General features: G+C 40.8%; 1 protein-coding gene, 1 non-coding gene and 1 gene segment (V, D, J or C); 1 reads left to right on the top strand and 2 right to left on the bottom strand.

The window, feature by feature from the left end:
* Positions 1–17648: 17648 nt before the first annotated feature.
* LOC109557888 (T cell receptor gamma constant 1-like) lies at positions 17649–33875 on the top strand. The segment is given in 6 exon segments: positions 17649–17778; positions 22652–22981; positions 28806–28865; positions 29373–29420; positions 29705–29746; positions 33279–33875. Coding segments are annotated over 6 exon segments (660 nt in total).
* Positions 33876–39124: 5249 nt separating this feature from the next.
* Positions 39125–102530, bottom strand: STARD3NL (STARD3 N-terminal like). The gene is made up of 9 exons (XM_019958710.2): positions 102342–102530; positions 65072–65354; positions 57025–57102; positions 54348–54425; positions 52381–52434; positions 52159–52276; positions 49479–49574; positions 42894–42969; positions 39125–41723 (listed from the first exon to the last, which is right to left on the bottom strand). Exons 2-8 carry the CDS (start codon positions 65294–65296, stop codon positions 42911–42913), a joined length of 708 nt encoding a protein of 235 aa, XP_019814269.1. The 5' UTR covers positions 65297–65354; positions 102342–102530; the 3' UTR covers positions 39125–41723; positions 42894–42910.
* On the bottom strand, positions 89696–89768 carry TRNAS-GGA (transfer RNA serine (anticodon GGA)). Its single transcript has one exon. It is a non-coding gene; the product is annotated as a tRNA-Ser (tRNA).
* Positions 102531–104641: the final 2111 nt, after the last annotated feature.

Genomic DNA, 104641 nt, shown 5'->3' with positions numbered 1-104641 from the left:
ACCCCTGGAAGAAGCAACAGTTAGAGTTCACAGTTTATAGGTTGGAGAGGTTAATTTGTCTGTTCACGGTCACTATTTTGTAAATAAGAGTCATTCAGGTTTTTCTGAACCTGGAGCTCACATTTTGTAATCTAGCATCACATGGCTTTCCCTTGGTTCACTTTCTGCTGAGAACAAACAAACTACGACAGGACAAAACAAACACTGCTTCTTTACTAAAGGCTTCCTCCAAGGATTCGGAGAGAATTTTCTTAAGAATTTGTGATTGTATCTGTCTTTTTCTTACGTATATACTCTGGTTTCCACATATCTACTCCCGTGGTTGTCAACATGGTGGAAATCCTGCCTTATTCTATGTGTGTGGTTTTACAACTTCTTTTTCTTTTCTGCTGAAATATTTGTTCATGTCTTTCAACCATTTTTCCTATTGAGTAATAATACGAATAAACAGGACACTCATTATATGTGTTTCTGTGTATTTCTGTAAGTACAGACATAGAACAAAAAGTTAAATTCATGGTAGAAGGAAGGAAAAATAAGGGATGTTCTATTTCCTCTAATGAATTCTTTTAAAGGAAATTTTTTATGTATTAGAATTGAAACACTGTCTTATTTAAAATTGGAAAAGCTTATTGTTTGTTTCTTTGTGTATAATCGGCTTCAGTGTGTATGAAACAAGTTCTTAGGCAATTAAACAAAGGTTCCCATTTGAAAACAAAAAGAGACCAACCAGATAAACAATGGTGGTTTAGTTGCTGAGTTTTGTCCAACTCTTGAGACCCCATGGACCATAGCCTGCCAGGCTCCTCTGTCCATGGGATTCTCCAGGCAGGAATCCTGGAGTGGGTTGCTATTTCCTTCTCCATGGAATCTTCCCACCCCAGGAATCAAACATGGGTCTCCTGCATCGCAGGCAGATTCTTTACCGACTGAGCTATGAGGTAAGCCCTTAGATTGATCCCTTGGTTCATGTTAACTTGACCAGTCCTCTTTAGGTAAAATACATTGCCCTCATCTTAGAGATTTGGAAATATTTATTCAATGGGAAGAAATAATGTAGTAAGTACAGAAGCCAAGAGGGGAAACTTACCTTGGCTATTGCACAAACTGCTGTGATGAACTTTAGGGTGCAAGTATCTTTTCAAATTATGGTTTCTCCAGATATACACCCATGAGTGGGATTGCTGGATCATATGGTCATTTTATTGCAACATGGATGGATCTGGAGATTATCATACCAAGTGAGATAAATCAGAGAAAGACAAATATCGTATGACAACACTTATATATGGAATGTAAAAAAAAATTATACAAATAAACTTATATTAAAAAAAAGAATAGATTCACAGACTTAGAAAACAGGTTTACGGTTACCAAAGGGGAAAAGTTGGAACAGGGATATATTAGGAGTTTAGGATTAACATATACAAACTCCTAAATATAAAACAGATGATCAACAAGGACCTACTGCATAGCACAAAGAACTCTACTCAATATTCTGTGATAACTTATATGAGAAAAGAATCTGAAGAAGAATGCATACATGCATATGTATGACTGAATCACTTTGCTGTTCACCTGAAACTAACACAGCATTATAAATCAACTATACACTACTGTAAAATAAAGATTACATTTTAAAAAGGAAGCAATAAAAATTTAGAAAAGGGCAAATTTGCAAATCTCTGAGAAGTTTTGTGCAGCTGATTTTCCGGCCAGGACCATACTGGACAGCGTCTCCTGTGCTGTCCAACTTCCTGCCCCTCTCGCCCTGGGCTGCCCTGGCCTGGGAGGGGTAGAGAGGGGAGGGCAGTGTGGGTGGGGTGACAGCCTGAGTGGCAGCAGGAGGGCGCTGGTGTGGCTGATGGGGTTTCATCCTCTCAGGCTTCAGTTTTGTTCACATGCTCAAAACCACATTTTGGTTGATTTGTGGAAACTGTTTAAAGTCAAACAGGCCCTACTGGTTGAGACTGTACAAGGCTAGCAGAGGTGTCAAAAAAGTATAAGCACAGTTAAACCACAACCAACTTTGCTCACTTTCAAAAGGTCACAACTAATGGAAGAAAAGATCTCTCTACACAGGCATGTAATTGTTATCAAACAGACTAGGCTGTGGGTCATGGTTCCCCATTATGGAAATATATGCAAGTGCATACTCAGTTGCTTCAGTGGTGTCTGACTCTTTGCGACCCTATGGACTGCAGCCTGCCAGGGTCCTCTGTCCATGGGGATTCTCCAGGCAAGAACACTGGAGTGGGTTGCCATGCCCTCCTCCAGGAGATCTTCTTGACCCAGGGATCGAACCCAAGTCTCCTTTGCCTCCTGCATTGCAGGCAGATTCTTTACTGCTGAGCCACCAGGGAAGCCCATTTAAATATACAGTTCTTCCAATTAGCTCCTAAGTGAGTTGGGAAACTTACACCCAGAATGTTCAGATGCTGCACCTTGGACCACGCCCTTGACCCTGAAGGAAAGAGCAGACAGGACTCCTTGCAGCGCTAAGATCATCCTTGACATTCCTCCAGCCACCTGTGTTCTTCCTTAGTCTGTGACTTACTGAGACTGGAACATCTTGGTCTCATTTTCTCAGTGTAGATGGGAGGACACAAGACCCAATCCCTGAATCAAGCTGCATGGACTGATGTGAGATGCTTTTTTTCTCATGAGAAAATAGACACAGAAGACCAGGGTTGACCTATGCAATTGAGTGTCATATACTGAGTCACCCAAGACCCCGTAAAGGGACTAAATGACTTTAGAGTCAACCTGAGCAAGGCTTACTAGGGGACAGTAAATCAGATGACAGTGTGACAGGTGAATAGCAGAGGGTTGTTTGCAATGTGAGCATGAAGAGCAGGTGTCCCCCCGCCCCACACACACACCCAGCAGGTCCAGAGTGGGGTCCAGACCCTGCACTCCATCCATCCAGTCCCAGAGGGAAGCAGGGCTTCATGGCTGAGGTCAAGGCTTCAGTTCTCACAGTCCAACCACAGAGCACATTCAAGTCACCTCCGCATTCTTCTTGTCTCTGCTCTGAAAGCCAACATCTAGGGGGACATGCCCTCCTAGGGAGACTAGCCGAGTCATACTGGTCCAGCCCAAGATGGGAGGAGAGCTCTTTCTCAGGTTAAAATCACACACTGATATCTGGCTCAGGCCCCAGTTATGATCGTGGTGTAGACACGGGTTCACTCCTCGGACAGAATGCTCCCATCATAATGACACCACTGAAGTCTTGAGGTTTTAGTCCAAGGCCAGACCCTGGAGCTCCCCCCTCCCCTCTCTCCATGTAAGAAGCTCCCCCTGATGAGGCCCCAGCTCCCCAGGGAGCCTCCAGCTGCATTTGTGTCCTGTGGCCCATTCTTAGACTGAGCATGGGTGGAGTCAATTAGATCCACACAAATGACTGCTTCCACCCAAACCACTGCGATTTTACCTATACACAACTAAGCGTTGCTTGAATAACAATGAATATAAAAAAGAAAATCCAAAAACGAGTACACATGCTGCCTTCCTATGAAGCATTATGTTGAACATTCTTTTCTGAAAAAGAATAGCTCACTATATAATTGAGTTTATTTTAATTCAAACTAACTAAATACAAGGGGAAATGATGGCAATGATTTCATGGTGCAGTTTCAAAGAAGAGTATCCAGACTAATTTAGATCATTCTCTTAAGAGAAAGATACTGTTTCTGGAGACCTTTGGTATGTATTCATAATCCCTCGTGTCCCCCTTATTCCAACATGTTAGGCCAAATGTATGATGAAAAACAGGAAAAATAAAACTAATTATTTTGATATGTAGGAACTTGTTACTTTTTAAAATTGTACAAAAAGGCATGTACATGAGTGTTTTTTTTTTTTTAAACCAAGACAAATGTAGGGTCTTAAGAAATATTGGAGTAGGAAATGGCAACCTCTCCAGTATTCTTGCATGGAAAATTACATGGACGGAGGAATCCAGTGGGCTACAGTCCATGGGGTCCCAAAGAATTAGAAACAACTGAGCACATACACTAGAAGAAATATAAAAGAAATCTCATACATGAAACAAGAAATTCCATTCTGCAAGTTAAAATAAAAAGATATTTTGCTTACGATGAAATACTACTGGCAACTTTTCATTACGAGATCAGATTCAGTCTCCTCTAAATACAGAGTGGACCATGACATTGTCTTACCATCCTCAGGCAGGTGACTAAATATATATGGATACGGCACTGTGTCATGAGATACTGCAATCAATAAATTCTTTATTAGCTGTTCAATAACATCAGCAGTGAATGGCACCTTTTCAGCCTTCAAAAGGACGATCTCATCTCTGGTGTTGTTCTCTTTTTTGGTGACTATCAGTGAGGGTTTTTTCATGGTTAGAAAGAGAGGAAATAAGCGTATTTGAGATATGGTGTAAAAAGGCAAAATGCTACATTTGCCCTGTGTTTTCATTAAGAAGTTTATGTACTGAACACGGACTGTGTTTTAGACACTTAAAGAACCATATGGAAGGCTATCGAAGGATTTATTTTTAGAATAAATTTTAGAAAGGGATCTACTATTTCCACAGCCACATTTTTGTTTTATGTCTGAACACTACTGAAGAAAGACAGGTTGAGGTATGTTGAGTACCACCGACGCAGTACAAGGCTTCCAACTGCCACGCTTGTCTTTCTTACACTGTTGTTTGTCTATGTAGATGTCACCTCAATTGTCGCTTTATTTTCTACCTAACATTTTACCACAGCTGGGCTATACATCTCAGGATGGTGTAAGTGATAGTCCTGGAATACTCTTTCAGCAAGTATTCCATTAGCTTTTTATTTGGCTCACACCTCACCAAAGCCTTCATTTCAGGACACTGAGTCTTGCACCTGGGTTGCAGCTGAGCTCGTCTGACTTTGTGCTGCAGAAGAGAAGCTCAGGAACTAGGCCTGGTGTGCGTGCTGAGGGACTCACAGCTTCCCTGCCCAAGTCCCCTTTCCTCACCATACCCTCACCACCCTTCTCCTGGGCTTCAAGGCAAAATTAACCTGAAAATTAGCATAGCTATACACATGACTGAGTGATTAAAAAAAAGTACATACTAAGGAGGCCCTGGGTACAATTAATATAACTGGAAAGAAACCTGTATTTCAGTTGGAAGTGATTGCTATCTTTATTCTCAAAGCTTCATTTCGGGTGGATCCTTCAGCTGATCGCTCCCAGTGCCCTATCTTTAAAATTTCTGAGGATATGATGCAGAGATAGGGGGACCTGGCCCTGTCCCCTGGTCCTCACTGACCCCTGGTTCAATTTATGAGTTCTCCTTTGAATACACACACACACACACACACACACACACACACACACACACACACACACACCTGATTCTCCAAAACTGCAATCTTCCCTATAATTTCCATATTAAGTGGACCCCAGACATCATTTACTAGAAACTGTCCAGGTTCAGTCTTCTCTAGTGGCTCAGAAGGTGAAGAATCTACCTGCAATGCAGACATCATTTACTAGAAACTGTCCAGGTTCAGTCTTCCCTAGTGGCTCAGAAGGTGAATAATCTACCTGCAATGCAGGAGACAGAGGAGATTTGGGTTCGACCCCTGGGTCAGAAAGATCCCCTGGAGGAGGGCATGGCAACTCACTCCAGTATTCTTGCCTAGAGAATCCCATGGGTAGAGGAGCCTGGTGGGCTACAGTCCCTGGGGTCACAGATAGTTGGACACAACAGAATGACTGAGCATGCACACACATCTGGGTTCAAGGTAAACAATAAGCCCTACCATTTCTGGAGCTCTTCCTCTGCCTCTGGGACTGGACTACACACTGTGTTCACATGATCCTGTTTACTCTCCATACAACCCCATGACTTCCCTTTTCACAGACGGAAAAAAGGAAGTGAAGCTCCTTGCCAAAACTACACAGCTATCATATTATTCAGAAAATTTAGTCCCCCTCTGATGAGACCCTTGGAGGATACAACCCAATGCTGGCTCAGATAGTAGCAGGACCTTTCAGCAAGGATGGTTGTTCTGGGTTTGTCTTCTCCTCCCAAATTAGCAGGGCATTCACTGCTCTGTGAGTAGAAAGTGGCCAAAGAGAGCATGAGATTTGTCTCCAGCCAGACCTGGCTTCAAATCCCAATCTAATTCTTCTTGGGCATGCAGTGACTTAAAAACCATCTCCTTTGGGGAAGGGATAAATTAGGAATTTGAGATTAATATATACACACTCAGTTCAGTTCAGTTCAGTACAGTCGCTCAGTCGTGTCCGACTCTTCGGGACCCCATGAATCGCAGCACGCCAGGCCTCCCTGTCCAAAACCAACTCTCGGAGTTCACTCAGACTCACGTCCATCGAGTCAGTGATGCCATCCAGCCATCTCATCCTCTGTCGTCCCCTTCTCCTCCTGCCCCCAATCCCTCCCAGCATCTATATATAAAATGGGCTTCCCTGGTGGCTCAGTTGGTAAAAAAAATAGGCCTGCAATGCAAGAGACCAGGTTCGATCCTGGGTTGGGAAGATCCCCTGGAGTAGGGCATGGCAACCCACTCCAGTATTCTTGCCAGGAGAATCCCCATGGACAGAGGAGCCTTGTAGGCTACAGTCCATGGGGTCGCAAAGCAAAGGACACAGCTTGGAGACTAAACCACCACCATATATAAAATAAACAACAAGGACCTACTGTATACCACAGCGAAATCTACTCCATATTCTGTAATAAACTATATGGGAAAAGGATCTGAAAATGGATTCAGATTCATACATGTATGAAAATATTCATACATATATTCATATATATATATATATGTCACTTTGCTGTACAGCTGAAACTAACACAACATTGTAAATCCACTATACTATACTCTAAAATAAAAGTTAAAACAAAATGAAATAAAATAGCCCCAGCTTTCCCCGTTTCTAAACCGAAGATATTATTTATCCCACAAGGTTTCAGGATTTAATAAAACAATGAACATAAATCAGTTAGCACACTGCCAAAGTATATTTGATGCCCAATCACCGATCTCTGTATTCCTATTTCATTATTCCACCAATATTCGTTAGTGTTTCTCAAACTTTCTCCTTTACCATTCCTCCCCTCACCCTGTGGTCAGACTCTTGTCTCCTCCCTCTGGCTCCTCCCTCTTCCACTCCTCCCTTATTTCTCTCACCAGTTGCCCCGGGTAGCCTGGGAGAAGCACCCACTGAGACCCTGACCTGACCTCCATCACACACCCAGGTGTGAAGCCTCCGGGCAACTTGAGCCCCACCACCATGGGCTCTTCTCTCGGGGCAGGGGGCAGAGCCGTTCTGGGCCGCCTGGCCCTCCTCTGGACCCTCGTGGTTCCAGGTGAGTCCCTGCGGCTTCCCCGGTGGGCTGGGCGGGATGCACCCAGATCTGCGGACTCAACCTGCCCTCATCTCATCCCTTGCAGGCATCCCGCAGGAGATCAGGGTGTTCCAGCGGTCCGTGATGGTGGGGCACGCGGGTGGAGCTCTCACTATGCCCTGTCAGATCAGTAAGTCTGTGGATTACGTCCACTGGTTCCGCCAACTGGAGGGCCAGGCCCCTGAGAGGCTTCTCTATCTAGCCTTGTCCAAGCGGGATGTGCAGTGGGATTCGGTCCTAAGAGGTGATAAAGTCAACGCAGCCCGCGGCACGGATGGCAAGAGCTGCACCATGTCCTTGAGGAAGCTGGCGAAGAGCGACGAAGGACTGTACTACTGTGCTACCTGGGGATCGGCACAGCAGTGCGCGCAGCCCCGGGATCTGCACAAAAAGCGCTGAGACCCACTGCTCTCCCAGACCTGGCAACTGCCACCGCCTCCAGGTCCCTTAGGTTGCCTTGGGGTGATCTCTCAGTATCCTGACGACTCCCCCGACTCTAGGGCTTCTACAGATAAAATCTGATGGGAGCTGAAGCTGACCCAGGGAAAATGCTGTGCAGGTGGCAGGGACTTTTCCAAAGATTGTCCAGTTCAGCTTGTCTGGAGCATTTGGAGGAGAATCTGGGCTGCTCAATCCACCAGCTACTAAACACATCCAGCTATTGAGCCTTTGAAATGTATTTAGTTCAAGAGTCCAAGCTGAGATGGGCTGTATGTCTACAACACAAGCTATACATTGAAGATAGTTGCAGAAAAAAAAAGTGGAATATCTCTTTAATTATTTTTATATTGACTTACTGTTGAAATATTTTGGACATCTTGGACTAAGTAAAAATAGTCCTAACATTCATTTTTTTTTAATGCAGAAGCCAAAACATTTTCATCTATGGCTTGAATTGGTGACTCACATTTATTTCTAATGGACAGCTCTGGTATTGACTGAAAAGATAAAAATCTGACCATTTTCCTTGAAGGATGCACAGACAAAATGTCACATAAATGATTTCAAGGGTGAAGGACAGATCTGCCACAAAATGTTTGAAAGCTGAGCCTGGAAGTGTATGCCTGATCCCAGTGTCTAAGTTGTTTACCCATTGTCACCATTTTGCAGGGGAAGAGACAGTAGTTAGAAGCCCAGGAAACAATTTTGGCAATGTCTCAGTGTCCTCATCTATTGGCATGCCTGGCACTCATGAGTTTGAGTTGATAAAAATCCTCATGGTGATGCAGTTAACCCTGGATGAGACATCAGGTTCTCTGCTTTACACTTCTCTCTGATGTTGTTTTTTTTAATTTAATTTATTTTCATTGAAGTATAGTTCATAATAGCCCAAACATGCAAACAACCTAAACTTCCATCAACAAATGAATGAATAGAGAAGATGTGGTCATATACACAATGGAATACTACTCAGTCATAAAAAAGAATAAAATAATGCCATTTGCAGCAACATGAATACAACCAGAGATTATCATTCTAAGTGAAGTAAGTTAAAAATAGAAAGACAGATATCCTTTTATATCACATATATGTGGAATCTGAAATATGGCACAAATTAACCCATCTATGAAACAGAAACAGACTCAGGGGCACAGAGAACAGACGTGCGATTGCCAACGGGAAGGAGGGTCGGGAGGGAAGGACTGGAGCTTGGGATTAGCAGATGCAAACTATTGTATATAGAATGGATTGGCAAAAAGGTCCTACTGTATAGCACAGGGAGCTATTCAATATTCAATATCCTGTTATACACATCTCCTTGAATGTCACCACATACGGACTTTTGAGTGAATCTCTGGCTACTCTGCTCTCTTCTATAAAATGAGGAGGTTGAACAGCTAAAAATATATGCCTCTAATCTCTGCATTTATACGAAAATCACACAAATCACTTATCACTATATTCACTACCTTCTTATGAAAAGAAGAAGAAAAAAACAAAGAAAGCCTGTGTCACTGATTCTTCAAGCCCAAAACAGGAAAGCCCCTGATGCTGTATGAGGGAGAGAAAGAAAATCCTTTTGAAGTTTAAGCTGAATTTAGACCCTTTTCAAGTGGAAAGTCAAAGTTTATGTACAGCTTAATAGCAATGGTAAAACAATTAATAAAAGATTCCTAAACTCATTGTCTACCTCCCTGAGCTCTCATTTTGCAGTGAGAAATGTATAATTCATATATGCTTTCCTTCTGAAAGAGCCCAACCCTTCACTGAAGGCCTAATTCAAAGATAAGATCCCCCAGTATGTGTTAGAAGAGATGGAGCTAAAGGGGACAGAAACTTACTCTAGCTCTGTTTCACGTTCGTTTACTTCATCTTCCCCATCATCCTAATACAACTCTTTCCTGTTCTTGCAGTCACACCAATGCCAGACTCCACAGAGAGTGAATTTTTTGAACTGGTGACAATGTGGCCAACAAGAAGAACCAGCTCGTCACCCATGTCCTTACAGAGCTATTGATACGTGGTCCACAGTCCCTGGGAAGGGACAGCCCAGTGCCTCTGCTGTGAACCTCAGCTATGGCGTGAACCCTATTCTCACCCCTCACTGACTGTGGCTTTTCCCTTATGAGCTCTGTGACCTTGAGCAAGATCTTCACACTTTTAGGCATCAGTTTTCTCAGGTCTAAAGCAGAATATAACCATTCCAAAATGTCTCTGTCTTGGAATTATACCACTTAATGTCAGTTGCAACCTCCATGGTGGTAGATTAGCTCTTTTCTTCATGAAAATCCTACTGAGACATATTTAGAAACCTAGAGTATATCTTTATTGGGTGATCTCTTTTTCAGGGTAATCACTGCCAGGATGAAAGAAATGGTCCCAAGACGTCACTTACTTTGGGAAGCACTTTAGCTAATCTGTCTCTCTCCAAGTGAGGGATGTAGGCTGGCAAAGGCGTGGCTGTGCATTGTGCTGATGCCCCAGGTCATGTTCATTGAGGGCAGTGTGATAGAGTAGAAGAGTAAGAGATTTTTTACTAAGTTTTTAAAAACTTTATTGGTATATAGTTATTAATTTTTGAATCAAACTTTTCTGACAATTTTCCATACCTCTTTGGCACAGGAAATATAGGACATTTACAGTCAGCTCCTTCCTTGCTCATGTTAGGTGTGAGATGGGTGGGGAGCTCCCTGAAGGACAAAGATGGGTGTGGCTGCCCCACAGCCTTGACTATGAAGCTCCCTCACAGAGTGCATACTGGGAGGCAAGGCTGAGATCTCTAGCCCCCCTGACAGAGAGTTCTTCTGTCAGGAGATACCAATCATATCATTCAAGTCAAGGAACTAAGGGGATGCAAAGGGTGTACCCCAGTCCACATTAGGTCCCCTCAGTGGTATCTCTGTGACCTGCCTCCTTCCAAAAAGAGAAGGAGCAGAGAGGAAGGAGATACAGGTCACGGATCCACTGAACTCCCGTGTTATATCTGGATTGTGCTATGCATCTTCCTATAATGATGTGAGACATAGATGTTCTTACTACATTTTCAGAGTTAGAACACTGAGTGTTAGATAGCAAATAAATCAAGCAGGTAATAGGCAAAATTAGAATTAAAATCACTTTGCTGTACACTAGAAACTGACAGAACATTGTTAATCAACTATATTCCAAAAGGAACTAAAAATTGTTTTTAAAATAATGAAAAGCAGTATTGAATGATTTCATGTTCCCTTCTGTAGCACACTGGGCACTTGGTATTACATAAATGTTTGCATTCCAGCTCTATCATTTTCTACCTGATCATCCATCCTTATGTCACTTCCTGATCTCTGTGGAGACTTGTTTCTTGGCTCAAAATACCATCATTTACATAAAAGGAGCTAATGAGTGTAACTGTTTTTGAAAATATAGTGTAAACACTATATTCAAGAATTACAGCTTTATTTTAACATTTTTCTTTTGTACCAATAATATCGATCATATAGATTTATCTCCATAGGGAAGGCACTATGCTTGATGCAGTAAGGGATTTAAAATGACAGGGTGGGTCTGGAGCAGACGGGGGAAATCAGGGTCAGTCCTGTCTCTGTCCTGGCAAATGGACAGCTTATCTGTGCTCAGAGGAGCATTCAGTTGCTTCTGGCAATTTCTTTTTCTCTTTATCCAATTGAGTGGCTTAAGATTACAGAACAGTCTGGAAGACATTTCTTCTTTCATCGTAAGAGAACTGGCCTTAGCTCTCAAATTTTAGTTTAAATAAGGAATCTATATTCAAGGAAAATAGTATTCTACAAATTTCTTCTTTTATCCTATGAAAGATAAGTCATCACAGAACTTGTATTCTCATTTCTAATTATTGTGGTAAAGAATCAGGTTGCCTGTCACTAATTATTACAGAAATGCAAATCAAAACAATGAAGATTCACCTCACACTGGTCAGAATGTATCATTAAAAAGTCTACAAATAACAAATGCTAGAGAGATGGTGAAGAAAAGGAACCTTCTTACACTGTTGATGGGAATGTAAATTGCTGCAGACACTGTGGAGAACATTATGGAGGTTCTTTAAAAAACTAAAAATAGAATTACCATATGATCCAGCAATCTCACTCCTAGGCATATATCTGGACAAAACTATTATTCAAAAAGATGTATGCACTCAAATTTCATAGCACCAATATTTACAATAGCCAAGACATGGAACCTACCTAATGTCCATTGACAGATGAATGGATAAAGAAGAGGCTGTATATATACACAATGGAATACTGCTGCTAAGTCACTTCAGTCGTGTCCAACTCTGTGTGACCCCATAGATGGCAGCCCACCAGGCTCCTCTGTCCCTGGGATTCTCCAGGCAAGAACACTGGAGTTGGTTGATATTTCCTTTTCCAATGCATGAAAGTGAAAAGTGAAATTGAAGTCGCTCAGTCCTGTCTGACTCTTAGCGACCCCATGGACTGCAGCCTACCAGGCTCCTCTGTCCATGGGATTTTCCAGGCAAGAGTACTGGAGTGGGGTGCCATTGCCTTCTCCAAATGGAATACTACTCAGCCCTAAAAAAGAATTAAATAACACCATTCGCAGTGACATGGATGGGCCTAGAGATGCTGTGCTGAATGAAGTCAGACAGAGTAACACAAACACTGTGTGGTATCACTTACATGTGGAATCTAAAATATGACACAGATGACTTATTTACAAAACAGAAACAGACTCACAGACATAGAAAACAAGCTTATAGCTACCAAAAGGAAAAGGGGCAGGAAAGGGATAGATTAGGAGTTTGGGATTAGCAGATACAAATTATTATATATAAAATATATAAACAACAAGGTCCTACTGTATAGCAGAGGGAACTATATTTAATATCCTGTATTAAACATATTGGAAAAGAATACGTATGTATATACATCAGTCAGTTCAGTTCAGTTGCTCAGTCGTGGCCTACTCTTTGCGACCCCATGAATCGCAGCACGCCAGGCCTCCCTGTCCTTCACCAACTCCCGGAGTTCACCCAAACTCACGTCCATCGAGTCGGTGATGCCATCCAACCATCTCATCCTCTGTCGTCCCCTTCTCCTCCTGCCCCCAATCCCTCCCAGCATCAGGGTCTTTACCAATGAGTCAACTCTTAGCATGAAGTGGCCAAAGTATTGGAGTTTCAGCTTTAGCATCAGTCCTTCCAAAGAACACCCAGGACTGATCTCCTTTAGAATGGACTGGTTGGATCTCCTTGCAGTATATATTGAATCACTTTGTTGTAAATGGTCTATTAAGTGACAAACACTTTTCTGAATTTTCTTTTCTCTATTGTTTAAGATAAAAAAAATTGTTCTCCTTTCTCCAATAATTTGCAAAATATGTATTATTGGTTTTCATTTTAGAAACTAACAACGTTGGAAGTCAACAATACTCTCCCTTCCCCCAAAACAGAAATATGTTACTCGATGAATGGAGAACTTTGTCCACATTGCTCAAGTACACTTGAATTGGTAAATTTGCATTTTCAGTTACTGAAGAGTTTCCTCCTTTCAGAAATATATTCCCAAATCACTAACTGAGCAGCCCTGGTGTTTGTGAGAACGGAAGAGCTTTTCCTTTGATGTGAACTCCAAGCAGTTTCAACACAGATGAACACCTGGAAATTTAAAAAAAATTCTTAATTCTTTGAATACTCTTCCTGGAAATATGGGAAAGCAGAACAGGTGGTTAACCTACTACTGTCAAACTCTTCTTTTCCTGCTTTTATCCTTTTCATTTTTAATCAGTATTGTCAATGATTAGTCCACCATGGAAAACAGATATTTGGGCCCACTAATCTGAAGAAAACTTATAAAATATCAGATGCCATAAAACCCATCATCAAGGACTTCCAAAAGAACGCAGAAGGTCAAATTGCCGGCCCAAAGTTGTTAAACTGCTAGTCACTCCATGAAGGTAGGAGAAGGCTGAAATCATTGTAGGAGCCTGAACCAGTATGACAGCTCAGGTTGGAAGAAGATGTTTGGACAAGGGACTAAGTAGCTCCCTGTGGTAAGTAACTTTTTTTCTATTTTTACCTTAGTCATGAAAGACTGACAGATGCTTTTCAGAAAAAAAAGAACTTACAGTCCCCCTTATCTGACTGCCACACTTGGCCTCAGCATGTGAACAGCAATTTTGCAGCTAGTGGTCACTGTATATGGATGTACATGGAAACAAAACTACTTCCTGTTTGTAAGCCACTGAAATTCATCTTTTAGAACACACACACACACACACACACACACATGCACAATAGACTCAGGCTAGATATTAAACTATTTTAAGGACCATATCTGTTTCGTTGTTTCATTTATGTTTCAATATACTTACACCATTAGCATAATATGTCATTATGTCAGTAAAGTTGTTGGCAAAGTTTATGTCAGTAAAGTTTTTTGTAAAGGAATTTACAAAAAAAAAATCCTTTTCTTATAAATGGCTCATTAAGTGAGAAACATTTTTTAAATTTTATATTCTCTATAGTTTTCCCCCAATAACCTGCAAAACCTGTTACTGATTTTCACCTAAGACCTAACAGCAGTGCAAACAAAATTTCTTATAATAAATAACTATATAACATTTGCAAATCCCACTTCTTATTATTCTAGTTTCATAGACGAAAGCTGAGAGCAGTCAGAATTTATGTCATGATCATTCTTGCTGCATTGCTTGGAAATGGACCAGTGTAATGGAATTTGTGAGCTCAGCCATCTCAGCTCTGAAGTCCATGAAAGGAGTCTGCATGGTTGGACATCCTTACTTACTCATTCTCTCAGCAAACATTTTTTGAGGACAGTTTCTGTGTGGATTCTGGAGACAGAAGTGTGAACAAGACACAGACAGAACAAATCCCAGCACTCAAACAGCTAATAGTCTAGTGGAAAAGCATTCTAGATGCTGGCTTGATTGGGCCCATATTCTGTGGCCTGTGGCTACCAGAGAAACAACAGATCTTGCATTGATGAACTTGTTTCTTTCTCAAATGATGTAATAGTTATTGCTTATAAAATTCATATATTTTATCTGTCCTAAAAATTTGATAAAATGACCCCAAATCATCCCACTAAAGAGAATAATAATAATATCAGCTACTATTTACTGAGAGCTATACTGTCACCCTGCTTATTTAACTTATATGCAGAGTTCATCATGAGAAATGCTGGACTGGAAGAAGCACAAGCTGGAATCAAGATTGCTGGGAGAAATATCAATAACCTCAGATATGCAGATGACATCACCCTTATGGCAGAAAGTGAAGAGGAACTAAAAAGCCTCTTGATGAAAGTGAAAGAGGAGAGTGAAAAAGTTGGCTTAAAGCTCAACATTCAGAAAACGAAGATCATGGCATCTGGTCCCATCACTTCATGGGAAATAGATGAGGAAACAGTGTCAGACTTTCTTTTTTGGGGGGGGCTCCAAAATCACTGCAGATGGTGACTGCAGCCATGAAATTAAAAGACACTTACTCCTTGGAAGGAAAGTTATGACCAACCTAGATAGCATATTCAAAAGCAGAGACATTACTTTGCTAACAAAGGTCCATCTAGTCAAGGCTATGGTTTTTCCAGTGGTCATGTATGGATGTGAGAGTTGGACTGTGAAGAAAGCTGAGCACCAAAGAATTGATGCTTTTGAACTGTGGTGTTGGAGAAGACTCTTGAGAGTCCCTTGGACTTCAAGGAGATCCAACCAGTCCATTCTAAAGGAGATCAGTCCTGGGTGTTCTTTGGAAGGAATGATGCTAAAGCTGAAACTCCAGTACTTTGGCCACCTGATGCGAAGAGTTGACTCATTGGAAAAGACCCTGATGTTGGGAGGGATTAGGGGCAGGAGGAAAAGGGGACGGACAGAGGATGAGATGGCTGGATGGCATCACTGACTTGATGGACGTGGCTTCCAGGAGTTGGTGAAGGACAGGGAGGCCTGGCGTGCTGCGATTCATGGGGTTGCAAAGAGTCGGACATGACTGAGCAACTGAACTGAACTGAGACATCATGATTTCATGCATTGGAGAAGGAAATGGCAACCCACTCCAGTGTTCTTGCCTGGAGAATCCCAGGGACAGGGGAGCCTGGTGGGCTGCCATCTATGGGGTCGCACAGAATCGGACACGACTGAAGCGACTTAACAGACATCATGATAAGTAGTTTCCATGCCTTATCTTTTCCTCAAAAGGAATCTTCGTCTTCCCATTCCACAGATAAGAAAACTGAGGTTTAGAGAAGTTCAGGTACTTGCCTAAAGTCACATAACAAATTGCTGTGGCAAATACTGGGATTCAGTAGAGACTTGTTTATTCCAAAGGACAGAGTCTGGGCCATTACACAAGGTGAGAAAAATGAAGTCTAAGTTTTTATATTCTGAATATTTACTCCTCTGTAGCTTGATCTTTTAAATGGATTATTTAATTGACTTCTTAATTTGTAATAGGTTATAATTTGTATTATTACTCGTGTGTGAAAACAGTGTTTCTGTGTATTTAAATTGTGTGTTTCCAAAATTTATTTGTGAAGACCTAAGATAGAAAATGCCATGTACAGGAACGGCATGAAATAAGATCAAAGGCACTCAGGGAAGCAGGAGGAAAAAGGACTTCTAGCAGAAAGCACAGGTTCAGATTTTAATGCTGAAGGGTAGGAGAGTTATGTGTCTACTCTAGCTCAATTAAAAAAAGTGAATATGAAAAAGAAAAAATGAAAAGTTTGTGGAATACTTACTTTTTATTAGCTGATAAAATAAGCACACCAAAATTTTTAATATGATATGTTTTTACAACATAAAATTAGAAAAGGACTTTAATACATGAAGTTAAGAGAAAAGTGAAATAAAGATGGAATATAGTCTTCAACATCCATTTTATAAAATGGGAGAAATGGTCTTTAATCAAACCCATTTATACTACCAGTTCATCAATGCTACGGATACCATAACACTTAATGTCATTCACAGACGGTGACCCTCAGCAGATAGGGTCAGGCAGGTAAGGTTTTCACAACCCAACATGATAATAATAGAACTTGAGAACCAGGCACCCTACCATTCCTCTTATCATCCTGCCTTGAAGACCAAGAGTTGCAAGCTCAATTCTACACATGAGCTGGAGAGAAGTCAGTCTGAGGCTGAAATTTCTAGTAAAAGCTTGGAAGAATATTAATTGTGCTGTTGATTGGGCAGGAGGCGGAAGCCATTTGTTTTGGACAACACAAGTGAAGTAATCCATATACTGACTATACATATTGGGCTTTAGCCAATGTTCCCTTTGAGTGGCTTAACCCTGGAAATACAGCGGGTAACACTAGACAAACAACTAACTGCCTTTAAGTTGTGTGTATGAAAAGCACGTGCCCTATGACCATGGCTTTGAGAATTCCTGACACGTGGAGCATAGTAGAAGGCAAACAAAGGAACAAATCTTCACAGTTAATTGCCACAGACTCAGTTGCAACCCCAAAATACTGAATTCCCATCAGTAAGGGCAAGCCCTGGTCACATGATACTAAAATATTATGTTGGAGTACACAATCACCTAGTAATAAGAAATCACTAATAATAATGATAATAATTATTATTATGGTCTTTCTTTTCCATGGCATTTTTAATAAAATCACTTTTTCAGACCTTGTTTCCTGTTGGTCCCACTTCAGCATTAAAAGGGATGTCGAACTGATTCAGGCTAACACTATGTTTTCAAATAAACAAACACCGAAAGCTTTAATTTACCTGATTAGCTCAGCCATGGAGCCTGTTATGAGCAAAGTGAATCAGGACCAGAAACTTGGCCTCTTGTATCCCAGGCTGTCATGATTCCACTAGGACTTAAAGAACTCAGAGAAGCTAAATTAGTCTAAAGTTTTTGCCACAGGTTGAATCACTGTGGAATTTAAACAACATGATCTTTGGTGAAGGAACAAAAGTTTTTGTCCTAGGTAAGTACCTGAAGAAGGGCATTTTTTGTCAAGGTAGTGGAGGAAAGGCAAGAAACAAATTGGAAGAATAGTTTAAAATGTTTGGGAAAATGGGAACGCGAATGGGGATTAGATTTAGGAGTTTAGGAAAGATATTAAAACAAATCCTTAGAGCATACCATAGACAACTGTGTACAAATATAGTAGGATTTGGCTTTCTGAACATGTGGACTTATATAAAGGGTTCCTGTATAATATATGTGATCATCATGAAAGTGTTCGGTTCAAGGCCAAAGTTGGCTATTATAGGTAAGTTTTGTGAGCTGACACACTTCCTTTCCTGATGGCAAAGGGGTGTTTTCAAAGAACCTGGCCTTGGAGTCAGTCTGATCAGGATGTCTGGGTCTACCATTTACTGTTTATGAGCACGTGGTCAGTTATTCTTCGGCCTCAGTTTCTGAATCCACAAAATGGAATAGCCATATGTATCCAGCTGGTATCGTGTGAGAATTCAATGAAAGCCTGTCAGTAGTGTCCCTGACACACTGTGTAACACGTTGTCGGTGCTGGATAGGCGTATCCACACTCTATTCAAATGCAAAGGGAAAACTGCACTCAGGAAGGACAGTTGTTTGCATCCAAAAATATTGACAGAAGAGAAATTCTTCAGAGGATGCAGTTGTACTGCTAACTCCTTAAACAAAAAGTTATCTTACTGTCCACTCACACACACAAAATTGAATTGGGAGGTATTTGTCTCTCTTTAACAGACTGCTTTCTATTTGTCAAGAAAAATGAAGTTAAAGTGTATTTGTTTTTATATTTGTTGTTCTATATGTTTTACATCTGAATCCTTTCACTTAATTGATATCATCTCTAACACAAACATTAAGAGAAGGCAATGGCACCCCACTCCAGTACTCTTACCTGGAAAATCCCATGGACGGAGGAGCCTGGTGGGCTGCAGTCCATGGGGTCTCGAAGAGTTGGACACGACTGAGAGACTTCACTTTCACTTTTCACTTTCATGCATTGGAGAAGGAAATGGCAACTCACTCCAGTACTCTTGCCTGGAGAATCCCAGGGACGGGGGAGCCTGGTGGGCTGCCGTCTATGGGGTCGCACAGAGTTGGACACGACTGAATTGACTTAGCAGCAGCAGCAGCAACACAATTGGCCCTTAGAAAATAAACTTGGGCTTCATGATCATATTTATCAGAAAAATTTTAATTCATAAATTAAATGATCATGTTGTGAAGTCAATTAAATACAGATGCAAAGGTCAAAATGTAATTTGTTTATTTAAATGTGAAATAGTTCTAACTATTTAATTTATAAAATATAAGGAAACATAGAGTACTCTTAAGCAATAAAAACAAAGTGTGTGATGGGAGAAATATACAGTATCTTACTATTATAATCCATAAAATACTATTTACACCATAAGTAAGGTGTATAAAATTAAACACATTAGGACCTAATTGTATTTACAATGTAAGTTTTTAAATGACCTCTGTTTGCTTACTTCTTTAGTAGAAAACTCAGGAATTTTGCTACAGAGGAAAAATTTCTCAAAAATTTTTTTCTTTTTCTTTTCAAATGATAAGTTTAATTTTTCTGTTCTTAAGAAACTGCCCTCAGAATGATTAAAACAACTCTAAACTAGCTCAAAGAGAATATGAGTAAAGTATTTATGTTTCATTTGGAAATAAACTGGAAAGAGTTTTAACATTTATAATTTCAACCATTACTTTAACCATAAATATATAATCAAGAAACATGCCAGCATTTAAGTGGGATCATTTATAAACTATGTTTTGTTATATATGTTGACATCATGTCCATAAGAAATTCAGGAAGCATACATTTAATTTTTAATTATATGTATATTTATTTAGCAGATGAAAACATAGTAAACCATGGAGCTCTAAAGAAGTTCAGCAAACTTATAGGGTAGATTTAACACTGGGGGAGATACAGAATCAAAATACTGTGCATTCTTAATCATGCTTAAACTTGAAATGAAATTTCAAAAGAAAATGTGCCTTGGTAAACATTCTCTAAAGTGAAGCAAAATTCTGATAAAATGCATTACTTGATAAGGTTTATATAAAGCATGTCAGAAAATTATACATTTTTAATAGAAGTTATGGAAATATTGCTATTTTGTTTCCAAATTCAAGGCACTGTAAACAATCAACTCCTCCACTCAAAAATCTGAAAGTTTTCAGATCTGAAGTTCAGATGTTACATAAAATTAGAAACTCACCAGAAGAATCCCATCACTTCAGAAACAGGCAGGTGATCCACATTTGAAGCTTTAAGTTCAACATCACAAATTGTCAAGTACACAGGGACTCTAATTCCCATTATAAAAAAATGACTGTATATTGTTTAAAAATACAATAAATTTCCTACTGACATTTATTTATATGATAAGTAAGATCAGTTCAGTTCAGCTCAGTTGCTCAGTCGTGTCTGACTCTTTGCGAACCCATGAACCACAGCACACCAGGCCTCCCTGTCCCCGTCCATCACCAACTCCCGGAGTTTACCCAAACTCATGTCCATTGAGTTGGTGATGCCATCCAACCATCTCATCCTCTGTCATTCCCTTCTCCCCCTGCCTTCAATCTTTCCCAACATCAGGGTCTTTTCAAATGAGTCAGCTCTTCGCATCAGGTAGGCAAAATATTGGAGTTTCAGCTTCAACATCAGTCCTTCCAATGAACACCCAGGACTGATCTCCTTGAGGATGGACTGGTTGGATTTCCTTGCAGTCCAAGGGACTCTCAAGAGTCTTCTCCAACACCACAGTTCAAAAGCATCAATTCCTCAATGCTAAGCTTTCTTTATAGTCCAACTCTCACATCCATACATGACTACTGGAAAAACCATAGCCTTGACTAGATGGACCTTTGTTGACAAAGATAAGTATGGTTCATTCCAGAGTAGTTAAATGGAGTTCCACAGATTTGCAAAACATGAGGATGAGTTATGTGACCAAAGAGAGCACAAGTTACAAAACAGGATAGGAAGGGAAAGCAGTGGAGAGAAGGGAACTTTCCTACACTGTTGGTGGGAATGCAAACTGGTGCGGTGACTATGCACAACAGTAGGGATGTTCCTTAAGAGACTAAAAATAGAGCTACCATATGATCCTGCAATCCCAGTCCTGGGCATATTCCCAGAGAAAAACATGGTCTGAAAATATACAAGCACCTCTATGCTCATAGCCGCACTATTCACAATATCTAAGACCTGAAAGTAACCTAAGTGTCCAATGACAGAAGAATGGATAAAGAAGACATGGGGTGTGTGTGTGTATATATATATACTGGAATATTACTTAGCCATTAGAAAGGATGAAACAATGCCATTTGCAGCAACATGGATGGACCTAGAGATTGTCCTACCGAATGAAGTAATTCAGACAGAGAAAGAGATCAATATCATATGATATCTCTTATATGTAGAGCCTAAAAAGAAATGATATAATTGAAAATATTTATAAAACAGAAACCAACTCACAGACTTAAAGAACAGACTTGTGGTTACAGTGGGGAAGGGTGGAGGGAGGGACAGTTAGGGACTTTGAGACTGACATATACACACTGCTATATTTAAAATCGGAGAAGGCAATGGCACCCCACTCCAGTACTCTTGCCTGGAAAATCCCAAGGATGGAGGACCCTGGTAGGCTGCAGTCCATGGGGTCACTAAGAGTTGGACACGACTGAGCGACTTCACTTTCACTTTTTACTTTCATGCATTGGAGAAGGAAATGGCAACCCACTCCAGTGTTCTTGTCTGGAGAATCCCAGGGACGGGGAGCCTGGTGGGCTGCCATCTATGGGGTCGCACAGAGTCGGACATGACTGAAGCAACTTAGCAGCATATTTAAAATGGATAACCATCAAGGACCTACTGTATATAGTACAGGGAAGGGAATTTTGCTCAATATTCTGTAACAATCTAATTGGGAAAAGAATTTGAAAAAGAAGAGATACATGTATACGTATAACTGAATCACTTTGTTGTACATTTGAAACTAACACAACATTGTTAATCAGCTATACTCAAATATAAAATTAAAAGTTTGAAAAAAGTCAAAGATTCTCACCTCTAGAGAAACTATCAGAGTTAACTGGACTTCTCCCCCATTCTCATTCTCACCACACACCCAAATGCTTCATTTTTTTAATATAATTTTATTTTAAAAATTTTTGTCCTTGCTGCATCTTCTTTGCTGCAACATGGGCTTTTCTCTAGTTTCAGAGAGTGGGGCTACTCTTCATTGCAGTGCGGGCTTATTGCAGTGGCTTCTCTTGTTTGAAGCTTGGGCTTTAGGGCACGGGGCTTCATAGTTGCAGCACAAGGGCTCAGTAGTCATGTTTTCAGGGCTCTAGAGCACAGGCTCAATAGTTGTGCAGGGGCTTAGTTGCTCGAGGCATGTGGAATCTTCCGGATCAGGGATCGAATGTGTGTCTCCTACATTGGCAGGAGGATTCTTTACCACTGAGCCATTAGGGAAGCCCATCCATCCACTTTAAAACAGGCTCCACTATGATAAACAATAGAGATGTTAAAAAATAAATGTGTTCGTGAATTTTGGAAGGAGATAAAACTCATACCCCATCTTACCATATGGAAAAAGAACAAAGGCCAACGTGTGATCCAGGTTCTACTCTGCTAGCTGTGACTTTGGGCAAGTTACATAATCTCGTGAACGTCTCTTTCTATTGAAAATAAGAAGGATAGTAAGTGAATGTAATCCATGGTGAGCACTAGTTCAGTGACAAGTTTTCTTCCTTTTATTGCATGCTAGTTTATTCCATGGTTCTCCATGTTTCTCTAATAACTATTTTAAATTCTTTTCTATCCCCCTCTGCAGATAAAAAACTTCCTGCAGATACCTCCCCAAAACCCACAATTTTTCTTCCTTCAATTAACGAAGTCAACCATCAACAGGCTGCAACATATCTTTGTCTTCTGGAAAAATTTTTCCCTGATGTTATTAAGGTTTCTTGGAAAGAAAAGAATGACAACAGAGTTCTGCCATCCCAGCAGGGAAATACCATGAAGACCAATGACACATACATGACGTTCAGCTGGCTGACCGTGACAGAAAACTCCATGAAGGAAGAGCACATGTGTATCGTCAAACATGAGAAAAATACAAGAGGAAAAGATCAAGAGATTCTTTTTCCTGCAGTGAATGAAGGTATGTGAATATAAACATATAAATATAACCTCCCTTGGGCTTCCCTAGTGGCTCAGTGGTAAAGAATCCACCTGCCAATGTAGGTGACATGGGTTTGAGCCCTAGGTTGTCAAGATCCCCTGGATTTGGAAACACAAACCCACTCTAGTATTTTTGCCTCAGAAATTCCAGACAGAGAAGCCTGGGTCACAAAAGAAGAGTCAGACACAACTTAGCAACTAAACAACAATAACCTCCCAGAACACAGTTTTTCAAAGACAATACCCCAACTTTTCTGTCAAGTCAAATAAACACGTCTTTCTAAGATGTTGTTATGTTTAATGGTAGCATAAATGTTTTGAAATTCCCACTAGAATTAAAATAGTACAGTCATGGGAACATTAAAACAAAAAAGAAAAAAGATTTTTAAGCTTTCTCAGCCTCAGTTTCATCTTCCAAAATGTTACAGTCACAATGATGATTTTAGGGTCTTTGTATGGATTAAATGAAAGAAAATATATGAAAGCCTCTAGCAACTTAGTGCCGGAGAAGGCGATGGCACCCCACTCCAGTACTCTTGCCTGGAAAATCCCATGGATGGAGGACCCTGGTAGGCTGCAGTCCATGGGGTCACTAGGAGTCGGACACGACTGAGCGACTTCACTTTCACTTTTCACTTTCATGCATTGGAGAAGGAAATGGCAACCCACTCCAGTGTTCTTGCCTGGAGAATCCCAGGGACAGGGGAGCCTGGTGGGCTGCCATCTATGGGGTTGCACAGAGTCAGACACGACTGAAGCGACTTAGCAGCAGCAGCAGCAGCAGCAGCAACTTAGTGCACAACAAATTTGCAAAAAGAAATTCCACTTTTGATTGCTTGGTTGATCAGGAAATAAGAACATTTATATTTCTTTCAGGAATGCTCTACTCACCAAGCAAAGTCATTCTCACTTTAATCCTGGTTTTACTCAAAGTATAAGTCAGAAACAGTGGGTTATTAAATGACAAAATGATGTTCTTATGAGGAAACCAGACTGCAGTTCAACAAAAAGTATTGAGTTGGCTAAAAAGTTTATTTGGGTTTTCATAAGATGTTATGGAAAAAACTTGAAAGAACTTTTTGACCAACTGAAGAGAATAATTTACTGCTGCAGTTTTATTATAGTCTTAGTTAAAATTTGTACTTTATTTACTACCTTGAAGTTAAAATTTGTAATTAAAGATCAGGTGAGACTAAAGTGTGCAAACTTATTCCCACTGTACATAATGAATGTATTTCTTGCTGTTAGAAAAGGTCTTTCAAGATACTTTTATTGCAGCCCTAGCACATGCCAGGTCTGGAGGGATGTGTGGATGGACACACTCGGGTGAATTATTGTCCTAGGAGGATGCACTACAGTCAAGAGAATATACACTTTTCTGGATGACTCAGGGTCACTTGCGATCCAGGCATGACATCCCAAAGCAGCCCCTGTGAGCAGATCCTGGATGTGTCCACACGGTGGGGGCAAAGTGCTGGGTGTATCTTCACCTTGACAGTGGTCCTCTAACTCACTGGACTCGGGACTTAACGTTCTGAGTAATTCACCTAGCAGACCAAAGGCCACAGAGTGCCCATCAGAGGAATCATTTTGTGCTTTTCTCTGTGGTTAGAAAGCCTTTTCAAGCAGTGGGAACCAAGCACATAAAATGTGCACAGACGTTTGCTGTGCACCAGTCTGAATTTCTGAAGTAAGTCTTTATCTTCTCTGATTCTTAGTTTGCCAATGATCAAATCAAGCTTGAACATTTGCCTTGGCTTTGTCCTAGGACTGCAATGAAGAGCAAATGAAATAAAGTCAGCAAAAAAATTGCATTCTAAAACATAAATGGGTGTACTTGTTCATGCATCTACTGTAATATTTATATTCTTTCCTTAAACTAATCAAAACTAAGATTACAGAAACTGCCCTAAATTTCTATTTCCACTCATTCTACTCTAAGAAATACATAATAAACAAATTTGTTAAGTGCAGTTTAATATAATCATGGCTCTAACTGTCCTATTAGGTTTTCATTTTTCTGTGATGAAGGAAAAATAAAAAGGGTAGTAAGTTTCATGGTGATAATTACCATAAAGGAGACAAGTTCCCTTTTATCATGTGTGATACTTGGCACTTAATTTCTAAAATAAATGTTTCCCATGGATTTCATGGCCATATAGCTAAAGAGGGCATTTCTGTGAATGTCACTCTTTAGTAAATTTCCCATTCCAGTGTTCTTGTCTGGAGAATCCCAGGGACGGGGGAGCCTGGTGGGCTGCAGTCTATGGGGTCACACAGGGTTGGACACGACTGAAGCGACTTAGCAGCAGCAGTAAATTTCTAATGCCATTTTTGGGAAGTTTCTTCTTTTTGATAAAAGTTAAGAATATTATATGGGCTTCCTTGGTGGTTCAGATGGTAAAGAATCTCCCTGCAATGCAGGAGAATTGGATTCTATTCCTGAGTTGGGAAGATACTTTGGAGAAGAGAATGACTACCCACTCCAATATTCTTGCCTGGAGAATCCCATGGACAGAGGAGCCTGGTGGGCTACGGTCAAAGGGGATGCAAAAAGTTGGACTCAACTGAGAGACTAACACTTTCACTTTCAAGAATAGTGTGTTGTTGTTCAGTTTCTCAGTTGTGTCTGACTCTTTGCGACCCCGTGGACTACAGCGTGCTAGGCTTCCCTGTTGTCACCATCTCCCAGAGCTTGCTCAAACTCATGTTTATTGAGTTGGTGATGCCATCCAACCAGCTCATCCTCTTGTCCCCTTTTTGTCCTGCCTTCTATCTTTCCCAGCATCAGGGTCTTTTCCAATGACATGGCTCTTCCCATCAGGTGGCCAAAGTACTGGAGCTTCAGCTTTAGCATCAGTCCTTCCAATGAATATTCAGGGTTGATTTCCTTTAGGATTGACTGGTTTGATCTCCTTGCAATCCAAGGGACTCTCATGAGTCTTCTCCACCACCACAGTTTGAAAGCATCAATTCTTTGGTGCCCAGCTTTCTTTATAGTCCAACTCTCACATGCATACATGACTACAGGAAAAACCTAGGTTTGACTATATGGACCTTCGTGGGCAAAGTAATATCTCTGCTTTTTAATACACTATCTAGTTTTGTCATAGCTTTTCTTCCAAGGAGAAAGCATCTTTTAATTTCATGGCTGAAGTCACCATCCACCGTGATTTTGGAGCCCAAGAAAATGAAGTCTTTCACTGTTTCCATTGTTTCCCCATCTATATACCATGAAGTTATGGGACCAGATACAGTGATCTTCTATTTTTTTATTTTTTTTTAGTTTTAAGCCAGCTTTTTCACTCTCCTAACTTCATCAAGAGGTTCTTTAGTCCCTCTTCACTTTCTGCCATTAGGGTGGTGTCATTTCTGCATATCTGAGGTTACTGATATTTCTCCCAACAGTCTTGATTCCAGCTTGTGCTTCATCTAATCTGGCATTTCACATGATATACTCTGCCTCTAAGTTAAATAAGCAGGGTGACAATATACAGCCTTGATGTACTTTTTTCCCAATTTGGAACCAATCTGTTCTTTCATATTCAGTTCTAACTGTTGCTTCTTGATCTGCATACAGGTTTCTCAGGAAGCATGTAAGGTGGTCTGCTATTCCCATCTCTTTAAGAAATTTCCACAGTTTGTTGTGATCCACACAAAGGCTTTAGCATAGAAGTAAATATTTTTCTGAAATTCTCTAGCTTTTTCTATGATCCAACGTATGTTGGCAATTTGATCTCTAGTTCCTAAGCCCTTTCTAAATCCAGTTTGAACATCCGGAATTTCTTGGTTCATGTGCTGTTGAAGCCTAGCTTGGAGGATTTGAGCATGACCCTGCCAGCATGTGAAATTATTGCAATTGTGCGGTAGTTTGAACATTCTTTGGCATTGCCCTTCTTTGGGACCGGAGTGAAAACTGACCTTTTCCAGTCCTGTGTCCACTGCTGAGTTTTCCAAATTTTCTGACATATTGAATGCAGCAGTTTAACAGCATCATCTTTTAGGATTTGAAATAGCTCAGCTGGAATTCTATCATGTCCACTTGGAAGCACAAATCATGAAGTGATTTTTTAAGAGAGAGAAAATTCATCAGGTCCAAGTTTTTGACCAATCTTGACTGAGAAAGAGATCTTAGTATACACTGCAGTTTATGCTGAAATGTTTTTATTTTTTCACCTCAATCAACTCATAGTAATAAGAGGTTTGTTCATCTTTAATGAATGTAGTCACTGCAAGCAAAAGAAATAAAGTTAAAAGAATCGTTTTTTGGTTGTCCTGGGTCTTCGTCACTATGTGCAGGCTTTCTCTGGTTGTGGTCAGTGGGGACCACTCTTCTTTGAGGTGCTTGGATTTCTCATTGCAATGGCTTCTCGTGCTGCGGAGCATGGGCTAAGTAGTTGTGGGGCACAGGCTTAGCTGCCTTGTGGCATGTGGAATCTTTCAGACCAGAGATTGAAACCATGTCCCCTGGATGGGCAGATGGATTCCCACCCACTGTACCATCAAGGAAGTCCCAGAGAGTTTTAAGACACATTAAGGTCAGTTCTTGAGGATGATTATATTAATATTTCACTCTTGGCATTTACTGCAAAGACTTAACACCTCAAATTCATTTTTTATAGTGAAAACTGATCTCAATGAAGGCATAAAATGGCATACCAGAACCAAATCCATATGGATAAGAACATATCCACAAGAAAAGCAATAAACCAAACAACCACTATGACTCTGTTTTCCTGCATCCATTTTCTATATGGAAAACTATAATGCAATTTGGCTGATTTTTTTTGTATTTGGAATTTTCTATCCCTGGAATTGCACTGAAATGTTGACCTCCTATAAATGCAATTTGGCTGATTTTTTTTTGTATTTGGAATTTCCTATCCCTGGAATTGCACTGAAATGTTGACCTCCTATATAAACGAGGTCACTGATAAGAATAATTAAGATATCTGGAAAAGAAGATGCTTTTAGTGTCTACAGTAGTAGAATTCTGTTGTTCATTAGTTACTTTCTCTTTCTCTGGCTTATTTTACAAAGTACTTTACACAGGCTCCGTCTCATTTAATCTCTCACAATAATCCTTTGAATGCTGGCTCTGTCATCACTGGTACCACTGGTCCAACTCTCTGCCAGTCACTTTCCCTCTGATCCTTATTTCTTCTTTTGTAACATGGAATCCCCCAAAATACACCTCACTCCAGTGTCACTGGAAGATTAAAGAAGGTAACACATGTGAAGTAGTTAGGGCAGTTATAGTTGCTCACTAGCTATTAGCCTTATTGTTTTCATTATGCCCACAAACACCACAAATGCAGAAATCATGTGCATGAGTCAGGGATACTGGGAACGTGTGTGATTTGGAAAGTTGTGACTGCTTTCCTTTGCTTAGAAGGGAAATTTACCTGAGCCAGACTTCCTTGAACGTGGGATTCTGTTGCAGATTCTAGGATTGGATGTGTTCATCTTGGGAACATCCTTTCATGTCAGCAGTGGACGCTCAAGATGTAGAGCAGCCACTTTTTCTGTTAGCCTTTCTGCAAATATTTCTTGAAATTGTATTTTGGACAGACATTGTCACATGTAGAAAACAATATATGAATTAGATCTACTGAATTACATATTATCAGATGAACTATTTCTGGATTTGTAGAGCTCATATTTTAATCTGTCAGCAGATTATATATATATAATATATATGCTACATGCATACATACATATATATGTTACACATACACATATAAACACGCATGCACAAATAATGAACATGAATAATTGACAATACTTTCTCTAATTTATTGTAGTTTTCACCCCAGTTGTCACTACTACTGAGCCTCCAAATGATTGTTTGAAAGATGGAAGTGGTAAGTTTTTGTGTATGTTTGCTTTTATGTTGGGCTTCCCTGGTGGCTCAGTGGTAAAAATCTGCCTGCAATGCAGGAGCCACGGGAGACATGGGTTTGACCCCTGGGTCAGGAAGATCCCCTGGAGAAGGGCATGGCAATCCACTCCAGTATTTTTTCCTGGAGAATCCCATGGATAGAAAAGCCTGGAGGGGTACAGTTCATAGGGTCTCAAAGAGTCGGACATGACTGAAGCGTCTTAGCAGGCTTGCATGCACCTTTATGTTAAGCTTTAGTATTTTTTTCCCTTCTGATTAATTAACTTCTTTTGAACTTCTCTGGCTTAAAGTAGAAAAGAACAAATATCTGGAATAGTGATGCTAAAAATTTTCATAGTTTCAAGAACCGACTGACTTGTCTAGCAGCAGATTTTATATATATATATACACACACACATATATACATACACACACACACTGTCATAATGGGCATGGACAATTGATTAATATTTGCTCTCATTTCTTCTAGAAGTCACTGATACTGATTTTACAAAAGCTTGTGCGAGAGATGAAAGTGGTAAGTTTTTGTATATATTTGCCTTCATGTCATCCTATAGCATTTTCTTTTCCTCCTGATGAAATTACCTTTTGAACTTTCCTGGTTTATGGTAGGAAAGACCAATTATTTCTGAAACTTTAAGATTCATACATTTGATCAGTATCTCTCCTGTCTCTATTGGCAGATTTTATATATATGTGTGTGTATTGTGTACATATATACACACACACAAACATACATATACATATACATCATGTATCAAATAGTAAGTACGAACAATTGACTACTATTTTCTCTTCTAGAATTCGCTAATTCTACAAAAGCATGTCTGAAAGATGAAAACAGTAAGTTTTGTCTGTATTTGCCTTTATGTCATGTTATAGCACTTTTTTCCTCTAGATAAATTAAACTTTTGAACTTGGTTTAAGGTAGAAAATCAGAAAGTCTGGATATTGCAAAATAGACTGTTATACAGTCTATAAGGAAATCTTAAGTAAGTCTATTATTTAGATTGTTACACTGTCTATATATTTTAGGTTACACATATTTTAAGTAAATCCAACATTCTGTAAGAGTCATCTTAATGCAATAAATACTGGTTTTGATGTGAGATGACTCTCAATTAGAGGATGCAGTGATAGGCTCTGAATTATTCAATAATGGGTTTCACTCAATTGTGTAGCTTTTGACTATAGTGACTATGCAAAAATGATACCAAGTTGCTTTTATGTAAGTGCACTATGTTATTGCTAGTACCTAATAACATAAACTGATGCTTATAGAGAGTTTCATATTCCTACAGATGGCCTTATACTATGTCTTTTGTGTATTTTAAGTATGATTTTCATAAAGCTCCTAAGTGGGTATATATTCAGTTCAGTTCAGTTCAGCCGCTCAGTCGTGTCTGACTCTTTGTGACCCCATGAACCACAGCATGGCAGGCCTCCCTGTCCATCACCAACTCCCAGAGTCCACTCAAACCCATGTCCATCAAGTCAGTGATGCCATCCAACCATCTCATCCTCTGTCATCCCCTTCTCCTCCTGCCTTCAATCTTTCCCAGCATCAGGGTCTTTTCCAATGAGTCAGCTCTTCGAATCAGGTGGCCAAAGTATTGGCGTTTCAGCTTCAACATCAGTCCTTCCAATGAACACTGAGGACTGATCTCCTTTAGGATGGACTGGTTGGATCTCCTTGCAGTCCAAGGGACTCTCAAGAGTCTTCTCCAACACCACAGTTCAAAAGCATCAATTCTTCAGCGCTCAGCTTTCTTTATAGTCCAACTATCACATCCATACCTGACCACTGGAAAAAACATATTAATTTCCCCCCATTTTACAGATGAGGGCAATGAGCTAAAATTAATCAAGTCCCTTGTACCAAGTCTCACCACCCCACTCCAGTACTCTTGCCTGAAAAATCCCACAGACGGAGGAGCCTGGTAGGCTGCAGTCCATGGGGTCGCTAAGAGTCGGAGACGACTGAGCGACTTCACTTTCACTTTTCACTTTCATGCATTGGAGAAGGAAATGGCAACCCACTCCAGTGTTCTTGCCTGGAGAATCCCGGGGACGGGGGAGCCTGGTGGGCTGCCGTCTATGGAGTCACATAGAGTCGGACACGACTGAAGCGAATTAGCAGCAGCAGCAGCAGTACCAAGTCTCACAGCTAGATCTGGAATTTCAACCTAGGACATTTGAATCCCTCCTCTAAGACATTGATATAGAGTAAGAAATCCAAAAACCAAGGCCTTGACACAATGGACATCTGGCCGGGGGTGTAAGTGCCTGGGCTTCCAACTATCACAGACTAGAGTTCTTTGGTTATTAGTTGCATTAATGTGGATGCATTACTTACACTGCTAAACAGCAGAATCCTCACCTGCCAATAGGAAACAATTACACCTAACTCAGTAATTGAAGGGGAGTGCTTCCCTGGTGGCTCAGACAGTAAAGAATCTGCCTGTAATGTGGGAGACCCAGGTTTGATCTCTGGGTTGGGAAGATCCACTAGAGAAGGGCATGGCAACCCACTCCAGTATTCTTGCCTGGGAAATTCCATGGACAGAGGAGGCTGGTGGGCTACAGTCCATGGGGTCGCAGAGTCAGACATGACTGAGCAACTAACACTTTCACTTTCAGTTATTACAGAGATAAGGTCACCTATGTGGGATGTCTCCATAGGGTATCCATTTAGCTGGCACAGGATCAGTACTAGTTAGTGGCCCCTTCTCCCTACATGAGGGTTTTTAGTGAATTTAGAAGCACTGGCTCCAGTCCTGCTCATCCCTTCTTCATTCTCACTGTGTCAGGAGGCCTGAAACTCAGCTAACACCTGACCTGACACTGGGCAGTAAGTTATGAGCCTGTCACCTTCTGAGATCCTTTCCACACCATATACTAGTGATTCTGGAGTTCTGACTCTAAAGAGAGAGACATTTCCTCAGGAACAGACTTCAGCCTTGTGGTTTACTTAGCCAAGTCAGATCCATCATCACTGTTGTTAATTATTCCTTGACATCATATATTTCTTGTAAAACTTCAAAGGAGAGTAAGCGCAATTAGCCTATAACATCACAGCCACGATGAGAGACATTCAGGACAGACAGATGACTGAGGTATGAGCGCCTAAACTTTCTGAGAATTGGGCTAACCACTGTCTTGCATTTTGCACAGTGTTCACTTTACTACACCCTGCCCCACCCACCGTAGACGCCACCAAATTTCAGATCGTAACCTCATCGTAATCTCACTGATACACAAGGTATAATCCATCAGATCCTTCCAAACCAGTGATTCAACTTGATATTTATGCCAAATATCAAATGTCTGGGGTATGCACTGAATGTGGAGATGCAGAACTACATGACAGCTAAGAATGTGCTCATTAAAATCATGTTGCTGGGATTGAAATGTGGTTCCTGGTACTTTCTAAATGTGTGACGTCAGGCAAATTACTCCTCTCTGTCCTCAGTCTATTTGTAAAATGGGGGTCGACCCCATAGACGGCAGCCCACCAGGCTCCCCCGTCCCTGGTATTCTCCAGGTAAGAACACTGGAGTGGGTTGCCATTTCCTTCTCCAATGCATGAAAGTGAAAAGTGAAAGTGAAGTCGCTCAGTCGTGTCTGACTCTTAGCAACCCCATGGACTGCAGCCTACTAGGCTCCTCCATCCATGGGATTTTCCAGACAAGAGTACTGGAGTGGGGTGCCATTGCCTTCTCCAAATGATCTTATAGGTTATCATAAAAATTAAACAAGATTAAAAATTTGCATGCAAAGCTCTCAGAAAAGTGTTTAGCATTTGGCTAGTGGTTAATTAATATTACTCGTTATTTTTTAGACATATGGCAAGGGTGAAGAAAATGCTGAAAGCAATTTATCACAAATGATTTTCCCTACTGGACTCCATTAAAAATATAACCTCACTAGGTTCTAGTGAATTTAGCTGAGGTTGTTGACTTGAACTGTGAACTGAATTCTGAGCCATCCTGGTGGTGGTGGTTGTGATGATAAATGTTTACCTTGGGGTTTGGTGTTACAGGGGTGTCATGCCAATGTAGATGATCAGAAGTAAATAATTGTGACCATACCTCTTATTGGGCTTCCCTGGTGACTCAGATGGTGAAGAATCTGCCTGCAATGCGGGAGACCCGGGTTTGATCTCTGGGTTGGGAAGATCCCCTGGAGGAGGGCACGGCAACCCACTCCAGTATTCTTGCCTGCAGAATCCCCATGGACAGAGGAGCCTGGCGGGCTACAGTCCATGGCGTTGCAAAGAGTCAGACACGACTGAGTGACTGAGCACGCACACAATGTTAGGAGGTGTGTCCTATCCTTCTGAAAGAATGGGTAATAATCATATGACTTCTCCTAGATACCGTGCAGCTGCAGTTCACGTATAACTCTGCTTACTACACCTACCTCCTCCTCCTCCTCAAGAGTGCCATCTACTTTGTCACCACCTCCTGCTGTGTGTTTAGGAGAACAGGTGTCTGCTGTGACGGGAAGAACTTGTGACGCAGGGGACAGCAAAGGGGCCAATTTCCCTTCTTCATCTATTGTGTCAGAAACTCTCTACTGAAGACCTCGCCAGGCTTGCTTTCTGGGTTTGGGTTATTTCAGGTGTTGTGTCTAATTTTCTATCATTGTGTAAGGGTTTTTCAAAGCACTGGGCAGAGTTTTCCTCTCTAACAAGAATTCTGCCATTACTCAAAGGCACAGCCCAGGGCTAGTCCAGGGGAGCCTTTCCCACCACTGTCCCCACAACCTCATCAGCTCCTCCCGACCCCCAAGTCCTCATGCCCCCTGGACCACACACAGTGGGCATTTCCCTGTTTCCTCCTTGAGCATCTCCACCGAGACCACAGCCCTGATCTTCCGTCACATACCCTGGAGATGCTGGCTTTGCTACTTGAATCCTGTACTTTGATTTTCACAATAAGCACAATAAATTTTAAAAAAGAAATCAAAAGTCCCTTTTTATCTGTGTACTTTAATTTCATGAAACTAATCAAGGTGAGAAACAGCATGACAACAGTGATATCAAATTTAGTTCTGCTTACAATAATGGGCAACACCACATTTCTAGGTCTTTCCCTGAGACGGTAGTCATGGTGCTCTCTTTGGGGCACTGGCTCCAAGGGGACCCACAGCCAAAAGAAGGTGCCAGGGTTCCTTCTCTTTCAAAGTCACCAGATTCAGACTCATTGGTTTGAGATGTTCCTATGGCAACAGTGTGACTGACACCCAGCATGACTTGGACTTGTGTGTGTTCAGATCTGTAGTAGTGCCTCACAAGCACTGCCTCCTGCTCCTCACATTAACCCCATGAGAACTGCACCAACACCAGAGGGGCACTGGGTGGAGGGCGCAGCATGAAGACTCTGAGCCCCGAGGGCCTGGATTTGAACCCTGGGTCTGTATTGTATCTGCGTGACCTCAGGTAGCGATTTGAACTCTCAGTGTCATCATTTCCACATCTGTGTAACAGAGTTACAGTTATGTCTCCTGGAACATGAGGAGTAGATACGTTGGTGATGCTTGGACCATGCAAGCCCTCAGCAACATTAGCATCTACTGTCTGTAGCTCTACTGTAAAGTCGGTAGATTCTACACATATACCGAACTACCAAGAATCATCTGTAATCTCATATCCCTCTGGACAAGCTGGACTCATCTTGACTCAACTGGACTCAGTTTTAACAATTCACCAGGAATCCCATTTATTGTCTAAGAGCCCTTGGAGGAAGGTACAGTTAAAGTCGATAGTTTACAGATTAGAGAGATTGAGTATTCTGCTCATGATCACTCTTTTGTAAGTAACAGTCATTTAGAGCCAGGTCTCTAAGATCTCAGAGCCCATATTTTGTTTCCTAGGATCCTGTGGCTTTCCCTTGACTCATTTGCTACTGGGAAAAACAAAACAAACCCCAACAAAACAGAACATGCCTTGCTTCTTTGCTAACGGCCTCCTCCAAAGAGTCTGTGAGAATTTTCTTAAGGACTTGCAGGTGCGTCTGCCTTCTCCTCACGTATATTCTCTGGAATCACCATAGCTGCTCCCTCTGTTATCAACACTATGGAAACTCTGCCTGACTCTGTGAGTGTGAGTCTTAGTAACTGCTCTTTCAGGAGTATAATGAACTGGACTGAGAGTCTCAGACCGAGCAAGACAGTGGATGGTAGTCTGAACATCCTGTCACCCCAGCTCCTGCCCTAGACTCAGCAGACGCCAGATCCTCAGAATCCATGTGGAAGCCTCTTAGGTGCCCAGGTGCATTTCTGAGGTGGCAGGAAGGCATACATCAGTTTGGTCCAGTCCTTTTCCACTATAGCACAGCTACCATGTGGTATAGGGGAACACTGGACCAGAGGTCCACCATGCTCCTCAAGAGTTAGAACCTTCACTTCCTGGTCTGTTCTAACCAACTGTGTCGTGTCTCCTTGACCACATCATGTTCCTAGGTTTACCCATATTTAGAATCAGGTGTTCAAATTAAGTCATTTCAGATTTCTATGGCAATTTACAAATTCAGTGATTAGTAACCCAATGAAGTAATAACAGCAAAGGCTTTCTGCTTTTTGTCTTAGCATCTGTTAACTTATTGAACTCTCAGAAGACATATGCAATGATCTCTGTTTTAGAAATGAGGAAACTGAGGCAGAGAGGAGCTAAGGAGGGTTCCCAGAGTTAGACCCTCCTTGTCTCCTCTCTGCCTCAGCTTTCTCATCTATAGAACAGAGTCTAGAGAATCCCCTGGACAGAGGAGCCTGATGGGCTACAGTCTTTGCAACGGGAGTTGCAAAGAGTCAGACACGACTAAAGTGACTTAGCACACATGCACGCACGTGCACACACACACACACACACACACACACACACACACCAGAGTTAAACAGCTAATAAGAAAGAGACTTAGGATTTGAACCCAAGCAGCCTGGTTACTGGAACTCTGCTCCTAACTTTTACATTAGTTGCTGCTAGAATAGATGTTTACTTTTACTTTCAATTGGAGGTTCATATTTGCAGGACAGAAATAGAGACACAGAAGTAGAGAACAAACATATGGATACCAAGGGGGAAAGGAAGGTGGGATGGATTAGGAGATCGCAATTGCCAGACACGTACTATTGATACTATGTATAAGATAGATGACTAATGGGAACTTATTGTATGGCTCTGGGGACTCTACTCAGTGCTCTGTGGTGACCTAAATGGGAACGAAATTCAAAAAGAAGGGATATATGAAAATGTAAAGCTTACTCACTTTGCTATACAACAGAAACTAACACAACATTGTAAAGCAACTATATTCCAATAAAAACTAGAAAGATAATAAATCCACTTATCAAAAAAAAAAAAAAAAAAAACGGAAAATTTCCTTCCTCATTAGGCTAAGAGCAGGTGAAGAGAATTGCCTTTTATCTGTTTCTTCTCCTTGTGCCTAGGCTGGGTGTGCAATTAGAGGGTCATAGGTCAACCCATCCCCAAATTTTTCATGCTGGAAAGGCTTTTATACACTGAATTTCCATCTGGTAATAGGACCTCTGTGGCTAAAGTCCATGACACTTGGTTGGATAAAGTAAATATCTCAAGAGCAGTCTGCATCTGCAGGTGTGCAATGGAAAAGTGAGGCAAGGATGAGTACAGTTCCACATGAAAACCCTCATATCTCAATAGTCTTTACAGAATTGGAGCACTTTATACACTTCTCAAGAGTAAAAGAGGAAACTCCAAGGCAATAATTCTCAAAGTCTTTCCCACTATGAATTCTCTCTACTATTTTGGAATGCTTTCCCTCATAGACTTCAGTTTTTGAAAGCTTGTTGTCAATCAAGCGGGTCACAATTAAGTAATACAGGATTTCCCACTTTATTCAAAGCCTTATATAATAGTCAATTAGAAATTGAGTAAAAAGAGATAACTAGAGATACTACCGGAGAAGGCAATGGCACCCCACTCCAGTACTCTTGCCTGGAAAATCTCATGGACGGAGGAGCCTGGTAGGCTGCAGTCCATGGGGTCGCTAGAGTTGGACACGACTGAGTGACTTCACTTTCACTTTTCACTTTCATGCACTGGAGAAGGAAATGGCAACCCAATCCAGTGTTCTTGCCTGGAGAATCCCAAGGATGGGGAAGCCTGGTGGGCTGCCATCTATGGGGTTGCACAGAGTCAGACACGACTGAAGCGACTTAGCAGCAGCAGCAGCAGAGATACTACACCAAGCTGGTAAAACTCAGCTGACAAGCTAGAAATTCAGTTATTTCTATTAGTCGTGAGAACGAATCTGGGTAAATGCATGGTCCCTGTAATGTGCTCTTGGTTCCTGTAATGTGCTCTTAGGCTACTTCCTGTATGTTTGCTTTCTTTAGTTTTCTTTGAATTACAGGAAGTACCTACCACTTAGTGAGCATCAGTTCTGCTGGGCAGTTTGCTTGCTTCATGTCTGATGTTTTCACTAAAATACAGATCAGGTATGACTCATTTCGCTGATGAGAACACCAGGTCCCAGAGAAACAAGAAATGTACTCCAAGTTAACATGGAGCAGTGCCAGAGTCCACATGGGCCATGTCTGCCTGACCTAAGTCCTGCTGCTTTATCCATTATAATAGCTGGTATCTTTGGGGGAACCTATGGTATGTGAATTATAACTCAAAATAAATGGAAGGAAGGAAAGACAGAGAAAAGGAAGGAAGAGAAGGAAGAACCACTGAGATCCAGACTTCATCACAGGCCAGGCATCAGACTTTAAAAAATTTTCTTTCAGTAATTTGAATGTGCAGCTGGCTGAGGCAGTAAGTGGTTGAAACAGTTCCAACGTTGCCAGCTCAGATCTCAGGCAGCAAGGAACCATCATAGGGCTCATTATAGTGTAGAACTTGCTTCTCTGGAAAGTGTTCTGACCACTGACACATCAATTTCCTAAGGAAATAAAATATATGTACTAAGATCTAGGTGCCAAGATGTTGGTTCACTATAGCACCATTTACAGAAATCCAAATTAATCCAAATGCCCAGTTAGAAACTAAAAAATAAAGGATATCATATGACAGACTACTATGCATCTTCCCCGAAAATGTAAGTTATTTAAAGACAAGGAAAATTAAGAAGTGTACTTGAAAACTATTATGCCTAGGAAACCCCAGTTAAATCATTAGATTATAGCATCTCATGAATCAAAATCAACAAACACTAAAAACTGCATTAAGATATCTTGCTTCAACCACTGTTATGTACCTCTCTACCTCTTATAGGTTACACTTCCACTTCCTCTCCATCATTCTAGCTTTTATTTATTTAGCAAATTCAAATGAACATACAAATAGTAAATAAATAAAACACAAATGTATATGCATGAATACATACTCTAATTTCCTGCTTCATACACAAAGGTAGTAAACAATATACATTATTCTGCACTTCTTTGCGTTTACACAGCATAGGGTTCTTTTATGTCAGTCTCTAGGGATACATAGAAAGCTGTGTGATATTTCACTGGTGAATATACAATACTTTACAAAATGCCCCCGTGATATATTATTGGCTTTTTTCCACTCTTTCGCTATTACAAAAAATGTTGAAATTATAACAGTGTTTTGTGTTATTTTGACTATGTATATTGGGTCATTTTGACAGCAGTGGCCAACTTTCCCAAGATGGTTGCTGTTATTCAGTTGCTCATTTGTGTCCAACTCTTTGCAACCCCATGAACTGCAGCACCCCAAGCCCATCACTATATCCCTGAGCTTGTCAAACTCATGTCTATTGAGTCAGTGATGCCATCTCATCCTCTGTCGCCCGCTTCACCTCTTGCCCTTAATCTTTCCTGGCATCAGGGTTTTTTCCACTGGGTCAGTTCTTTGCATCAGGTGGCCAAAGTATTGGAGTTTCAGCTTCAACATCAGTCCTTCCAATGAATATTCAGGGTTGATTTCCTTTAGGATTGCCTGTGATGGACACAGCACCAACCCGTACCTATACCATAAGGTAGGTTAATGCCAGGAGTGTGATGTCATAGGACAGGATTTTGCTGATTTGTCAGGTGAAAAATAATATTTCATTTATCTCACTGTGGTTTTAATTTGCTTTTCTCTTCCTGTGAGTGAGGATAAGCATCTCTTCATATATTTAAAGTCAATTCAGATTTCCTTTCCTCTGCAGTATTTATTCATGTCCTTTGATCACTTTTTCTATTGAGTAATAATAGTAACACATATTATAACCATCCTCATTTATTCAAGTGTCTATTTCTATAGATACAGACAAAACAAAAAGTTCACTGCATGGCACGTGGGTGAAAAAAATACGTGATTCGAAAATCCTTTTTGTGTATTAGAAAAAACATTGTCTCCTTTAAAATTGGGAAGGTGTTTTTTGTTTGTTTGCTTACAATCTGCTTTAGCTTCCGTGAAACCAGTTCTTTTGAAAACCAAATAGAAGTTCAGATCTCAAAACAAAAGAAGAGCAACCAGATACAAGAAAGAAGAAATCTAATTTAGTCTTCTTGGTTCTGAAGAATGTGATCAGGCATCCTTAGCCCAAATACCTGGCCATCCTCTTAGCAATCTGAAACTATTTCTGCATTGGGAGAGCATAGAAGGCAAGATGGAAAAACTGCAAATCACCCAAAGTTTTGTGTAGCTGATTTCCCTGCCGGGGCCCCAAGGACAGTGCTGGGTAGTTTCCAACTTCTCAGCAACTTCCTGCCTCTCTCGCCCTGGGCAGCCCTGGCCTGGGAGGTGCAGAAAAGGGAGGGCAGTGGGGGTGGGGAGACAACCTGAGTGGCAGCAGGAGGGTGCTGGTACGGTTGGTGGGGTTTCACCCACTCAGGTTTCAATTTTGTTCACGTGCTCTGTCAAGTGTGGTTGATTCGTGGAAAACGCTCAAAGTCAAACTGGCCTTGACTGGTTGGATCTTTGCAAAGTGTAGCTGGGGTGTCACAAAAAAATAACAGTTAAACCACAACCAACTTTGCTCACTTTCAAAGGGTCACAGCTAATGGAATAAAAGGTCCTTCTGCACAGTCTTGCGATTGTTATCACACATACTCTGGGCTGGGGGTTCAGGTTCCCCACTTTTATAGACAGAATTCATCCAATGAGCTCCTCTCAGGATGTCCAAATGCTGCACCTCAAGACCCTGAAGGAAAGGGCAGACAGGACTCCTTGGAACACAGGACTCCTTCCACCAACCACCTGTGCTCTTCCATGATCTGTGAGGCTGATATGTCTTGGTTTTATTTTCTCAGTGTAGACCCGGTGACAATGAGACCCAATCCCCGAACCCAGTGACATAGAAAGACTGCAGATGTGCTTTCTCCCTCACGAGAAACGAGATACAGAAGGCCCTGGGGTCACCTAGCTCTGCAACTGAGTATCATATATACTAGTCACCCAAGCCCTCTACAGGGACAAAATAACTTGAGAGTCAATCTGAGCAAGGCTTTCCAGATGGTAAATCAGATGACAGTGTGAAAGGTGAATAGCAGAGGGCTGCTCAGCAACATGAGCATGAAGAGCAGGTGGCCCCCCTCCCCACCCAGCAGGTCCAAGCAGGGGTCCAGGCCCTGCACTCCATCCGTCCGGCTCCAGAGGGAAGCAGGGCTCTACGGCTGAGGTCACGGCTTCAGCTGTCACAGTCTGAACTTGCAGCACAGTCAAGTCACATCCTTCCTTCCTCTTGTCTTTTCTCTGAGAGCCAACATCTGGGGTCCCTGCCCTCCCAGGAGGACTGGCCACATCCTACTAGTCCACCCTGAGTGTAGGGGGAGAGCTCCTTCCTAGGTTAAAGTCACACACTGATGTCCGGCTCAGGCCCCGTTGTGATCGTGGTGTAGACGCGGGTCCACTCCTGGGACAGGACGTTCTCACTGTGATGACACCATTGAAGGCTGGAGGTTTTAGTCCACAGCCTGACCCTGGAGCTCCCCCTTTCTCCACATAAGGTGCTCCTTCTGGTGAGGCCCCAGGCTCCCAGGGAGCTCCAGCTGCACTTCTGTTCTTAAATGACATAATGAATAACGACAGGAAACTGATAGACATGCTGCTTCCCATGAAGCACTGTGTTGAATATTTCTTTTTAACAAAAACAGCTCACAATAGAATTGAGTTCATTTTGATTCAAGCTAACTAAACACAAGGGGAAATAATTTCATAGAAAGGGTTTAAAGAAGGGTATTCGGACTATTTTAGATCATTCTTCTAAGAGAAAGATTCTATCTCTGGTGAACTTCTACATGTATTCACAATCCCTCAGGTTCCCCTTTTGTAAGTCTAATACTTTAGGCCAAATACATAATGCAAACAGGAAAAATAAAACTAATCATTTTGATATGCTGGAGTTTATTACCTTTTAAAATTGTACAAACAGCGAATGTGCATGAGTTAAAAAACATAAGGGAAATGTAGGGAGTTAAAAAAGAAATACAAAAGAAATTCAAAACATGAGACAAAAAAATTCCATTCTGCAAATCAAAATAAAAAGATATTTTACATACTAAAAAAGTGTTATTCCAATATATTAAGAAGTCTTTTTGATTAGGAACATAGCACAAGACTTTCTGCAACTATTCATTGACAGGTCAGATCCCGTCTCACTGAACATAGGGTGGACCACGACATTTCTTACCAGCCACAGGCAGGTAACATAAATGGACGCGGGTATGGTACCATGTCTGTGAGGTATTACAATAAATAAATGCTTTACTAGCCGTTCAATAATGTCAGCAGTGGATGTCACCATTTCAACCTTCAATAGGGAGACCCCATCTCCAGTTCCTTTTTCTTTCTGGTGACTTTCAATGAAGGTTTTTCACACTTAGAAGAAGAGAGAACACAACAATATTTGAGATGCAGCGTAAAAAGGCAAAATGCTACACTTGAAAAACCACGGATGGGGCGACACAAGATCTTAAAGCCTTTTAGAAAAGGATCTACTATTCACATGCCCACGATTTTGTCGTATGTCTGAACACTGTTGTAGGAAAAGGGCCCGAAGCACAGTGGATACCACTGATGCAGGCCCTTCAATACCAGGACTCTGGCTGCCTCTGCCGGCATATCTGACTCTATGCCAACCGCCCACCTTCTATGAATCAGTGCACTACTTTTTCCTGCTTTAAAATTTTATTTCATTATTTTTTATTGAGATATAATTGATAAATAACATTTTAAGTTATATCACATAATGACTCTATATTTGTATATATTTTGAAATGGTCACCACAATAAGTCTACAGAAGTTAACATCCTTCACTATACATAGTTAACAGATTATTTTTTTATCAGATGAAGTTTTAAGGTCTATTCTTTTCCTTCTGTGGTTAAATAATTAAGCAGAAATACAGCTTTTACAACTGACTGTTTATTCGCTCATATTTGTGAGGTTGAAATGTTTCCTTTGATGATTTGAAGGGACTGAACAATGTGCCCTGACCTGGAGGCACGTGGAGCCCGACTGCTGTGACTGGACCACACCTGTCATCGCAGAAGCTCCAACACCCTCCAGAGACGACCGTCCTGTGCGGACCAGGGTGGATGCTGGTACAGACGGGGCGCCTGAGTCCTGGCCCTGCCCCTGCCAGCTGTGGGACCCTGGACCAGTCACTCACCCTCAGTCTTCCCTGCCAGTGGAGACAAGGGCAGTACTACCTCCCGGGACTGCTGCCCTTGCCGCCCTCAGAAGTTAGGGTTTGTCATTAAATCATGCCTGACATGGAGACACTCTGGCTACAATAAACAAAAATGAACCAAGTCACCCTTATTCAGAAATATGGGACTCTTACGTAGTTTTCATCCTCTGCCAATTTATACCTAGAAAATGTTCAGAGATTTTACATAATAAAATGTGCCTGACAAATTCACGTAATTAGGAGAAATATAACTATAATCACTCTCACATTTTCTGAATTTAACTTTGAATCTACTTGAAGGAAGGCTCCATATTTAACTACTTCGCTATTAACAGTTTCATTTTCAAAGACTTACTTTAACAAAAGTCTTACTCATAGTTCTAAAAGTGGTTTTTCACTGTCCTGCTTTTCTTCAGCTTCATTTTCAGATCCTAGATGGTAGAGAAGGGGAAGGAGAAAAAGTACCACATTCAATTACAGTAACAAATGATTTCTTTAACATTTAATATATGTGCATAGAATTTTAAATGAGGGCTACTGTGTTTAATCCACAAGAGATCTGAGTTAATGAAACTGTAAAATAGTTTTATGTTATATCTTATAGAAGGAAAACCTTTCAATATCATTCACACTAATCTGTCCAATGGATTTCATGTATGTTCTCCTAAAAATATTCACATAGACCAAGAACTATTATCCACTGCTCCTCCTTTTCTGCTTCTTTGCTGAAACGCTTACCTGGTTTTCAAGTGAAAATCTCTTTGGTATAAATAACTTCATATACGTATTTGAAAAATGGCTGTATTCAGTGAGTGAGAGAGGGAGTCTAAAGTATGGGGCAAGCTGAAAGTCACCACTGTGTGCTGTTTCAGCAACCATAGTTACAACCATTCTGAGTCAGTGTTGCATGCTGCTGCTGCTGCTGCTAAGTCACTTCAGTTGTGTCCGACTTTGTGTGACCCCAGAGACGGCAGCCCACCAGGCTCCCCCGTCCCTGGGATTCTCCAGGCAAGAACACTGGAGTGGGCTGCCATTTCCTTCTCCAATGCATGAAAGTGAAAAGTGAAAGTGAAGTTGCTCAGTCGTGTCTGACCCTCAGCGATTCCATGGACTGCAGCCTTCCAGGCTCCTCCGTCCATGGGATTTTCCAGGCAAGAGTACTGGAGTGGGGTGCCATTGCCTTCTCTTCTATTATTGTTTTTTTTAAGAACATACTTTATTTTTCAATTCTTATTTTTATTCATTTTTTGGCCACAACATGCAGGATGTGGGATCTTAGTTCCCCGACCAGGGACCGAATCCATGCCCTCTACATTGGAAGCATGGAGTCTTAACCACTGGATCAACAGGGAAGCCTCTACCTTCTAGTATTCTTGAATTTGACCCAGTCATTATTCTGGGATGATATCCTTAGGATATATCCTTGAGGAAATAACACTTTTTTCCATTATGAGACTTTCCCCCTAAAAATGAGAAGAAAAATCTAATGTCTGAGTGTAGAAAAATATTATATTATTATATTTCATGGAAATATAATTCTATAGTACATAACAACATGGGAAATGTATATGCAATAAAAGTAAAAGCAAATATATAACAAGAAATACAGTATAAGATCGTATTTGATAAAAACTTATAACTTTATATACTAGCATGAATCAGTAAGACTAGGAAAAAAAAAGACCAGGTGACTTATGTACATTTCTGGATATTCCAAAATTTCTACAGTAAACTTAAAGTGACTTTATAACTTTTTAAAAAGGATATAAATAATATAGACAGTATAGCCAACACACATTATGTAAATTACAAACACAAAGTAGAAAGAAACAAACTGTCAATACTAATGTTGCTGAATAGTCTGAAGGACAGTTATCTTCTACTTTTGTTCTTTTCACATTTTTATAGCAATTACACATTCCTCTCATACTTAGGGAAGGGAACTAAAGACGGTGGTGAGGAGACGAAGGGAGCAGGCTAGGATGTTACCTACTAACCTACAAGAGCAGCCTGCCTCACTGTCACTTTACTCTTACCACATAATACAGTTCAAAAAGGACACTTTCACCAGGAGGGAAATTGGGGGGCAGGATAAATCGGGAAAGTGGGACTGACACAGACACAATACTATACACAAAATAGATAACTTATAAGGACCTACTATATAGCACCCAGAACTCTACTCAATACTCTATAATGACCTATAAGGGAAAAGAATCTTTAAAAGAGTGGATATTACATATGTGTATAATTGATGCACTTTGCTATGCAACTGAAACTAACACCACATTGTAAATCAACTATATTCCAATGATTTTATTTTTTTTTAAAAAAGGGCACTTTTTGGAGAATGTCTGCCTGGATTATAGCCAAGAACGAATCTGGCACAGAAGAATGAACCCCCAAAGAAGCTTAAGAAAAGTCTGTGTCCCACACCTAAACCTCACAAATGTCATATCGTTCAGATTAGGTTTGTGGTAAAACAAATACATAAAGATACAGTGGCAGGAAGGCTTCACTTCCCAGCTTATTACACTGCCGGAAATCTTAGAGACTCCAGGGTGGTTTAACTGCCATCTCGCTTGCAAGGAGTCTAAGGAAGCTGATCACATGGAGTCTTCCTGTTTCCGGGCTCATTTTCCACCTGTGAGGGTAACGGCATTCAAGCCACAATAAACTGACATGCTTTAGAACTATTGGGAAGTCCTGCTGCTGCTGCTGCTGCTGCTGCTAAGTCGCCTCAGTCATGTTCGACTCTGTGCGACCCCATAAACAGCAGCCCATCAGGCTCCACCGTCCCTGGGATTCTCCAGGCAAGAACACTGGAGTGGGTTGCCATTTCCTTTTCCAATGTATGAAAGTGAAAAGTGAAAGTGAAGTCGCTCAGTCTTGTCCGACTCTTAGTGACCCCACGGACTGCAGCCTACCAGGCTCCTCTGTCCATGGGATTTTCCAGGCAAGAGTACTGGAGTGGGGTACCATTGCCTTCTCCGTTGGGAAGTCCTAAATAAAGTCAAATTTTTAAAACACAATAATACATATGCTTTCCCTAATCTCAAAGTGAAAGCTACTAAGGTGTTCTGGCTATTGTCAAAGAACGAGTTCAACCAGTCTTCTCCGAAAAGGAATTATAAAAACTAATGAACCAAACAGCAAATTCAGTGCTAGGGAGGCAACCTAAGGCTTGAAACTTTGTGAGAAGTGCTTGAAAAACTGCAGAACTGAGATAACAATATTGTTCCTCCACCTCCCATCACTCAGCTTCATGGTATGAAGGTTCTTCCACATATGGCAGGCTGTAAGGACTGGCAGCAGATTTACACATTTGAAGGAGCTCCTTTCATTTGAGGTGAGGAGTAATGCAGTGGTGCAACAGTTGTGTGTGAGCATAAGGCCCAGAGTCTTTGCTGGTTTGAGGTGATGGTCAAGGCTGCAGCGAGCATATGCTTGCCTGAAGCTGGGTACAAACTCAACGGAAACCCAAGAGAACCCGTGCTAGACCAGGCGACTTTGAGGCTGTAAAATGTGCAGAGGAGATGCAAAAATATTCAGCAAAAAGCACAAGCAGAAGAAGACTCGAAAAGACCTGAAATTCAAATGTGCTATCCAATACACACAAATGGCCATCTGCCCGAGGATGCAAGTCTTAACCAAGGTGACTGATCACAAAACCTGTCCAATCACTGGTTAGCACTATACTGTGTGGACACAAGGGCAACTCCTAAGAACTCGGGCTTAAAAATGAAAGAATTTATAACAACTGAGAAGACACATCTGCAGCCACACCACAGGCGACATAATTTCACAGGCAGCCCACCGGCTGCTGCTGCTGCTGCTAAGTTGCTTCAGTCGTGTCCGACTCTGTGTGACCCCATAGACAGCAGCCCACCAGGCTTCCTCGTCCCTGGGATTCTCCAGGCAAGAATACTGGAGTGGGTTGCCATTTCCTTCTCTACCACACCAGCATGGATGGTGCTAAACAAGTCTAGATGGAGGCACTGAAAATTTAATTTTGGCATCAAATTAAATTTTCAGTGCCTCCATCTAGACTTGTTTAGCACAGATGACAGGATGCAACTGAGTTATTCTTAAAGTCAACCATTCAATGATTCAGGATGTGACAAATTACCTTTTATCCAACATCACAACTGGTTCATTTAAATTATCTGAGCACATAAGAACTTCAACCTGACCATCTGAGAGAGAACTGGGCTTCCTCCTTCTTTCAACTTAATACATAGGCAAACAGGATACGGCTAAAGCAGCAAGGAAATCTGCAAAAAAACCACCTTATATCCTTTAAAATACATCCACTAAAATGTGCTAATTTTCCAAGGCTCTGTGACTCTAAAATTCAAGCCATTCCTTTACAAGGAAAAATGCTAACATTTAAATTTCTGGTGCCTCCAATTTCTTTCTTCCTCTCTTTATTTATTCCTTCAAAAGTTCTAAGTTTACTATGTACCAGGCACTCAACTTGGTACTAGAGAAAGACAGACAACAGGCAAGGCAGGCCCCAGCTGTACTCTTAATGACTAGGGGCCAATCAGCAGGGTACTAGGATAAAAAGCTTATAACTTCTGCTGCTGAAAACCATTTAATATTTGTCCACTGACCTAACAAGAAAGTTTTAGAGTAAAATCTTTTCTGGGCACATTAATTCCAAGAATAGTTTTTAATCTTAATTCTTTCCTAAATGGAACACAGACAATGAAAATACACAGTAAAGTAAGTAACCTTGAACACTCCTCTGCCCACTACTAATCTGGTCTTTGTCTTAAACAATGCAGCCACCCAGTGGAATGCTTACAGTGTTGTTTTTGTTTAGCTTTATAATTCTATGATGTGGTAATGCTTTCAAATGCCACTAGGGGGTGGTAAAAGTCAAAGGAGGAAGCCCATGGCTTGCTTGATGAAAAATGCCTGAGGAGGTATTCCTCACATTATTATCCTGCTGTTCTGAACTTCTGATTTAAAAAAAAAAGTACACATAGGTGCTGAGAAATTCTATTAGTCTCAGGAAAAAGGTACACAAAAAGATGAACTATAATGTAAACTTCAAAAAAAAAAAAAAAAGATTGAGTCCTCTGACATACAAAAATCTCAAGGAAATCATCCTTATAATGAGGTAATGAAAAGTTTAATACTCATCCTAGTGTCTGTTGACTGAGAAATAGCTTTTCTGCCCAATCATATCTTTATTTCATCTGACTCTATGATTTTGTTGTTGTTGTTTTTTAAGATTTACTTATTTTTTAGCTGGGCTGGGTCTTTGTTGCTACCGGCAGGCTTTACAGTTTGTTGCGGTACACGGGCTTCTCATCGCAGTGTCTGCTCTTGTTTCAGAGTGCAGGCTCTAGGTGCAAGGGCTTCAGTAGCTGCAATGCATGGGCTCAGCAGTTGCAGCTCCCGGGCTTTAGAGCTTAGTAGTTGTGGCACATGGGCTTAGTTGCTCTGTGGCATGTTGGATCTTCCTGGACCAGGGACCAAACCAGTGTCCCTTGCATTGAAAGGCAGATTCTTAATCACTGCACCACAAGGGAAGCCCTATGATTTTCTTTTATATTGCTTTTAAATTCAACACCAATAGTCCAGAGTATCAAGTTACTTCAAGTTCCCCTGACTCCCTATGTCACAATAAGATGTCTTTGATCTTCACATGGCTCTTTCTGCCTGGAGTTTGTTTTACTCTATTGTGTGTGTGTGTGTGTGTGTGTGTGTGCGTGTGTTTAAAATATTTACTATGTGTAGTGTGAGAATAAAATAATGTAGTCTCTAACTCAAGTTTACATCCTAATAACAGAAACAGGCCAAGTCACTGCCAAAGTCAGCACAGTCAACCCAGGATGACAGTGCTGTGGAAGGGATCTTACGAACATGAGGCAAAAGATGCCCTACCTACGACTGATGGGGTCAGGGGGCATGGTGGGGGTGGGGTTAGGAAGAAGGCTTCTCAACATCTGAGTGGACACTGGGACCACAGAGGTATGTCAAGGATAGAACAAGCAAGATGCACAATGGCTTGGGGGCTCTGATGTATTTTCAGAAATCTAAGACTGGCACACAGGAGCCTAATGAGAGGAGAGTGTGGACCATGGTGGGTAGACATACAGGTGCTTTCTGCCAGGCTTAGGATCCAATCACTTTCTTAATCTTTTATGTCACTGAAGGCTTTTAGGCAAGGGAATAATAACATGGTCAACTTAGCTAATATTGAAAAAAATATAAAATTTGCATATATTAGCTGTGATCATAGATGCTAGTCCTGGAGCTGGGGTTCAAGTCCAAGCTCCACTCTCTTACTCCTTGTGTAATATTGGACGAACTATCTCACCTCTCTGTGCCTCAACTTGCTGATCTCTAAAACAGGGATAATGAGACTTTAACCTTAGAGAGGTTATGAGGAACCCTTAGAACAATGCAGTCATTCTATCTAACATGGTATTATGGTGGCTGCTTAGGAGAAGGCAACTGAGGAGGAGGCTGTTGCAGAAACAGAAGTGATGACAATTTAAATGAAATCAAGGAGGTAGCAACAAAGAGGTTCAAAATGGCATGGTGAACGATGGGCTGGGAGCCATAGGAAAAGGCCGGAGTCCCCAGTGAGGCTCTGGTTTCTCACATGGGCAAAGGGGTGGGTGGTGCTCTCAGACATGGGGGATTCTGGAGGAAGGTCAATCAGGGGGTGACAGATAACACAGAGCATCAAGACTCTCCCCGTCCACATATCGGTGTGTAAGACCCTCTATCATATTTATTTTTGCATCTCTGCATCTCATTATGGGTTGCACATCAAGACCACGTCTCATTTATATTCACACCCTAAATGTCTGGTATGTTAAATGTTTGCTAAGCGTATTGAGAAGTACAGGGGGTTAGGTGAGGGGGAAAAGCTTTTGAATGATAGACAAAAACATAAATGATAAATCAAATTTTCTACCTGCTTCAGATTCAGGAGGAGAATAAAACTGACCATCAGAAAGACCCCCAGGAATCAGCGCCGCCCTCTCCGAGGCATCCTGAACTATCAAGAGTCCTGGAAGAGAAGAAATTCAGATGCTGGGAATGATGCCACTGTTCTGGTAGCTTTGTGGCCAGGTTAACCAAAATAAAAGTGTTATTATTACATTTTTAAAACTCTTAGTAGGAAAGAGTACTTTGAAAAATCTTTCAACCAAAAACTAAGTGTTAATAGAATCTTCCCATCTGGAAATACCTACTTTCCTATAGAAATCAACAACATCAAAACCAAAGCACAAAGCCAAACAAAAAAAAAGAACTCATGAGGTTGTACAAATGGCCTCTCTACATCTGGTTAGAGAAATGCCAGCATAAAAGCAAAAAAACACTAGCAGAGAGGCTGTCGACAATGCATTCTTTTGGCTGAAGCTGAGTTACACCGAGATAAAGCTGGAGGAAACACCAGACCAAACAGTAGGTGCCAGGTGTGCATGTAATATTGGTGACAGTGAAAATAAATGGTATTTTCAATGTTTTCACTAATTATGTGCTTTGCTTTATTAGCAACTTTAGTTTAATCACATAGGCATGCAAGCCTCAGTCACACGAACAGCTGAAGTACTTTCATTAAAGTTCAGTTTGATGTTTATATACAACTTAAACAATTTTTATTTTTTTACTTTTGGTCAGGCCTGGCAGCACAAGGGATCTTAGTTCCCTAACCAGGGTCTGAACCCACACTCCCTGTAGTGGAAGCCCAGAGTCCCAACCACTGAACTACCATGGAATTCTTTTTAACAAGTGGCTTCATTTAGCTTTACTTGTCCCTTTTCCACAATACAGTCTCATACAAGAAGAGAAAGCACAGGATAAAGATGGATCTTAGTCTGATTAATGTGTTTTAAAATCTATTCCTGAATGATAATTCTTTTCTCATCGATTTCATCTTTGTATTTGAACTTTTGAAAAATAAAATCACTTACAAGGTTATTTTTCCTTCTACTATATCTTGAGGTTATAATCATGTTTAACTTTCTGTAAGACACAATAAATTTTTTTTTTTTGCCTATTAGGTGGGGCAAATCCAGCCAGATGACTGAGAGAACATAAAAATAGCAAGTTTTACAACTGTCTGAGTCTCTGCTTTGAACTTTGATTATATGTGTCTGAGGGGACAGGTGGAATGTGTGTGCTTCCACTAAGGCCATCACGCAGAGAAGAATTCCCGTCTAAAGTTCAATCATTTGGATTTCCAGTGAACATGCTGTGATGCTCAAAGCCACACAAGGAATGATAACAACTTTAACAGGATTCATGACCACACATTGCCAGCTCTCACCCTCTACTCAGAGGAGGATGGAAAGCCTGAGACGGGTGAACATTTCTCTGGCTGGCTAACTTCCTCCTCTCCTTTCCATCTCCATCAGCAACCCATCAACAGTCCCCCTTCAGGCACTCAGTTATTCACATGGCAGCCCAAAGGCACCATCTGTGGGATGGACAGTGATAGGAGACTCTGGAGAATCAAGAACTTCTATGTAGAACTGCTACCTTGGCATGAAATGCTCCGCGACCTCTAGCTATTATCAATAGGGAGAAAAGGTCAACCTGTCTAAGGAGAAGGAGGCGTTGGCTACTGCTATTGCTGCTGGAATGTCTTTTTCACCAGTATTCACACTTCCTTCCAGGGAAGTCTGCCCTAACAGCTGGAGCAAGGGGCCACATCCTGTCCCTGTCCCTTCATCCAACTCTTCCCGCAGTGTCTCCTGCAGCCTGCAGGGTGGAGACCCCAGATCTGCCTGACTCCACCCACAGCTCCACGCAAAGCCAGATCTCAGAACCCTCCTACACTTTTGGTGGGAATGTAAATTGTCCCAGCCACGATGGAGAACAGTATGGAGTATAAAAACTAAAAATAAAGCTACCATGTGGTCCAGCAATCCCACTCCTGGGCATATATCTGGAGAACACCATAGTTCAAAAAGATACATGCACCCCAGTGTTCACTGCAGCACTATTTACAATAGCCAGGACATAGAAGCAACTAAATGTCCACTGACAGATGAATGAATAAAGAAGAATGGTACATATATACAATGAAATATTACTCAGCCTTAAAAGAAGTATGAAATAATGCCATTTGCTGCAACATGGCTGGACCCAGGGATCATCATACTAAGTGAAACAAGTTAGACCAAGATAAATATGATAATTACTTATACATGGAATCTAAAAATCGATACAAATGAACTCATTAACAAAACAGAAATGGACTCATAGGCTTAGAAAACAAATTTATGGTTACCAAAAGGGAAAGGTGGGAGAGGAAGGGATGAATTAGGAGGTAATCCCAATTACATATATACACTAATATATATAAGAGAAATCATCAACAAGGACCTACTGTAGAGCATAGGGAACTCTATTCAATACTCTGTAATATCCTGTATGGGAAAAGAATCTGGAAAGAAATAAATATATGTATATGAACAACTAAATCACTTTGTTATACATGTGAAACTAACAAACACTGTAAATCAACTATACTCCAGTGTAAAATAAAAATTAAAAAACAACAAAAAAAAAGCCAGAACTCTGCAGCCCCTCCCCCCTACCTGGGGGGAGGTAAACTCAGGAGGTAAACTCGGAGAGAAACTTACTGTTTTCTTCTTCTGCCTCTTGTGGTAACACTTTGAAGTCCAGGAACCATGTCTCGATCCAGGCAAGGATGAAGGAAATGATGGGCAGCACATAGCCAAAAGCCCCTTGTGAGAAAAGCTGGAAGAACAGATGTGACCAGGAGAGACAAACAGTTACTATGAGCTCATTCTAGAGAACAAGACATCAGTACAGTCACGGCACAAAAAAGCGGAAAGCCATACCTTTGAGAGGATCACTTTTGCTAATAAAAAGGCACTGGTCACTGCTGTTGTCAACTGAAAGACACATAATCCAGCAACATTCAAATTAGATATGTGACACTGTAAAGGCATTGCTGTCATGCAGGAGAACCATCTGAGCCAGAAACAGGTAATGCTTGAAAAGGCCCTGGCACGCCTGGCTTCCTCCCATGTCACTTTTCCTCTGTCCCCTAAACCAGATGGGGGCAAAGAGGGCTTCCACATGGCACGGATGCCCTACATGGCAGCTTGAGGTTTCCCTTCACCCACAGGCTGGTATGTTGGGAAACTCAATTTTGTCCACTGGAGGGTACAACATGTAAAGATGCTATCTGCATAGAAGGGACCAGTGAAAGCGAGGCAGGGCTCCCCCAGGGCTCAGGAAGGCCAGAGATTATTCCCACAGGACCTGGACCTTGTGTCTTCATCCTCTAACTAATATATGCAGCAATAAGAAACCTAACCAACGTGAATGCCAACAGGAGTCTTGACTGACAAAATGGAGATCAAGAAATACCAGGTGTCATGCTTGGTTACTATTAACAAAGTTGCAGAGTCAGTTTTGTTAGCAAAACACAACATACACACACACACACACGCATGCACATATACACATTAATACATACACACACAGATACGCCAGCATTGGAAGAGGAGGCATCTTACATTATGATACTAATTAATTTTATGGGCTGACACTAAGTACTTTTCAGGAACCAGCTGACTCCTTCCAGCTGCCTGGTCCCCTCTCTGTAAACATTTTTAGAAACAAGAATCAACAACAATAAAATGGATGTGCTGGAAGTGACTCTTTGATAATTTCAAGCTAGAGATTAAAGAAGGTTTCTTAAAACTCAGTGCATAGTCAACTACTTTCTGAAACAAACACTGAGACAGATTTTCTGAAAGATACCAGTGCACATCATGGAAACTGAACAGAATGTCCCAAATTGGGATGGCTGGAGAAAATGGACAAGCAACAACCATCACAGCTGTTTGGGATCAGCAACAGCATACATTCAGGAAAGGGAGCTGAGTCTGACTGAAACTGATGGCCTCCATCCATGCAATGTGAGCTTGGGGTTCGATGGATGGTTTGACAGCAGCCCAGGGTTCTGTGGATGCTCAGAAGAGATGGTCCAGGCAGACAAGGCACATGGTGGATGCCCTCTTAGGACAGCACACAACTCTATGCCCAGCTGGACAAGCCCGTGCCAGGTCCACACAGACCAAGGTCCCACGCAGTTTAGTCCTGCCCAAGTCTTCCAGTCTGAGGAGCTTCCCCCATATACCTGCTTTGTTTAGAGCTCTCAACAAGGTGACTGTTCAGAGGTCCATGGAAATGGCGAAAATAATTCAGGCAGAATTGCTTATAATTCTTCTTTCAACCAATGAATATTTATTGAGAAGAGCTTGTGCCAAAGCTCTGGGCTGGATGCCAGGAAATGGAGGTGAGTAAAAGATGCCACTGCCTTCAAGAAATCTGAAGGCAGCAATAAAAGGGAACTTTTACCTTTAAGACTGGAGGGAGGCGGGTAACACAGGGAGGAAGGCAAGGATCAAAATCAGCAAAGACTAAATGGTGAAAAATCACCAAGAAGTTTCAACCCAAGAGGAAATGGTCCAAACTGCTTTGAGACAGAGGGACTGAACTCATTTCTCATTTGCAAAATGAGGTAGAGGGTGGGCTGGTGCTTGGACCACAATCACTGCTAGGCCCCTGAAATCCTCACTTGTCTCAGTTTCTATAGCAATAAAGATAGTTACTCATCACCTCTGGAGAGAAGCCCTGGAGAACGAAACCTACTGAGGTGTGAAGGACAGGGATTCAGGAGAAGCCAGGGGGATTCAACTCAGATGGAAGCCACACGTGCCCCCAGCTCAGCCCTCTTGTGAGCAGGCCTTGGCCACCAGCGCTGGAGGGGGGACCACTCACCAGGCATACTCACCGCTATGGCCCACCAATGGCGCAGTCTGCACACTGCATATGCAAGTATTAACACTTTAAATCGAAAAACTGCCAAAAGCTATATTAAAAAAAAAAAAGACAAGCTTTCAGGAATATAGACAAAGGTATACATTAAGTTTTATGAAGAACCCACCAAAGTGTTTTCATTATTCTGATTTAGTTGAAAACTGTCACAAACGGGTACTGGTCTATAGACCAGTTTGGGATCTCTGCTCTAGAATTTGTGGAATATCGCGTAGCAGGGACTCGAATTAACTTCCCATTATCAACAAAAGTATAGTGAGGGGTTTCTTTTATCTTTCTATTTGAGTCCAATAGATTCTGATATCATTTTAAGGTTGGAGATAATGTTTTGAAAGTCGACTCCAAGCACCCTTCCACTCACTTTTGATACTGGATTGTTAGTGAAGTCCTCTGGAAAGCTCTGAGTTACTGGGGTGTTGCTAGAGTTCTGCAATCCCAGGAGCTGCCCTCTGATTGTTCATCATGGTTAGGGACTTTTGTGAAACGCTTTATGTGTATCACTGTCCCACATAATCCCCAACCCCAGCAATTCCATGAGTCAGCAACTATTATGATGGATACAGAAACTGTCCAAGGCCACACAGTCTTAGGAGGAAGCCAGGATTGAACCCAGGTAGCCTGATTTCAAAGACCAGGCTCCTAGCCACTATTCCAATTGTCTTAGTAATTCTCATTTACTAAGGAATAAACATAGAATAAAATTGTACCTATTTTACTTGAAAAATATGCTTATTCTGAGTAGTAAGAAGTCAGGTAGGTGGCTCTTGAGTAATGCCTCAGGGTAGGGGTCTGCCAACTGTTCCTTACTAATCAAAACTGCTGAAGGGCTGGAAGCTGACAACTTCATTGCTATCAATGACTGTGTGACCTCACTCAAGACCCTTTCATGTAAATGAAGTTTGCAGCTATATTTGTTTTAATTTGCAGCTTTCATTAAAAATGGGTTTACCAGTAATATGCTCATCATTTAGTTTATTTATCCTACTCCTATCTCTGCATTCTGGACTTGGCAAAAGCATAAATCTTTATTCCTTTATCTCAGTCTCCCAGATCCCAGGGTTTCCTGGAGGCTGTGTCCATTTCCAAGGCCAGGCGTGACAGTCTTTCCAAGCTGAGCTAATAGGTCCCACCTAATTGTCCAATATCATTAACTCTCTAAGTAGAGTTCAGACAACCCTTGGAGATCTGGCCAGAGGATTAACTTGGTTTCCTAAGAATTCCTGGCTCAGACTACTTAAGACAAATTCATCAGAGGAAATAAAAGGAAAGAGAGAAGTCAATTTTGTTATTAAATGTCAATAGCTTTACAGAAAAAAATTATCAAGAGATTTAGGATCTAACATGCTCTGCCACAAGTTCAGTGATGTGGGGTAGGTCAAGACACTGACCCATGAGACTCAATGTCTTCCTCTGGAAAATCAGATTAAATTATATCAGTGGTTTTCCAAATACTCTGTGGCAGCCAAACACTTTTTCAAAATAATCTTACTGGAACACTAACATACTGTACAGATGAAAAGGGAATCTACTCAGATTGCAAGGGGGTGATGACAAGGAACCTGGATCTCTATTTACTGAGAATCCCATCTCTTTCCTGCTACACACTTCAGCAGGGTAACTCAGAAAAACAAAACAAAGCTAGACTTTTTAGAGCAGTTCAAAAGCCACTAGAAAATATAACCATTAATATTCTCAACCAAAACTAATGATGATGATAACAATGATTGGAGGTAAATCTCTGAGCTTCTGAGACACCTTTCACTGGGCTAAGTGTTTTCTGGGTATTATTTTATTTATGTTTCAGAACTGTGATGATTTCATTTCACATAGGAGCAAACTAAAGTTTAGACTTAATATATACAAAGATATACAATTAGTGACTGTGAATAAAACCCAGGTTTTGCTGACTGTAAGGGTCTTAATCATTGTGCACACAGCTTCTCAGGATAGTGAATAAAGTAGTTAAAGTGAATTTGGGGGAATTTTTAATGAATCTTAGTTGCCTATACTGTGTAACACAATGCTGAGACCTGACTTATTCACACTATCACCTATAAAAAGATACCATGGAGATCTATTAAACCCATTCAAAGTCACAGTGTATCCTAGAAAGATACTGCAAATATTCCTTTGAATAAAATGAACACCTCATCTACAGATAACTGCATCTATACAATTTTACAACTGACTAATGTTGCCCAAGATTGTCAATATATCAGTTTTCTCAAAAACTCCTATTATGGAAAAATGAAACAGAATTATTATTAAAAAATACTCTCAGAAATCTACCACAAGACAGAAAAGGAATGGAATTTTCACTGTGCTATTATATAAACAGGTAAATTTTCCTTTTTAGCACCTGCTGATGGCTTCTATCTCAGCTACTTTTGAAAGAATAAAGGAAAATCTGAAAAGCTTCTTCTTCTGTGCTCCCTTATTTTTCATTAATCTTTTCTTTCCTTGAAATGACCAGAGAGAGCACTGAATGGTCCAGGCATAAAGGTAAAGGAAAGATAATGTTTAAAAGAGGAAAAAAGAATTGCATAGAAAGGTCTACTGAGAGGAAATTTGCCTTTTGGTTAGTTTCATCATGTCCGAAATATACAACAGAGAATATACAACAGAATACTTACAAATATATCAAAATAAGAAGAGTAGTAGTCATACTGCACCACCTCTTTCTCTAACGTGTTCTCAATACCTCCATTCACCTGGGACGGACAGGAAGAGATGAAAATGAGAGTGTTATGTGCGAATATAAAACAGGAGAACATACAAGTAAGGTTTTACAAACACTTTTCTATCTTCTTCAGAAGACAGAGAACAACAACCAGAAATTTTAAAACATGTAAGAACCCTCATATTTCAAACAGAAAAATGGTGAAGGGCATTTCCCACTTCAATTCTGAATTCAACAAATAGATAATGGTGAACAATGCTTTGTTATAGCTTATATTTTGGCACAATAAAATGTTAAACATGATTTTTTTCTCTTATAAGGGAATGTCTTCAATCATACAAACGTATTTTTATGGAAGACAATTAACATTTATCCAGGGTTCCCCTCACTTTCTGATCACTCTTCACTATTTTAAGTCTTGGAAGGCCAAGCTGTCCCTTAATCACTTAGCAAACATCCATGACAACAGTTATCATGACACAGAACAGAAATGTAAAAAATATCCCTGGTTGCTCCTATTTGCTCCTAGCATCTTAAAATTCTGCACTCTTGAATAGATAACAGAATGAAGGCTAAGCTAGACCTACAATCATATGACAGTTATAGCAGATGATGTAAAGTAAACATATTATGATAAATTTTCTGTCCTCTCCCAATTCTATCAAGATGAATTTTAAATAATCAAGTTTAAAATTCTGCATATCAAACTACAAAGAATACTACTTTTTTTAAAGTAGTATTCTTTAAAAAAAAAAAAAAAACCACAAAGGAACATATGTCTGATAGCTAGGAAAGGGCCTAAGCAGACCCTCTATAACTGTGAGGACCCATGAATTAGCTGATAATAGGGAACATGATGTACAATAGCAAATTCAAGTTTCCAATCTGTAGTACAGACACTGTTGGTCTTGACAAACCAGTGCAGTTGTCTGAGGACAAATTAGAGGACAATTAACCAGAGATCTGGGTAAAAGAAAAAAGGGGAAAAAGTCAGTAAGGAATACCTTTGTACGATTTACTAGTGTGTGTGTGTGTGTGTGTGTGTGTGTGAAAGTTGCTCAGTTGTGTCCGACTCTGCAACCCCATAGACTGTAGCCCACCAGGCTCCTCTGTCCATAGGGATTCTCCAGGCAAGAATACTGGAGTGGGTTGCCAAGCTCTCCTCCAAGGAATCTTCCCAACCCAAGGATCGAACCCAGGTCTCCTGCATTGCAGGTAGATTCTTTACCATCTGAGCCAACAGTGAAGCCCAAGAATACTGGAGTGGGTAGCCTATCCCTTCTCCAGCAGATCTTCTCAACCCAGGAATTGAACAGGGGTCTCCTGCACTGCAGGTGATTTCTTTACCAGCTGAGCTACCAGGGATTTACTACGATTTACTAATCGGTCGTATTAGACTAAAAGTTGACACAAGCAAAGAATCCTCTTGGCTTAGATACCTTTTCAAGTACAGTTGACCCTTGAGCAACAGGGATTTGAACTGTATGGGTCCACTTACAGGTGGCTATTTTTCAACTTTAAATATTATAGCCCTACATAGTCCACAGTTGATTGAATCCACGGGTGTGGGGGAATCCTGGATATGGAGGGCTGGCTATAGATTATAAAATATATCCCCTCCCCTGCACTGTCCAAGGTCAACTGTACCTGTTATAAAAATGGAAGGTACAACGAACACTATTTTGTACCTTAAATCCTTAAGGAGGCTTAGATTTCTGTGTAATTTGTGCAGAAGAACTACAGACCTGACTATAAGCCTTTACCAATGAATAGAATTAAAAACCTGGGAGCAAGGAGAAATAATTGAAAGCCAACCAACCATCTAGTTTCACTGCTCTGTCTCTCCAGACCAGGGAAACTTAATATCCAAAATACTCTAAAAAATGATTATTCCAAGTAGACTATGGCAAAGAGGCATTCTCTACCACACAGAAACCAACCTGTCTGACTGTGAGAACAGGAATTAAAGCTGCTGATACAGTTCTGCAATAACAAGCCAGTAGAAAGAGGTTCTCCTCAGTATCCATAAACTTTAAAATAAACTGTCATTTCATGTTGCCTTTCAATAGAGAAAGGGCTTCCCCAGTGGCTCAGTGGTAAAGAATCCAACTGCCAATGCAGGAGACACAAGAGACGTGGGTCGGGAAGATCCCTTGGAGTAGGAAATGGCAACCCACTCCAGTATTCTTGCCTGGAATATTCTATGGACCGAGCCTGGTGGGCTACAGTCCATGGGGTCACAAAGAGTCAGACACAACTGAGCATGCGCAAAAAAGAAGAACTTAAATAGAGTAAAATCTGTACCTCTAACCCCAACTTATACTCAAAATTACTTCAAAATCTTGGCCTCTAGTACAAGATGTCCCAAACAGATTCATCTTTAATTTCACATAGACCACCCCCCCACCCCTTCCCAATCATGGTTCTGTCAGAACTGGTACTGTTATTTTAGATTCTGTCCTTAGAAATCCTAAGAGTCATCTTTGGATAGTGCGGTGATAAAATCAGCTTATCAACAAATCATCATATTTCTTCCTTTAGTATGTCTCTCAAGTTAGCTGTTTCTTTTCTACTTCCACAACCTTCCAAGGAGTTCCTCCAAAACTTCTGAGTTAACGTTCTTACTATCAATCTGCCTGGAATTTAAACTAATCTGCAAACCACTGCTATGAACTTGATCCATTCATTAAGTATTTGCTGAGCACCTAGTGAGTGCCAAGGACTATTCTACACACAGGAAATACTTCAGCCAACAAATGAATATCTATGTCTTTGTGGAACTAATATGCTAGCAAGTGCAGACAGACAACACATAAGAAAATCAGAAAAAAGGCAAAAAAGAAAATCAGTGCTACAAAGGACAGAAGCAGGACAGTGTGGCAGAATAACCGTTGACTCCTTTGTGGTGGGTGGTCATGGAAATCTTCCCTTGGTGACTGACTTAAATGAATTAAATCAGTTGAAATGACTGATACTAGCATAGTAAGACAAAATCTACATCAAGATGAAGGAAATGAACCAATTCATATAGAAGAATGGGTCTAAGACAGAAGAGAGCTTGTTCCATTCTGTGAATAGAAGTCTGGCTGACCTGGGTAGGCCAGGAACAAAGGGTGGGAAAGGAAATTGGGGTTGGCTTCTTGAGGGCTTTGGATTTTAAGTGCTCTGATAGGTCAGTGAAAAGTTTTAAACAGAAAATGTTATCTGATTTATATTTCTACTTATTCTACTTTTAAAAGTTACTCTGGCTTCTATCAAGAGAATGGATTTGGGGAGGGCAAGAGTGGAATCCAGGACTTCCCTGGTGGCTCAAATGGTAAAGAATTTGCTTGCAAAGCAGGAGACCCAGGTTCGATCCCTGGGTTGGGAAGATCCCCTGGATAAGGGACTAGCTATCCACTCCAGTATTCTTGACTGGAGAATCCTATGGACAGAGGAGCTTGGTGAGCTACAGTCCATGGGGTCACAAAGAGTTGGACATGACTGAGCCACTAACACACACACACACACACACACACAAGCATGGAAGCAGGTAAACCGGTCAGGCCCAGACAGGGTGCAGTAGTTTGGATGAGTGGCTTGGTCAAGGGTGGTATTGGTAGAAATGGAAAGAGGTCATGTTATGAGTGTGTTTTATAGGCGGATTTGACAGGCCTTACTTTTAAGGATAGGAGGCATGAGAAAGACAAAATAAACCAAGCAAATCAATCAAGGATGAGTCTTAACCTTTGGCCTGAGCATCTGGGTATCATTTCTTGATACAGAACAAAGCAAAGGAAAGCAGGGATGTGTGTGTCACTGGGGAGCACATCACGTTAAGCATCCAAGCAGAAACAGCAGGTAGGTCATGATGTGATGTGGAGTATGAGTCATTAACTTCCGGAAGATCTCAAAACAGTGTTTTCCAGTCTGCTCTAGAATCTATCTCAGCTCACAACTGCAGTTAAGTCCAACACTTCTCTGTAGCTGTTTTAAGATTTTCAATAGTCTGGAACCAACTTAACTAGGCAATTTTGTTTCCTATGGGAACCTTATTTCTAGCCAGGCTAGTATTTTCTCTGTCTGCCCCTGTTCCCCCTGCAAAACATACACACACACACACACACACACACAAGCACACTCTTGCCTCAGTGCTTCTGTTCACCTCCTTAACCAAACTGTCTCCCCACTGGTCCCACCATCTGATCCTACATCATTCTTCTATCCCCAGTTCCTTCTACCCACACACAATTCCTTCCATACACAATTCAGTTCATCTCCTCTACTCACTCCTCAGATAATTCCAATCCACTGAACTCTCCCAGTGAATTTCTGTTATCATTGGTGATCACAGTTTAACCACAGAACATAGTGACAGTGAAATAATAAAATCAGAATCAGTAGGATAATAAACACCTGAAACATAAGTGTAACAGTAATGAGAGAATAATAAGCAATTTGTTTATTTCTGTTTCTGGGTACAACTTACCTTTACTGTGTGTGGGCTCAGTCGTGTCCTGACTCTGCAACCCTATGGACCCTATGGCCTGACAGCCTCCTCTGTTCATGGAATTTTCCAGGCAAGAGTACTGGAGTGGATTGTCATTTACTACTGCAGAGGCTCTTCCTGACCTGAGGATCAAACCCATGTCTCTTGCATCTCCTGCACTGGCAGGCAGATTCTTTACCACTGTACAACCCAGGAAGCCCTAAAATTTACTTTAGCTAACAATAAATTACATAATCTATAGTTAGATAGAGCTTCATAACTGCCAAGGGGCTGTGGTATATATCTTATTATTTGATCCTCACAAGAAGTCACAAGGAAGGCAAGACAGGTATCAGCTCAGTTACCTGACTGAGAAACCAAGGTTCAGAGAATTTAAATGGCTTGCCTGAGGCCACAGAGCTGGTCATGATGGCTCCAAGGCAAAGCAGAAGCATCCTGGCTCTTTCAAATACATCAGTTGGAAACTACAGTAAGACAGGCAATAAGCATTGATAATGGCCTTTCTTGATCTATAATTTTAACCCAGGTATCAAAATCTGAGAAAGAAAAATGATTTCTCTTCTGCTGCCATTTTGATCCCTGTCCCTGTCAGTCTAAGAGTCTAGGGGAAAAGAGAAATAGAATCTTCAGGCAAACCAAGCCAATGGTGAATTCTAGATCTAATTTGAGAAATCAGTCTACTCAGGTATGTGCCAAAAGGTCTGACACAGAACCAGAACCATCCCTTCAACTGCACCCAAAGAAATCAGCCACCCCAAGGTCTCTGAGCAGGAAAATTAACCACGGTGCTCTTAGGCCGCTCCAGCTCGCCCAGGCTGTGTGCTCTAGGCTGGGTTGGCTCCAGTCAGCTCCCTGGAGCCAGGAGGAAAGTGGCCAACTTGGAAATTGTATGTGAAGGCAAAGTATTTGGTTATTGCTATGATTGCTTAGAATATCTGGGCCCCCATGTTCCTTTGAAGGCCTAAGTTCCCTTTATGCTGTTTCTTTCCTCTTTTAAAGATTAACACCAGGAGGCAATATAAGATATCTGTTATATCTCCTCAGCTAAACTTTAAATCTGTAGCTTTCTGTGAAGCCTGCAACACCTCAATCAGAATCTTGTGTCTTGGCACTCAGTAAATGTATAAGCATGTAAAAATAACAATGGACCTGAGTGATTAGAGGTTTATAGAAACAGACAACAAAAGAAAAGGGATGGTACAGTGTGTAATGAAAAACCCAGGTCAGGACTGACAATTTTAAACAAACAGAACTAGAAAATTAAATGTGCCTTTAGAGAAAAAAAATGGCCTCGCTAAGCAAGTCAAGAAATACTATTTTAGAGATCATATACTCTTTTGTGATCTTTTTACAAATCAGGAAACTGACAGTCAGAGGAAAAGTGAGGATTAAAAACACATTTCTCAATTGCTAGGCCTGGTGATTTTTCATTTATAACAAGCTGCATGCAGATGGAAACAGGTCTCTCATGATGAATGAAACAGGGCGCATCCCACTTACCTCACTTCCATTCTAATTTCCTCAAAGCAAGATGGAAGGAAGGAAGTGAGAAGTGTAACCCCATGACCCACCACAGCCCCAAACCACAGCTTCTCTTACTTAAAACGCACTCTGTGTGGTCATATCAGTGGCAAACCAACAAACGCCTTGATTTTGTGCTATCACTATGATAATGTTAAGTGTGCTTCCTTAAAACTGTTAAGCTTTCCTATTAAAAGATGTATTTCTTTTTCATCTCTCATTCCACAGCTGATTGTTTTGAAAATATATTATTCTTTTAATTATATCAATTGAAATATATTCTTTGATGCAACACATAGTAAAGAGACACTTGAAATCACTGTTGTCATATCACTGGCTTCTCTGGCTTTAAATAATAATAGGGCACACCCACAGAGTTAGATTAAAAGAAGGAAAATCTGTGAACAGAAACCTAACAGTAGATTCATATTGGATATGACCTTGATTCTAGAACCAATCTTCTCTTCTTTAAAAAAAAAAAAGCTTTTTATTTTCTAATATAAGTATATTATCTGCTTTCAAAAAGAGCTTTATTCCTCTATTAGAATTTATGATGAAATTAAATTACTCCAATGATGCTAACTATTAAGAGTCTAAAATCTAAAACAGAAATTTTTGGTATGAATCAGAATGCTAATCAGTTTAGATTAAGACACTCACTCTATTTATGAGGCAAAATTAAAAATAATTTTCCAACAGGAATCTCAGCATCCTTTCATATTTTCTATATTTTAATAAATTTCTTATAAAGCACCTAGCACCATGCCTGCAAAGAGTAATCTCTTAATAATAAACAATAGTTAATAACTATTGCTACCCAGGCTTTAGCAAATATTTCTTTGAAATAAATGAATTGTTGAAAGTAAAGGAAACGGACAACTTTTGTCTGAGAGGAAAGCATTCTGAAAGAGTTCACCCATGTGCTTATAAGAAATATAAATGGTCAAAGGCATGGTTTTCAAGAAAATAGATATATTGGGTAAATAAAATATATTACTAAAGTGACTATCACCTGTTTATTTTTACTTTTATGAAACGTAGCAACTAGAGAACTTAAAATTACATATAAGGCTTGCATTGTATTTCGCCAGGACAATTGAAAAGACCCTGATGCTGGTTAGATTGAGGGCAAGAGGAGAAGGGGGCAGCGACAGAGGATGAGATGGTTGGATGGCATCACTGACAGTGCACATGAGTCTAAGCAAACTCCAGGAGATAGTGAAAGACAGGGAGCCTGGTGTGCTGCAGTTCACGGGGTCACAAAGAGTCAGACACGACTGAGCGCCTGAACGAGGACAGTACTGGTCTAGACAATTATTTGGCAATATAACCACAGAAAGCTGACAAATCAGACAAACCTCCACATGTCTCTAAGATTTCTTTTGGATAAAGTATGAGTAAATAGTCTCCGAAAAAAGATAAAAAATAAGTGCATGCAAAAATCTTCAATGTAGGAACTACAAAGTAGATGTAACATTAAAACATATTCCAGAAGCATGCTTCATTTTTTGAAGCAAGGACCAGCACTTGTTTTTTTCTTTAAAAGGCCAGGGGATAAAGAATTTTCCCTTTGTGGCCAAATGGACTTTGTCAAAACTAGTCAACTCAACCACTCAGTACAAAAGTCAGCCACAGAAAATATGTAAACAGATGGGCAGGGCTATGTTGTAATAAAACTTTATTTATAAAACCAGGCCACCTGAATTCGGTTCTCAGACTGCAGTTTGCTAACTCCTGTTATAAAATAAAACCCCATGAATTCAACTTCATAACAACAAAATACATTTTAAACTAACCAGGTTTGTTTTAAACAATAACAGTAAAAAACAAGGAAAGTTCAAATCAACTGGAGAAGATCAAGAATGCCTCATTTGAAAGAAAGGTGGAATTCAGGAAAGTGAGACAGAAATGATGAGAAAAATAATAAACAACTTTGTCTCTGGAAACAATTCATATAATGTCACAGAAAACAAGAACAAAACTCACTTACATTTAACTCTATTATCCACAGTAATGTTACAAATAAGAGGTCAAAGGTGACAAACAAACAGAAAGTCCTCCTGACATCAGATATGCCCTTCTTCTCCCTTCCTTCATAGGACTCGATCCTGGCCATGAGCTGCGTGGGGTTGATGGAGTGGACGTCGCGCACAGAAGCGTGTGAGCTCTGACTCCCCGTGAGAGTATTCTCCATGTCTTCTGGCAGGGGGTTCATCCTGCAGGAGGGTTAAAGGAGCCTCTCTCCAACTTCACCATCCCTCGAGGGAAGAGATCTTTGGGGAACAGAAGAGAGACACCACATTAAATCAGAGCCCACCTGATACTGCAATGTGACCCCCATCCCCGTGCAACAGTCCATCTGTCTGAGCATCAGGGTGTCTGAACTGAAGACATTTCTGTCCTGATGAAGATAGAGTGAGAAAGTGAAATGAGAAGCAATTCTTGATGTTATCCATCAATACTACTCCAAAAAAAACTGTTATGGAAAAAAACTGTCAATAAAGAATACAATACAGTAAATGGTAAAGACAGGTTGTTAATCACAACAAAAATGTGTGCCTGGAACCTGGAGCATGCCTCTGGGTGAACAAGCCAAGGCAGCTCCCTTGCTGCGCCAGGCAGAAAACTACAATTCTGTCAGTGTCATTCCCTGTGGACCAGGAAACGTTTACCGAACAGCTTCACTGAGAGCATGTAACTAAAACACGTAAATCAGCTACTTCCTATAGAGGAACTGCTTTCCACCACGGTATCTTTGCATTTCCATTACCTGTTAATAAGTCCGTTTCTGCACCTCTCCTTAGAAAAGAACTATGTCCACCCTAAGAAGTTTACCATATGCAAACACCTCACTGATAACTGCAACAATCACTGTCCCAAATGGAGACACTGGATCCCTCCCCTCAAGGCCAGCACATGCTTCTAAAATAAATAAAAGATTGGGAATCTGAATGATCTGATCTCCCCAAGGATGGGGCAAAGTCAGCAAACAGAGAGTATTATGATGGATGGCATTTTTCTTTGCTAACTATTCTGGTTTCCTTTCCTACATTAGCTCTCCCTGAAGGGAGGATTATACGCCCCTGGTTCTGCTGAACCTGGTGCCTTTTGTTGGCCAGTGTAATGCGTGTCATTTACGTCCAGAGCTTAACCAGCGCAAGGCTTCCGTGCTCTCCTTTCTGCCACAATGGGGTGACTGGCAAAGTCCAGAGAAAGAACATTTTTCAGGTGGGCAAAATACCACTTCAAAACATTGCTGGAACTTCCCTCAAGTCTATCTTTACCCTTGGCTTTTCATTTCTCTCCTTCCCCACACTCAGGAACAGAAGTGCTTCCCACATTTTCATAAAGTGTAGTGATTTAATGACAAAACATTTTTGAAAGCAATTTGGTTATATGAACTATGATACTTAAAAATATTTGTATTTCTTGATCCTGTAACCCTACTTCTGGTAATCTAAAGGAACTTAACTGTAGACCTTCAAGGCAAAAGTTGATCTGTGTCATTAGAGTCTGGGTCAGTGATTACTCCCAAGCAAAAGGAAGGAAAAAGTTACTAGAGGGCACAAGCGTGGTCTTGGTCTTAGTAGGGCTAATAGGGCTCTACTTGTTTTTTTAATAATTTATTGTCATATCATTGGCTCAAATCCACTAAACTGTACAGAAAATCTAAAGAAGTCACAATTCAAATAGAGGACTGTTTTTAGGAAGAAAACCATTTGCAAGGTAATTAGATCATTTTCTTAGTCTTACTCATTTTCCTTTCCCCTCATCAATGAAAAAGGACAGCAAACACCAATGGCCGAGAAACCTGAGGCTATTTCCAACTAAAAACTGACATCATTCAACGCTGTACACACCTGACTTGGGAAATGAGAATCATTACCTTATGTTTCATACATGTGTTTATATAATTGCTAATTAGCTAGAATGCTTAGGTGCTATTTGCAATGGCTTTAATAGTAAAGTTACCCATGGCACAGAATGCTCTGAGAAGCTTGACTCTTATCAGATGGACCTCTGTCTGGGACAGATTGAAATTTTAAAAGGGAGCGAAAGCTTCCTTTTAATGAGTAAAGTGGAAGATACTTCTAAAGCCTTTTTTCCGCTCTACAACTGCAGGACTTCACCTTAACCATGTCCTTCAGAAAGATTCAGTTCAAGTGTCAATTCCTTCAGGAAGACTTCCCTGAAATACTCCCCACATTCCTATCCCCAGGCAAGGCCAAGTACATCTCCTCCCTTAAGCTTGTGGATATGCCACTTACAATAATGCTTACCACACTGCCTTAATTACCACTTGTCCATCTCTCCTACTAGCTGGAGTGTTCCTTGAAGCCCTTCAATTTGATTTGCACACCCTTGTGTCCTTAGGGACCACCTCAGCACATGTGCAGCAGAATCAAAACATATATTGACTGGATAAATCCTGCCTAGCATCTAGCCCACACAATAATGCAGAGTGGGCTCTTGGAAACCTCTACTTCTCATTTTTGAGGAAGAACTTGGATATTTTCCCAGATACAATGCAGAAAGTATTAAACACCCAGTTCTTGTACTGAGTCCTCTCTGGAGTTGGCTTGAGGAAAGCTGCTGCCGCTGCTGCTAAGTCACTTCAGTCGTGTCCGACTCTGTGCGACCCCATAGACGGCAGCCCACCAGGCTCCCCCATCTCTGGGATTCTCCAGGCAAGAACACTGGAGTGGGTTGCCATTTCCTTCTCCAATGCATGAAAGTGAAAAGTGAAAGTGAAGTCGCTCAGTCGCGTCCAACTCCTAGTGACCCCATGGTCTACAACCTACCAGGCTCCTTCGTCCATGGGATTTTCCAGGCAAGAATACTGGAGTGGGTTGCCTCTCTAAAGAAGTGTTAAGTACTGATCAGCTGTACACATGGGGGCCTGAATCTACAAAGCAGGGTTTATTCCAACGATGGAAGGAGCACGGGAAAGGGGGCAGGAGAGGAAGAGCTGAGTGGAGGGTTATAAAATAAAGAAAAACATCACTTTATTTTTCTCTGGAATTTGTGTGAGGAGATGAGAATCCTCTTTTGTTGTTTTGGTTTTTGAAAAAGAGATTCATATCTTAATTGTTTTATCTGGATAGGTAAGGCTCCTCCTCTGTGTTGGCTATTTTGACAGTCAAGCTGTGTTCACAAACCACTCCCAAATTCTGAGGCTTAAAACAATCTACATTTATTCCCAGGTTCATGGGTCTAGTTCAGTTCACCTGGTCTAGTCTGAGCCCAGCTGGCAACTCTGCTTCAGGTGATGCATAGAAGAGTTTGGCTTCAAACTGTGTGTTGGGTCTAAGTCTGTCTTAGACTGTCCTGTCTGTCTTTCTCCTTGGTCCAAGATGACCTGGGGAATGTTCTCTTCATGGCAAATGGCAAGAGCACAGGAGACAAGCTCAACCATGTAAGCACAGTGGAATCTCTGTACACATCATGTTTGCTCATATTCTATTGGTTAAAGCCCAAAGGGCATGGAGCTGAGATGTATACACTCCATCCAAACAGGAGAAGAAGGTAAGTGAGTATTTGTTGACAAATATTCCAATCTATCACAAATGTCAATGTTCTAAACTAGGAGTCAACAAACTGCAGCCTGTAGGTCAAATGTGGCAGGCTATTTGTTTCTGAATGCAGAAGTTTTATTAGAATACCACCACACCCATTCCTGTGGTTGGTATCGATTGCTATGGATACTTTCCATGAAGAAAGGGGAAGGGAATAGCCACAACCGAGATTATATGGTTCACAAAGCCTAAAATACTTCCTTTATTATTTGTAATTTTCTAAAAAGGGGGACTGTTGCTTCCATCACCTTCTCAAAGGGGAGATAGCTGAAATTCAGAGTTACTGTGTTATAACAGCAAAAAGTAGGCTAATTGATGAATATTAATTTTTCCAATGTATGCTCTGATTCTTCAATGAGGAAAAACTTATAATTTCTTCTCCTCTTTATTTTTCCATAGGTGGCCCTTGTGACATAGCATAGCTCAAGCACAGGTGGTCTTGTCTCATGCTGGCTTACCTTAGGGCCACTTCAGCAGTACTTTTAGCCCAATACACGGCTCTCTGCCTTATTCTATTCCCTTAATCCCACATTACTAGAGCTGGAGAAAAACGCTGTCCCATCTATACTGGTAGCTTCCTAAACGATAATACCCTTCACACTTGGAGAAAAACAAAAATCTGAGATCCTTTTGCTTCTAGAAAGAAGAGCTTACATCTTCGAGCAGCTGTATCTTTCAAATGTCCCCAGGATGGCTGTAAAACTGGTTGGCCAAAACTTCAGCTCCATCTGCTTCGACACAGAATTGATATATTACCCAGATGGTAAACAGCAGCTGCTCTGGGGCAGTAGCCACCACAGCAAGCATTTTGCACAAGTCCCACAGTCTCCTGGGAGAAAAGGAAAGGGCCTCTGGGCACCTAGTGGTGGCAGTCAAATCAAGTCTCTCAACCCAGGGTCCCAGCCTTCTTCTCTGTATTACTTCCGGCCACAGCAAGACAATGTATGTTCTACTCTGAGAGAGAATGTGAGGATAACAGACACTAAAAACACTTAACTCAGCAAGACCTTAGTCATCAACTTATCCAGAGGCCTGGGGAGCAGATTTGGCTTATAGACATGTTTTGCTTGGTCTTGTACAGGATTTCTAAAGATTTTGAACTAATTGCTAACATTTTAAATAATGATCTTTCAAGTAAAATTCCAGATGTCTAGCTTCTCTGGAAAAGTTAAAAGACACAGAATGGCCAGGCCTGCATTCCCTTACCATGAGAACAAAGCCAAGAAACTGCTGAGCTCTTCAGATGGAGCCCACACTCTCCACTTGGCCTCAGCCTCGACCTTGCCTGGGGGCATCCGAGTCCACCACGCTGATCTACTCCCCCTCCCTTGCTTGACAGGCAGAGAGTCCTACAACTGAAGGTTGTGTCTCAAGGTGCTATTTCACAGCTTTCCTCATGCTTGTTATTGAAATTATTCTTGCCTAGAAAGGTTTGCTTACAGATGGAGAAAACAAAAAAGTAGCAGCTGAGGCCTACGTGGATTATGAGGGTTCACCCATCCGAAAGATATTTCAAGACATATTTGAGGATTAAGACCTCCACTTCCTTCCTCTCTGTCAGATTCCTGGAAGGAAACAGGAGGGACATAAGGTGTTCAAACGGCCCTTGGGATACAGTGACTGGGCTTGTCCCTAAAGACCAGAGCTGCCTCAGGGGTGCCCACTCTGTCCCAGGACTGGGTTTCTCAGGGGGCAGGAAGCACCCAGAGTTGGCTCTCCTCTTGCAAGGCCCACCACGTGTTATGAGACCCGGTAGATGATGGTTTTTTAAAAGTCCTGTTTAGAGCCGAAAGTTTCCAAAATGAAACAGGTAGCAGTGGAGAATGGGAATAACATGGGAGTAACCTGACATTTACAAGCATAATGTGCCAGTATGAGCAAAAGGCATGATAGCTAAAAAAACACAGATGCTTTCAGAGTAAGCATGCACAGAGAAGACAGTGCTGTGGAAAGGAAGCTAATCCAGAGTATCAGAAAAACATAATAGACAACGTTCCTATTCTAAAGGTATCACTGTGAGATGAGGAAAGTTCTACATGCCTAAGAAGACCTGGGGATTCTACATGTCAGAATTCAACTAACTATTCAAACTTTCAAAAAATAAAAACTTCTATTTAGTGTCTGTTTAGATGAGCTGCTTATATTTTTAGAATATCCTGAAGATGCTTTGCAGTAAAGACATTCTAAGCAACAACAACAACAACACATGATTCATTGTCCTGCGCTTCCTGATTCTAATACTCTAGTATGTCCATTCTACCTTGGAAGGTAAAGAAAGACCTGGTAGAACTCTGATGACAGTGGCTTTAGTAGAAAGTCTGGCAGCAGCCCAGGTTAGGAAGCTAATGAATTTGTGTTACATTCCAGCTTCTGGGCTAGAGGATTATCACGATGAAGAACTACAGGAAGTTTAACAAAATCAAGATCAAACAAACCTGTCTTTGGCAAATATCCACTACCATTATGCTCACATTTCAAAACAGCCCTGGCTTACTTTATGCCTTACATACTCCAAGTTAAATACAATGTCTAGAAATGCAGTACTAAAATCTAGACAATTGGATTGAAATTTAAAACACCTTCACATCACTTTCGAATTAGCAGCTGTAGCAATAGGAAATTACTGTATAGAGAAGTCTGGAAAATAAAGTTATTTTAAGTTAATAAGTAAAAAAAAATTTAAGCATCTAAATAAAATCACTCACCAACTGTTTGATACAAATTTTAAAATCTTTCCAGAATCAAGGAGTCAAATTTTTCCAGCAGATCCCTATTAATTTTCCAACTGAAAATGAGTGAAATACTTAGAAGAAGAAGAAAAAAATCTATGTGCATGTATGAAACTCTACTGGGCGTTTTATAGATTTGCCTATATCACCAGGACTATAACGGGAAATTAAGATAATACTGTCCTCTGAAATTTAAACCATAAAATCAACACATAGTGAATCAGAGTAGATGTGCTCTGTCCTTAAAGACATAAAATGGCTCACGGGCCAACAAACAAGAACAAGGTGACTGGACATATGTTCAAAGGTGGGAACATGCCCACCAGAAAGGGGGGTGGTCAGTCCGCAAAACAGGAGAAACAGGGTCATGAACAAATGGCAGCTGTGCCCAGCCTGGCACCCTTCAAATAGGGGCACCTTGTCTGTTGGATTTTAAGTCTTCAACACACTGACTAGATGATTCCTACGATTACTATGATGGCATCAGGGCATCATCAGTGTCTTTTGTTACTGAACAGTTTAATAATTCCCAACATACCTCCTACAACCTGTCATAATGCTGTGCTCCTTATTAAGGTGTGACAGGGCAACAGCACACCAGTTAGCCTGAGATTAAACAGCCTACATGGCAGTTATGTTGTTAACTGTAGATTCTGAGGTGTGAGTTTACCTGTGTGAGGAAGTGCCCCTTCTCATAGGGCTCCGGACACAGAGGCTGACAAAATCAAGTTTCGCAGTCAACAAGAAAGACGGCTGGACTCAAAGCTAACAAAGTCACGAATGTGATACCACTGAAAAGCTTTTTTGGGGAGGTAAATGTCAAGATGTCTCCTGATGACCCTCAGTGGTATTATCATGCAAAACTGCTCTTAAGTGGCTCCTAGAGATATCACCCAGAGACCATATTAGTGATGGTTAGCCACCATAAAAACCAGCATATCCTATATATAGTATACAAGTGGGAATATTGCAAAAGAGAATTATAGAAAGGTTGTATCATCACTCCAGTATTTTGCCAATATCTCTTCATAAGCTTACATGTAATAGTCATTTTTATTAATAATCATTTAATAAGTAGACTTATTAAATGAATGACAGTTACCAAGCTCAACCCAAAGCTGTAATAACTGAACTTGACTATGTGATGGTGATACCATATTTGCTTACTCTCAATCTGACTTGCATTTAGGTGTGATCACAAATTCATACTCAATAAAAAGCCAAGGAGGGTATATAGTTCAGTTAGAGATTTTTAATAAGTACACAAAAACTTAAAAAGCTCAAGATGCATAAAGTTCTGAAGATACTCTGAAGTTACATACTCTTAACCTAAGCACCTAGGAGAAGGCAATGGCAACCCACTCCAGTACTACTGCCTGGAAAATCCCATGGATGGAGGAGCCTGGTAGGCTGCAGTCCATGAGGTCTCTAAGAGTGAGACACTACTGGGCAACTTCACTTTCACTTTTCACTTTCATGCATTGGAGAAGGAAATGGCAACCCGCTCCAGTGTTCTTGCCTGGAGAATCCCAGGGATGGGGGAGCCTGGTGGGCTGCTGTCTATGGGATCGCACAGAGTTGGACATGACTGAAGCGACTTAGCAGCAGCAGCAACCTAAGCAATTATAGCTACAATCTGATAGTAGTCTTAATATATTTGAAGGGCTTCCCAGATGGCGCCAGTGGTAAAGTATCTGCCTGCCAATGCAGGAGACATGGGTTTGATCCTAGGGTCAGGAAGATGCCCTGGAGGAGAGCATGGCAACCTACTCAAGTATTCTTGCCTGGAGAATTCCATGGACAGAGGAGCCTGATGGGCTACGGTCCTTAGAGTTCCAAAGAGCCAGACATGACTGAAGCAACTTAGCACACATGCTCACACACACAATATAATTGAAATCAGGTTTAAGATTTACCAATCAGTATCCATGTACTTCTTATGAGAAAGAACAGAAATACAAAATGCATCTTTAAAAACTAAGAAAATGCGAAAGCTTACTTAGTGATACATTATAATCAAAATGGGAAGTTTTAGTTTACTTTTTTTATCTATTTAGTATGTTAAAGACACAAATGGATATAGATTATTCAAACACTGTAAGTTTTAACACTGTAAGTTTATTAAACACTGTATTTTTTCAACCCTACAACCCTACATACATATATGCTATTTTAAGGATATAATATGCCATGTTCTAAATATTGATCATAAAGCTAGACTATTAAAAATATATAATTTGGCAAGCCTTACAATTAGATGCAAAATACAGAATAAATAATAAATAAATAAGTTTTCTAAAATAACTACTGAGATAAAAATAGTTAAAAATTAAAACAGACTATTTAGAAAATACTGTGGAATGCTGTCAAAGTTAGGCTTATTATCAAATTCACTTCTTTAAAGTGCTCATGAAATTAAAAGACGCTTACTCCTTGGAAGGAAAGTTATGACCAACCTAGAGAGCACATTCAAAAGCAGAGACATTACTTTGCCAACAAAGGTCCGACTAGTCAAGGCTATGGTTTTTCCAGTGGTCAGGTATGGATGTGAGAGTTGGATTGTGAAGAAAGCTGAGCACTGAAGAATTGATGCTTTTGAATTGTGGTGTTGGAGAAGACTCTTGAGAGTCCCTTGTACTGCAAGGAAATCCAACCAGTCCATCCTAAAGGAGATCAGTCCTGGGTGTTCATTGGAAGGACTAATGCTGAAGCTGAAACTCCAATACTTTGGCCACCTCATGCAAAGAACTGACTCCTTGGAAAAGACCCTGATGCTGGGAGGTATTGGGGACAGGAGGAGAAGGGGACAACAGAGGATGAGATGGCTGGATGGCATCACTGACTCGATGGACATGAGTCTGAGTGAACTCCGGGAGTTGGTGATGGACAGGGAGGCCTGGTGTGCTGCGATTCATGGGGTCGCAAAGTCGGACATGACTGAGTGACTGAACTGAACTGAACTGAAAGTGCTCTAATTATTTTTTCAATATAGTATAAGATTAAAGAATTAGGCATTTAAATAATAAAGTTTTGCCAAATATCAAAATGAATCTGCCACAGGTATACATGTGTTCCCCATCCTGAACCCTCCTCCCTCCTCCCTCCCCATTTGATATTTGGCAAAACTAATACAATTATGTAAAGTTTAAAAATAAAATAAAATTAGAAAAAAAAATAAATAAAATAAAATGCAAAAAAATAAAAATAAAAAAAAAAATAAGAAGGAAGTATTTGTCATTCCATTCACTCATACATGCAATGAGACAGAGATTTACTGAGCAATTTCAGACACCAAGTATTGTTCTCCTTCTAGAGACTGATCTGTTTTTTTTAAAAAAAAAAGAGAGACCCAAATATCTATTCTTTGGAAGTTCATATTAAGAGACAGAAAATAAACAAGAAAATTTGGTAAAATATATAAGATTACATCAACACCAAGAAAAATAAATCAGAGGAAAAAAATTTAAATAGTGAGTATTTACCTCTAATGTAGGATAGATTGAGAAGGTCTCCATAAAAATTTCAATCAACGTTTAAAGGAAATGTGAGTGTAAGACACAAGATAACTAAAGAAAATTAATGAAAACAACTTTATTCATTTCAGAGCAAATGTGAGAAATATGGTAAACTACCTAGACTACATCCTGTCCTCCCTGAAAAAATAAATAAATAAATAAATAATAAAGTTATAAAAGCTCTAAGTATCCCATGGGGAAAAAATTTAAAAATGAAAAACAATGGTACAATTAATAAATAAATTCAAATGAAGAATGATAATTGTTCCAATCTGAGTGATGGCTACAATGTAATTCATTATATTAAACCCCCTACTTTCGTACATGAATGAATATTTCCACAAATTTAAATAACATACATAACCACCCACCTCCCAAATCAAAATCTAGTTTGGGGAGAGGAGATTAAGAAAGGAATACACAGGTCATAATATAAATAGGAGAGGCTATTTTTCAAAGTATAAGTGATACTTTATATGCATCACATTTAAAAATCATAAATAAGTCAATACAAAAGAAATATATATGATGCATCAAGAAGACATAGATGGCTTGGATAGAATGAATCATCATAAAAAAGAACAGTGAAAAAAAAGTTGACACAGAATCACCTAGAGTCAGAGTATGTATGATAAAAGTTTCAAAATTTGAAATAAAAGATAAACAAACATTAAAATTAAAGAAAAACTGTCCCATCATTAAACAAAGTTAGCACAATCCCAACATAATCTGACCAACAACACACAAGAACAAAAGAACACAAGTATAAACCTATCTCACCTATTAACTATCATTATATTATGTAAGAGTGGATGCCTTATATTAACATAATAAAATCCTTCCCTGAGACTGAGTCAGGCACAATTCTGAGTACTTAACACACATTATGCCATTTAAGTTTCACAATAGCTCCCACAAGTAGGTCCCACGTATTAGAATGTACTCCTGAAACATCACAAAAGTCAGTCAAAATTCCTATGAAAGAAAAAAACAAAACCTAACTGGAAGGCACATATTTCTGTTTACACATTAAACTGTTTCACTGCATTTTGAAACCATGCATGCATACAACATATATTTATGTGGGCTGAAGAACTTTGAAATTATGTATGTTTTGACTGGTTTCAAATCTTGGAGGGGGGGAACCCTTACTTTCCACAAAGATATCCACCATCTTCCACTTTTTTTAAACTATGGCTCTCTCAAGTCTCTTATTCTCCAGGTTTTGAAACATATGTGATAATGAGAAAAGCTGAAGGAAAATCACTTTAAGCTGAAGGAAAATCAGTGTAAGCAACTGACAATCAGTGTCAGGAGACAAGGAAAAACTTATAAATGAGAGACATGTGTGCCCAGTCTTACAGGGTCAAACGTGTGGAAATAGAGGTCACAAGATTATTCATCAGTAGAAGCCAGAAACATGGACTCTAAGAGCAATTTCTCAAATATTAAGCATTAGTTCAATTAAATCAATAATAAGTATACTGATGGTCAAGGAAAACTCATTACAGACAAGCCACTGTGTGGCCTGTACTTCCCTAAGCTTTTCTGTAGGGAAAAACTGGAGTAAACCAAAAAATACCTACAGATGATAAAGATACCATCAAAATGTAGTTGCAAAAGAAAGCTATTAATCAGTTGTTCAAGTACATGGAGAAAGAAATCTATGCATCAAAATATATTAAAGACTTTACTAAAAAGTTAACAAAACAAAATCATTACTATGCTAAATCATGCTAAATAAACCATGATTTCGGGATGAGGAATTCCTTCTTAGAAAATCTACAATGGGAAACAGAAATGAATACATAAAAATCAAGTTTTTATTCAAAAACATTAGAAGCTAAACAAGAATATTGCAAGACAGGTCGTGAAATCTTAAAATTCAGCTTGAAAAATGGGCAAAGCACATCAAGGCACAAAAGAAAACTACATTTGTTAATAAACTAATGTAAATCTCACCCAATACCTATTCATTTTTTAGGGAAGCAAATTAAATTCACAAGATTATTTATTAAATACCTTCCTGGGACCTTCAGACAGAGGTCAAATTTCTTAATCTTGCCTAACCTAACACATGGCTTACTTCCTCCAACCTTTCCAGAACCACTTCAGCACACCACAAATCACAAGCTTGCCTTCCCTAGAAGAATTACCTGGGTCACACAGCCTGTGGCATAAGCCTTCTTGGAGGAGGTCACCATTAACCCCACCACAGAGCCACCTAGCAGACCACCCACAAACTGAAGAACAATTATACTAAAGAAATTCTCGCACTGTTAAGAAAGTTCTAGGACCCACAACACATTTCCCAACCTTGGGATCTGGCAAAGGGACTGAGAACCCCCAGGGAATTTGTCTTTGGAGGCCAGGGGGATGTGGTTACAGAATTTACACAGGACAGGGGAAACACTCTTGGAGGGCACAAACAAAACCTTGTGCACACCAGGACTCAGGAGGAGGGAGCAGTGACCCCACAAGAGACTGACCCAGACTTGCCTGTGAGTGTCCAGGAGTCTCCAGCAGAGGCCGGGGTTGGCAGTGGCCTGCGGCAGGGTCTGGGGCACTGAGTGCAGCAGTGCATGCAGGAGACCTTTTGAAGGAGGTCACTGTTATCTTCATTACCTCCACCAAGGTTTGGTCTCAGATCAGACAACAGGGAGGGGACACAGTCCCGCCCATCAACAGAATTGGGTTAAAGATTTACTGAGCATGGCCTCACCCATCAGAACAAGACCCCGTTTGCCCCACAGGCAGTCTCTCCCATCAGGAAGTTTCCATAAGCCTCTTATCCTTATCCTTCAGAGGACAGACAGACTGAAAACCAGAACCACAGAAAACTAATCAAACTAATCACATGGACCGCAGCCTTGTCTAATTCAATGGAACTATGAGACTTGCTGTGAAGGGCCACCCAAAACAGGTCATGTTGGAAAGTTCTGACAAAACGTGGTCCACTAGAGAAGGGAATGGCAAACCAGATCAGTATTCTTGCCTTGAGAACCCCATGAACAGTAAGAAAAGGCAAAAAGATATGACACTGAAAGGTGAACTCCCCAGGTCGGTAGGTACCCAATATGTTACTGGAGAAGAGTGGAGAAATAACTCCAGAAAGAATGAAGAAACAGAGCCAAAGCGAAAACAACGCCCAGTTGTGGATGTGACTGGTGTTAGAAGTTAAGTCCAATGCTGTAAACAACAATATTACATCAGTTCAGTTCGGTTCAGTTCAGTCACTCAGTCATGTCCAACTCTTTGCTACCCCATGAATCACAGCAGCCAGGCCTCCCTGTCCATCACCAACTCCCGGAGTTAACCCAGACTCACGTCCATCGAGTCAGTGATGCCATCCAGCCATCTCATCCTCTGTCCTCCCCTTCTCCTCCTGCCCCCAATCTCTTCCAGCATCAGAGGTTTTTCCAATGAGTCAACTCTTTGCATGAGGTGGCCAAAGTACTGGAGTTTTAGCTTTAGCATCATTCCTTCCAAAGAACACCCAGGACCGATCTCCTTCAGAATAGACTGGTTGGATTTCCTTGCAGTCCAAGGCACTCTCAAGAGTCTTCTCCAACATCACAGTTCAAAAGCATCAATTCTTCGGCACTCAGCCTTCTTCACAGTCCAACTCTCACATCCAAACATGACCACTGGAAAAACCATAGCCTTGACTAGATGGACCTTTGTTGGCAAAGTAATGTCTCTGCTTTTGAATATGCTATCTAGGTTGGTCATAACTTTCCTTCCAAGGAGTAAGCGTCTTTTAATTTCATGGCTGCCACCATTTGCAGTGATTTTGGAGCCCCAAAAAATAAAGTCTGACACTGTTTCCACTGTTTCCCCATCTGTTTGCCATGAAATGATGGGACCAGATGCCATGATCTTCATTTTCTGAATGTTGAGCTTTAAGCCAACTTGTTCACTCTCCTCTTTCACTTTCATCAAGAGGCTTTTGAGTTCCTCTTCACTTTCTGCCATAAGGGTGGTGTCATCTGCATATCTGAGGTTATTGATATTTCTCCCACCAATCTTGATTCCAGCTTGTGCTTCTTCCAGCACAGCATTTCTCATGATGTACTCTGCATATAAGTTAAATAAGCAGGGTAACAATATACAGCCTTGACGTACTCCTTTTCCTATTTGGAACCAGTCTGTTGTTCCATGTCCAGTTCTAACTGTTGCTTCCTGACCTGCATACAAATTTCTCAAGAGGCAGATCAGGTGGTCTGGTATTCCCATCTCTTTCAGAATTTTCCACAGTTTATTGTGATCCACACAGTCAAAGGCTTTGGCAGAGTCAATAAAGCAGAAATAGATGCTTTTCTGGAACTCTCTTGCTTTTTCCATGATCCAGCAGATGTTGGAAATTTGATCTCTGGTTCCTCTGCCTTTTCTAAAACCAGCTTGAACATCAGGAAGTTCATGGTTCACATATTGTTGAAGCCTGGCTTGGAGAATTTTGGGCATTACTTTACTAGCGTGTGAGATGAGTGCAATCGTGCAGTAATTTGAGCATTCTTTGGCATTGCCTTTCTTTGGGATTGGAATGAAAACTGACCTTTTCCAGTCCTGTGGCCACTGTTGAGTTTTCCAAATGTGCTCACATATTGAGCGCAGCACTTTCACAGCATCATCTTTCAGGATTTGAAATAGGTCAACTGGAATTCCATCATCTCCACTAGCTTTGTTCGTAGTGATGCCTTCTAAGGCCCACTTGACTTCACATTCCAGGATGTCTGGCTCTAGGTCAGTGATCACACCATCATGATTATCTGGGTCATGAAGATCTTTTTTGTACAGTTTTTCTGTGTATTCTTGCCATCTCTTCTTATTATCTTCTGCTTCTGTTAGGTCCGTACCATTTCTGTCCTTTATCGAGCCCATCTTTGCATGAAATGTTCCCTTGGTATCTCTAATTTTCTTGAAGAGATCTCTAGTCTTTCCCATTCTGTTGTTTTCCTCTATTTCTTTGCATTGATCACTGAAGAAGGCTTTCTTATCTCTTCTTGCTATTCTTTGGAACTCTGCATTCAGATGCTTATATCTTTCCTTTTCTCCTTTGCTTTTCGCTTCTCTTCTTTTCACAGCTATTTGTAAGGCCTCCCCAAACAGCTATCTTGCTTTTTTGCATTCTTTTCCATGGGGATGGTCTTGATCCCTGTCTCCTGTACAATGTCACGAACCTCATTCCATAGTTCATCAAGCACTCTTATCTATCAGATCTAGGCCCTTAAATCTTATTTCTCACTTCCACTGTACAATCATAAGGGATTTGATTTAGGTCATACCTGAATGGTCTAGTGGTTTTCCCTACTTGCATAGGAACCTGGAATGTTAGGTCCATGAATCAAGGTAAATTGGAACCGGTCAAACAGGAGATGACAAGAGTGAACACTGACATTTTGAGAATCAGTGAACTAAAATGGACTGGAATGGGCGAATTAAATTCAGATGACCATTATATCTACGACTCTGGGCAAGAACCTCTTAGAAGAAATGGAGTAGACCTCATAGTAAACAAAAGAGTCTGAAATGCAGTACTTGGGTACAATCTCAAAAACAACAGAATGATCTCTGCTCGTTACCAAGGCAAATCGTTCAATATCACAGTAATCCAAGTCTATGACCCAACCAGTAATGCTGAAGAAGCTGAAGTTGAATGGTTCTATGAAGATCTATAAGGCCTTCTAGAACTAACACCCCCAAAAGATGTCCTTTTCATTATAGGGGACTGGAATGCAAAAGTAGGAAGTCAAGAAATACCTGGAATAACAGGCAAATTTGGCCTTGGAGTACAAAATAAAGCAGGGCAAAGGCTACCATAGTTTGCCAAGAGATGCACTGGTCATAGCAAACACCCTCTTTGAACAACACAAGAGAAGACACTACACGTGGACATCACCAGATGGTTAATATCAAAATCAGACTGATTATATTCTTTGTAGCCAAAGATGGAGAAACTCTACACAGTCAGCAAAAACAAAACCAGGGGCTGACTGTGGCTCAGATCATGAACTTCTTATTGCAAAATTCAGACTTAAATTGAAGAAAGTAGGGAAAACCATTAGACCATTCAGGTATGACCTAAATCAAATCCATTATGATTATATAGTGGAAGTGAGAAATAGATTCAAGGGATTAGATCTGGTAGACACAGTGCATAAATAACTATGGATGGCGGTACATGACATTGTACAGGAGGCAGTGATCAACCATCCCCAAGAAAAGAAATGCAAAAAGCCAAAATGGTTATCTGAGGAGGCCTTACAAATAGCTGAGAAAAGAAGAGAAGCTAAAGGCAAAGGAGAAAGGAAAGATTTACCCAACTGAATGCAGAGTTCCAAAGAATAGTAAGGAGAGATAAAAAAGCCTTTCTCAGTGATCAATGCAAAGAAATAGAGGAAAACAACAGAATGGGAAAGCCTACAGATCTCCTCAAGAAAATTAGAGATACCAAGGGAACAAAGATGGGCTCAATAAAGGAAAGAAATGGTATGGACTTAACAGAAGCAAAAGATATTAAGAAGAGGTGGCAAGAATACACAGAAGAACTATGCAAAAAAGATCTTCATGATTCAGATAACCACGATGGTGTGATCACTCACCTAGAGCCAGATATCCTGGAATGCAAAGTCAAGAGGGCCTTAGGAAGCATCACGAAGAATAAAGCTAGTGGAGGTGATAGAATTCCAGCAGAACTATTTCAAATCCTAAAGATAATGCTGTGAAAGTGCTACAGTCCATATGCCAGCAAATTTGGAAAACTTAGGAGTGCCCACAGGACTGGAAAAGGTTAGTTTTCATTTCAATCCCAAAGAAAGGCAATGCCAAAGAATGTTCAAAGCACTGCACAATTGCACTCATTTCACACTCTAGTAAAGTAATGCTCAAAATTCTCCAAGTCAGGCTTCAACAGTATGGGAACTATGAACTTCTGGATGTTCCAGCTGGATTAACAAAAGGCAGAGGAACCAGAGATCATCAAAAAAGCAAGAGAATTCCAGAAAAACATCTACTTCTGATTTATTGACTATGCCAAAGCCTTTGTGTGTGTGGATCACAACAAACTATAAAAAACTCTTAAAGACATGGGTATACCAGACCATCTTACCTGCCTCCTGAGAAATCTGTGTGCAGGTCAAGAAGCAACAGTTAGAACTGGACATGGAACAACAGACCGGTTTCAAATAGGGTAAGGAGTACGTCAAGGTGGTGTACTGTAACCATGCTTCTTTAACTTATACGCAGAGTACATCATGAGAAATGCTGGCCTGGATGAAGCACAAGCTGGAATCAAGATTGCCAGGAGAAATATCAATAACCTCAGATACACAGATGGCACAACCCTTATGGCAGAAAGTGAAGAGGAACTAAAAAGCCTCTTGATGAAAGTGAAAGAGGAGAGTGAAAAAGCTGGCTTAAAACTCAACATTCAGAAAACTAAGATCATGGTATCTAGTCCCATCACTTCATGACAAACAGATGGGGAAACAGTGGAAATAGTGAGAGACTTTACTTTTGGGGGCTTCAAAATCCCTGCAGATGGTGACTGCAGCCATGAAATTAAAAGATGCTTGCTCCTTGGAAGAAAAGCTATGACTAACCTAGACAGAATATTAAAAAGCAGAGATATTACTTTGCCAACAAAGGTCCATCTAGCCAAAGCTACGGTTTTTCCAGTAGTCATGTAGTCCAGTAGTCATCTGAACTGAATAGGAATCACATTCTCACCAACCTGAGCTTGTACTTTCCACCCTACCCTGAGAGCAACTTTCCTTTATCTCTAAGACTCTTCAGTTCAGTTCAGTTGCCCAGTTGTGTCTGCCTCTTTGTGACCCCATGAACTGTAGCATACCAGGCCTCCCTGTCCATCACCAACTCCTGGAGTTATCCAAACTTATGTCCATTGAGTCGGTGATGCCATCCAACCATCTCATCCTCTGTCACCCCCTTCTCCTCCTCCTGCCTTCAATCTTTCCCAGTATCAGGGTCTTATCAAATGAGTCAGCTCTTCCCATCAGGTGGCCAAAATATTGGAGTTTCAGCTTCAACATCAGTCCTTTCAATGAATATTCAGGACTGATTTCCTTTAGGATGGACTGGTTGGATCTCCTTGCAGTCCAAGGGACTCTCAAGAGTCTTCTCCAACACCACAGTTCAAAAACATCAACTCTTTGGCACTCAGCTTTCTTTATAGTCCAACTTTCCCATCCATACATGACTACTGGAAAAACCACAGCCTTGACTAGATGGCCTTTGTTGGCAGAGTAATGTCTCTGCTTTTTAATATGCTATCTAGATTGGTCATAACTTTTCTTCTAAGGAGTAAGTGTCTTTTAATTTCAAGGCTGCAATCACCATCTGCAATGATTTTGGATCTCCAAAAAATAAAATCTGTCACTGTTTCCACTGTTTCCCCATCTTTTTGCCATAAAGCGATGGGACCAAATGCCATGATCTTAATTTTCTGAATGTTGAGCTTTAAGCTAACTTTTTCACTCTTCTCCTTCACTTTCATCCAGGGGCTCTTTAGTTCTTCTTTGATTTCTGCAATAAGGGTGGTGTCATCCGCATATCTGCAGTTATTGACATTTCTCCCAGCAATCTTGATTCCAGCTTGTGCTTCATCCAGGCCAGCATTTCTCATGATGTACTCTGCATATGAGTTAAATAAGCAGGGTGACAATATACAGCCTTGATGTATTCCTTTCCCAATTGGGAACCAGTCTGTTGTTCCATGTCCAGTTCTAACTGTTGCTTCTTAACCTGCACACAGATTTCTCAGGAGGCAGGTAAGGCGGTCTGGTACCCCCATCTCTTTAAGAGTTTTTCACAATTTGTTGTGATCCACACACTCAAAGGCTTTGACATAGTCAATAAAGTAGAAGTAGATGTTGTTCTGGAACTCTCTTGCTTTTTTGATGAGCCAATGGATGTTGGCAATTTGATCTCTGGTTCCTCTGCTTTTTCTAAAACCAGCTTGAACATCTGGAAGTTGTTCCGGTACTGTTGAAGCCTGGCTTGGAGAATTTTGAGCATTACTTTACTAGAGTGTGAAATGAGTGCAATTGTGCAGTGCTTTGAACATTCTTTGGCATTGCCTTTCTTTGGGATTGGAATGAAAACTGACCTTTTCCAGTCCTGTGGGCACTCCTGAGTTTTCCAAATTTGCTGGCATATGGACTATAGCACTTTCACAGTATCATTTTTTAGGATTTGAAATAGTTTCGCTGGAATTCCACCATCTCCATTAGCTTTGTTCATTGTGATGCTTTCTAAGGCCCTCTTGACTTCACATTCCAGGATGTCTGGCTCTAGGTGAGTGATCATACCATCGTAATTATCCAAGGAGCGGTGGCTGTACGGGTGCAGGAGGGCCTAGAGGAGCTATTCCACATTCAAGGTTAGGAGCAGTGGCAGTGAGGAGATACCCCTCGTCCAAGGTAAGGAGCAACGGCTGCGCTTTGCTGGAGCAGCCGTGAAGAGATACCCCACGTCCAAGGTAAGAGAAACCCAAGTAAGACAGTAGGTGTTGCAAGAGGGCATCAGAGGGCAGACACACTGAAACCACACTCACCGAAAACTAGTCAATCTAATCACACTAGGACCACAGCCTTGTCTAACTCAACGAAACTAAGCCATGCCCTGTGGGGCCAACCAAGACGGGCGGGTCATGGTGGACAGGTCTGACAGAATGTGGTCCACTGGAGAAGGGAATGGCAAACCACTTCAGTATTCTTACCTTGAGATCCCCATGAACAGTAGGAAAAGGCAAAATGATAGAATACTGAAAGAGGAACTCCCCAGGTCAGTAGGTGCCCAATATGCTACTGGAGATCAGTGGAGAAATAACTCCAGAAAGAATGAAAGGATGGAGCCAAAGCAAAAACAATACCCAGCTGTGGATGTGACTGGTGATAGAAGCAAAGTCCGATGCTGTAAAGAGCAATACTGCATAGGAACCTGGAATGTTAGGTCCGTAAATCAAGGCAAACTGGAAGTGGTCAAACAGGAGATGGCAAGAGTGAACGTCAACATTCTAGGAATCAGTGAACTAAAATGGACTGGAATGGGTGAATTTAACTCAGATGACCATTATATCTACTACTGCGGGCAGGAATCCCTTAGAAGAAATGCAGTAGCCATCAAGGTCAACAAAAGAGTCCAAAATGCAGTACTTGGATGCAATCTCAAAAACGACAGAATGATCTCTGTTTGTTTCCAAGGCAAACCATTCAATATCACAGTAATCCAAGTGTATGCCCCAACCAGTAATGCTGAAGAAGCTGAAGTTGAACGGTTCTATGAAGACCTACAAGACCTTTTAGAACTAACACCCAAAAGATGTCCTTTTCATTATAGGGGACTGGAATGCAAAAGTAGGAAGTCAAGAAACACCTAAAGTAACAGGCAAATTTGGCCTTGGAATACAGAATGAAGCAGGGCAAAGGCTAATAGAGCTTTGCCAAGAAAATGCACTGGTCATAGCAAACACCCTCTTCCAACAACACAAGAGAAGACTCTACACATGGACATCACCAGATGGTCAACACCGAAATCAGATTGATTCTATTCTTTGCAGCCAAAGATGGAGAAGCTCTATACAGTCAACAAAAACAAGACCAGGAACTGACTGTGGCTCAGATCATGAACTCCTTGTTGCCAAATTCAGACATAAGCTGAAGAAAGTAGGGAAAATCACTAGACCATTCAGGTATGACCTAAATCAAATCCCTTATGATTATACAGTGGAAGTGAGAAACAGATTTAAGGAACTAGATCTGATAGATAGAGTGCCTGATGAACTATGGACGGAGGTCTGTGACACTGTACAGGAGACTTTAGACAAAACAAACTAATAAAAAAGATTAGCTTATCAGGTTGTTGTGATTCACCTGTTTACCAGCCCTCCATTCTGGGCAGCTAGGAGTAGGAATAAATGAGGAGGGGCTACAGTGCAGTTAAAATAGCATCAAAAACATAAAACACTAAGAAACAAACTTAAAATATATGCAAGGTCCCAACACTGAAAACTATAAAACACTGTTGAAAAAAATCAAAGATGAAAATAGACAGGCAGCTGATCAGGTTTACGGATTGGCAGGAATCATGGTTAATATTTCTATTCTTCCCAAATTGATTTGGAGATTCAACTCAATCTCAACCATAATCTCATCAAGCTTTTTTGGTAGAAACTGACAAGCTAAATTTAAAATGTATATAGAAATGCAAAGAAATGAGAATGTCCAAGGCAATCTTGAAAAAGAACAAAACTGGAAAACACTCTACTTAAAGACCTTCTGCAACACTTCAGTAATGAAGACAGTGTGGTACTAGCATAATGATCAACAGACAGACCAGTTGAACATAAGGGAGAGTCTAGAAAGAGATCTGCATTTATATGATCATTTTACTTTTGACAAAGATGTCAAAGCAATCCAACTGGAAAAACAATGTATGATGCTGAGACAGCCAGATATCAAAACTGAAAAAAAAAAAAAAAAAACAATGAACCTCAAACCCTAACAAACACCATGCAAAAAATAATTCAAGATGGATCATAGATCTAAACATAAAACCTAAAAAGATAAAGCTGTTATAAAAATTTGCAGGAGAATATTTTTAAAACCTCTTTGTAGGCAAGTTTTCTTAAAAGACACAAAAAGCCAAAATCATTTTTTTTTAATGTGTAGGCTGTCATAAGGTGTTTCCATTGGCCAGATGCAGGGAGTTGAATATAAAAATGAATAATGACTGTAAAGTTGGAATTTATGTTGGAAAAATTAAGAAGTTTCATGAGTCTACAGTAATACTGCAAAAGAGGGAGAGGGTAGTTCTCTTTTACAAGAAACAAATGTTAGATTAAAACGTAGAACAAATGATAAAATAAGAAATATCAACAGTTTGTAATCCCCAGCTGGAGTAACTAATTCAGACAAGGATCTTTACTGGATGCCTAAAATTATTAAAACATTGTTGAAGAATAGATATTCAAAGTCTCAAAGTGTCTTAGATTATATAATAATTTCATTAGGAATAATATACCTTTATAGTAGAGAGATCTGGCAGTCTCCACCTGTACCAACTAATCAAACAGCATTACCAATACTAGAGCAAGTTGACACTATGTGCCTTTTAAAGTGATACAATCAGAAGTCTGTAACATCAATTATAATGTTTCTGTGCAAAAAAAGTTTAACCTAAATTCCATAAGGATACAATCAAACACAGTATGTGGGATATTCTACAAGACAGTTATCCTGAATCTTGAGCAAAGTCAACATGATGAAAAACAAAACAAAAACAAAAGGTAAGAAAGCAGTGTGGACACTCTTCAAACTTAAAACGTAAAAAGAGCCACAACCATCAAAAGTAATGCACAAGCCTAGACTGAATCCTGAATAAAACAAAAACTAAAAACCCAAAAGATAAAGCTACAAAAAACAACTGAAAAACTGATTATAGTTTAGTATTCTGGTTATGAAATTCTTAACCTCTGAATAATTCAGAAAAACAAGGATAGAAGGATGTTTTGGGATGGGGCTGCTCTATCAATCCACCTAGTACATACAAACACAATGGCACCCCACTCCAGTGTTCTTGCCTGGAGAATCCCAGGGACGGGGGAGCCTGGTGGGCTGCCACATATGGGGTTGCACAGAGTCAGACACGACTGAAGCGACTTAGCACATATATATGTGTGTGTTTATATGTGAATAAAAGTAAATTCTCACTGTGAAAAATCATTAAGTTACCTTTAAGTATGAGCTACCTCTGAAAGCAGAATAAGGAACTGGAATGATCCTAGAAAACTTCTTAAATTGTTTTATAAAAGAGAACAAACACATAGAGATTTTGTAAACACATCTTTGTACCACAGGGTGGCTAAGAGTTGGACAGAACTGAAGCTACTGAGCACGCACACATACGACAACTTAGACACATTAACAGACTCAAAGGAAAACCTACGTAAGATTTCTGGGCATCCAAATCATTCTGCCCCTAATAAAAATACTGAATTTCCAAGACACAAACCGAGATGGCTAAAGACTTCTAAAATGCGTGTGACTGAAGATAGGAGTCATCCTATCTGGATTTTTGAGCCAATACCGAATACCTAATAATTGTCTTTTTTTTTTTAATCATTGTCATCAACAAGGCTTTATTAAATGAAACAATAAAGTGCACATCACACAGTGGTTTGTGGTCTAAAGTTTGATCTGATCTTTAGTGAAAATGTACACAAGCCATTACTCTATCGTAAGCTTTTAAAAAGTCAAATTTACCCTTCATTTGTTCCATCCGTTAGTACTCACACTCTTCCCAGACACTGGGGAGAGACAGGTCTACCACGGCATCATGTACCACATGTTTTACTCCTGCAGCTGACTTATTCCACTGGGACCTACATTTCAACTGCACTTCCTTCTTTTTCTTACTTTTCTTCAAGAATTAGAAGTCCAACTCCATAGTAATATCCCTATATACTCACTCCATGGTTGTATTCTGAATACTGTACTTATGTTCCAGATGTCCTATTTTCTAGAGTTGTTAACACTGAGAAGTAAGAAAAGCTTTTATTCCATCCTGATAAGTCTGCTCACCATTTGCTGCTATGTGTTCTGCTCTCTTCCTGCTTCCACACATTCAAGGCTCTCCATTCAAATTCTGTGTCATTTCGTGCAGTTTCATCTCATTTAATAATTTCTCTTAATATCAACACATTAAAGTAACTGTGTATGTATAACGAGAATTTAACTTTTTGACAATCTGTTTCAAGACTCAAATTTATTTAGAATTTAGCATCAATGACTTGGAAAAAGTAAAGCAGAAAACAAGTATATTTTGAAGTTTTTAAGTCACTCCTCTCACTGATACTAACTGATCTCCCAAGAACAAACCTGTTCTTATGGCAATCACTTCCATACCAAAATTAAAAATATCAGTGAACTTTTATTTGACATATAACACAGAAAGAAATATTAAGATTTAAAGATAGCTGGGCAAATATATATTGTTTTCATAATTTATAGGCAAATCTAAAGCATTTATTAAGAAACTGAATCTGGATATATACTATAAGATTTAAGAGTTGTACCTGTTAAGTTTTGAAAATTCAGCATCTGCCAAGAATATACCTCATCTACTTCATTTACTCCACAAGTACACTTTTAATACCAAAAATATGTCAAGTCCTCCTCTGAGCACTGGGGATGTGGCAATGAATAAAATTGAAAGAATGCTCTCCTCTAACAGAGTTTACTGTCTAGAGGGCAGGGACAGAGGATAAAGAAGCAGTAACCTGAACCCAACTGTAAACAGCTTGCTTGGTCAGGATGACGTCACTGAAGTCATTACAGGTGAAAAAAGGTGGAGCAGAGACTAGCAGGAGATAAGGAAGAGATGCCACATAGGTATCAGGAAAAAGAGCAGGGCTACTGGAGGGAAGAGGATGGGTGAGGCCGTGAGGAGGGGCAGAGCTGGCCAGGCAGGAGTTCAGCCAGGTCATCAGCTTCCAGCTTTGCAAGAACCGACAGGAGAGGAGCACGAGGTGCTGAGAAGTTAACAACCTGGGGGAGCCTTGGAGGACCTCACAGGCCACAGTAAAGACAGTGAATGAGGTGGGAAAACACCAGAAGCTTTTCAGAAGAAGAGAGTGAAGTGAAGTGAAGTGAAGTGGCTCAGTCGTGTCCGACTCTTTGTAATCCCATGGACTGTAGCCTACCAGGCTCCTCCCTCCATGGGATTCTCCAGGCAAGAGTACTAGAGTGGGTTGCCATTTCCTTCTCCAGGGGATCTTCCTGACCCAGGGATCGAACCCGGGTCTCCTGCATTCCAGGCAGATGCTTTAACCTCTGAGCCACCAGGGAAGCCCAAAAGCCTGATGCAACTTAAGCTTTAGGAGGCTCTCTGGCTGAGAGAGGCAAAGAAGCAGGGAGTCTATTTAGCGGACTGTGGTGGCTGTAATTCAGGAGACAGAAGATGTAGTGCCTTAGTAGACAAGGGTGGTGATGGTGGTTGGTTCCAAATACAGAGCCAAATTAGTAAAGGGATAGATTGGGCACGAGATACATGACAAGGAGAGGACTAGAAGTCAGCTGCCAGACTTACAGCCTGAGAAGATGGAGGGAGGGACTCGCTATTTACTGCAAGGGAGAAGCTGGAGGAAGGGCGACTCTGAGGGAGAACATCAGTGCAGTTTGGACACAACAAGTATAAGATACTTATTCATATCTAAGTGAAAATAAAAGCAAGCAGTAAGGTATGAGTCAGGAGTTCAGGGGAGAGGTCTGAGTTAGAAATAGAAATCTGGGAGTCAACAGCATGTAGATGGAGGTTATTAACAGCCATGAGATGTAACAGAAATTAGAATAGTCTCCCTTCTCTCCATAAAAGAAGAGGGGGAGGGATAAAAAAACAAAGAAAGTGCATGTATTTGTAGAACAGAAAATAATTATGAGGTGCTGCTAAGTCACTTCAGTCGTGTCTGACTCTGTGCAACCCCATAGATGGCAGCCCACCAGGCTCCCCCGTCCCTGGGATTCTCCAGGCAAGAACACTGGAGTGGGTTGCCATTTCCTTCTCCAATGCATGAAAGTGAAGTCGCTCAGTCATGTCCGACCCTCAGTGACCCAATGGGCTGCAGCCTTCCAGGCTCCTCCGTCCATGGGATTTTCCAGTCAAGAGTACTGGAGTGGGGTGCCATTGCCTTCTCCAAATTATGAGGTGGGCCCTATGTAAATCCTGTAGTTCAGTTTGGTCGCTCAGTTGTGTCTGACTCTTTGAGATCCCATGAATTGCAGCACACCAGGCTTCCCTGTCCATCACCAACTCCCAGAGCTTGCTCAAACTCATGTCCATCATGTCAGTGAAGCCATCCAACCATCTCATCCTCTTTTTAAATCCTCATTTCAATTGTAATTTAAATCCTTTAAGAGTTCTCATTTTCTTAAATTATAATCATCGAACACCTACAAAATGTAAAACTCCCAAAAGGTAATGCAATTTTTCTCTGTTCTCAGAAAAAGTTCCAAATAGTCACAGAGTGCAAGTGTGCGTGCTGTCACTTCAGTCGTGTCTGACTCTTTGCTACCCTATGGACTAAAGCCCACCAGGGTCTTTTATCCGTGGGATTCTCCAGGCAAGAATATTGGAGTGGCTTGCCATGTCCTCCTCCAGGGGATCTTCCTGAGTCAGGGATTGAACCTGCATCTCTTATGTCTCCTGCGTTGCAGGCGGATTCTTTACCCACTGAGCCACCTGGGAAGCCCCAGTCAAGGAGGCAGATATATAAATATTACAAGGGGGTGATCGAAGACAAGGGAAAGAAATCAAGTATATACTCTTGATAATAAACATGCCGCTAGGATGTTGCTTGGTCCATGGGAGGATGAGTCAGCTGGACAGAGGAAGGTCTTTGACGATGTATATCTGTTCTACTACGGATCACAGGCTGACAAAGCTGCACTATTCCACACAGTAATCAAAGTCACGTTGGGTGGCCTATGTTGTCGGCTCACCAGCCTGCAGAGCTCAACATCTCAATAGTCAGTCACATCACCAGCACTGGCTGAGTCAGACGGCTGGAATGTTATAGCTATATCTCATCACTTTTCAAAGGTCGAGAGAGAGAGACAAACAAGAATATTATTTTATTTTTCTCTCATTTTTTTCAGAAGCTGCTATCAAGTGGCCCAGAATAACTGGAACAAAAAAGTCACCATAACTGCCTTCCTCCAGCTTCTACTGTCTCTCTTCAACATCTGGTTCTCCTCCTTATAAATCCCTTCTGGTGCTCAAACTGACTTTACAGCTTGTTCCCCTTTTTGAGATTGAGTTCTAACTTCTACATTCAAATATTTTTTCCAGAGCTGATCCAGAAACTCGTCTGTCTTAATCTTCCTAATCACAGAAGTTATACATAACCTCATTTTTCTTCATGAGTTAGTCATTTCCACAAGTTAAAATACTGCTGACTTTTTTTTTTGGTTGATGATTACCTATCATTTTCCAAAACTTTTTCTTCTCCCAAAAGAATTAAGTCTACTTTAACCTTTCCCCCCAAAATTACAATAGATCAGTTATAAAATATCTAATGATTATTATGGAGTTACCACTATTTTCCCCAATTTTGACCTCATTATTACTGTCAACCAGTCAATCACCAGCAGACTGTAAATCAGAGGAAACATGTTGCTCCTTAGTGCATATATTCTCAAGAATATATAAAGCTTCCTCTTAGGGATGTGTTGCCAGCTTTGGCAATAATGGAATCAACAGTCATATTACTGTCTAGACAGATGAAGGTCCTTCAGTTAAGAAACTTGAAATATATTCCAATGCATATAAGGACATTTTTGTGCTTTGTAATGCCACTTAAGTACTTATTGTAAGCAATTTTCAAACAAATGCTTTCAATTCTCAGAGTGGAACTCATGATCTTACTGCTCTAGATCTGAAAATCAGTATCTCGAGGCACTGAGTTTACTGCTATCCCAGGAGTCATAGGAAGGCAGCTAAAGATATAAATTTGTTTTAGTAACTGTCTTTCTTAATCTCAAAGACTAGAATCAAAAATGTGTTCATCATACATTCTTCATAAGCCTTCTCAAAGGCAGAGAAAACAAAAGCTAAATTCCATGTAGCCAGCTGATGATCAGACAGCAAAGCCAAGGTGGATATTTAGAAGCGAGCTTCATTTCCTCTTTACTCAATGACACAAGACTCCTCTGGAAGGGTAAGGGTTCCCACAGGTGTCACCCTAGCTTTCAGAGCCATCTTCTACTCACTGCTCCTGTAGTGGCTCCACAGCTGGTAGAAATGACACGCTACTAGCAATACGAGGAAAGATGTAACAGCAACTGTCCCTGGAGTTACCCAAGGCCAACTTCCCATCTCACAAACTATACCAAGTCAATAAAAGGCAGTGCCGCTTATACGCTTGCCCGGGAATATCTACCAACAGGCAGAAGTTACATACATTATTTCCTATACTTTGATACATGGGTAAACATAGTTCTTTACAAAATTACTGATCTCTACTATAAGTCAAGATCTGAGGTTCAAAGCTTGGGTGCATGTGACTTAGAAGGACATTCAACCTCAAATCTTGATAGCGAGATTTAAAAAAACACCAGCAGCCTTTCCTCTTTCTTCATCAGACTTTTTAGGCAGTCACAAAGGAAAACAGAGCCTTAAGAGATCAGCATCAGATGACTTTATCAACCTAGCCCATGCTTCAGAAAACAGGATCACATAAACAAAGACCACTAATTATAAGACTCAATACAACAACTAGCTGATATACCAATAAAACAATTTGAACTGCAACCTAATGGTAAGAGTGGGCTGGGAGCATATGTTACAGAGAGAGAGGACATCACTAAAGTAAGACCTCTTTAAGCTCACAAGGTTCTCAATAAAGGTCTGAAACTACCATGTCTCAAAACAAAATCTGCTCTCAAATAATTTAAAAAGATAAACAATTACAAAATCAAAAAGAAAAATTTAAGAATGACTTAAAAATATTGATATTGATGTATAATATATATACACACATTATATATATTATACATATGTATATATATACACATATATATACACATCTTATACATTATATGTATACATTATATATATAATGTATATGTATAATATATATATTATACACACACACATACCTGTAAATACATAAAAATGCTTAAGGTAAGAAAAATTCAGTAAGATCTCATACATAAGCTTTCATAATTAAGAGACCATGTTAAACTTGATTCTTCTGCTGGCTCCATCTTTCAAACATTACATTCTTAACTGATGACCATGTCATTCCTCCCAATAGCTCTCATCAGTCTATTCCATGGTTTTCCCAGTCAGCGTTTATCCACATTACTCCAGTAATTCAGTCTACTTGCCTCCAAAACATTCTCTATACTGGAATCATGCTAGTTTTTCTAAAACGAAAGCCTGAAGGAACCACTTCCTCCCTCTGCTCAAAACTCCATTTCCTCACACCCAGAACTCTAGACGGACTAACTCAGGGGTGGTTTCCCTGTACACGAGGTGGTTCGCACTGTCACTGTCTTTGTCTTAATACTCCAGCCTGGAGTGCCTTTTCGGGCAACTGCCAAACAATCAACAGCAATGAAAGCCTATTCATTGTTCAAGGAAGCTTAAGTCCCACTTCCTCAATGAAATCTTCTCTGATCCCACTGGGAGATTATCTGTCTTTACCAGTACTTCCAATCTTTCATACAATTTTACATATTGTTTACATGTCTTATTCTCAGTATTATACCAAAGGTCCCAGAAGACACTTCTGTATCCTTAGCACCTAGGGAAATACCTGGCCATGTGTTTGTTAGGCATTCTTTGTTATTATAAATTTGTTTAATAATAAATATTATTATATTTAATAATATAAATTATATTTATATATTTTTATAAATTATATTTATATAATATAAATAAATAATAAATATTGCTGTATAAAAGTATGGAGTCTGGGTACTTGCTACCTAAAGTTAGCCAAGTTTATACAGATGTCTGGAGTTCCAACATCAATAAACGAAGAATATTTCATCTCTGATTACTAGCATTGACAATGAAATTAATAAAAATGGTCCAACCTTCCCAAATTAATTTGGTCATCACTTTTTCGTTCCTACTTTGAATTCTATTTAGTGAAGTCACTCTAACAACACATTAGATAAACTGATACAAATATACGGGGAAAAAAGGAAGAAATCACTATATGAGTGGGAACCTACCAGGACCCCGTGAATAAACTGAAATGTATGAAGCATCTACCCCACGGAAACACTCTGCTAGATGCTGTAGGGAAAAGTGAGATGGGGAAGGCTGATCCTCAAGGAAAATATAATTTTATAGAGGAGGTAAAGCGGTTATACAAATAATTAGAAATCAAAGTCTAAGATGGTTGTAACACTAAAGGACAGAATTTTAGGTTCTTACGGCCAGAAAAAAACTTGATTAAAAACAAAAGCTGGCCTAAAAGAAAACGTATGGCTTCGAAAGAAATGAAAAGGTGACATCCAGCAAGGAAGAGGCAGACTAAATTAAAAACAGAGGAGAAGCAGGAGCACGTCGAAGAGACTGGGCTGCCCACAGCCTCAGGGGCCCACCTGAGGAGGCGCAGGGCAGATCCCAAGGCCACGCACAGACAGTGTGAAAGCGGGAGGCCGCTTTCACACCTAGAGCAGGGATACGAAGGCGCACGGGCTCATGGAAAAGGCTACAAAACCTGGAGAAGTCCACCTGTTACTGAAACAGGTAGAGAGCTGGGTCTTTTCCTACAGGGTTAAACTGGACTCCATTGGTTACTGGCTGTCAACAAACTGAGGTATGGCTGTGGTTCACTTCTCCAGGATATTGAACTCCAGAATTTATGTCTCCTGGTTGTCCTATATGATATTGCCTTTAGCACCGGTACAGGCAGAGGTCATAAAAAAAAAAAAAAAAAAGTTATTGGTGACGCTGCTGAAGGACAAAGTACAGAACTTTCAAACTGAGTCTCTGCTGAGCAGCAGAGCACTAAAATTTCAAAGTGTGATGGATAGTCAGCCTAATTCTCATACTTTTTCAGCTTAAAAAAAAAGACAACTACCTCTAGTCTAGAAGCACCACCCCACCAATCTATTTCCAGAGACTTCCAAGAAGTGAAAACTTTTGCCCTCCACATAGAATCTATACCTGCGCTTTTAATCAAATGAATATACAATTCTCTATGATTATCACAATGTTGCAAAGTCTCCACAAAAAAGACTACAATCTGATGGCCTGGGACCAAACCTTGTCCCAGTAAGTGATACTGCTTGTCTGTCTACTGGCTTGCATGGTGTTTTTAGTCACTAGATTAATTGCCAATATTAAAAGATAAGCATTTTTCACACAACTAAAATCCAGATCTCTAGCTTCTCTTGAAAAAGAGGCAATTCTGGCAATGCTCCCCTGTTCACTCAGGCACCTCACTGATAGCCCTGTTTGATCCTGCTGGCTTTTGTTTTGTCCCCTGATTTACCTCCAATACTTTGGCCACCTGATACAAAGAACTGACTCATTTGAAAAGACCCTGATGACAGGAAAGATTGAAGGCAGGAGGACAAGGGGATGACAGAGGATGAGATAGTTGGATGCATCACTGACTCAATGGACATGAGTTTGAGTAAACTCTGGGAGTTGGTGATGGACAGGGAGGCCTGGCATGCTACAGTCCATGGGGTTGCAAAGAGTCGGACACGACTGAGTGACTGAACTGAACTTACATAGTCTTTGGGTCCCTAACAGTTTGTGGCCAGTCTGCTGGCTACACAAGGCCAGAGTTTACAAAGAACACTGACGAGTTTCACATCCAATATGACTGCTTACTACTCGTGTAATCCCAAACAAGTCACTTAACCCTCTCCACGCCTCAGATTCTCCTTGCACAAAATGAAGATAATACGACCCATCTTAAAGGGCTGTTGAGAGGAATAAGTTAGTTTAGTAAAGCAGTGATTCTTTACGTGTCTATGGAGGGAAGGACTCTGCTCACACACTCCAGGACATGTGGCAAAGACTGGAGACATTTTTGGTTGTCACAACTGGGGGGAGTGGGGAGTGGTATCCAGGGAGGGTAGAGCCTAGGTATGCTGCTAAACCCCTTACAACTCATAGGACAGTCCCCACCACAAAAAATTATCCAACCTAAAATGTCAACAGTGCTCAGGATACCAAATCCTGACATAAAGCATTTAAAAGGAATGCTTAACACAGAGGAAGCCCTCTCAGTTATTATCAGTAATAACAGAAGCAAGCCCTAGCTGGGCCTCCCACCTCAGCTGGAGAAAACTCTTAATTTCTCAAGAGCTCCTTCTGCTACCTTGGAGGAATTTAACAAATAGGGAAATGTACTTGAAATTCCCTGGTTCTATGTCATTCATTCAGCAGGTCATTAATCAATTAAAGAACCATGAGAATATATTTTCCTAAAACAAAAAGCAAACAAGAATATCCTCTAGTGAGCAACAATGCAGTGTCAGAAAAGTAAACTGTCCTGGAAAACACGGAACACAGAAACTGGTGATTACTGCAACTTAGAAGGCACCAGACTGAATTTCCTCCAGCTCCTAGTTTAATACAGAGGATGCCCATTAATCCCAAGAAATTTTTTAGAAAACTGTGATGAGAGGGGAAGTAGAAGAGAAAGGTTTTGCTCTTTCATTTTATTAATTAATTTTTACCTTTTTTGGCTGCCCTGAGCAGCATGTGGGATCTTAGTTCCCCAACCAGGGACTGAACCCATGTCTCCTACCAGTGAAGCTCCAAGTCTTGACCACTGGATCACCAGGAAAGCCCCAAGAAATAGGCTTTAAACTAAAGAGCCTACCAAACCAGATACCAGCCACCGCTTGCCCAGGAAGATCCCGTGGGCTTAAACAGCTCAGTTGGGGATCCTTGGGGAGAGTTCCTGCTTTGAGTTGGAGTCACAACAAGAGGTGTCTTCCAGATGTAGGGCAGCTCAGTAGCAAGCAAGTCAAACAATCTGGAAAGGCCTCAGCCGTGCTAAAATACACTTAAGAGGCTACCAGGAATTCTGCAGCAGGACATCAGAACGAGTGCCAGCCCATGCTGCCATGAACCAGGAGTGCTGATCAAGCTCCGTAGCCCAGCACTGCAGGAATCTCTGACTTGTCCTCTGGCTTCAGTTTTCTCAGTCACTATTAAAAAGTGGAACTGCTGTTATTTTTTTCCCAAAACCATAAACACAGAGAACACTGATTCTTATTTGCAACAATGTGCCTTCAATACTTATAGCACAAACATCTGAGTTCCTCTCAAGGGACCCCTTGGTAACTGTAGCAGTCAGACCCTTAACTGTAACAGGAAAGAAGTTCTGCTGAATCAAGGCCAAGAAAAGCATTAAAGACGCTTCTAGCAAAGGTGAGGTAGTAACAGTTCTACAAATCTAAAAAGGCTAAACTAAAGGGCTCTATCATTTATTTAAAAAAAAAAAAAAACACTTTTCAAGTCTAAAACAAATTGTTAAATCTCTTTTAAGCTCAAGTTAACATATATTTGAACACCCACGTACAACATCGTATGCTACCAAAGATATCCAGATCGGTAAACTGCATCACAGAGCAAGACTACCAGAAGTGCTGTCAAAGAGAAGGCTTCCACTAAAGAGACAGAGGAAAGGAGCAAAGACGGACACAGTGGCACTGGTAGAACTTTGGCTGCAACTGTTTATGTAGAATGCATTTCAGGCTGCAGGCAGAGCACAAGCAATGGCACTAAAGCTGGAACGGCCAGGAGTCCAGTTTGGGGCACTGGGTTCATGGTGGAAGGACAGCACTGTAATCTGAGGCCAAATCATAACAGCTTGGACCTTCAGAAGGTGTAAGTCAGCTGCACAAACTAATTCCAGTAACATTATTCTGATTTGACTAATAGAAAAGTTGATCACCATTAAGTTATTGTGCTATGCTTAGTCACTCAGTCATGTCCAACTCTTTGTGACCCCAAAGTCACTCAGTCGTGTCCAACTCCTGGCTCCTCTGTCCATAGGATTCTCCAGGCAGGAATACTGGAGTGGGTTGCCATGCCCTACTCAAGGGATCTTCCCAACTCAGTGATCGAACTCAGGTCTCCATCATTGCAGGCAGATTTTTTACCATCTGAGTCACTTATAGGAGAGTCAAAAAGCTATCAGAAAGTAAATTCAGCTATTTGTTAATTTACTATAATTCATCAATAGTATCTCAATCATAATTAATAAAATAAGCAAACGTTAGAAATAAAGAAGGAAGAAGGAAATGGCAACCCACTCCAGTGCTCTTGCCTGGAGAATCCCAGGGACGAGGGAGCCTAGTGGGCTGCCGTCTATGGGGTCGCACAGAGTCAGACACGGCTGAAGCGACTTAGCAGCAGTAGCAGCAGAAATAAAGAATGGGTATTTTTAAATTGTAGGAGGAAACTGACCCCCTTTTCAATAATATAATTTAGAAATGAATTTTGACTCATTTTCAAAAATGATAATGCATTACTAAGAAAGAGAAGTTGTCTCCCTGAGCTGGCTCAACAGCTTCCTCAATTATAGGAAGAAACCATACTTGCCAACAGAAACCATGAACCAGCAAATGCTCAGCGATGTTCCCGTACTTGTAAGCAAATGGTTAAAGCTGGGAAAACAACACATTGTAAACTCCCTACAAAGATTTGTGAAGTTGAAATGTAAATTTTAAAGTCATTTTGAAGCCACTTTCTACTAAGAAAACCAAGGTTCACAAAGAAAGTTTACATATGCTCACTGCTGAAAAAAGAATTAAAATACAGTACGGGGCTGTTTGGGGGCTTCCCTCAGAGCTCAGTCGGTAAAGAATCTGCCTTCAATTCCTGGGTCCAAAAGATCCCCTTGAGAAGGAAATGGCAACCCACTCCAGTATTCTTAACTGGAGAATCCCATGGGCTACAGTCCATGGGGTCTCAAGAGTCAGACATGACTTAGCGACTAAACCACCATCACCACCACCAAGGGGCTATTTTAGCCCAAGTAGCAGCACTGTCTCATCTTTTTAAAAGATGCCTTGTATGAGTTTATTTAAAACTGCCTTGTATGAGTTTATGGACAGTAAATTCATGATGTTGAAATATTATATTTCTCTATATACCAAAACCCCTTGTGATGGACCGTCCATGAAGTTTAAGTATAGTAGAAAAAACATTAGGCTGAAAATTAGTAGGATGAGAATCTGATGCCAGTTCTGTCTCGAAAAGCACTGAAGAGGCTTCCCCAGTTTCACCTTTAAACTACGAGGATTGAATCATGATGTCTAAAGTGCTATTTCATAAAATATTAATTTCATAGTACAGAGTTGTTGTAATACACTCAGGGAGGTAGTGTATCACGGATCAAGCTTCAGTGACAGACTAACTGGAGTGTTCAAACCTGGGCTCCCTCAGTACCAGGTGGTAGCCTTATGCAGAAGTTTCCTCTTCTGTCAAGAAAGGATAACATTTACCTTTGCAACAGGAAAGAAGAATCAGAAAGTATATAATGCCTCTGGTATATTGCAGGCACTAAATAAAGGCAGACATTAAGTCTCTGGCCAGTAAGATAAGTTCTAATGGAGAAGAGGAATCCACTTGACAAAGCAGTTTCCTAGAACTCAGCCTGGAGAAGAGCAGGGACTGAATGCCTGGCACATAAATACTGGGGAGGACTCACAATTGGGAGTGCTGCTGCTGCTGCTGCTAAGTCGCTTCAGTCGTGTCCGACTCTGTGCAACCCCATAGACGGCAGCCCACCAGGCTCCCCAGTCCCTGGGATTCTCCAGGCAAGAACACTGGAGTGGGGTGCCATTTCCTTCTCCAATGCATGAAAGTGAAAAGGGAAAGTGAAGTCGCTCAGTCGTGTCTGACTCTTAGCGACCCCATGGACTGCAGCCTACCAGGCTCTTCCATCCATGGGATTTTCCAGGCAAGAGTACTGGAGTGGGGTGCCAATGCCTTCTCCGACAGTTGGGAGTAAGAAGGATCAAAGCAGGAAGCAGAAGATAAACAAAGGCTCAGAGTACTGCAGATAGTAACAACGAACAGGAAAGAAACAGCGTGGGACACAGTGCTTGAGGGAAGAAGACATTTTCCCATTGAGGACCACTGGTGAAAAAACATATATAGTGATTTACTACAATGATTTCATAACCAATATAAAGCAGAAAGCGGGGTTAGCATTATATGAATGTCACTAAGAAAAATGAAGAGAGCTTTGACAATTCTTTGCCTGCAATTCCCACATGGATTGAGATGATCGCAATCCTGCCCACCTCTGAGTGCCACTTCCCCCACTACTGTCCTCCCACCTCACTCTCCCCTAGGTATACCCCACTCCAGCCACACAGCTTCTCTTCTATCTCTGGAACATATCAAGCTTCTTTTTCCTTTAGCTCCTTTGCATTGTTACTTCTGCTTGGAAACTTCCAGCAGATCTTCCCATGGCTGACTCATTCTAAACATTCAGATCTCCTCCAAACTTCCTCAAGGAAATCTTTCCTGACCACCCATATCTAAATTTCCCCCCACATCCCAGTCGTGCTCCAGCCCCTGGTAATGTCTATTCTAGCATTTATCATTATCTAAAATTGTCATTTTTGTTTATATATTTATAGTATCTCCATCAAAATGGAAGATCTTGAGGGCAAGACTATTATTTAAATGTTTCCACATTCAATCCTCAACATCTACAACAAAGAATGAGATGAGGCAGAAATGAGGCGATCATCAGAAAAATTTGTTCAAAGACTCAAGTCAAACGATAATAAACATCCTTCTGTGAACCTTAGTAAGGAAAAGTCCCCTGAAGCGGTTTTAATTTCATTTCTTTAATGCAGTTTTATGCAATAATGCAGTCTTAAAGGTCAATGTCTGAGACAGATTTAAAAAGAATGAATTCTTCATGACAATACAAAACATTATATATGGATACATATATTATACAGTACACATTTTTACTTTATGAGCATGAATTATGCCCCACCTTATTAGAACCCATAAATAAAGCATCTTAGGTATCCTAAGATGTTTTGTTTCATGAGGATATATGGGTAGATGGACTATATATGTGAATTATCTTTCAGAACTCTTCTCCACAAAGAATTCTGAGATAAACTGAACTAATTCCAGTATTAGTATGGAAAGGCTTGATCTGTTATTTTGTTACCTAGCTAAGCTTATCCAAACTATTACTGAATAAAGTGATGAATTCAGTAATTTCACCTGTGAAACAGAAGAAAAATGACATGAAGATCAATTGGCACTTTAAGAGAATAAGAAAAGTTCCACAATGTTAACTCATGTTTGAATTAAAAAAAATCCCCTCTAATCCTAAACCAAAAAATAAGCATGCTACTGAGATTTCAAAATATGACCAGATACCCATGAGTGAGCAAAGCAGTGAACTGAAACCAGAGCCAGGACATTCGTGATTTGTGCTTTAATTTTTAAATTTTGGTTGGAACACAGCTTTCCTTGATGGGGGAAAAAAAAAGAGGTCAGTAAGCGACCTTGTTCCTATAACCCACGCATCAACCTAGTCACCATTCTTGGTCACCATGGAGGGCCCAAGGGGCCAGCAGAGGGCTTGATTTCACCGAGGGCTCCGCAGGATGAAGGAATGGAGACCTCTCTACTAGCATCCATCCCCTGAATGCCCACCCAAACCTTGGATGAAAAGAGGCGCCGCAATCTGCAACTTCACTTCTGTACCCATCATAAACAAGCCCGCCAAGCCCCTCCTCCTCTCCAGAGGGCGGCGAGGGCCGTACAAACAAGCCGGGATGCTCGGTTCTGACCTCCGTTCGCGGGTCTCCAGTGAGCCCCGGGCAAATCATCTGATCCCGATGACTCAGTTTTACAATCTGTCAAATAGGGTGACTAGAAACCCAGCCTACCTCATCGGGTGGTTCCGGGCCGGCCGCCCCAGGCTGGCCGGGAGACCGCGGATCTGTGGCTGCGCCCGCGGCAGTCTCCGCCGGCGGAGGGGCGGGGCTCGGCGGGGCGGGACCAGGACTCTAGTCCTGCAGAAGTCGCGCAGCCCACCGCCCGCGTACTATCGCCCCAGGACCTCCTCGAGTACCCGGCCTATGACGTCAGCACGCTGACGTCGACGCACAGAGGTCGCATCTCGCCCCAGGGACCAAAGACCCGGTAAGGGCCAGAGAGCCCCTATAGCAGAGCGGCGATTGGTGAGTGACTCTGTCAGTCATATACTGTCCAGTAAGCGTTGCGGGAAGGAGCGAGGGGCGGTCCGGCCGGCCCTGAGGAGAGAGTGGGAGTATGAAACTACGGCTGACTGAATTTTCGCGAATCCGGTTCCGCACGGTTTTCTGGTGCGTCCCTTCGCTCTCCTGATAGATACTTCTGGCTTCCCCCAGTCTTTTGGTGGCAATTTAGGGTCCAACTCTGGGAAATAATCATGGGACTGGATTTCAGGGCCCTTGGGCGCTCCAGAAGTGAAAACGTAGGACATTCAATTTCCCTGTTCAAGAGTTACCTCAGCTTTGAATTCTCCTCGGCCCCAGCCCTACCTCCACCCCGACTTAGGATACTCTCTCAGCGCTCCTAGCGCATAACACTTAAGTTTTAATAGTGGTGGTGGTGGTGGTTTAGTTGCTAAGTCGTGTCCGACTCTTGCGACCCCATGGACTGTAGCCCGCCAGGCCCCTCTGTCCGTAGGATTTTCCAGGCAAGAATGATGGAGTGGGTTGCCATTTCCTTTTCCAGGGGATCTTCCCAATCAGTTTTAATAGCAGTCAACTTTTTTTTTTTTTTAATTTGTATAGGTTTTCGCTCGAAATTGACCTTAAACTTTACTGAGACAATATACAAAAGTTGCAAGTATTTAATGTATACATTTTAATGATTTTGGACCCTGTGATACCATCACTACAAACAAGGTAATAAACATATCCATTGACAAACTTTTGATTTGAAAAGATCCATATGGTCATATGTTCCTGCTGCTGCTGCTGCTAAGTCGCTTCAGTCGTGTCCGACTCTGTGCAACCCCATAGACGGCAGCCCAGCAGGCTCCCTCGTCCCTGGGATTCTCCAGGCAAGAACACTGGAGTGGGTTGCCATTTCCTTTTCCAATGCATGAAAGTGAAAAGTGAAAGTGAAGTCACTCAGTCGTGTCCAACTGTTAGCGACCCCATGGACTGCAGCCTACCAGGGTCCTCCATCCATGGGATTTTCCAGGCAAGAGTACTAGAGTGGGGTGCCATTGCCTTCTCTCATCGTATGTTCCTAGCAGCTCTATTTACAATAGCCAAGATACAAAAATTACCCAGAAGTCCATTGACAGATGAAGGGCAAAGATATGGCACATATATACAATGGAATACTATTTAGCCATAAAAAAGAAAGAAAGAATGCCATTTGCAGCAACACAGATGGACCTAAAGATTATCATACTAAGTGAAGTAAGTCGAAGAGAAAGACAGAATAGCATACAATACCACTTATATGTGGAATCTAAAATATGATAGAAATCAACTTATCTATGAAACAGAAATTACTCACAGACATAAAGAACAGATTTGTAGTTGCCAAGGCACAGAGGAGGGGGAAGGATGGACTGGGAGTCTGGGATTAGCAGATGTAGACTATTTTATATGGAATGGATAAACAACAAGGCCCTACTGTATAGCACAGGGAACTATATTCAATATTTTATAATAAACCATAATAGAAAAGAATATTAAACAGAATTTATATGTATAACTAAATCACTTTCTGTACACCAGAAACCAACACAACATTGTAAATCAACTATACTTAAATAAAGTAAAATTTTAAAAAATACTCATCACCACTAAAAGATTTCTTGTGTCCCCTTGCACTTTTTTTAATGGTAAGAACACATAGCAAGAGAACTACTGTCTTTAAGTGAACAACTTATGTTAACTATGTGCCCTATGTTGTACAGCTAATCTCTAGAGTTTATTAATCTTATATATAACTGTAACTTTATAACCACTGAAAAATCCCTAGTTTTCTCCCCCCATCTTCTGGCAACCACCATTCTGTTGTTGGCATCTGTGAGTTTAACTATACTAAATACTTCATTTAAGTGGAATCGTGCAATATTTGTAATTCTATGACTGACTTATTTCCAGACATAATATTTTCCATGGCAATGCTGCATCTCCAGCTCTTCCCTCTGAACTTCATGTGAGCCGTGAGCTAAGCT

The sequence above is a fragment of the Bos indicus genome, chromosome 4 (assembly GCF_029378745.1).
Source record: "Bos indicus isolate NIAB-ARS_2022 breed Sahiwal x Tharparkar chromosome 4, NIAB-ARS_B.indTharparkar_mat_pri_1.0, whole genome shotgun sequence".
NCBI classification, from domain to species: domain Eukaryota; kingdom Metazoa; phylum Chordata; class Mammalia; order Artiodactyla; family Bovidae; genus Bos; species Bos indicus.
The sequence above is the reverse complement of the archived record's forward strand: the minus strand, read 5'-3'. Positions and strand labels throughout refer to the sequence as shown.

Coding starts and splice junctions, on each gene's coding strand:
- STARD3NL (XM_019958710.2), bottom strand. CDS start 65,296: ATGAACCCCCTGCCAGAAGACATGGAGAATACTCTCACGGGGAGTCAG. Junction 49,575..52,158: donor AGAGGCAGAAGAAGAAAACA/GTAAGTTTCTCT, acceptor CTTCTCTTCCAG/GACTCTTGATAGTTCAGGAT. Junction 42,970..49,478: donor TCCTCCTGAATCTGAAGCAG/GTAGAAAATTTG, acceptor TCTACCATCTAG/GATCTGAAAATGAAGCTGAA.